General features: G+C 49.6%; 4 protein-coding genes, 1 non-coding gene and 3 pseudogenes across 10 annotated transcripts; 6 read left to right on the top strand and 2 right to left on the bottom strand.

Annotated features, from left to right (window-relative positions):
• Positions 1-2,716: 2,716 nt before the first annotated feature.
• LOC110568372 (centromere protein R-like) lies at positions 2,717-3,263 on the top strand (annotated as a pseudogene).
• Positions 3,264-13,274: 10,011 nt separating this feature from the next.
• LOC110568371 (cullin-4A-like) lies at positions 13,275-15,662 on the top strand. Its single transcript, XM_064378006.1, is given in 2 exon segments — positions 13,275-14,666; positions 14,668-15,662. Coding segments are annotated over 2 exon segments (1,980 nt in total). The 5' UTR covers positions 13,275-13,589; the 3' UTR covers positions 15,571-15,662.
• Positions 15,663-26,769: 11,107 nt separating this feature from the next.
• LOC105714451 (myosin regulatory light polypeptide 9-like) lies at positions 26,770-36,094 on the top strand. The gene is made up of 4 exons (XM_064377996.1): positions 26,770-26,930; positions 34,466-35,083; positions 35,658-35,725; positions 35,985-36,094. The coding sequence occupies exons 1-4, from the start codon at positions 26,770-26,772 to the stop codon at positions 36,092-36,094; spliced, it is 957 nt and encodes a 318-aa protein (XP_064234066.1).
• A 467-nt stretch (positions 36,095-36,561) lies between these two features.
• Positions 36,562-50,708, top strand: ALOX15 (arachidonate 15-lipoxygenase). 3 transcript variants are annotated; one of them, XM_012448381.3, is made up of 14 exons: positions 36,562-36,721; positions 38,676-38,880; positions 39,175-39,256; positions 39,331-39,453; positions 39,617-39,720; positions 39,917-40,077; positions 41,040-41,183; positions 42,330-42,539; positions 45,431-45,517; positions 45,615-45,784; positions 45,936-46,057; positions 47,252-47,352; positions 47,795-47,962; positions 48,070-49,372. In XM_012448381.3, the coding sequence occupies exons 1-14, from the start codon at positions 36,587-36,589 to the stop codon at positions 48,247-48,249; spliced, it is 1,992 nt and encodes a 663-aa protein (XP_012303804.2). In that variant the 5' UTR covers positions 36,562-36,586; the 3' UTR covers positions 48,250-49,372. The 3 variants fall into 3 exon arrangements, with proteins under 3 accessions (XP_012303804.2, XP_064234135.1, XP_064234134.1); XM_064378065.1 differs by lacking the exon at positions 48,070-49,372 and adding an exon at positions 50,404-50,708 and having other exon boundaries at positions 36,579-36,721; XM_064378064.1 differs by having other exon boundaries at positions 36,579-36,721; positions 40,037-40,077.
• Positions 50,709-67,576: 16,868 nt separating this feature from the next.
• Positions 67,577-67,678, top strand: LOC135275833 (U6 spliceosomal RNA). The gene has a single exon (XR_010343402.1). It is a non-coding gene; the product is annotated as a U6 spliceosomal RNA (small nuclear RNA).
• Positions 67,679-77,266: 9,588 nt separating this feature from the next.
• Positions 77,267-105,867, bottom strand: SMTNL2 (smoothelin like 2). Of its 4 annotated transcripts, none has more exons than XM_064378011.1 (8): positions 105,822-105,867; positions 97,541-97,628; positions 96,781-97,023; positions 96,061-96,136; positions 94,519-94,698; positions 91,577-91,694; positions 91,184-91,335; positions 77,267-79,145 (listed from the first exon to the last, which is right to left on the bottom strand). In XM_064378011.1, the coding sequence occupies exons 2-8, from the start codon at positions 97,593-97,595 to the stop codon at positions 79,019-79,021; spliced, it is 951 nt and encodes a 316-aa protein (XP_064234081.1). In that variant the 5' UTR covers positions 97,596-97,628; positions 105,822-105,867; the 3' UTR covers positions 77,267-79,018. The 4 variants fall into 4 exon arrangements, with proteins under 4 accessions (XP_064234081.1, XP_064234078.1, XP_064234080.1 ...); XM_064378008.1 differs by lacking the exon at positions 105,822-105,867 and adding an exon at positions 105,060-105,543; XM_064378010.1 differs by lacking the exon at positions 105,822-105,867 and adding an exon at positions 104,041-104,104.
• On the top strand, positions 80,349-80,993 carry LOC110568376 (proline-rich protein 13-like; annotated as a pseudogene).
• Positions 105,868-127,376: 21,509 nt separating the features above from the next.
• Positions 127,377-128,259, bottom strand: LOC105714450 (spermidine synthase-like; annotated as a pseudogene).
• Between the last annotated feature and the right edge of the window lie 1,982 nt (positions 128,260-130,241).

Raw genomic sequence — 130,241 nt, forward strand, 5'->3', positions numbered from 1 at the left:
GCCTGGGTGACAGAGTGGCACTTTGTCTCAAAAAAAAAAAAAGTATATATGTATGTATATAGAAGACACCATCTCAGTATAGATATTTAGAAATAACTATAGGTCCACAGGTGGTTGCAGAGATGGTACCGAGAGGGTAGTGGTGTTAAGGTATCCTGTAGCCAGTGTCCCCTGTGGTCACATCCTACACGATTATAGTAAAACCAGGAATTTCATGTTGGTAGTGACAGGCAGTGCTTTACAAGCTGAGGATGCAGCAGTGAACAAAATTCAGAACTCTCTGCCCTGCCCTCGTGGGATCTGTATTCCAGATATTTTGGGGGTGGGGAGTAGACAAGTAAACTTTATATTTGCTGGTGAGCACAGCGGTTAAATAAAGCAAGGAAAAGGATAGGTGTGTGCGGGTGTATTTTCAATATATTAAATTTTTTAATTTTAATTTTTTTTTTCAAGAGAGGAGATTTGCCCCAGGCTGGAGTGTAATGGTGCAATCTCTGCTCACTGCAACCTCTGACTCCCGGGTTCAAGCAATTCTCCTGCCTCAGCCTCTTCAGTAGCTGAGTAGCCAGGTGCGCACCACCACGCCGAGCTAATTTCTGTATTTTTAGTAGCAAGGAGGTTTCATCACGTTGGCCAGGCTGGTCTCGAACTCCAGACCTTGTGATCCTCTTTCCTCAGCCTCCCAAAGTGCTGGGATTATAGGCATGTACCACTGCACCCAGCCTGTTTTCAACATTTTACAAGGAAAATTTTCTAACATTCAGAGAACGTGAAAGAATGACACCTAGAACACCCATGTCTACCCTGTTACTACATTTGTGTGAAGGTGTCTGTGAAATTCTAAGTATGGTGGTCAAGGAAGCGCTTGCTCAGTAGGCAATGTTGAATAAAGACGTTCAAGATCCTCAAGAGTGGAGAGAGAGCTCTGTGGAGCCTGGGGACCAGGCACAGCAAGTGCAAAGATCCTGAAGCAGGAGCATTCTTGCTGTGTTCAAGGAAAGCAAGGACGCCAGTGAGGTTGAAAAGGGAATAAGATCAGAGTGACAACAGGGGAGAGAGAAGGGCTGGGAGGTGGGGGCATGGGGAGGTAGAGCCTGTGATTTCTGTTTGGCGAGGTGGGAAGCCGCTCGGGGGGTTTAAGCTGATAATTGATGTCACATATCTTATGTTTTCATAATACCCATGTGATTGCTCCCGATGAATAGACAGAAGGGAGTGAGGGTAGCTAGGAAGCAGATTCAGCTAGAAGAGATGATGCCTTTGACTAAGGTGTTGGAGAAGTGACTGGATTCTGAATAATTTTTCAAGGTGGAGCTGACAGAATTTGAAGATCATTCCATTTGTTTATACAGAGCTTCCACATTCTCATTGTATCATAAGGTTTTCAACTAGGCCCCGAGGATGAAGATTTAGGTTGATACTCTATCTTTTGCTGCCACAAAACAGACAAATACAAAGAGCATATGGGCATCCACTGATCCTCAATAGTCTTTCAAAGTGTGCCTGAGGACAGGGCTGGCTGAATGTTAGGATAGTTTACCACATGTGTATATAAACGACACGTGTGCATGTAATTTTCACACGAGTATTTGAAGAATAAATTCCAAGCAGCAGAAACGCTGGGTTCTTGCTTGGATGTTGTGCCCATTTTTGCTCCCGCCAGGAGTAGGGATGATTCCCCAAACCTTTGCCAAAGTGGGTTCACAGTTAACTTTGTGATCTTTGCCAATATGTTAAATGGAAATTGGCACATCAGTATGTTTTAATTTACATTAATCTTATGAGAGAGTTTGAGCCTCCTTTTATGTGTTTGAGATCTTTTTGCCAGCCCGGCCAACATGGTGACACCCCGTCTCTACAAAACTACAGAAATTAGCTGGGCATGATGGTGGGTGCCTGTAGTCCCAGTTACTCAGGAGGCTGAAGTGGGAGAATCACTTGAACCTGGGAGGCAGAGGTTACAGTGAGCCGAGATCGCATCATTGCACTCCAGCCTGGTGACAGAGCGAGACCCCATCTCAAAAACAAAACAAAAACTCCGAATTTCCTTTTTTGTGAAATGTCCATATCCTTTGCCTATTAAGTTGATGGTACTTTCTCGGTTCATAGCTCTGTATATTGGGAACATTGTCCCTTTGTAATAAAAGTAGCATTTTTAGCAGTCTGTTTTTGTCTTTTGACATTTACTGGGTTTGTATTTTTGCCATGCTGAAAATTTAATTTTCATTAGTTGAATGTATTCCTTAAAAGCTCCTGGATTTGGGATAGTATTTTTTAAAGAGCTTGGAAGATTATTGGAATATTCTCACATTTTCCTGACATTTCGATGATGCTAACAAGCATTGACCATGCGTGATTGCTTTCATCATACTAATACTTTTATGGGTTTAGTATTTGCATGCAAAGCTTTCATCCATTTGGAATTCATTTGTCTTAGTGTAAGGCATGAAGTACAAATCTAACTTTACAGTTTCGTCCAAGTATCTGTTAGTAAATAATCCACCCTTTCATGATTGGAAACACCACTTTTATTATATTCTGAGTTCCTGCGTCTGTTTGGATCTGTTTCTCGGCCTTGTGTCCTATTCCACTGATTTGCATGTGCACACATATTCATTGTGGTTTGATGATATGTTCCAATATCTGGGAGGAAAAGTAGGTTATTATGGTGTGTTTCGTTTTAGTCAGCAACAGTGGTGCTTCTCCGAATCTCAAAATGCCTGTTAAGAGATCACTGCAATTGGATGGTCTGTTAGAAGAAAATTCATTTGATCCTTCAAAAATCTGTTTGCTTCTCCCACAAGCTCTAAAGAACAAGAGTACAGAAATGGACTATCAAATGAAAAGAGAAAAAATTGGATCACCCCAGTTTAACTGAAAGCAAAGAATCTACAACAAAAGACAGTGATGAATTCATGATGTTGCTGTCTAAAGTTGAGAAATTGTCAGAAGAAATTGTGGAGATAATGCAAAATGTAAGTAGTACGCAGGCTTTGGAGGGCAGGAGAGAGCTTGAAAATCTCACTGGAATCTCCTGTGGATCATGTTTCTTAAAAAGAGAAATGCAGAAAACCAAAGAACTAATGACAAAAGTAACTACACAAAAAGTGTTTGAAAAGAGTTGAGGACTTCCTCGCAGAGAATCGTGTCATCGTGACAGTTGTGGATTCCTTAAAGCCGTTTTAAAACTGAGGCATTTGGAAGAAATACACTCACCAGAAGCATGCCTGATCATATTTAAAGGAACAGAGAAATATTTGTAATTAATCTGCCCAGTAAATACCAGCTTGTAGCAGTCGGCAGGTGCGCGTCTAGATAAAATTTCTTGCAGCTAATTTAAACTTTCTACACACAAGTAGATAATCTCAATGTAAATAAAACATTTCTTCTTGACTCTTTAAGCCAACAGGGAGAGGAGGATCTTGACTTATATTCTGTATCACAAACATTTCTGTGGACTTTTTGCACTTGCAGGTAGACTTAATAAAGCATGTATAAAAATGGCACCTTTGGTAGAGCTATATATTTTTCTGAAATTCAGATTAAATATAATGGTGAGTAGAATTAAGCACCAGTTTTCCCATTTAAAGCCTCAGCTGCTTGTTAATTTATAGATTCTTAAAAAAATTGTTTTTAATTTATCTAGTCTGATGCGTAGCCACTATCTCAGAAGTGAGTTTTTATTTTCCTATGCTTGGAGAGAAAAAAACATTTTCAAGGTTTTAAAATGTCAATAACTTTTATAAAATATTAGAATGCATTTTTCAGTACAAATGTTTTAAATATGATTTTTTTTATGATGTATTTTTTTTATTTCTCATTCTTTCATCAAGTTTTTTTTTTTTATTGCATTTTAGGTTTTGGGGTACATGTGAAAAACATGCAAGGTTGTTGCATAGGTGCATACGTGGCAGTGTGATTTGCTGCCTTCCTCCCCTTCACCCATATCTGGCATTTCTCCCCATGCTATCCCTCCCCAACTCCCCACCCCCCCGCTGTCCCCCCCACTCCCCCACAACAGACCCCCGTGTATAGTGCTCCCCTCCCTGTGTCCGTGTGTTCTCCTTGTTCAACATCCGCCTATGAGTGAGAACATGTGGTGTTTGATTTTGTGTTCTTGTGTCAGTTTGCTGAGAATGATGGTTTCCAGGTTCATCCATGTCCCTACAAAGGACGCGAACTCCTCGTTTTTAATGGCTGCATAATATTCCATGGTGTATATGTGCCACATTTTTCCTGTCCAGTCTATCATCGATGGGCATTTGGGTTGGTTCCAGGTCTTTGCTATTGTAAACTGTGCTGCTATGAACATTCGTGTGCATGTGTCCTTATAGTAGAACGATTTATAATCCTTTGGATATATGCCCAGTAATGGGATTGCTGGGTCAAATGGAATTTCTATTTCTAGGTCCTTGAGGAATCGCCGCACTGTTTTCCACAATGATTGAACTGATTTACACTCCCACCAACAGTGTAAAAGTGTTCCTATTTCTCCACATCCTCTTCAGCATCTGTTGTCTCCAGATTTTTTAATGATCGCCATTCTAACTGGTGTGAGATGGTATCTCAATGTAGTTTTGATTTGCATTTCTCTAATGGCCAGTGATGATGAGCATTTTTTCATATGCTTGTTGGCCTCATGTATGTCTTCTTTTGTAAAGTATCTGTTCATATCCTTCGCCCATTTTTGAATGGGCTTGTTTGTTTTTTTCTTGTAAATCTTTTTTAGCTCGTTGTAAATTCTGGATATCAGCCCTTTGTCAGATGGGTAGGCTGCAAAAATTTTTTCCCATTCTGTTGGTTGCCGATTCACTCTATTGACTGTTTCTTTTGCTGTGCAGAAGCTGTGGAGTTTGATTAGGTCCCATTTGTCTATTTTGGCTTTTGTTGCCAATGCTTTTGGTGTTTTGGTCATGAAGTCCTTGCCTACGCCTATGTCCTGAATGGTTTTGCCTAGGTTTCCTTCTAGGGTTTTTATGGTGTTAGGTCTTATGTTTAAGTCTTTAATCCATCTGGAGTTAATTTTAGTGTAAGGTGTCAGGAAGGGGTCGAGTTTCTGCTTTCTGCATATGGCTAGCCAGTTTTCCCAACACCACTTATTGAACAGGGAATCCTTTCCCCATTGCTTGTTTTTATCAGGTTTGTCAAAGATCGGGTGGTTGTAGATATGTTGTGTCGCCTCCGACGCCTCTGTTCTGTTCCATTGGTCTATATCTCTGTTTTGGTACCAGTACCATGCTGTTTTGATTACTGTAGCCTTGTAGTAGAGTTTGATGTCCAGTAGTGTGATGCCTCCCGCTTTGTTCTTTTTGCTTAGAATTAACTTGGCTATGCGGGCTCTCTTTTGGTTCCATATGAAGTTTAAGGTGGTTTTTTCCAGTTCTGTGAAGAAGGTCATTGGTAGCTTGATGGGGATAGCATTGAATCTGTATATTACTTTGGGCAGTATGGCCATTTTCATGATATTAATTCTTCCTAACCATGAACATGGAATGTTTCTCCATCTGTTTGTGTCCTCTCTTATTTCGTTGAGTAGTGGTTTGTAGTTCTCCTTGAAGAGGTCCTTTACATTCCTTGTTAGTTGTATTCCTAGGTATTTTATTCTCTTTGTAGCAATTGTGAATGGCAGTTCGTTCTTGATTTGGCTCTCTTTAAGTCTGTTATTGGTGTATAGGAATGCTTGTGATTTTTGCACGTTGATTTTATATCCTGAGACTTTGCTGAAGTTGCTTATCAGTTTCAGGAGATTTTGGGCTGAGATGATGGGGTCTTCTAGATATACAATCATGTCGTCTGCAAATAGAGACAATTTGACTTCCTCCTTTCCTAATTGAATACACTTTATTTCTTTTTCTTGCCTGATTGCTCTGGCTAGAACTTCCAGTACTATATTGAATAGGAGTGGTGAGAGAGGGCATCCTTGTCTAGTGCCAGATTTCAAAGGGAATGCTTCCAGTTTTTGCCCGTTCAGTATGATATTGGCTGTCGGTTTGTCGTAAATAGCTTTTATTATTTTGAGATACGTTCCATCGATACCTAGTTTATTGAGGGTTTTTAGCATAAAGGGCTGTTGAATTTTGTCGAAGGCCTTCTCTGCATCGATTGAGATAATCATGTGGTTTTTGTCTTTGGTTCTGTTTATGTGGTGAATTACATTTATAGACTTGCGTATATTGAACCAGCCTTGCATCCCCGGGATGAATCCTGCTTGATCATGGTGGATAAGCTTTTTGATGTGCTGTTGTAATCGGCTTGCCAGTATTTTATTGAAGATTTTTGCATCTATGTTCATCATGGATATTGACCTGTAGTTTTCTTTTCTTGTTGAGTCTCTGCCAGGTTTTGGTATTAGGATGATGTTAGTCTCATAAAATGATTTGGGAAGGATTCCCTCTTTTTGGATTATTTGGAATATTTTCAGTAGGAATGGTACCAGTTCCTCTTTGTATGTCTGGTAGAATTCGGCTGTGAAACCATCTGGGCCTGGGCTTTTTTTGGGTGGTAGGCTCTTAATTGCTGCCTCCACTTCAGACCTTGTTATTGGTCTATTCAGGGTTTCGACTTCTTCCTGGTTTAGGCTTGGGAGGAGGCAGCTGTCCAGGAATTTATCCATTTCCTCCAGGTTTTCTAGTTTATGTGCATAGAGTTGTTTGTAATAATCTCTGATGATGGTTTGAATTTCTGTGGAATCTGTGGTGATAATCCCCTTTATCATTTTTTATTGCACCTATTTGGTTAGTCTCTCTTTTCTTTTTTATTAGTCTGGCTAGTGGTCTGTCTATTTTGTTGATCTTTTCAAAAAACCAGCTCCTGGATTTATTGATTATTTGAAGGGTTTTTCGTGTCTCTATCTCCTTCAATTCTGCTTTGATCTTAGTTATTTCTTGTCTTCTGCTAGGTTTTGAGTTTTTTTGATCTTGCTCCTCTAGCTCTTTCAATTTTGATGATAGGGTGTCAATTTTAGATCTCTCCTTTCTTCTCATGTGGGCACTTATTGCTATATATTTTCCTCTAGAGACTGCTTTAAATGTGTCCCAGAGATTCTGGTATGTGGTGTCTTCATTCTTGTTGGTTTCGAAGAACGTCTTTATTTCTGCCTTCATTTCATTGTTTATCCAGTCAACATTCAGGAGAAAGTTGTTCATTTTCCATGAGGCTGTGCGGTTCTGGGTTGGTTTCTGAATTCTGAGTTCTAACTTGATTGCACTGTGGTCTGAGAGACTGTTTGTTATGGTTTCCGTTCTTTTGCATTTGCTGAGGAGTGATTTACTTTCAATTATGTGGTCAATTTTAGAGTAGGTGTGATGTGGTGCTGAGAAGAATGTATATTCTGTGGATTTGGGGTGGAGAGTTCTGTAAATGTCTATTAGGTTTGCTTGTTCCAGGTCTGAGTTCAAGTCCTGGATATCCTTGTTAATTTTCTGTCTCGTTGATCTGTCTAATATTGACAATGGTGTGTTGAAGTCTCCCACTATTATTGTGTGGGAGTCTAAGTCTCTTTGCAAGTCTTTAAGAACTTGCCTTATGTATCTGGGTGCTCCTGTATTAGGTGCATATATATTTAGGATCGTTAGCTCTTCTTGCTGCATTGATCCTTTTACCATTATGTAATGTCCTTCTTTGTCTCTTTTGATCTTTGTTGCTTTAAAGTCTATTTTATCAGAGATGAGAATTGCAACTCCTGCTTTTTTTTGCTCTCCATTTGCTTGGTAAATCTGCCTCCATCCCTTTATTTTGAGCCTTTGTGTATCCTTGCATGCGAGATGGGTTTCCTGGATACAGCACACTGATGGGTTTTGGCTTTTTATCCAATTTGCCAGTCTGTGTCTTTTGATTGGGGCATTTAGTCCGTTTACATTTAGGGTTGATATTGTTATGTGTGAATTCGATCCTGTCATTTTGGTGCTAGGTGGCTGTTTTGCCCTTTGGTTGATGCAGATTCTTCATTGTGTTGATGCTCTTTACCTTTTCGTGTGTTTTTGGAGTGGCTGGTACTGGTTGTTCTTTTCTATGTGTAGTGCCTCCTTCAGGAGCTCTTGTAGAGCTGGTCTGGTGGTGATGAACTCTCTGAGTACTTGCTTGTTCACAAAGGATTTTATTTTTCCTTCACTTATGAAGCTTAGTTTGGCTGGATATGAAATTCTGGGTTGAAAGTTCTTTTCCTTAAGGATGTTGAATATCGGCCCCCACTCTCTTCTGGCCTGTAGGGTTTCTGCTGAGAGATCTGCAGTGAGTCTGATGGGCTTCCCTTTGTGGGTAACCCGACCTTTCTCTCTGGCTGCCCTTAGTATTTTCTCCTTCATTTCAACCCTGGTGAATCTGATGATTATGTGTCTTGGGGTTGCTCTTCTAGAGGAATATCTTTGTGGTGTTCTCTGTATTTCCTGGACTTGAATATTGGCCTGCCTTGCTAGGTTGGGGAAGTTTTCCTGGATAATATCCTGAAGAGTATTTTCCAGCTTGGATTCATTCTCTTCGTCACATTCAGGTACACCTATTAAACGTAGATTAGGTCTTTTCACATAATCCCATATTTCTTGTTGACTTTGTTCATTCCTTTTTACCCTGTTTTCTCTAATATTGCCTTCTCGTTTTATTTCATTGAGTTGATCTTCAACCTCTGATATCCTTTCTTCTGCTTGGTCAATTCGGCTGTTGAAACTTGTGCATGCTTCACGAAGTTCTCGTGTTGTGTTTTTCAGCTCCATCAATTCGCTCATATTCCTCTCTAAGTTGTCCATTCTTGTTAGCATTTCGTCAAGTCTTTTTTCAAGGTTCTTAGTTTCTTTGCATTGGGTTAGAACATGTTCTTTTAGCTCACGGAAGTTTCTTATTATCCACTTTCTGAAAGCTGATTCTGTCATTTCATCACACTCATTCTCCCTCCAGTCTTGTTCCCTTGCTGGTGAGGAGTTGTGCTCCCTTGTAGGAGGAGAGGTGTTCTGGTTTTGGGTGTTTTCATCCTTTTTGCGCTGGTTTCTTCCCATCTTTGTGGATTTATCCACCTGTTGACTTTCTAGTTGTTGTCTTTCTGATTTTGGTAATTTTAAGTCTGCTGTGGCAGAACTCATAAACCCCCTGCTCTTCTCCCCAGGTGTTCTGTCCCAGGGAGTTACGGTTTTATGATGTTCCCCTGTGCGGTTGCTGTTTTCTCTGCCCACAAGGTGGCAGCCTAGTCACACTCAGGCTGCAGAGGCTTCGCTAAGCTGCTGTGGGCTCCACCCAGCCTCCGTGTGAACTTCTGGGTGTAGTTAGAACTGCTTCCGCTATGTTGGCCCGCCCCTGTAGTGATGGAGTCTCTGTAGTGGCGGGTTGCCTTGGTAGATTGCCCTGGGAACAGCAGGGTGCCTATGGAGAACGCCCCTCCTCCACAGAGCTGGACCGTCCCGGTTTCAGTTGTGTTTCAGGTCTTCTTGCTGGGTAAGAGGGGACACCGTCTCATCTGATCTGCCTCCGGAGCCGCTGCGTTGGCTAAAGCCGTGGCTCTGAGATTCGTGGCGCTGGCCTGGCTCCCCGTTTCAGCTCCCCTTGCTGGCTTATAGGGGACTCAGACTCTCTCACTCTGTACAGTGAGCCGTTGCCTCAGGGTGCCGGCCCAGCGGCTGCGCCGTTCAAACCAGCGGCGCTGGCGACCCGTGTGGCTCCTCTGCGTGTGAATCTCCTGGTCTGTGGGCAGTAAAAATCAGTCTGGAAATACGGCGTCCACTCACCCTCTGTGCTTTCTCTCGGAGCTGCATTCCCGAGTTCCTCCTAAGCGGCCATCTTGGATCGATCCCCAATATGATTTTTTTTTAACTAAACCACACAGACTACTCAATTTAAGGAAAAGACCTTTATTGAGGGCAATATGTGATCCCTTGTAAATTATTTTGAAATTTTAAATTTCATTTATTCTGTGGTGAACAATAAAAAAAGAAATGGATGAGGAAGCCAGGAATGGACTACATAGTGAGTATCAGGAAAAGACAGTTTGGGTCTGGTTTTAGCTGTGTCATTAGTATTTGGCATTGCAGGTGAGCATAGGAGAAAACAGTTAAACTACAGAGAGCATTTAAGGGGGAAATGCGTATCTCCTGTACCTCATCATTGCTGTGACACCTCTACAACAGCTTTAAAAATATATCTGCATTGGCTGGGTGCAGTGGCTGATGCCTGTCATCCCAGCACTTTGGGAGGTTGAGGTGGGTGGATGACCTGAGGTCAGGAGTTCGAGACCAGCCTGACCAACATGGTGAAACCTCGTCTCTACTAAAAATACAAAAATTAGCCAGGTGTGGTGTCGGGTGCCTGTAATCCCAGCTACTGGGGAGGCTGAGGCAGGAGAATCACTTGAACGTGGGAGGCGGAGGTTACAGTGAGCCAAGATTGTGCCACTGCACCCCAGCCTGGGAAACAGAGCAAGACTCCGTGTCAAAAAAAAGTTTGTATCTATATTCTTGGAGATGTACCTCCTGCTCCACTCTGGACAGATGGTGCCTGGTATTTTATTCTGAACGTCTCATCATTCTTGGGAATTCCCTTTGCCTTTCTGTTTCGTGGATCCCCTACCTTCCTCTTTCTTGGCTTGTTTCTTTATTTCAGTGGACTACATCCTCCAACAGCTTCCTAAGAACAAGTGTGTAGTAGGTAAAGTGGTTTACTTCCTGTATTTCTGAAAATAACTTTATCATCACATTGTTTGACAATTTGGTCAGGTACAGGGATCAGAAATATTTTCCCTCAAAATCCTGTAGACATTTTCTCATTTCTTCTGTTTTCCAATGTTGCCATTAAGAAGTATGATGGGCCCGGTGGCTCACGCCTATAATCCCAGCATCTTGGGAGGCCCAGGCCTGAGGATTGCTGGATGCTGAATTATGGACTTATTTCCTAATCTCACTTACTTTTTCTCTCTTGTTTTCTATTACTTCGTCTTTTTTCCTGAGATGTTTCATTAACTTTTCCTCCAATCCTTCTTTTGAAATTTGAATTTCTGCTATCGAATGTTGATTTCCAAGTGCTTAGAGTTTAGATTCCCTATTCTCTGAATGCTTTTTGTTGCTGTAATAAATAGGTTCCTGTTCTTGCTTCAAGGTTGCAGTATCTCCCCATATCTTTCTTTGTATGTTACAATAATTTTTTTTTTTTTTCAGACGGAGTTTTGCTCTTCTTGCCCAGGCTGGAGTGCAATGGCAAGATCTCAGCTTACAGCAACCTCTTCCTCCCAGGTTCAAGCGATTCTCCTGCCTCAGCCTCCCAAGTAGCTGGGATTACAGGTGCGCACCACTATGCTGGGCTAATTTTCTTTTTCTTTTTTTTTTTAGTAGAGATGGAATTTTTCCATGTTGGTCAGGCTGGTCTCAAACTCCCAACCTCAGGTGATCTGCCCACCTCAGCCTCTCAATGTGCTGGGATTACAGGCGAAAGCACCACACCCGGCCATGATAATATTTTTTAAAAGTTTTCCTCTGCACCCTCTTATCTCTCTTTTCTCCCAGTTCCCTTTTTGTCTGGTCTCTACTTCACAGTGGGAGCTTTCCTTGAGTATCTGGTGACACTTGCTGTCAGATTTAAAGTAAGGCGCTGTGAGCTCATTGGAAACTTTGTGTGCATTAATGGAACTTTTTGACTAGTGGACATTGCTGGGGGTGATGGGATGCCAGATGCCAGCATCTGTAGGCCATGTCTCTTGGTCATGCTGTTTCCCCAGGTCTCTCATCTCTGGTGTAAGCCAGGCTGCTGGTGTCCAGGAAGCTTGAGTGTGTGGGAGCGGGGACAATCCCCCAGCCACTATGTTGTTTTCAGCATAGAATTGCAACCTGGCTCTCAGCTGTGCCTGGTTTCCTCAGAAAATGATCTTATATTCCCCCAGGGTTAGGCAGACATAATTTCTTGACTGTGCAGATTGGGGAAAGAGATCTGGGGCTCCAACTGCTGCCTTTAGCGATTTTCAGCTGATTTGCTATGTCCAGTCCTACTCTGTGCCTTCAGAGATAAGTAATTGGTTCCTCAATTTCTGAGCTTTTTCAGGAATCTGTTGAAATCAAGCCCCAAAGAGAAAGAAGCCAATGACTAACAGAAATTCTTAAGTTTGCAGGATGGCAGATAAGAAAAGAAACATCATGCTGAAATGCTGAAACTTCCTCTGCTCATGAGATTAAAAAAAACTGGCTGAAATCAGTTGGATCCAACATGGCCAGCTAGAGTCTGCAGAATGAGCTCACTGACATCACTGCCTTTCCACCACACGTTTCACAGTAGCGCCCCCCAAATTTGCACCCATGACCCATGAGGAGGCATGAAGTCCTCTCCTTTCCTTCCACCAATCACCTCCTAATCTCAGAATCCACTCACTAAACATTCTCTAATAAAGACACTGCCTAAAAGCTGGCACAGGGGGATAGATTTGAGCTGGACTTCTGTCTCCTTGCGGGTCGATCTGTTTTCGTTTTCTCAAAACACTGGTGCTATAGTATTGGCTTCTGATACGTTGGGCAGTGGGCCCTTTCACTTGGTAACACCGCATCAGGAACTGGCTTACAGTTTGCTGGTCTTGAAACCCCAGCCCTGCCCCGCAAGGCAGTGGTGCGATCTCCACTCACTGCAACCTCTGCCTCTTGGGTTTGAGTGATTCTCCTGCCTCAGTCCCTGGAGTAGCTGGGACTACAAAAACCCGCCACCACAATCTGCTCATTTTTGTATTTTTAGTAGAGACAAGGTTTCATCACATTGGCCAGGCTGGTCTCCAACTCCTGACTTTGTGATCCCCCCGCCTCAGCCTCCCAAAGTGCTGGGATGACAGGTGTTAGCCACTGTGCCCTGCCCACCCCACCCCTTTTGTTCTTTAATCCAGAGCATCTGCAATATCTCTTCGGACTGAGAGCTAGGGCCCTCGCCCTGGTTACAGAGAACAGCTTTCTCAGGCATAGTGTGGAATGGATGGATGTATCATCTTGGGAATAAAAAATGGCAGGTGCCAATCTTCCATGTATTGATTTCATGTCTTGTGTATTCTGTGCTTGAGGCAGGCTGGAGGGACCTCCACAATACCCTATTCCTTGACCCATCTTTGAGCCACAGCCTACCCTTTGCCACCGGGAGAGAGTCGCAAAGGCTCTTCCCCATCACTCTCCGCACAGGCGTTTCAGGTGGCGACATTTGTCAGATATCCCGGTGAATGCTTGACCCGGCACACTCTTGCTCCGCAGCCTCCTCTGTCTGTTAGCATACTCTGCCTTCGGTTAGAACATTTACAAGTGTTGGCGGAGGCCACGCGGACCAGGGCGGGCAGCGGCGGTTCCGGCCCAGCCTTGGCGGACGAGGCCCCGCGGAAGGGCAGCTTCTCGGCGCTCGTGGGCCGCACCAGCGGCCTCACCAAGCCCGCAGCCCTGGCCGCAGCGCCTGCCAAGCCGCGGGGCGCGGGCGGCTCCAAGAAGCTGGTCATCAAGAACTTCCGAGACAGACCCCGGCTGCCCGACGGCTACACGCAGGACACGTGGCGGAAGCTGCACGAGGCGGTGCGGGCCGTGCAGAGCAGCACCTCCATCAGGTACAACCCCGAGGAGCTCCACCAGGCTGTGGAAAATCTTTGTTCGCACAAAGTCTCCCCCATGCTCTACAAGCAGCTGCGTCAGGCATGTGAAGACCACGTCCAGGCACAGATCCTTCCGTTTAGAGAAGACTCACTAGATATTGTTGCATCTTTAAAGAAGATTAACACATGCTGGCAGGACCACTGCAGACAGATGATCGTGATCAGAAGCATCTTCCTGTTCTTGGACCGCACCTACGTGCTTCAGAACTCCACACTGCCTTCCATCTGGGATATGGGATTAGAACGGTTCAGAACCCATATTATTAGTGATAAAATGGTTCAGAGTAAAACCATTGATGGAATCCTGCTGCTGACCGAGCGCCAGAGGAGCGGCGAGGCTGCGGACCGGAGCCTGCTGCGGAGCCTGCTGGGCATGCCGTCCGACCTGCAGGTGGATAAAGACTCATTTGAACTGAAATTTTTGGAAGAAACTAATTGCTTATAAGCTGCAGAAGGCCAAAAGTTGATGCAGGAAAGAGAGGTTCCAGAATATCTTAACCATGTAAGTAAACGCTTAGAGGAAGAAGGAGACCTAGTAATCACTTACTTGGACCACGGCACACAGAAACCACTGATAGCTTGTGTGGAGAAACAGCTATTAGGAGAACATTTAACAGCAATTCTGCAGAAAGGGCTTGATCACTTACTGGATGAGAACAGAGTGCCGGACCTCGCACAGATGTACCAGCTGTCCAGCCGGTTGAGGGGCGGACAGCAGCCTCTGCTGCAGCACTGGAGCGAGTACATCAAGACTTTTGGGACAGCGATCGTCATCAATCCTGAGAAAGATAAAGACATGGTCCAAGACCTGCTGGACTTCAAGGACAAGGTAGACCATGTGATAGAGGTCTGCTTCCAGAAGAACGAGCGGTTCGTCAACCTTATGAAGGAGTTGTTTGAGATGTTCGTCAACAAGAGACCCAACAAGCCTGCAGAACTGATTGCAAAGCATGGGGATTCAAAGTTAAGAGCAGGCAACAAAGAAGCCACAGACGAGGAGCTGGAGCGGACGTCGGACAAGGTCATGATCCTGTTCAGGTTCATCCACAGTAAAGATGTCTTTGAAGCATTTTATAAAAAAGATTTGGCAAACAAGACTTCTTGTTGGGAAAAGTGCCTCAGTCGATGCTGAAAAGCCTATGCTGTCAAAGCTCAAGCATGAGTGTGGTGCAGGCTTCACTAGCAAGCTAGAAGGCATGTTCAAGGACGTGGAGCTTTCAAAGGACATCATGGTTCATTTCAAGCAGCATATGCAGAATCAGAGTGACTCAGGCCCTATAGACCTCACAGTGAACATACTCACAATGGGCTATTGGCCGACATATACGCCCATGGAAGTGCACTTAACCCCGGAAATGATTAAACTTCAGGAAGTATGTAAGGCATTTTATCTTGGAAAGCACAGAGGTCGAAAACTTCAGTGGCAAACTACTTTGGGGCATGCCGTTTTAAAAGCAGAGTTTAAAGAAGGGAAGAAGGAATTCCAGGTGTCCCTCTTCCAGACACTGGTGCTCCTCATGTTCAACGAGGGAGATGGCTTCAGCTTTGAGGAGATAAAAATGGCCACGGGGATAGAGGCTAGTGAATTGCGAAGAACGCTGCAGTCCCTGGCCTGTGGCAAAGCGCGTGTGCTGATTAAAAGTCCCAAAGGAAAGGAGGTAGAAGACGGAGACAAGTTCATTTTTAATGGAGAATTCAAGCACAAGTTGTTTAGAATAAAGATCAGTCAAATTCAGATGAAGGGAACTGTTGAGGAACCAGTTAGCACCACTGAGAGAGAGTTTCAGGATAGACAATATCAGATCGATGCTGCTATCGTCAGAATAATGAAGATGAGAAAGACCCTTGGTCATAATCTTTTAGTTTCTGAATTATATAATCAGCTGGAATTTCCAGTCAAGCCTGGAGATTTGAAAAAGAGAATTGAATCTCTGATAGACAGAGACTATATGGAGAGAGACAGAGACAATTCGAATCAGTACCACTACGTGGCCTGATGCATCTGCAGACAGTTCCCCTTCATGAAACACTAGAATGTACCCTCCGAGCAGGGAAGCAAACCTGTGCCATTTCCAGGACTCTGAGATTGACCCAGCTGTGGACATTGGAAGAAAGAAGAGAGGTGACGCCTCCTGGGTCATCCTTCACAAGGCTCGAGACTTCAACTGGCAGATGTGTCCTTTTCCCCTCTGGTTTTTCCTATAGTTCTTTTAAGCATTTAAATTGTTTCTGTTACTCTGCAAAATAACTTTGAGATTGGACAGGAAGATATTGCTAAAAAGAAGTTCCTTTAAAAGGTCTTGTTCTTGTGTCAAAAAGCTGAAAGTTTGGTTTGTTCTTGTGTGTGATCATGAATGCACAATGAAGAAGACCCTAGATGCTGCATTTTTTAGCTCTAAAGATTCCTTAGGTACCCTTGAAGACAAGCTCACTCAGATGATCGGCATTTAGAGTGAAAACAAGGACACTTCGTGGGTGAACATTAGAAAGAGCCAGGGCTCGAAGCTGGCACAATGGATGGTGCACCCTAGCCACTGGCTTCTGTGTGTCATGTATTTCCGAAAGTTTTAAACTTCGATGGCTGGTGTTTTGTAAGTCAGGTTTCTAAGTGAGCTCCCTGATGTGCCAAGGCCATGGTGTCTGCCCTGCCACGTCTGTTCGTTTCAGCTGACTTGCTTGTGAATCTGTTTAAGGGTTTGGGGCTCGTGTGTTTGTGTTCCCACGCTAAGATTTGAGTCTGGCAGTCCCTGTTTTTTTTGCATTGGGGTAACTGCTCTTTGATTTTTTTAATTGCAGTATTTATATGATTGCGATCATTAAACGTTTGGTTTGGTTTTACAGTCATGTGCAGGGACGATCCTTGTTCTCTGCTGTAAACGGTAAAAAGTTTATGGAGACAAAGTCTTGATGTTGTGAAGCAGAGGGTATTTTGTTGAAAGATTAAAAGGATTTTGTTGGTAAAAAAAAAAAAAAAAGAAAAGAACATTTACAAATGTTTTGGTTTTCTTAATCTTCTCTTGGCATCTAAGGCCCAGTTTATCCTATACTGAATCCGAGATGTTTCCAAAATTCCACACACATTTGCAAGTCATGGGTGGGTTTGCATGGTGCAAGCTTCTTACATCATCCTTCACTTCGAAGTCCAAAGTCAACCAACTAAACTGAAAACAACTAATTCCATGGAAGTTGTTTGCAGGATTAAGAACCTTTTTCACATGACACTGTATCACTTGGAATTTCGCTAGAAAATCTTCCAGTTGCCAACTCTTCTCAGGCTCTGCAGATTCCAAATATGGTAATATTTCTTTCCGAGTCAGCCAACAACTTTGTTTTTAATACATTATAGCCAAGTATAAGCTTGTATTATTACTTCCAAATGACCAAAACCCCAATAACTTCACTCTGAAAACAGGCACAGTTGGAGCCAATATTATAAATATTTCTTGTTTTTTCTTTTTGTTTTTTTTGTTTGTTTGTTTTGTGGTGTTTTGTTTTGTTTTGAGATAGAGTCTCACTCTGTAGCCAGACTGAAGTGCAGTGGTGCGATCTGGGCTCAGTGCAACCTCCACCTCCCGGGTTCAAGTGATTCTCCTACCTCAACCTCCCAACTAGCTGGGATTACAGGCGCACATCACCATGCCCAGCTAATTTTTGAATTTTTAGTAGATACAGGGTTTCGCCATATTGGCTAGAGTGGTGTTGATCTTTTGACCTTGTTATCTGCCTGTCTCAGCCTCCCAAAGCTCCTGGATTACAGGCAGTGAGCCACCACGCCCTGCCATATTTCTTGTTTTTAATAGCTTGGATTATGTCCTGAATAGAAATGAAAACACAGACACACACACACATTATACACACATTACACATGAATACATAACACACACAGGTTTTATTCATTAGATAGAGTCAGACAGAAAAGAAGTCGAATTCGTTGAATTTTTCTCTGTTTAATCACTTATTTCAAGACAAAGGAACACAAAATCCGGATGAAATTCATCCTACCTGCTGCATTCTTTGGCTTTGTGGTATTTAATATTTTAGCCAATCTCTATCTCTGTAAACATAAATGTACTGATGCTGATTGATTTACCTAGTCCAACCACTGTTGCTCCTAATTTCAAATTATTCAGAAATTTTCCACAAATCATTTTTCTTGTATAACCATGTTTTAGACTTTACACCCGTATGAAAGACTTGGGATTTAATAAGAATTCTGGAGTTCTTGAATTCACGTCATCTTCCTCAGCTTCACCAAGATGATGGACAGTGTATTTAGACCAAGGCTGGAGCCATCTCTATCTTTGCAGCCAATGACATCTCAGTTTTTTGTTTTGTTTTGTTTTTTGTTTTTTTGAGACAGAGTCTCACTCCGTCACCAGGCACCAGGCTGGAGTGCAGTGGCGTGACCTCAGCTCACTGCAACCTCTGCCTCCTGGGTTCAAGCAATTCTCCTGCCTCAGCCTCCCAAGTAGCTGGGACTACAGGCACATGCCACCACGCCCAGCTAATTTTTTTGTATTTTTAGTAGAGACGGGGTTTCACCATGTTGGCCAGGATGCTCTCGATCTCTTGACCTCGTGATCCACCCGCCTTGGCCTCCCAAAGTGCTGAGATTACAGGCGTGAACCACTGCACCCGGCCGACATCTCAGTTTTTATGGTACGTTCCCTTGGAAAATTCCATGTGATCATTGACAGGAAAAGCATGTAGAGCCTTGGAAAGTTCGGGGTCCTAGTGAGCCTCAGTTTTTCAGAATTAGCCAACCACAGAAGCCCACTGGGGAGCTGCAGCAAGTCTGAAGCACAATCAAATGACAAATCATCACTTTTTTTTTTTTTTTTTTTGAGTTGGAGTCTTGCTCTGTCACCAGGCTGGAGTGCCATGACATGTCACCAGGCTGGAGTGCCGTGGCACAATCTTGGCTCACTGCAACCTCCACCTCCTGAGTTCAAGCGATTCTCCTGCCTCAGCCTCCCGAGTAGCTGGGACTACAGGTGCCCACCACCACAGCCGACTCTGCCACCAGGTCAGGCTAATTTTTTCGCATTTTTAGTAGAGATGGGTTTTCACCATGTTGGCCAGGATTACAGGCGTGAGCCACCCTGCCTGGTCTGATGAATGGTCACTTCTTTTATTCTAAGGCGTATCCTCTGAATCCACTGGACACATTTCTGCCCAAACCAGACTAAGGAAGCCAGCCTTCTGCTGCATTTCAAGTTTTCTACATTTTTGAACTCCAGATGAAGAATTTCATTTTGTCTTGAAAGTGGGCCAGGAATATTTGCATGATCCTAAAAGCTTTTATGTCATTAAGCCAAATTTTACCCATCGATTAAAAAGAAAATCTATGCATCTTTTTGGACTGGTGCCTGAATTTTTTTTAAAAGTGTGTCAACTTTTAAAAAACAGATTGTCTTCTGTAATGAACTACAGGGTCAGGTCATTTTCTTTTTACAATCTTTTCTCTCTGCTTGTCAAAAGACCCAACCATCAGGTATCAGCTTTGACTCAGCTTGTCTCATCCTGAACAGTCAACTATCTTTTGATTTTGAAAGATTTTGAGCTAAAATTAGTATCTTGAATTCCAAACAATAAGTGCATGTTTCTAACTAAAAAAGGTAAGAGGGAAGATGTCAACAACTTTCCTATCATTAAATATTAATTTAACCATCTGTTCATTGATTTTGGGGGTCTCTATATAGCCTAGTGGTTCGATGAACCTCCTGGAAATACTACGTAGGTTTTATTTCCTTGAACTACCCCATGAAATTCTAAGGTTTGGGTACGTGCAAAGCTTTTCTTCTTTTTTTTTTTCTTTTCTGTTTTTTTGAGACAGGGTCTCACTCTGTTGCCCAGGCTGGAGTTCAGGGGTGCAATCCCAGTTCACCCCAGCCTTGACCTCCTGGGCTCAAGCGATCTTCCAATCTCAGCCTCCTGCGTAGCTGGGACTATAGGCTACACCATGTCTCGCCAATTTTTTTTTATCATTCAGTGTTTTGCTATGTTGCCCAGACTAGTCTTGAACTCCTCACCTCAAGCAATCCTCCCACCTTGGCCCCTTACAGTGCTGGGATTACAGGTGGGAGGCACCACGCCAGGCTGAACGTTTTTCTTAAGAATTCTTTAAAAATCTTATAGTTTCAGTTTTCCTTCATAAGTAGTTCTCTAAGAAGAGTTATCTCAACTACCAAAAGAAGAGCTTCACTCCTTTATCCTGTTACATTCTCTCCTGAGAAAATATTTTCTATCATTGCAAAATTACAACATAAATTCTTGCTTTCTTTTTCTTCTTTTTTTTTTTTTTTTTATGATATGGAGTCTTGCTCTGTTGCCCAGGCTGGAGTTCAGTGGTGCAGTCTTGGCTCACTGCAACCTCCATCTCCCAGGTTCAAGAACTTCTCCTACCTCAGTCTCCCAAGTAGCTGGGATTACAGGCACCCACTACACCCAGCTATTTTTTTGTATTTTTATTAGAGACAGGGTTTCACCATCTTGGCCATGCTGGCCTTGAACTCCCGACCTCAGTTGATCCTCCCACCTCGGCCTCCCAAAGTGCTGGGATTATAGGCTTGAGCCACTGTGCCCGGCCTCCAACAAAAATTCTTTCCCCGAGTGGTAGGTAAGGAGAAGACCGGACACAGTGTTTATTTGTGAACCCTGGGCCTTATCTCATTGAGGGCCTGCTCCTCTATGAGAGGAATATCTGCCCGCCTCAGCCTCCCAAAGTGCTGGGATTACAGGCATGAGCCACAGCACCCGGCAACCCATTTTTTATGGTATTGCAAGGGACAAAATGTTCCACTGTTATGTAACAATGCTACATACATAACAAAATTTCCATTGCATACGGAGCTCCTTCCCTCCAACTTTGAATAGCATTTTTCCTACTTTCCTCTAAGCCCTTGCCACAGCCTCCTTAAAGTAGTTTAGGCTTTTACTAACCTTCTTTTGAGGTCCTTTAGATTCTCGCCCACTTCCTGGTCCTAAAGTCAACACCAAATGCTTTAGATTTTTTTTTTTTCTAGACACAGAGTCTTGCTCTGTTGCCCAGGCTGGAGTGCAACAGATCTTAGCTCACTGCAACCTCTGCCTCCTGAGTTCAAGTGATTCTCCTTCCTCAGCCTCCTGAGTAGCTGGGATTACAGGCGCCTGCCATCATGCCCAACTAATTTTTGTATTTTTAGTAGAGACAGCATTTCGACATGTTGGCCAGGCTGGTCTCAAACTCCTGACCTAAGGTGATCTGCCGGTCTCAGCCTCCCAGTGCTGGGATTACAGGCATGAGCCACCACACCCGGCCACTTAAAATATTAATGATTGTTTTTATTATTATCTTGAATGGTTCTGGGGGTGCCCTGGGCTAGGGGGTCCTGTGGAGAAAAAGTTAAATATTAAATTTGAACTCAGTTGAACGTGGACACAAACAATGTTCACCAAAGTCACAGGTTGCGTGAGTCTCTTGAGGCATTCATCCAGTGCTATTTCAGAAGAATCTCTATTTCAGTCTATTCCTATATGTTAGTTATTGAAAAACAACAGACAATTGCAAAAACAAGAACTTTTTGTGTTCCTTGGTCCCAGTCGTGAAGGGCCCTTGTGACTGGGTCTCATGCCAAACGACTCGTTACAGAAAGAGCTGGGTTCCTGGACCACCCAGAGGCTTCACAAGACCTCTCCTCATCTGTGCACAGATGAGTGGCTGACTCTGGAGCCCAGGCTGTTGCTTTTCAATCTGGTGATGAATTCCCCCTAGTCTGGTGAGTGTAAATATATATGTATATCTTTTCCCTTCTCCTCTTCTCATTGCAATTGGCTTGTTCTATTATTTGCTTATTATATCTGCATTGCTGAGCAATGGTGCAATTTCAGCTCACCGCAACCTCCGCCTCCCAGGTTCAGGCAATTCTCCTGCCTCAGCCTCCTGAGTAGCTGGGATGACAGGCACACACTACCACGCTCGGCTAATTTTTGTATTTTTAGTAGAGACGGGGTTTCACTATGTTGGCCAGGCTGGTCTCAAACTCCTGACCTCATGATCCACCCACATTGTCCTCCCAAAGTGCTGGGATGACAAGCGTGAGCCACTGTGCCCGGCCTCTCATGTGATTATAGTTAGGTTGTGACCACATCTGGAGTCCTCTGAAGGCTTTCTTACTCCCACATGTGTGGCTAATGTTGACTCTCAGCTGGAACACTTACATATGGCCCTGCCTTGTGGCTTCCAGTTTCTTGTGGCATGGTGGCTCGATTCTGAGAGAATGAGGTGGCGGGGAGAGCGTGGAATTCCTGTGACATAGCCTTGGAAGGTGCAGGCTATTACTTCTGTTGTGCTGTAAGGGTCGAGGCAGTCACAGGGTCACTCAGGAGCAAGGAGATTGAACAGAGTGTGCCACTCAATCAGAGGGAAGTCAAGGTTCCATTCTAAGAAGACTCTGTGGTAGGGGACATGTTAAGGCTGCCATGTTTTGAATAAACAATCTGTCACAATGTCTAAGGTCAAGTTTTAAGCACAGACGCTATCCTTGCTACAAATAAAATTAAGAGGTAGACGTGTACCTAGCTTATTCGACACCCAACGCATATCACTGTTAGTACCCTTAAATTTTATTTATTTTGTTTATCATGAAATGCAAATAATAATTTTAATAATTGAAGCTAAAAAATAATGGATGACAGTAAAATTTTCCTTTTTTCTTTTTGAGATGGAGTCTTGCTCTTGTGGCCCATGCTGGAGTGCAATGGTGCAATCTCTGCTCACTGCAACCTCTGCCTCCCAGGTTCAAGTGATTCTCCTGCCTCAGTCTCCTGAGTAGCTGGGATTACAGGCACCTGTCACCACACCTGGCTAATTTTTTGTATTTTTAGTAGATATGGGGTTTCACCATGTTAGTCAGGTTGGTCTTGAATTCCTGACCTTGTGATCCTCCCGCCTCAGCATCCTACAGGTGTGAGCCACCACATCTGGCTGAAATTTTTCTTTTATTGAACTTTGTGTATACAATCATGTTAGTAAATTTTTCAATGAAAAATAAAAAATGACAATAAAAATTTTATGGGATCAAGTCCAGTGGTTCACTCCTGTAATGCCAGCACTTTGGGAGGCCAAGGTGGGTGGATCACCTGAGATCAGGGGTTCAAGACCAGACCAGCCTGACCAATATAGTGAAACCCTATCTCTAATAAAAACACAAAAATACATCAGGTATGGTGGTGTGTACCTGTAGTCTCAGCTAGTTGGGTAGCTGAGACAGAAGAATTGCTTTTACCCAGGAGGTGGAGGTTGCAGTGAGCTAAGGTTATGCCACTGAACTCTAGACTGGGTGACAGAACCAGGCTACCTAAAAAAAAGAAAAAGAACTAGGATTGGGCACAGTGGTTCATGCCTGTAATTCTAGCACTTTTGGAGGCCAAAGTAAGAGAATTACTTGAAACTAGGAGAGTTTAGAAAACCTGGGCAACAAATCAAGATCCTGTCTCTGCAAAAAAAGTAAAAAAAAAAAAAAAAAAAAGCCAGGCATGGTGGTGTATGTTTGCAGGCCTCACTACCTGGGAAGCTGAGATGGGAGGATCTCTTGAGGCTAGGTGTTTGAGGCTGCAGTGAGCTGTAGCCTGCATTCTAGCCTGAGTGACAGAGCAAGACTATCTCAAAAAGAAAAAAATGATCTCAGCAAACTCTATACAGGACAAACTTAAGAAAATCATGCCCAGACAACAAGCAAATTATTAAAAGCCAAAAACTAGAAGAAAATAAAAAATCCTCTTTAAAGTCTCACTTTACATGCAGCAGAGAAAAATGATGAATTATATAATAGAGAAGCAACCATCTGAAAGACTGTGGATTTTTCATAGAAGCAAAGAAGCCAGGAGATGGTGGAATGACATCTAACAACATACCTACCTGATCTGTGTGCTGGAAACAAGAAAATACTAATAAAGGAAATCAAAGCAGACTAAAGAAATGGAGAGATAAACCTTATTCATGGATTGAAACACTCAATATTGTTAAATGTCAATTAGAAAAAACATTTATAGATTCAATGCAATCCTGATTTTTTTTTAAGTTGGAATTTTTTTTTTTTTTTGAGACAAAGTCTGGCTCTGTTGCCCAGGCTGGAGTGTAGTGGCATGGTCCTGGCTCACTGCAACCTCTGCCTCCCAGGTTCAAGTGATTCTCCTTGTAAGGCCGGCTGCCTCGCTGAAGAGCCAGACGGACACACTTATCTCTCTTCATGCTAACTCCCCACACACACTCCTATCTGGCTTCTCCATGCAGGCTCCACACGCCCACTCCTGCATTCCTCGCTTGTCCCTTTCAACAAGAAAAAAATTAAAAAGCCTGCCGGAAATTGTCCAGCGGCAGTTTAACATTGAACTTCCCTTAACCAATAAAACTGTCTGCTCTTTGTTTCCCTAACAATCAATCAAACTTCCCCGCCAATGAACCTGCCTGTTCTTTGTCTCCTTAGCCCCGTCTAACTGCCAGTGGCTACTCACCCCATCGGTATCTCAACTCCCCTTAACCAATAAAACTGTCTGCTCTTTGTTTCCCTAATAATCAATCAACTCTCCTTACCAATGAAATTGTCTGCTCTTTGTTTCCCCAATAACCAATCAACTACCTACACTTCTTATAAAAACCCCATGCCCGGAGAAGCCCATTGCGACTTCTCTGGCCCCTTTCTTGGACCACAGAACCTCGCCCGAGAGCTGAATAAATTGGATTCTCATTTTTCTTCACTGGCCTCAGTTTCCTCATTTCGACTCAGCAATATACCTTACACTCCTGCCTCAGCCTCCCAAGTAGCTGGGATTACAGGCACCTGCCACCACACCGAGTTAATTTTTATATTTTTAGTAGACACAGGGTTTCACCATGTTGGCCTGTCTGGTCTCAAACTCTTGAGCTCAAGTGACCTTCCTGCCTCAGCTTCCCAAAGTGCTGGGATTATAGGCATGAGCCACTGCACCCAGCCAAAAAGTAGTAGAAATTTTTGTTAATAATTTTTATCAACACCAATAAGCTGATGGCAAAATTTATAGCAAAAAATACATATAAAAGGTAATGAAATAGCTAAAATAGTTTTGGAAATGAAGAACAAAGTTTCAAGACTAGTACAACCTGATTTCAGTACTTATAAAACTACAGTAATCTTGGGAGGCTGAGGCGGGTGGATCACGAGGTCAAGAGATCAAGACCATCCTGGTCAACATGGTGAAACCCCGTCTCTACTAAAGATACAAAAAATTAGCTGGGCATGGTGGCGCGCCCCTGTAGTCCCAGCTACTCGGGAGGCTGAGGCAGGAGAATTGCCTGAACCCAGGAGGCGGAGGTTGCGGTGAGCCGAGATCGCGTCATTGCACTCCAGTCTGGGTAACAAGAGCGAAACTCCGTCTCAAAAAAAAAACTACAGTAATCAAGTCAGTGTAGTATTGGTAGGATTATAAACACATAGATGATGGAGCAAAATAGTCCAAACATAGGCATAGAAACGGTGAACTGATTTTTGGCAAGGATGCAAAGGCGATTCAATGGAGGAATCAAGAGATGGTGCTGGAACAATATTTGCATATGGATATTCACATGCAAAACATGAACGTGACCCGTTCTTCACACATCATACAAAATTTAACTCAGAATGGATCACAGACTTAAATATAAAATGTGAAATCATAAACCTTCTAAAGAAAACAGGAGAGACTCTCTGTGATCTTTTGTCAGTCATAGGCAAAACACAATCCATATCAGAAAAAAATTGACTATTGTACTTCATCATAATTAAAAACTTCTCCTCTGCTAAAGACACTACTGCTAAGACATAAAAAGATACCTTTACTCTCTGAGATTTTGCCTGTGGGGAGAAAATATTTACCAATCATATCTTTCAGAGTACTTAATATCTGGTGGGACACAGTGGCTCACGCCTGTAATCTCAGCACTTTGGCAGGCTGAGGAGGGCACATCCCCTGAGGTCAGGAGTTTGAGACCACCAGCCTGGCTAATAGGGCAAAACTTTGTCTCTACCAAAAATACAAAAATTAGCCAGGTGTGGTGGCACTTGCCTGTAATTCCAGCTACTCGGGAGGCTGAGGCAGAAGAACCGCTTGAACCTGGGAGGCAGAATTTACAGTAAGCTCAGATTGTGCCACTGCACTCCACCCTGGGTGACAGAGTGAGACTCTGTCTCAAAAAAAAAAAAAAAAGGACTTAATATCTAAAACATTGCTCCACACTGGGCAGGCTTATGCAAACCTATCTGCATAAGTCCAAGGAAGCTGAGGGGCCAAAGAAAGAGGCTGATATATTTAGTTTCTCAGAAAGAAACATTTGATAGAAACTTAGGAACAGAAGCTACATCTGTGTCTCAGGTGGTGGTGAGACAAGATGGTGGATCGCTGTGCTGCTCCTCCCTAGACCCAGGCCTTATATATCATGGGAAAGGGTGTGTGCTTCAGAAGGGATGTATAGGCCAATTGCTGAAGGGCAGGATTGATGGTAAGTATTTGCTCTTATACAAGGAGCAATATAACATCAACTGGAAACCTCAGAAGCTCTTTGAACTGTGGCTAATCAAAAGTCTACATAAGGCTGGGCACGGTGGCTCGCACCTATAATCCTAGCACTTTGGGAGGCCAAGGTGGGTGGACCACTTGACATCAGGAGACCAGCCTGGCCAACATAGTGAAACACCATTTCTACTAGAAATATAAAAATTACCCGGGTTTGGTGGCACAGGCCTGTAATTCCAGCTACTCGGGAGGCTGAGGCAGGAGAATTGCTTGAACCCAGGAGATGGAGGTTGCAGTGGGTCGAGATTGCACCGCTGCACTCCTGCTTGGGCAACAGAATGAGACTCTGTTTCCAAAAAAAAAAAAAAAAGGTCAACATGGCTCCTTAGCATCCAAGCTGGAGTTGTTCCACAAATACAGAAAGAACTCTCAAAACTCAGAGAAAACAAAGAATTGGCCGAAGTTTGAATAGATATTTCCCAGAGTGGATATACAAATGCCAGATAAACACTTGAAAAGATGCTCAGCATAATTAGTCATTAGCAAAATATAAATTAAAAACATAATGGCATACCACTGTACACCTATTAGAATAGCTAATCCCTCCTCACTCCCTCACAAACCATCCCTTACTTCCACAAATGAACAGTACCAAGTGCTGGTGAGGGTACAGAGAAGCTAGAACAGTCATGTCGCTAGTGAGACTGACTATGCAAAAGGACAGTGGCCAGGATCATATAAAAAACAGACCTTTGTCCTACAACCTCTGCAGCAAGCAGCCCGACAAGTCAAATCACACTCCTTCCCACACAGGAAGCCAAACATCCTCTACAGCGATTGGCCCACAACTGTCAGGACTTGGTCAGTAACTGTCAGATTTCTTCATTTTCGTCTCCACTTCCACTTAGGACCAACCAGAGAAGGCCAAATATGCACCCCTAACCAATCATAGAGGCTGCTCTGCTTCTCCCTGCCAACAGCCTCCAATCAGCTTGCTCTTAGGAAACCAGGAGAGAGAGACTTACACAACCCCACTCCCCGAGATCTTGCTTGTTGAGAATTTGCCCTTAGAGGCTGAGCCAGGTTCACATCCATTTCTGCTCCAAAATATGAGGTGGTTCCTCCAGCACCAACTCTGTTGTTTTATTTTATCTTCTAAGGTAACAGATGTCCTCTCCCTCTCTTGTGTGAATTCAGGAAGACCTTCAGGTTATTTTGAAGTCTGAATTTTCCCAGTGAAGCTCCTCTATAAATTACTCTCTTCTTCTAACTGATCCTAGTTTTCCAAACTGCATTCCATATTATCTAGTGGTTTTGTTCATCTAAGGCTCCTCCATCCTTAATCCACATGGGCAGAGTGTTTTTTTCTTCTGCCTGTGGGAGAATGTCATCTGAAATCTGGTGTTCAAACCCTGTGTCTTTCTGAGATTTGTTGGGCAATTGCAGAGTTGAAGGCATTGATAGCTTGGAGGTCAATTATAGTTTCTGACATTGCTCAGAAAAAAATTCCCTTAATCTTCTGCTTCTTTCCCTCAGGCCTACACTTCAGTGACATGTTCTTTTCTTTCTTCCTTCCTTCCTTCTTTCTTTCTTTCTTTTGTTTTGAGACAAAGTCTCGCTCCGTCACCCAGGCTGGAGTGCAGCGGCCCAATCTTGGCTCACTGCAAACTCTGCCTCCTGGGTTCAAGCCATTCTCCTGCCTCAGTCTCCCAAGTAGCTGGGGTTACAGGTGTGAGCCATCATGACTGGCTAATGTTTGAATTTTTAGTAGAAATGGGGTTTCACCATATTGGCCAGGCTGGTCTCGAACTCCTGACCTCTGGTGATTTGCCTGCCTTGGCCTCCCAATGTGCTGGGATTAAGGGCATAAGCCACCATGTCTGGCCTTCAGTGACATGTTCTGATCATAGCTCTAAATCCTTTTGTTCAGTCTCAGTCCTCTGTACCCTCTGAGAATGTCAATATCTCTAGTTTCTGATAGCAGATGATCTTAACGAGAGGTTTCAGAGTGTGACTTTTTGCACCTAAATCAGACTCCAGGGAATCTTATCTCAGCAGAAGGAATGGAGTGGAGGCAGATTAATTTTAAGCACATCACATACACTTCCTGAGATTCTACCCTCTTACTAAATGGGATGTTTCTAGAACCTGATACACACCAGATGTTGAGGTCTTCTGCCACCAATTATCTCACCAGGGAATTGCTCAGGCTCAGTGGCTCTGCTAGGTTCATGGAATGATCTATGCATGGCTTACTTATTGCTTATGGAATGTCTAAACATTCAATTCAATTTGAGATTGTGCATCCATTCATGCCTTGAAGGCTGTAAAGCTGATTTTGGTGTATTTTCACAACTTTTTGTTTTTGTCTTCATTTTTGAGACAAGGTCTCTCTGTGTCATCAGGCTGGAGTGCAGTGGCACAATCTCAGCTCACTGAAACCTCCACCTCCTGGGTTCGAGTGATTCTTGTGCCTCAGCCTCCCAAGTGGCTGGGATTATAGGCCTGCGCCACCACACCCGGAAAATTTTTGTATTTTTAGTGGAGACGTAGTTTCACCATATTGGTCAGGCTGGTCTCAAATTCCTGGCCTCGGCTGATCCACCTGCCTCAGCCTCCCAAAGTGCTGAGATTACAGGTGTGAGCCACTGCCCCCGACCTATTTTTATTTTTGTGGAGACAGAATCTCACTGTGTTGGCCAGACTGGTCTCCTGAGCTTAAGTGATCCTCTCACCTCAGCCTCCCAAAGTGCTGGGATTACAGGTATGAGCCACTGCACCCAGTTGAAACATATATTTTTTATGATCCTGGTACTTCCATAATTTCAGCTGGGGTGGGAAGAGAACTTGAATCTGGGAGATGGGGGCTGCAGTGAGTGGTGACTGTGCCACTACACCCCAGCATGGGTGACAGAGCAAGACCCTGTCTCAAAAACAAAACAAAACAAAAAACACCCATTACCTTACACAGTTTTGGGAGGCAGTTGGTTCTAGTTCAAGTGCCTTATGAGATTTCAGTCAAGATGTTGGCTGCAGTCATTCGAAGTCTTAACTTAACCGGGAGGACCTGTTTCCAAGATGGCTGTCCCACATGGCTGTTCGATGGAAGTCTCAGCTCCTCGCTGGCTCATAGCAGGAGCGCTCAGTTCCTTGCCATGTGGACCTCTCCGTAGAGTTTCTTGAGTGACCCTGTAACATAGTAGCTGATTTCTCCCAGAGAAAGCAGCACAAGAAGCGGGGAGAGCGGGGAGGGAGGAAAAGGAAACCCAGTGTGTTTTAGGACCTAGCTTTGGAAGTCACACACACCATTTCATACTGCACTGGCTTTGCAGACCAACCCAGATACAATTTAGGAGACTATGCAAAGGCATGCATATCAGGAGGTAGGAATCACTGGGGCACGTTTTAAAGAATGGCCACCACCAGTGTGCCCTTTGACCCCCAGTGATTTACATTCCTTCCACATGCAAAATACACTCACCCACTCTCAAGCCACCCCAAAGTCTAATCCCATTGTAGCATCCCCAGAGTCTAGAATTTCATCATCTAAGTCAAGTCCATGTATACATGAGATTTCTCAAGCGTATTACCTTAAGTATACTTCCTGAATACAATTCCTCTTCTCCTTTTCTCTCTTTTTTTTTTTTTTTAAGATGGACTTTCACTCTGTCACCCAGGCTGGAGTGCAGTGGCGCAATCTTGGGTCACCGCAACCTCCACCTCCCAGATTCAAGTGATTCTCCTACCTCAGCCTCCTGAGTAGCTAGGATTACAGGTGCGCACCACCACGCCTGGCTACTTTTTTGGTTTTTTTTTTAGATGGAGTCTCACTCTTGTTGCCAAGGCTGGAGTGCAATGGTGCAATCTCGGCTCATCCAAATCTCTGGCTCCCGGGTTCAAGTGATTCTCCTGCCTCAGCCTCCCAAGTAGCTGGGATTACATGCATGCGCTACCACAACTGGCAAATTTTGTATTTTTAGTAAAGGCAAAGTCAGTAGTTAGAGACCAGCCTGGCGAACAAGATGAAATACCCAAAATTAGCCCAGCATACTGGCAGGCATCTATAATCCCAGGTACTCAGGAGACTGAGACAGGAGAATCACTTGAACCCAGGAAGCGGAGGTTGCAGTGAGCTAAGATCCTGCCATTGCACTCCAGCCTGGGCAACAAGAGGGCAACTCCATCCGAAAGAAAGAGAAAGAGAGAAAGAGAAAAAGAGAGAAGGAAGGAAGGAAAGAAGGAAGGAAGGAAAGAAGGAAGGAAGGAAGGAAAGAAGGAAGGAAGGAAGGAAAGAAGGAAGGAAGGAAAGAAGGAAGGAAGGAAGGAAAGAAGGAAGGAAGGAAGGAAGGAGGAAGGAAGGAAGAATGGATGGTAGGAAGGAAGGAAACTTACCCTTGAGTTTTGGGGCTTCTTTTTTTTTAGATGGAACCTCGAACCGTTGCCCAGGTTCCTGGAGTGGAGTGGCGCGATCTCGGCTTACTGCATCCTCCACCTCCCAGTGCAAGCAATTCTCATGCCTCAGCCTCCCAAGTAACTAGGATTACAGGTGCACACCACCACGCCCAGCTAATTTTTTGTATTTTTAGTAGAAATGGGGTTTCACTATGTTGGTCAGGCTGGTCTTGAACTCCTGATCTCCTGATCCATCCACCTCAGCTTCTCAAAGTGCTGGGATTACAGGCGTGAGCCACCTCGCCCAGCCTGGGGCTTCCTATATAACCACATTTGATTATAGTTATTGTTTTTATAATAGCATTTATAGCCTTGTATTTTATTCAAGATAAAATGTTTAAAATTAACTCATGCTTCTTTAAAAATTTCAGACACATTCCAAAGTGTTTAAAACACAAAAATTCCTTCCATGGTTTCTCTCCACTCCCTAGAGATAATCATTGCTGATACTTTTTTTCAAGTATTTACCCATACTTATCATTGACAGAGTTTATGCTCATTGCTGAAAGAGTCTTTAATGTTTAAGGATAGTTTTGTCCATGTAGCAAACACCCCAAAAATATTCATGTTTTGTTTAATGCTCGATTTATTGAAAATATACATACAAACAACATTTTGAAACATGTTTTCTTTAATAATCCAAGATTAATTGCAAATGTCATTAAATTTCCTTCAACAATTTAAACTGTAATTACAAATTTAATATGAAGTTTCTTTTAAATACACTTATTTATTTGTTTATTTTGAGACCAAGTCTCACTCTGTTGCCCAGGCTGGAGCACGGTGGCATGACCTTGGCTCACTGCAACCTCCGCCTCCCAGGTTCAGCAATTCTCCTGCCTCAGCCTCCCAAGTAGCTGAGATTACAGTTGCCCGCCAGCATGCCAGGCTGATTTTTTGTATTTTTAGTAGAGACAGGGTTTCACCATGTTGGCCAGGATGATCTAGAACTCCTGACCTCAGGTGACCCCCCCACCTGGGCTTCCCAAAGTGCTGGGATTACAGGTGTGAGCCACTGTACCTGGACTCTTTTGAATACACTTTATACATTACACAAAGTAAACACAAATGCAGTGATTACAAGACTTACTGTAATTATCCTTAAATCTATTTTAAAACACCAGCATCCTGGATTTAATTTATTGCTTCACTGGTTTTTATTTGTGATTTTTCCTAGGTATGCAATACTTTCTAATTTGCTAAAAAATTTCTTTTGTTTCCTCGTGTTACTGAAATCTTATCAGACCTTACCTGTGCCCAAATTGTCTAATATCCTCAATCTTCAGATCAGCCAAGTCTACTGACTTGGACATCTCAGCAGATTGCTACATGGTTGGGACTCTGAAGTTTGTTGTTTCTCTCAAAGAGCCATCTTTTCTTTCTTTCTTTCTTTCTTTCTTTTTTTTTCTTTTTTTTGAGATGGTGTCTCCCTCTGTCACCCAGGCTGGAGTGCAGCGGTGTGATCTCAGCTCACTGCAAACTTCACCTACCGGGTTCAAGCGATTCTCCTGTCTCAGCCTCCTGAGTAGCTGGAATTACAGGTGCACACCACCAAACTCGGCTAATTTTTGTAATTTTAGTAGAGGGGAGTTTCACCATGTTGATCAGGCTGGTCTTGAACTCCTGACCTTGGGGTCTTCCCGCCTCAGCCTCCCAAAGTGCTGGGATTATAGGCGTGAGCCACTGTGCCTGGCCTCAAAGAGCTATCTTTTTCTAGTAAGATTCTGCTACGTCAGCACCCTTACTTTTTAGCAACATCAGCATTCCCAGGCTTATCATGTGTTTTACCCTAACCCCAAACACAAAATCAGCTACCCTCCAAGGCTCCAGGTTTCTTTCAGTAGAGAAATATATTATAGGGCAAAATCTAGGCTCTAAGGAGCTGATGTGAAAAGGACATTGTTGTTACTGGACCCCTCTTAGTAGTAATTGAGCTGAAAGAAAGCTAATATTTCTAATATATAAATAGTTCCTAGAAATCAATACGAAAAAGACCAAGACTGGGTGTGGTGGCTCATGCCTGTAATCCCAGTGCTTTGGGAGGCTGACGCAGGAGGGTTGCTTGAGTTGAGGAGTTTGAGACCAGCTTGTGCAACATAGCCAGTCCCCATCTCTACTAAACATTAAGAAAATGAGCTGGGCATGGTGGCATACATCTGTAGTCTCAGCTATGTGGAAGGCTGAGGTAGGAGGATCACTTGAACCCAGGAGTTAGAGGTTTTAGTAACTATGATTATACCACTGCACTCCAGTGACATTGTGAGACCCTGTATGGAAGAAAGAAAGAGAAATAAAAGAAAGAGAGAGAGAGAGAAAGAAAGGGAAAAAGCCCAAAATCCAATAGAAAAATGGAATAGCCAGTTCACACGAAAGGAAGTACAAATATCTCCTCCAATATAAAAAGATGCTATTGGAAACACCACCACAGCATGTGTGTACCTATGCAACAATCCTGCAAGATCTGTGCATGTACCCCAGAACTTAAAGTGCAATAAAAAATAATTCTTAGCTTTACTCATAATAAGGGAAATGCAAATTAAAATTGAAACTAGGGTGTCTTTTTTTACCTATCTGATTGGCTAAGGTAATAATGGTTATAAACACGCCACTGGCAAGAGTGAGGAAGAACAGGTGTTCTCACACATAGCCCACTGGTGGGAGTGTAAATCGGTACAACTTTCTATGGAGGGCGAATTAGCAATTTCTGCCTAAATTAGCTATGTTTTTGGTCCAGAAATTCCATCTCTAGGATTTTGTTCTACAGATATTCTTTTATATGAGAAATGCTGTATGTACAAGGTTTCTTTCTTTCAGCACTTTTTTTTTTTTTTGAAGTGGAGTTTCACTCTTGTTGCCCAGGTTGGAGTGCAATGGTGCCATCTTGGCTCCTGGGTTCAACTGATTCTTCTGCCTCAGCCTCCCGAGTAGCTGGGCTTACAGGCATGGGCCACCATGGATGGCTAATTTGTGTATGTGTGTATTTTTAGTAGAGACAAGGTTTCTCCATGTTGTTCGGGCTGGTCTCAAACTCCTGACCTCGGGTGATCCACTGGCCTTGGCTTCCCAGAGTGCTGGGATTACAGGTGTGAGCCACCGCCCCCGGCCTAGCACTTTTTCATAGTTATAAAAGATTGCTAACAACCTGTGTCCACTACAAGAGGCTAGTAGAACTTGTCCAGGTGTGGTGGCTCACACCTGTAATCCAGCACTTAGGGAGGCTGAGGCGGGTGGATCACCTGAGGTCAAGAGTTCAAGACCAGCCTGGCCAACACGGCAAAACCCCGTCTCTATTAAAAATACAAAAATTACCTGGGTATGGTGGCGTATGCCTGTAATCCCAGCTACTCGGAGGCTGAGGCAGGAGAATCGCTTGAACCTAGGAGGTGGAGGTTGCAGTGAGCTGAGATCACACCACTGCACTCTAGCCTGGGTGACAGAGCTAGAATCTATCTCAAAAAATAAAAAAAGGGGAGAGAGAGAGACTGACTAGTAGAATTTATCATGTTACAGCAAAACAATGGCACCCTTACCGAAGAACAAGGAAGCACTTTGTGTCTGGACATGGAATGAGCTCCTGTTATGCTGTGGAAAAACCACGTGTAGAATAAGGTGTGCTACAATGTGTGCAGGAAAAAGACGAAAAGGACAGGCGTGTATTTGCTCAGTAATATTACTGCACAGAGGAGACTGCTGACAGTGATTGCTGGAAATGTAGAAACTGGGTGGCTTGGGGTCAGGAGGAGGGAGAAACTAGTGAATATCACTTAGTACCTTTTGAATTTTGATGTGAATGTACTTTCCACTAAACAATTAAGCAGGGCCAGGTGCGGTGGCTCATGTAATCCCAGCTACTCAGGAGGCGGAGGCAGGAGAATCGCTTGAACCTGAGAGGCAGAGGTTGCAGTGAGCCGAGATTACACCACTGCACTCCAGCCTGGGTGAAAGAGCAAAGACCAAGACCCCCAAGAAGCACCCTCAGCGCACAGCATCCAGTGTGTTTGCTACATTTGACCAGTCACAGATTCAGGAGTTCAAAGAGGCCTTCAACATGACTGATCAGAACAGAGATGGTTTCACCGACAAGGAAGGTTTGCACGCTATGCTTGCTTCACTGGGGAGGAATCCAACTGATGAGTATGTGGATGCCATGAGGAATGAGGCTCCAGGGCCCATCAGTTTCACCATGTTCCTCACCATGTTTGGTGGGAAGTTGAATGGCACAAATCCTGAAGATGTCATCGGAAATGCTTTCACTTGCCTTGATGAAGAAGCCACTGGCACCGTTTGTGAAGGTTCCCTGAGAGAGCTGCTGACAATCATGGGCGATCGGTTTATGGATGAGGACATGGATGAGCTGTACAGAAAAGCACCTATGGACAAAAAGCGGAATTTCAATTCCATCGAGTTCACACACATCCTGAAACATGGAGCAAAAGACAAAGATGACGAAAAGAACTCAAATTCCAGCCAAACCTTCCTTGTCACCATTTTGGGCATTTCTGAGATTTTCTCTTGCATGCCCTTAGATTTACAGCTTTTGCATTTCCTGTTGTATTTATTCTCAGCCATTTTGGGCACATGTATCTTTATACTCAGACTGGAAACGGGACTTTCTATGAATATCATTTTCAGAATAGAAAGTAGGGTAATTTAACCTAGCAGCCCCTCCCCCCAATAACTGCAGTCTATGCAGAGTCAATATATTTTTTCAGAGAAAGTTATTCACTCAATTTTTCTGAACCGTAATTAAACTTTACGATAAAATAAAACAAACAAAACCAACAATTAAGCAAACCGGAAACTATGCATGACAAACGTGTTTTCATGGACTTCACTGGTGTTTCCAGGCTGATGGTAATCCATGCCTGGAGTTTATGTCACTATTCTCCTATTATTTACATTGCCCGATAGTTATTTGATTCCCTTTGTCTCCCCCAAGGGAAAAATTCATTTATAATGAATTTCTCAGCTTAGTGTGTTTCAGCAAACTTACTGACGCCCACAAGCCCTGACACTGCGCTAACTCCAGGGGAACAAAAGTGAGTCATGCTGTGTGTATAGCCCCTGCCTAGGATGGGCTCACATTAGTGGGGGAAACACATACAAACACATGCCCGCACTGCAGGATTGAGTGTGCAACAATAGAAGTGCGCACAAGGCGAGAGGGGGAGAAAGGAAAGCTGATTCGCTCCGGTAGGTGGGAGGGGTGAAAGTACCAAGCAAGACCTCCCTGAGAAACTAGAGTGGAATTAGGCTTTAGAAGCATGAATAGACTAATCCAAGAGCACGTTCTTTGAGAGAATAGCAGGATGGGTTCCAGGGAGCATGTGGCTCCAGCCCACCAGAGTGGAGCACGGGAGATGCCAGGGTGCAGTGGGGTGAGAGGTGAGGAGGGCTGGTCAGGGTAGCAAGGGCACTGAATGCCAGAAACATCTGGACTCTTATTCTGCAGGTAACAGGGAGGCAGAGGCTTTTACGCTCAAAAGGAATGAGTCCCAGTGGCTGGCACAGAGAAGGCAAGTGTGCAACGCGAGTCGAATGAATTCGGTGGCCTCAGTGTAGCGTCCTCAAATGCCACTGCAGACTGGGTCTCCTCGTCCACTTCACCCTCTCCGGCAATCCGACTTGTGAGGCCTGCGTGGGTGCGCGTGCGTGTGCACGTGTGTGTTCAGATGGAGGCGGCTTCCCAGCCATCCAGGCCTGCCCCAGCCTCCCTGGTACACGCGCGCATGGCTCCTACCCCACCTCGCCTGCCTGCTGTACCCGGCGTTGATTCCTTCCTCCTGTGAGTTTTCTGTCCAAATCCTTTTCTACTTCTCCCTCCCGTCAAGATAGTGGATTCCAGTCCCTGTTCCCGCCAGGACATCGCCTTTGAGACTGGGGCTGAATTCTGCGCCTTGGAGGTGGGGGCCTCAGCGTAGGCGGGGTTGGTTGGAGGCCTGCCACCCACATTCCAACCGCAAGCGACCTCCGAGAGGGCGGGGTCTCAGGCTCGGTTATTTAGCTCGTCCACCCTTCTTCCCCACCACAAAGGGCGAAACGTCTTTGAGCAAGATGGGTCTCTACCGCGTCCGCGTGTCCACTGGGGCCTCGCTCTGTGCCGGCTCCAACAACCAGGTGCAGCTGTGGCTGGTCGGCCAACACGGGGAGGCGGCGCTTGGGACGAGACTGCGGCCGGCACGGGGCAGGGTGAGCTCCCCAGAGGAATCTGGCGCGGAGGGCTGCGCCACTGGCTCCGAGTCAGTCAAATCCCGGGGAGCGGTGGTGGAGACGCGCCCCAGCCGGCATCGGTCGGATCCTCTCTGCCGAGGACGCACGCGCTGCACTCACAGCGCACGGAGACCGCGGGGATGGGGGCTTTAGGGCAGACAGTCAGCGCTCAGTAACTGTTCCGGCTGCCCGATCTCCTTGGAATTGAGGGGATGCTCCTGTGCGCCCATCATTGCGCAGAGCTCCCTTGTCTGGAAACTCAGGGGTCCTCTGAGCGGCCGTCTGTCCTCCCGCTTTCTCTATTTTTAAAAAACCGTTTCAACCGCTAGCGCTGTGGGATATCTGACCTTCCCGGCTTTCTCGCCTGGAGTGGGGTGGGTGCTGAGAAAGAAGGGATGGGAAGCCGAGACAGGAGGACGCTCTCGATTCCCGACCCACATCCCATCATATCTCATCTCATATCTATCCGGGGTCCTACCGGGTCCTGTTACTGTTTTTGGTCCGCCAACCCTAAATTCCCGTCACTGGTCCAGCTCTCTCCCAGTTCCCAAATCCGGATGCCTGTCCCAGGGAACTTCAGAGGAAATGAGTCCGCCCCTCCTCCCACCTCCCAGACCTCTCCTGCTGCCTCCCCGGGGCCACCTGCGCCTCCTCCCTCTCGTTACCTCCCTGTAAACAAGAATCTGGCGCTGTCAGTTCTAGACCCTGAGCATCTCCCGCGCCCCGGCCCCATATCCGCCCGCCCTGGACCGCCCGCTCCCCTTGAACCTGCTGAGCGCTGCTCCCCGCACCCCCACGCCCTTGCTCCGAGCTTCCGAGAAAGCGGCTCGAAGGGAGCCAGAAAGAGAAAGAAAAAATGCTCACAGAGCAGGTGGCCCCGCAACTCCACGGTGAGGGGATGGGGCACGGAAGGCGGAAAGGCGGGCTCCTTCCTCCCTTTTTCCCTTCCGAGGGTGGGGTGCTGGTGATGCAGAATAAACAGTAAATATTCCCGCTGCTCCATCTCCTTGGAATTGAGGGGGTGCTGCTGAGCGCCCCTCATTCCACGCAGCTCTCACGCCTGCAAACTCAATTGTCTCAGGAGCCGTGATGGGTCCTCTCGCTTTCTCGATTTTAAAAGCCTTTTGAACCCTCCATTGGCCTGGCCACCTCCGCTGCAGGCCTTCCAAGCCCTTCTGAAGCCAGAATGATTCCCCTGATTCACTCCTGCTGCTTAACGCCTATGATTGGCCCCCCTTTGTCCTCGGGACCAGATCCAAAGCCCTCGGCGCCACCTTCCAGAGCCTCCCGACCTGCTGACCTCCCCACGCCTGGGCTCTGAGCTCCAGCTCCAGATGCTGTTAGTCCGCCCTTCCCCTCTGCGCTGTCCCTGCCCGGCACGCCTTCCCCCTGCCGCCCTGGCTCTCATTCTCGCTGGCTGAGCCCTCTCCTCCAGGTCTCCGGGAAGGCTGTCTCCAGGACGGTGGGGCTCCCGCAGGGCCTCAGTGGGGCGGGGGGGGGGGTGTCGGACAGAGGGAATTGCCACCAGTGCGTCCCAGCTCCACAGCACTCACTCGCCCAGGGCGCGGCTTCGGGTTCCCAGCGCCCAGCGTAGCGCTTGGCACAGCCAGTGACCACAGGGAGGAGGAAGTGAAGGAAGGAGTGCACCTTTCCACCTGCCGCCCACCCATCCCCTCAGAACCCAGTCCTAGGGACACCTGGTCTGCGCACGAACAGCCCCTCTCTCTCTCTCCTGCCTCTCTCTCTCTCTCTCTCTCTCTCTCTCTCTCTCTCTCTCTCTCTCTCTCTCTCTCTCTCTCTCTCTCTCTGTCGTTCCATTCGCGCCGCCTTCTCAGGGGCTCCCAGGAAGCGCGTGGGAGTGGAGGCCGCAGGGTTCAGCCTAGTGCCCCTTCCCCAGGCCCCAGCGGGGCTGAGTCTCTGCTGCCGCCCGCAGGTGACGGAAGTCAAGGTGGAAGTGCCCGAATACCTGGGGCCGCTGCTGTTCGTGAAACTGCGCAAAAGACACCTCCTCCAGGACGACGCCTGGTTCTGCAGCTGGATCTCCGTGCAGGGCCCCGGGGCCGCGGGGGAAGAAGTCAGGTTCCCTTGTTACCGCTGGGTGGAGGGCGACGGCGTCCTGAGCCTGCCGGAAGGCACCGGTGAGCGCGGGGCTGGGCTGTCAGAAGGCCTCTGAGGTGCCAGAGAAGCTGGACGGATGCAGGGTGGAGAAGAGGGCGCAGGATGGGGGTGCGGGAACCTGGAGTGCGGGGGGTCTCGGGGTGTGGAAGGGGCGGTGGCTGCCGCTGGCACAGAGTGGCTGGAGGCTGGGGGAGGAGGGTGGTGCTGAAGGGGCAGGGGCCACATGGAGGGACGGGGTGAACAGGATCTCCTGGCAGGGACCAGAAGAGGCTCTCAGAAGCAGTGACTGGCCAAGCCATCCTCTGTCCTTCTAGGCCGCACTGTGTTCGATGACCCTCAAGGCCTGTTCAGGAAGCTCCGGGAAGAGGAGCTGGAAGAGAGAAGGAAGCGATACCGGTGAGCCCTCCCCCCACCCACGGGAGCTGCTGAGGCCTCCAGGACCCAGGCCTGACTTCAGCCCTGCCCCACAGGTGGGGAAGCTGGAAGGATGGGCTGATTCTGAATGTGGCTGGGGCCAAACTGTGTGACCTCCCTGTGGATGAGAGATTTCTGGAAGACAAGAGAGTCGACTTTGAGGCTTCGCTGGCCAAGGGGTGAGAGCGAGGGGAGGCTGGGTGACAGGGAGGTGACCTGGTCTAGTGGAAGCCAAGGGGCTTACGGGCTGCACTGCACTGGACCGGCCCAAGATGGGTGCCAGTGGCTGCAATGCTGGAGTCTCAGAATCATGCTCAAACCCTTTGCCCGTTTGCCCTGAAGGCTGGCCGACCTCGCTATCAAAGACTCTTTCAACATTCTGACTTGCTGGAAGGATCTGGATGACTTCAACCGGATTTTCTGGTGTGGCCAGAGCAAGCTGGCGGGTCAGTCCCCCACCCCGATACGTCTCCCAGGACCCTTACCCCCAGATCCCACCCAATCCAGGGGAAGTGGGAGAACCAGGGTGGGGAGATGAGCGACTTGGGTCCCTCTGGGGGGGCTGAGTCAAGGGGGCGTGTCTGATGAAGTTGGAAGGACCAAGAGCTCAGATCCCACAACTTGCTCAACTGCCATCCCCAGAGCGTGTGCGGGACTCCTGGAAGGAAGATGCCTTGTTTGGGTACCAATTTCTTAACGGCGCCAACCCCATGGTGCTGAGGCGCTCCACACGCCTTCCTGCACGCCTTGTGTTCCCTCCAGGGATGGAGGAACTGCAGGCCCAGCTGCAGAAGGAGCTGGAGGTATGGACATCAGAGCCCAGAGGACGCTCAGCAGTGCAGTGGGGCGAGCTGGCGTCAATGATGCCGCTGCGGGACCCACTGTGGGCCTGGCTTGCTGCCAGCCGGCAAGGAGAGCTTCTGCAGGAGAGGTCGTGAGGGGTCCTGGAGACGCTCCACGGCATGGCCTCCTTCCCACACAGGAGGAGCGTGCTGCGGAGGGAGGGTGTGCAAGGGGCAATGCTTGATAGAAACAGGGTCAAACGAAGAAACGTGACTGGGCCTTGGTGCTAGGGATTCAAGGAGTGTGCAGAGTAAGAGAACCAGGGTCAGAGTGCTGTGGCTGCTAATCAGGAGGCAACATGGAGCAACAGAGAGGAAGGCCATGTGATTACAGGGCAGAACGGCTTGGATGGGAACCCTGGTTCTGCTGGTTGTAAGCTGTGTCACCTCAGGCAAAGTATCCAGCCTCTCTGATTATCTGTTTCGGTAAAATTAAGGCTCATTCAACTATGTGTAAAAATGATAAGACTGAAAGCAGTGGCTCACACATATAATCCCATCACTTTGGGAGGCCGAGGCAGAAGGATTGCCTGAGCCCAGGAGTTGGAGACCAGCCTAGCCAATGTGGTGAAACCCTGTCTCTACAAAAATACTAAAATTAGTGCCTATAATTTTTGGTGTGGTGGCATGCACCTGTACTCCCAGCTACTTGGGAGGCTGAGGTGGGAGGATCACCTGGGCCCACGGAAGTGGAGGCTGCCGTGAGCCATGTTGATCCCGCCACTGCACTCCAGCCTGGGCAGCAGAGTAAGACCCTGGCTCAAAAAAACTGATACGCAGCAACAAGCCCATGATCCACCGCCTGGTACAAAGTAGGTGATGCAGGCGAGTCCGCTCCCCTCTCTCTTTTCCCCCTTGGAGGAATCAGAGTAGGAAGAAGACTCCTTATGCTGATAGCAGCCCTTGGCCTCTTCCCCACCCAGGGAGGCACACTGTTTGAAGCTGACTTCTCCCTGCTGGATGGGATCAAGGCCAATGTCATTCTGTGTAGCCAGCAGCACCTGGCTGCCCCTCTGGTCATGCTGAAACTGCAGCCTGATGGGAAACTCTTGCCCATGGTCATCCAGGTGAGAGGACTCAGGATTTCTGCTCCCAGTCTCTGGCCTTCTCAGCTCAGCCCCGTATTGAGATGCACTGAGCACCATCTGCAAAGGCGCTGGGCTAAGGCGCCGGGGAGGCCTGAGGGAGGAATGAGCCAAGTCTCCGACCTGAAGCCTTGCAGTGTAGCTGGAGACAGTCTGGGCCAGTCTGCAGAAGCTCCAGGACTGAGGAAGTCCCTGAGGACAGAGACAGCCCAGGAGGGATCAGGGGAGGTGGGGGTCACGAGCCTTGGAGGAGGGCCAGATCTCAGACCAGCAGGAGGGAGAGGAAGGACCTGTCCTCAGGGGCAAATCAGACAGGGCAGAGGCTGAGGGAGGGGTGTCAGGAGATTCCTAGGGGCCAGTTGGACTGGGGGCCAGACCAAGCTGGGATAAGGAGTCTGAGGTGAGAAGCTAGAGAAGGCTGCGCTGAGACGTGCTGTGGGCCCGCGGTGTGGGCTGTCCTGTTTAGGATGGGCTGGAGAGGGGAGAGGCTAGAAACAGGAACGAAGGCGACGACGTGCTCCAGGGCCGGCCCCAGGGGGAGGGGAGCTCAGGTGTGGGTAGTGACTGTCAGGATGGAGAAAACAGATGGATGCTAGTGCAGAGGGAGGTCAAGGAGAGAGGAAAGGGAAGCTGGGCCAGCTGCCTGCGGAAATAGCACAAGTGAAGAAGACAGGGTGCTCAGGTGAGCTTTTGTCCAGACAACGTTGAGGTAAAGGGACACATTGAAATTGTCCAGCAGGCAGCTGAGAACTAGAGATTTAGTCATTTGTGCAGAGGTGGGGCCAAAAGATGAGATTTGGAAAAAAAAGCGTGGGATGAAGGAAGCAGGCGGTTTGAATTTTGACTACTGTGGGGACTGAAGGAGGAAGTGGAGGCTGGAGGAGGCACCAGAAGGGCAGTTTCTGCAGAACGCTGGGGACAGAGCAGCTTGCGGGGTGCCAATGCAGCCAGTGAGCCGGGAGGAAAGGGAGGGGGAAATGGTGGCTGTGGGGAGCCGCAGTGGGCAGATGGGGAAAGGGAAACACGTTTGCAAGAGGAAGGGTGAGCTTCAACATGCCAGGGAGGGGATGGGATCCCTGAGTGCCTGGCACTCAAGCCTTCTCTCCCCACGCCTCGTCCCTGCTCCAGCTCCAAATGCCCAGCACAGGAACTCTGCCACCTCCGCTCTTCTTGCCCACGGATCCTCCGATGGTCTGGCTTCTGGCCAAATGCTGGGTCCGCAGCTCTGACTTCCAGCTCCATGAGCTGCAGTCTCATCTTCTGAGGGGACACTTGATGGCTGAGGTCCTTGCTGTGGCCACCATGAGGTGCCTTCCATCAATACATCCTGTCTTCAAGGTAACACCTTATTCCCTTCTCTCCTGGCTGCTGCTATCTCTGCCCGGGGGCATGTTCCCGCCTCTGGAGGCTCCATCTCTGTGAGGTCTCAGAGTAGGGAGAGAAACAGTGAATGGATGAGGTTGAGATCAGCAGAGAGAAAGCATGGCTGACCATGTGTTTTCAAAGGGGATATCACCTCCCACCGGGTGGGAAATGATTCTTGGGGAAAATGGCAAAAAAATCTCACTCTTTTTATGTGTAAAGCACAGTACATGCAAATGACCAAGGATTCCATCCAATAGGAGGAAACCATGCAAATAACATTAAAAAGACCTTTTCCAGCCAGGCATTGATCTGTTTTGGTTTGGTTTTTTTGAGAGTCTCACTCTGTCACCAAGCTGGAGTGCATTGGTGCCATCTTAGCTCACTGCAACCTCCACCTCCTGGGTTAAAGCAGTTCTATCTCAGCATCCCGAGCAGCTGGGATTACAGGTGCGTGCCACCATGCCCAGCTAATTTTTGTATTTTTAATAGAGACAGGGTTTCACCATATTGATCAGGCTGGTCTGGAACTCCTGACCTCAAGGTGATCCACGTGCCTTGGCCTCCCAAAGTGCTGGGATTACAGGCATAAGCCACCACGCCTGGCCCAAGCTTGGCTTCTTTAAAGAACTGAAAGAAGGTGAGTGTCATGGATGAAGAGGTGAAGGAGGAGACCAGGCTCTGGAGGGAGGCAGTGGTTAGACCATCCATTCTTAGCAGGGGGGACAATATCTCCTAAGGGATGAAGATGATTGGAAAATGTGTGTGAAAAATCTTTTTTTTTTTTTGAGACAGAGTCTCCCTCTGTCACCCAGGCTGAAGTGCAGTGGCACACTCTTGGCTCACTGCAACCTCCGTCTCCCAGGTTCAAGCAATTCTCCTGCCTCAGCCTCCAGAATACCACACCTGGATAATTTTTGTATTTTTATTAGAGACAGGGTTTTGCCATGATGACCAGGCTGGTCTCAAACTCCTACCTCAGGTGATCTGCCCACATTGGCCTCCCAAAGTGTTGTGATTACAGACGTGAGCCACTGCACCCAGCCAAATCTTATTATTATTATTATTATTATTATTATTATTATTATTGAGATGATTTCTCACTCTGTTGCCCAAGCTGGAGTGCAATGGCACGATCTCAGCTCACTGCAACCTCTGCCTCCCAGGTTCAAGCAATTCACTTGCCTCAGCCTCCTGAGTAGTTTGGATTATAGGTGCACACCACCACACCCAGCTAATTTTTGTATTTTTAATAGAGACAGGGTTTCACCATGTTGGCCAGGCTGGTCTCAAACTCCTGACCTCGTGATCCACCCACCTTAGCATCCCAAAGTGCTGGGATTGCAGGCATGAGCCACCACACCCAGTCCAAATTTTATTATTTTTATACAGCACAGATATAATGTGATATATATCTGTATAAAGCACAGATATAATGCTTTATACAGATATATAGACAAATATACAGTATATATGTAGCATTAATATTTAATGAGGTGGGGTGAGATTAGGAAAAAATATTTCAAAAGGCTACTTAGAGGCTGATTATTTTTAAAAAGTTAAAAAACTTTGGTCTAGACCTATGAAAACCTATGAAACAACAAGGAGGCCAGGCACGGTGGTTCCCGCCTGTAATCCCCACTACTCGGGAGCTGAGGCACAAGAATTACAGGAACCCAGAAGGCAGAGGCTGCAGTGAGCTGAGATCACACCACCGCATTTCAGCCTGGGAAACAGAGTGAGACTCTGTCTCAAAAAGAAAAGAAAAGGCGGAGAGAGAGAGAGAATGATTTCTGTCAATTATCATAAAGCACTAAGGCTGGTTTGTGGAACACAAATAGTCAACGCCAATCAGCTGAAAACTCAGTGGTTTATTTTTGTTTATTTATTTTTAACTTTAATTTTAGGTCCAAGGGTACATGTGCAGGTTTGTTCTACACCTAAATTGTGTGTCAGTCGAGCACGGTGGCTCACGCCTGTAATCCCAGCACTTTGGGAGGCTGAGGTGGGCAGATCACAAGGTCAGGAGATCGAGGCCACCCTGGCCAACATGATGGAACCCCGTCTCTACTAAAAATACAAAAATTAGCTGAGCGTGGTGGTGCGTGGCTGTAGTCCCAGCTACTTGGGAGGCTGAGACAGGAGAACGGCTTGAATCTGGGAGTCGTAGGTTGCAATGAGCCAAGATCACGCCACTGCACTCCAGCCTGGCAACAAAGTGAGATTCTGTCTCAAAAAAAAAAAAAAAACTTGTGTGTCACAGGGGCTTGGTGTACAGATTATTTTGTCACCAGGTAATAAGCATGGTACTGATAGGTTCCTCCCACCCTCCACCCACAAGTAGACTCAGGTGTCTCCTGATCCCTTCGTGTCCATATGTACTCAATGTTCAGTTCTCACTTATAAGTGAGAACATGCCATGTTCGGCTTTCTGTTCCTGTGTTAGTCCGCTTAGGATGATGGCATCCAGCTGAATCCATGCTGCTGCAGAGAACGTGCTTTTGTTCTTTTTATGGCTGCGTAGTATTCCATAGTGTATATGTACCACATTTTCTTTACCCGGTCATTGTTGATGGGCATTTAGGTTGATTCAGTGTCTTTGCTGTTGTGAGTAGTGCTGTGATGAACAAACGTGAGCATGTGTCTTTGTGGTAGGGCCATTGATATTGGAGGTGGGGTATATATTCAGTAATGGCATTGCTGGGCTGAATGGTACTTCTGAAAACTCACTGTTGAGAGGCCACTGAACTTTGAGTCTGTGCCTTTTCTGAAGACCTGGTGCCTTCCTGCTTATCAGCCCCTGTCTCCTGCAGGGATCTGCCACGGCTCTCCTCTGACTTTGCCCTTCCCTGCTTTTCTCCCTCTAGCTTCTAATTCCCCACCTGCGATACACCCTGGAAATTAACATCCGGGCCAGGACTGGACTGGTCTCTGACATGGGAATTTTCGATCAGGTATGGGGAGAGAAAGGGAGACTCTGGGTCACTCTTTTCCCAGCTCTGGACTCAAGGCAGGTCCATTCGCCTGACCCTGCTCATCCTCTCTCCTCAGGTGGTGAGCACTGGTGGGGGAGGCCACGTGGAGCTGCTCAAGCGAGCTGGAGCCTTTCTAACCTATAGCTCCTTCTGTCCCCCGGATGACTTGGCTGACCGGGGACTCCTGGGAGTGAAGTCTTCCTTCTATGCCCAAGATGCCCTGCGGCTCTGGGAAACCATTTCTCGGTGAGGCCAGTGGGAAGGCCAGTGAGGGTGGAAAGGAAGTCTAGGAGAGCAGGAGGTCTGCGTCTGGTTGGAGGCCTGGGGCCCTGACCTGGCCATGTGGGCAGGGGCAGAGCTGGCTTCAGCTTCCTGGCCCTGCTCCGTTGGCTGGTAGGTACGTGGAAGGAATCGTGAGTCTCCACTATAAGACAGACGTGGCTGTGAAAGATGACACAGAGCTGCAGACCTGGTGTCGGGAGATCACTGAAATTGGGCTGCTAGGGGCCCAGGACCGAGGTAAGAGGCCCCTGCCCTGAGACCTCAGACACAAAACACAAGAGGCCTCCTCAGAATCCCCTGTGCTTCTTTTTTTTTTTTTTCTGAGATGGAGTTTCACTCCGTCTCCCAGGCTGGAGTGCAGTGGCATAATCTCGGCTCACTGCAACCTCTGCTTTTCAGGTTCAAGCAATTCTCGTGCCTCAGCCTCCTGAGTAGCTGGGATTACAGGCACCCGACACCACGCCCGGCTAATTTTTTATTTTTAGCAGAGACAGGGTTTCACCATGTTGGCCAGGCTGCTCTTGAACTCCTGACCTCATGATCCGCTCGCCTCGACCTCCCAAAGTGCTGGGATTATGGGCGTGAGCCACTGCACCCGGCCTCCTCTGTGCTGCTCTGAAATCTCTCAGAAGCATTTTCGACACCGGTGAAAACTCCAAAGACCTTCTCAGATTCCACTCCCTCTCACCTAGAGACAGGTCTCCATCCTATGCACTGAGAACCCCTAGGTCCCTGATGCAGGGGACCAGAGGCTGCTCATAAACGTTTAACGACTGACTCTCGAGAACAACAGTTTGATTTGTAGTATTTGCATATTTCCATGTTATAAATATTTCTTTTTTTTTTTTTTGAGATGGAGTTTCACTCTTGTTGCCCAGGCTGGAGTACAGTGGTACAATCTTGGCTGACTGCAACCTCCGCCTCCTGGGTTCAAGCGATTCTCCTACCTCAGCCTCCCAAGTAGCTGCGATTACAGGCACCTGCCACTACACCCGGCTAATATTTTGTATTTTTAATAGAGACGAGGTTTCACCATGTTAGCCAGGCTGGTCTTGAACTCCTGACCTCAGGTGATCTGCCTGCCTCGGCCTCCCAAAGTGCTGGGATTACAGGCCTGAGCCACTGCGTCCGGCCGGTATAAATATTTCTACTGTGACTACCAAGGTGAAGCTGACCAGCTTGCCAAACACCTTCACATCCTGGACTGACTCTTGTGAGCCCATATGAGTCAGCAGAAACACCCCACTGAGTGGGACCCTCAAAGCAGAGCTCCCCATTCCCCACCCCCACCTGCTGTCATGGCAGTTCCCATAAGTTACTGAGCACTCCTGCCGCTCTTTCTCACGCCTCTTGTTCTCCTCTCTGGGCCGCGTCCTCTGAGCTCTGCCCTCCTCCTGGCTTCACAGCTTCTGACTCTCCTCCCCGTTGCAGGGTTTCCTGTCTCTTTACAGTCTCAGGAGCAGCTCTGCCACTTTCTCACCATGTGCATCTTCACCTGCACTGGTCAACACTCCTCTGTCCACCTGGGCCAGGTACTTAGCAGAGCTGGGCAGCTGGGAATTTGGGGTCTGGAGTGAGGGAGGGGTCTGTGTGCAAGTGGGCCATAGGGTTTTCTTTTCTTTCTTTCTTTCTTTTTTTTTTTTTGAAACGGAATCTTGACTGTCACCTGGGCTGGAGTGCAGTGGTGCGATCTTGGCTCACTGCAACCTCCGCCTCCTGGGTTCATGCAATTCTCCTGCCTCAGTCTCCCGAGTAGCTGGAATTACAGGTGCGCACCACCATGTCCAACTCATTTTTTGTATTTTTAGTAGAGATGGGGTTTCACTATGTTGGCCAGACTGGTCTCGAACTCCTGACTTCCACCCGCCTCGGCCTCTCAAAGTGCTGGGATTACAGGCGGGAGCCACCGCGCCCGGCAGCCCCAGGGTTTTCATGCTTCGCAGACACTGACTCTAGATCCCTGCCCTTCCTTAGCTGGACTGGTACGCTTGGGTCCCTAATGCACCCTGCACAATGCGGCTGCCCCCACCAACCACCAAGGATGCGACCGTGGAGACAGTGATGGCGACACTGCCCAACTTCCACCAAGCTTCTCTCCAGATGTCCATCACTTGGCAGCTGGGCAGACGCCAGCCCGTTATGGTGAGAGCCAAGTGCCCAGGCCTGAGGGAGGAGGCAGCTGTGGGGGCCTGTGGCTCCCCAGACTGGGGGTCATGAGGCTCTCAGCCGCCTTTCCCTCTGCCTCCCAGGTGGCTGTGGGCCAGCATGAGGAGGAGTATTTTTCGGGCCCTGAGCCTAAGGCCGTGCTGAGGAAGTTCAGGGAGGAGCTGGCTGCCCTTGATAAGGAAATCGAGACCCGGAATGCAAAGCTGGACATGCCCTACGAATACCTGCGGCCCAGCCTGGTGGAAAACAGTGTGGCCATCTAAGTCACCAGGCTTTAGTTATTTCAGCCCCCATCACCCAAGCCACAACCCCACCCTTGGTGGTGACAGTCCTGCCCTCCCAAGCCCCACACTCTTCCCATGTCCCACCCTTCCTAAGGGGGCACCTTGCCGTGGTCTCTGCACCCAGTGAGCACACGTTACTCTAAAGGCGTCACTTGGGGACTTATTCCTCCTTCCTTCCTCCCTCTCTTTCTCTTTCTTCTTTTAGATCTATAGGGCAAATAGCCACAATTATATAAACCATATCAAGGATAGAATAGGGTGATAATATATATTACTCCACACCTTTTAATGAATCACATATGATTTTCTTTTGAGACACAGTCTCACTCTGACACCCAGACTGGAGTGCGGTGACACCATCACCATGGCTCACTGCAGCCTCAACCTCCTGGGCTCAAGGGATCCTCCCTCCTCAGCCTCCCAAGTAGCTGGGACTACAGGCTCATGCCACCATCCCCAGCTAATATTTTTTGTTTTTTGTAGAGAAGGGGCCTCACTGTGTTGCCTAGGCTGGAAATATGATTTTGAACCCAAATTGAGTTTAACAATAACAAAAAGTTATTTTACACTAATGATGGAAAAGGACTAGGACTGAACTATTTCAAATAAAACATTGGCAAAGGAATATAGAGCATCAAAAAAATTTCCCTAGGTTCGTATGCTTAATGTGGTAAAGAATTTAAAATTTTTAATTTTTTTTTTTTTTGAGATTAAGTATTGGCCTTGTTGCCCAGGCTGGAGTGCAGTGGCACCATCTTGGCTCACTGCAACCTCCACCTCCTGGGTTCAAGCTATTCTCCTGCCTCAGCCTCCTGAGTAGCTTGATTGCAGGCCCCCACCATCATACCAGGCTAATTTTTGTATTTTTAGCAGAGATGGGGTTTCACCATGTTGGCCAGGCTGGTCTTGAACTCCTGACCTCAGGTGATCCACCCACCTCGGCCTCCCAAAGTGCTGAGATCACTGTCATGAGCCACCAACCCCAGTCAGAGGTTTTATTTCTTAATGTGGTAATCTGAGTATTTTAAAACAGAAACTAACAGTATACACAAAACAAAAATGTTTCCTTTATAATATGAATAAAGTTGCTTCTTGCCTCTGATTCTGTTTAATTCTACAGAAGACATACTGGCGATACTTGGTCTGATTTTTTTTTTTTGTTTTTTGAGACAGTCTCTCTCTGTTGCCCAGGCTGTAATGCAGTGCTGAGATCTCGGCTCACTGAAACCACTGCCTCCAGGATTCTCCTTCCTCAGCCTCCCAAGTAGCTTGGATTACAGGCACCTGCCACCACACCTGGCTAATTCTTTTGTATTTTTAGTAGAGATGGGGATTTCACCATGTTGGCCAGGCTGGTCTTGAACTCTCAACCTCAAGTATTTCCCCACCCCCCACCTCAGCCTCTCAAAGTGCTGGGATAGCAGGCATGAGCCACTGTGCCCGGCCTGAACTTTTTTTTTTTTTCCTGAAAAGAAACAGAGTCTCACTCAGTTGCCCAGGCTGGAGTGCAGTGGCCCAGTGATAGTTTTATGGCAGCCTGGAACCCCTGTGCTCAAGTGACCCTCCTGCCTTGACCTCCCAAAGTGCTGAGATTACACACATGTTGGTCTGATTCTTTTTTTTATTATTTTTATTTTTATTTTTTTTTGAGACAGGGTCTCACTCTGTGGTCTAGGCTGGAGTGCAGTGGCATGAACGTGGCTCATGGCAGCCTTGACCTCCTAATATTTTTTATTTTATTAGGTCTGCTTAGCCTCCCTAGTAGCTAGAACCACAGGCAGGTGTCACCATGCCAGGCTAATTTTTTTTATTAAATTTTTTGTAGAGGTGGGGTCTCTCCAGGTTGGTCTCAAACTCCTGGGCTCAAGAGATCTTCCCATGCCTCGGCCTCCCAAAGTGCTGATATTACAGGTGTGAGCTCTGTGCCGTCCCGTGTGACTCTTTTTTTTTCCTTTGAGACAGAGTCTTGCACTGTCTCCCGGGCTGGAGTACAATGTCATGATCTCAGCTCACTGCAACCTCTGCCTCCCGGGTTCACGCAATTCTCCTGCCTCAGCCTCCCAAGTAGCTGGGATTATAGGTGCCCACCACCACACCCGGCTAATTTTTTTTGTTGTTGTATTTTTATTACAGATGAGGTTTCACTATGTTGGCCAGATTGGTCTCGAACTCCTGGCCTCATGATCCACCCGCCTTGGCCTCCCAAGTGCTAGGATTACAGGTGTGAGCCGCCTCGCCCAGCCTGGTGTGACTCTTGAAGGAAGAATTGTAAATAAATAGTTGAGAGGCTGGGTAGAGTTTAACGCTGGAATCTAGGAGGGTCTATAAAGAGGCAAGAGAGCAGGGTAGGATCTCCACACCAGCAACGAAGCAGTGCTGCAACCTGGTGAGTGCTGTGGTGGGAGCAGGGCGAATAAGGGGTGTGTGTGTGTGTGTGTGTGTGTGTGTGTGTGTGTTTGTTTGTTTTGAGTCAGGGTTGTGCTCTGGGTACCCAGGCTGGAGTACAATGGCACAATCTTGGCTCACTGCAACCTCCACCTCCCGGGTTCAAGTAATTCTCCTGCCTCAGCCTCCCAAGTAGTTGGGATTTCAGGCGCCCGCCACCATGCCCGGCTAATTTTTGTATTTTTAGTAGAGATGGGGTTTCACCGTGTTGGCCAGGTTAATCTCAACTTTTGACCTCGTGATCTGCCTGCCTTGGCCTCCCACAGTGCTGGGATTACAGGCGTGAGCCACCGCACCCAGCTGGAAAGGTTTTAAGTAAGCGCGGAGGCACCTCCTTCCTCCTGGAGGCAACACCCTTATTACAAGCCACGCATCTCTCTGGGGTCACACCCTCTTTTCCTTGGGGACCACAAACTCATCCTTGGTTCCCCGTCCAGTGCATTCACTCAAACGGCTTTTCTCCTCAGTCCCTGACAGAAAAAATCTCAAATCTCATTGTTTTCTGGAAATGAATCTTTTAGAGCCACAGATTTATTACAGACAGACGTGCATGGGAAAAACCAAGACACACGATCTTCATGTTCTCTCACACATGAAGTCATGCCCCGTCCCTTCCAGTGAAGTTCCAGAATAAAAAGTAAGGGGACAGATAGATAGAGAGTGACAGGTGCGGTGCGTGTGCCGGTAGTGCCAGGCACTTGGGATGCTTGAGCTCAGGAGTTCGAGACTGCAGTGGGCGGATCACGAGGTCAGGAGATCAAGTCCATCCTGGCCAACGTGGTGAAACCCCATCTCTACTAAAAATACAAAAATTAGCTGGGTGTGGTGGCACAGGCCTGTAATCCCAGCTCCTTGGGAGGCTGAGGCAGGAGAATTGCTTGAACCCAAGAGGTGGAGGTTGAAGTGAGCCAAGATCGTGCCACTGCACTGCAGCCCGGCGAAAGAGTGAGACTCTGTCAAAGATAGAGAGAGAGAGAGAGAGAGAGAGAGAGAGAGGGAAGGGAGGGAGGAACGGAGGGAGGGAGGGAGGGAAAGAAACATTTACAAGTATGAAGAAAATTAAATTTCTATGTCATCTTCAGAATAGTATATGGACTATAAGACGTGGTGCCAAAAGTCACCACCCCCGTCATGAAAGCATCACTGAGCATCCCAGCTGGAATCATTCATTCTCTGAACTCATTCATTGATTTGTTCAACAAAGATTTCTTGGCCACTCTCTGAATTCATTCTCTGAATTCACTCATTCATTAATTTGTCCAAATATCTATTGAACACCTATTAAGTACCAAGACCTGTGTTAGACACTAAGGTTAGATGAAAGTAAAACACAGTCTCTGCCTTCTGTGGACTTTATAGATGCACGGCTATTTAGCATAGCAATCCAATTCCACATCTAGGGATCTCTTCTACAGGTACAACTGCACATGTGCAAAAGGATGTAACTGTATGTAAAAAGTCATTCACTGTGGCCGGGCACAATGGCTCACGCCTGTAATCTCAGGACTTGGGGAGGCCAAGGTGGGTAGATCACAAGGTCAGGAGTTCAAGACCAGTTAGACCAACATGGTGAAACCCCCTCTCTACTAAAAATACAAAAATTAGCTGGGCATGGTGGCTTATGACTGTAATCCCAGCTACTTGGGAGGCTGAGACAGGAGAATTGCTTGAACCCGATAGGTCAAGGTTGCAGTGAGTCAAGACGGTGCCACTGCTCTCCAGCCTGGGTGATAGAGCAAGACTCCATCTCAAAAAAAAAAAAAAAAAAAAAGTTATTCATTGCAGGCCACGTCTGTAATCCCAGCACTTTGGGAGGCAAAGGCAGGTGGATCAAGAGGTCAGGAGTTCAAGACCAGCCTGGTCAACATGGTGAAACCCCATTTCTACTAAAATACAAAAAATTAGCCAGGCATGCTGGTGGGCATCTGTAATCCCAGTTACTCAAGAGGCTGAGGCAGGAGAATTGTTTGAATCTGGGAGGCGGAGGTTTCAAGATCACACCATTACACTCCAGCCTGGGTGACAGAGCAAGACTCTGGCTCAAAAACAAAAAAAGAAGGAAGACTTTACTTCCAGGGTTCTCCATAGATGTTTCAGTGGCTTCACAAATGTTTAATTTTTATTTTTAAACTCCATTTATTATTTTTACATTTTTTATTGATTTACAATAGTACATATTTTGAGGGTACATGTGATATTTACACACGTGAATGAAATGTGTCATGATCAATAACTTTTTTATTTATTCATTTATTGAGACAGAGTCTCTTCTCACTGTCACCTAGGCTGGAGTGCAATGGAAGTTTAGTTTTATATAGCATGCTTTTTTTTTTTTTTTTTTGAGTTGGAGATATGCTCTTGTTGCCCAGGCTGGAGTACAATGGTGTGATCTTGGCTCACCACAACCTCTGCCTCCTGAGTTCAAGGGATTCTCTTGCCTCAGCCTCCCGAGTAGCTAGGATTGCAGGCATGTGCCACCATGCCCAGCTAATTTTGTATTTTTAGTGGAGATGGGCTTTCTCCATATTGGCCAGGCTGGTCTCAATCTCCCAACGTCAGGCGATCTGCCCACCTTGGCCTCCCTAAGTGCTGAGATTACAGGCGTGAGCCACCACGCCTGGCCTTATATAGCATGCTTTTAAGATTGCAGCTATTGCTTTTAAATTTGGACTTAGCTTTTTATTTGTGACTAATTCCTATTCCTGACTGAAAAGTGCATGAAAATGAGTACTCTCTCCCTAAAGAAAAGATTGGATTTTCTGCCTCTGACCCAGTCGGGTGCTCCACCTGGGTCACTGCCCACCACAGGAAGTGGCCTTACAGGGTCCTCCCCACCAGAAGAACATCGTCCTGTGTCTGGAAGTCTGGGCTCTTGAATCACAACAGAATCATGACTGTGCTTTGGCGATTCGAATTTGAGGATGGTGAGCGGTCCCTCCTCTCCAAGATGGCTGGAGTAACTTTTATGAAACTTCTTTTGTTTAAGAGTCTAAGGTTTTTGCTCTGGAGACACTTGGGGGGTATGTTATCTGCTCGATGAGGCTTAGAAGGCTTGCTCTTGGCTGTTTTCTAGGTAACCAAACCAAATGTTGAGCATATTCAGGGTTTCACCAAGTACTCTGAAAACAAGACCAAATGTAATCAAAAGTTAGCAAGAAATAAATTAGGAGAGGGCGTAAAATGACACCAGCATGCACAATGTTCATTTCAGCGTCGCTGATGACAGCAAAAGGCTAGAAGCAACTCACATACCCACAATAAGTGTCTTGTAAACAAATTATGATACATTCTCACCATTGGAAACTGTGAAGCTACAAGAGAATGAGGAAGGATCTTTTGTAGCCAAATGAAATGACTTCCAAAGAATAATGTTAAGTGAAAAACAATAAAAAATCAATTCTCCTGCCTCAACCTCCTGAATAGCTGAGGCAGAAAGGTTGGTATTGTCTATTATGTCCTCAAAAATATTTCTATGGCCGGGCATGGTGGCTTATGCCTGTAATCCCAGCACTTTGGGAGGCCGAGGCAGGCCGATCACTAAGTCAGGAGATCGAGACCATCCTGGATAACAAGGTGAAACCCTATCTCTACTAAAAATACAAAAAATTAGCCGAGCGTGCTGGCACACACCTGTAATTCCAGTAACTTGGGAGCTGAAGCAGGAGAATCACTTGGGAGGTGGAGGTTGCAGTGAGCCGAGATCTTGCTACTACACTCCAGCCTGGGTAACAGAGCGAGACTCAGTCTCAAAAAAAAAAGTTGGGGAAAACATATACATATTTCCTTGCAAATGCATGAGTATCTCTGGAAGGATACACAAGAAACTGGTGACATTGGCTGACTCTGATGTAAACTAGATGACTGGGGACAGTGGAGGAGGGAGGCTTTTCACTGAATTCCCTTTTGTATCTTGGAACAAGTTAGGACATCTTGTAATAAATAAGACAAAGAGCTAGAAGATTTATTTATTTTTTTTTAAGACTGAGGTATGCTGTGTCACCGAGGCTGAGGTACAATGGCACAATCCTGGCCCACTGCAACTTCTGCCTCCTGGGTTCCAGCGATTCTCCTGTCTCAGCCTCCAGAGTCTCTGAGATCACAGGCACCCACTACCTCACCCGGCTAATTTTTTTGTATCTGTAGTAGAGATGGGTTTCGCCATGTTGGCCAGGCTGGTCTCAAACTCCTGACCTCAGGTAATCTACCCACCTTGGTCTCCCAAATTAGAATTACAGGTGTGAGTCACTGCACCCAGCCTAGAAGATTTCAGTTACAATGATTGGCTATTAAACCGTCAGGATTAACCAGTTAAGTGTCACTACGTTTGGTCTTTTACTGCAAAGAAAGCTGAAATCAAATTTCTGCTTTGGTGAAGCCATTACACAACCTACATTTCTTTGATTAATTTCAGTTCCCAACCATTGTTTCTTCTTGTAGCGAGGCTCCAGAAGTAGTTCAGACACACTAATGAAAAGAAACTTTGTAGTTTCCCTGACTTTCTGAGGGTGGTTGGGTACCTATTTTCAGAAAGTTTTTGCATTATTTACCCATTTAACAAATCTCTTTTTTGAGGGTCGGGGGAATGGAGTCTCGCTCTGTCACCCAGGCTGTAGTGCAGTGGCACAATCTCAGCTCACTCTAACCTCTATCTCCTGGGTTCAAGTGATTTTCCTGCCTCAGCCTCCCAAGTAGCTGCGATTACAGGCACGCACCACCACGCCAGGTTAATTTTTGTATTTTTAGTAGAGATGAGGTTTCACTATGTCTGTCAGGCTGGTCTTGAACTCCTGACTTCAGGTGATCTGCCTGCCTAGACCTCCCAAAGTGCTGGGATGACAGGCGTGAGCCACCACGCCCGGCAGCAAATCCCTTTTTAAGCTCTACTTGCTGCATCCCACAGTGCTGGGTGCTTCAGGGTGGGGAGCATGGGGTCAACCTCTGGTATCAGACCCGAATTCAAGTCCAGATCAGGCTTATAACTAGTTGCAGAATCTTGTTTTTTTTTGTTGTTGTTTTTTGTTTTGTTTTTGTTTTGTTTGTGGGTTTTTTTGTTGTTTTGAGGTGTTTTTGTTTTTGCCAGGGTTGCCCAGGCTGAATGCAGTGGCAGCAATCATGACTCACTGCAGCCTTCAACTCCTGGGCTCAAGTGATCATCCCACTTCTGCCTCTCGAGTACCTGGGACTACAGGCACATACCATCTGCCATCATGCCTGGCTATTTTTTTTTTTTGTAGAGTCAGGGTCTCCTATGCTGCCCAGGCTGGTGTCGAATTCCTGGCCTCAAGCAATCCTCTGGCCTCAGTCTCCCAAAGTGCTGGGATTGCAGGCATGAACCACTGCACTTGGCCCCAGCTATGTGATCTTGGGCAAATTACTTGTTTTTTTATTGAGATGGGCAAATTACCATCTCCGTTTCCTCATCTGTGACAAATGCACACAACAATATCTACCACATAGGGCTGGATAAGGATTAAATGAAATAATATATGCAAATTCTTGCAGATGCTCAATAAATATATTATGTTCTTTCTTTCCCTTCAAGGTGCTTTGTGTCTTGCTATACTCAGGAATTTTTATTTACAAGGCAGCTTTTTGTAATTACTTGGTGATATAAATAGCATATATCACAGGACAGTAGTTCCTAACTAGCAGTTTATATCAACAGCAAATGAAAACCTTCTCATAAAGTTCTTCTTAGGTCTACTCACTCAGCGTCATCAAGGGCAGGGCTAGGGCATAGGAATGCAGGATGTACCTATCACCTGTATAAATAGGTATTGCATGCGATGATTACAATTTTAAATAACATAAAGGGGAACACAGTGAGAAGTAAGTCTCCCTCCCATTCCTATCCCTCTGGCTCCTTTTTCCCTCTGAAAGGCATTCATTTGGTCCAAATATGTCTCATTATTGTTTTCTAATCCTTTCTCTATGTGTTCCTCAAATTGGGTAAGTTCTATGTTTTTATCTTCAAGTTCACTGACTTTTTTTTTTTTTTTTTTTGCTGTTTTCATTCTGCTGTAAGCCCAGCCAGTGAATTTTATATTTCTGATATAGTGTATTTTTAGTTCTAGAATGCAACCATTTGGTTATGTTTTAGAAGATTCTATTTGTCTGATGAAATTTCCTATTTGGTTATTTGTCATTAACATATTAACATATTTCCATTTCTATCCAGTTCTTCTTTTTTTTTTTTTTTTGAGACAGAGTCTCACTCTGTCGCCCAAGCTGGAGTGCAGTGATATGATCTTGGTCCACTGTAATCTCTGCCTCCTGTGTTCAAGCAATTCTCCTGCTTCAGCCTCTGTGATTACAGGTGCCCACCATCACACCCAGCTAATTTTGGTATTTTTAATAGAGACAGGGTTTCACCATGTTGGCCCGGCTGGTCTCGAACTCGTGACCTCAGGTGAAACACCCACCTTGGCCTCCCAAAGAGCTGGGATTACAGGCATGAGCCAGTGTGCCCAGCCTATATTCAATTCTCATCTCATGAAATATTTCCCCTTAATCACAGATTTAAAATATGTATATTTTTCACTTCTATTTAAGTCTTAGATGATTTTCTGATAGAGAATGAAGAATTTGGACTCAGTGATCATCACAGAAATAAAATCATTTCCATCTTTTAAAAAATCCTTTTATTCACCTTGAAAACAATTTTGGATTTCAGACTTTAAAAACAATATTTCCCTTGAAAACTGTCTCAAGTATCTAATGAAAATGAAAACAGCATGAATTCTGATAAGGGATTTGAAGAAAGACATCAAAACACACTGACTTTTACATGTTTTGTTTTAACTGAGACAGAGTCTTCCTCTGTTGCCCAGGCTGAGTGCAATGGTGCCATCACAGCTCACTGCAGCCTCGACCTCCTGGGCTCAAGCCATCCTCCCGTCTCGTTCTCCCAAAGTGCTGGGATTACAAGCATGAGCCATTTACATGTTTTTTAATTGGGAATTTTTGGATCTCTCTCCAGTTCCTCCTTATGTAAGGTATACAACTTACGGGGCAACTTTCTAGTTGCCTGAACGTTCTAGTGGCAGAAAACAGGGCACAAGAACACATTTGCGGCCTGTCCTACTGTTGCTAAAATAATGTTGGCCCTTGAGTTCATGTACAAAGAGAAAGCAGTTTTGTCCTGGCCACTCACTGGTGCAGAAAAAGCATCCCCGTCCCTCTGCATTAGCAGAAAACACGTTTTCTATGCATGAAAGAAAAGGGAGCAGAACTTCTGCTAAAACGATGCCTGGGAAAAATCATGTCTTTTGAAATTAACATTGGTTCTGTTAATCAGTAGGGAAGTATATAATATATAATCAGTATATAATATATAATCAGTATATAATGATATATGTAATATATATGATATATGATAATATATAATATATAATCAGTATATAATAATATAATCAGTATATAATATATAATATATAATCTTTCCATTGGTTCTATTAATTAGTAGGGAAGTATATAATATATAATCAGTATAGATTATATTCACTGACAATTGCCGTAAGAATGGTGTTAGGCCAATTCTGAGAAGAGTACCTGAAACAAAATAGGTGCTCAGTAATCTTTTTTTAATTAATGAGCAAGAAAATTTAAAATATATGTTTCACCTGGATGGTATTTCCCAATACAAATACCAGGGGCTTCCACGAAAAGCTTTTGAGGGATTTTTTTTTTCTTGAGGGGCAATTTTTTTCATACAAAGTTTCCATTGAATAGTTTCACAGAGAACAATTTCGCTGTATGGCAGAGTCTGTCTGCACGTCGCAGTTGTCTTTGCTCTTTATTTATTTTGTTTTTGAGACCAAGTCTCACTCTGTCACCAGGCTGGAGTGCAGTGGCGTGATCTTGGCTCACTGCAACCTCCGCCTCCCAGGTTCAAGCGATTCTCCTGCCTCAGCCTCCCGAGTACCTGAGACTACAGGTGTGTGCCACCACGCCTGGCTAATTTTGTGTGTGTGTGTGTGTGTGTGTGTGTGTGTGTGTGTGTGTGTTTAGTAGAGATGTGGTTTCACCATGGTAGCCAGGATGATCTCAATCTCCTGACCTCGTGATCTGCCCGTCTCTACCTCCAAAGTGCTGGGATTACAGGCGTGAACCACCACACCCGGCTGTTTTTGCTCTTTGTGATTATCAAACACTTATAAGATCTGAAGGTCCAGTTTCCAAGAAAGGAAGATGGTCATGGATGCTAGTGTAAGTCAGGACTTCTAGAAAAGTTTGAGCAAATGTCTGATCCCTTGAGTTCAGAAACGTATTTTAAAATGAGTATTGCATAGCAAAAATGATGTGTTAATTATTGTTAATTGTCTTCAGTGTTAATTGTGGGCTTGCTAATTGCATAAATCATGACTTCCTTCATGTTTAATTTGAAAGTGTAGTTTAGGATGCTAAACATATGTTTATTGTTTGCAAATACCTATGTGCTGGCATTTATGTGAGCCAAGCAAAGTCTGATTGGGCCAAACCCCGAAAAATGTGATTATATTTATTCTTATTTTACTATCTGGCACAGCCCGTGTCTCCTGATAATTGTAAGAGTCTCTGCTCTTGAATCTTGGCAGACACCGTCCAGTGTTTCCCAGAATACGGGCAGCCCTCCAACACTGTGCCTCAGAACCCCTCCCTCAGGGGAGCTTGTTAAAGGATGGATTCCAGGACCCGCTGCAAACCTGTGAATCAGAACTGAAGTTGGAAACACGATGCAACTCTGCAACTTCAGGGGCGCTCACTCTGTCCTGCCCGTGGGCTTCCCTTTGTTTTCGCTTTTCCGCAGGAAACAGGACTTAGAGCTGAAATTGTCTTTGCACTTTGGTTTCCTTTGCTCATCTAACACAGAATAGCTTTTTGTACTGTGACTGTGAGTGTGCTGAACAGACCCTTTGTGTTTTAGGAAAAGAAACTCGGTGCCTCGTTGCTCACCATCACCACTGGCCCTGGTAGCTCGGCGGATAAACCAGCTTGGATTTCACCCTTGAGGATTAACATTGCATAGCCACATAAGGCCACTTGAAAGTCAAGATGAGGCAGAGCAAAGTGCACACTGGGATCTTTGCGTGGTTGGTTTTTTTGTTTTTTGTTTTTGTCTTTTGCGCTTTGTCAGGCACAGCAGCTGAGGTTGCTAAAGCAGGTAAGTCACTTTCAAGAGCCGAACAAACTGCAAGGACTTCTCCTGGAGACGGGCACTAAGGCTGCTGACCCACGTCCGGCCCCTCCACTGACCAACTCCACACCTGCGATTAGAGGGGCAGAGACATTTATCCCATACACTCTTAAGTTCGATTCCCGGGGGCCTGCAAATTAAACTGATAAAACACAAATTAACAAGAGAAAAAGTACACAAATTTTAGTGATGTTAATATTTTTATGTGCACAGGAGCTTCACAAAGGTGAGTAGAAAACTCAAATAAATGTTTAGACTTGAGAAATTATAAACTATTTTAGCAAAGGCTAATAGGTTATAGAGAAGTGACTGGATAAAGAAAAGAATGTTTGCGCTTCCAGGAGTCATACGCTGTGAGAAAGTGCCTAGGAATATATGGGAGAAATCAATGGCAGAGAAGAGTCACCTGTCTTCCATTTGTTTGTTTATGCAGACTCTTCTGGACGCAGCTCCCATCACTAGTGGTAAGAGTCACTCTCTTTCTTCTGGGTACAGAGGGGCATCTTCCTCAAAGCAAAATTTAGGTCCTGCATTTAGGCAGATAAGGGAGGGGGGAGAACTTTTACTGCATCTGCTGTTTCTTCACTGCCTACAGCTCAAAGTATTCTTCTGCCAAGGCAGCGTATTTTGGTGTGGCATGTTCCGATCTTCTTTAGAATCATCAGTACATCCAGCTGGGGTGAGGCTGGGCTGGGGCTAGCATAAAGGAGGCGTTCAGGCAGTTTCCTTGAGTTCCAACCACAACGCTGCAGAACAACTGGCCTGTGGCCTGTGGCCTGTGGCCTGTGGCCTGCCCGCCCCATGATGCCTGAGTTGCTGCCGAGTAATTTATGAGTAGCCCTCTGAACCCAGACGAAGCTAGAGGAGCAGGATTGACATACCCACCAGGCACAATCGCTGTAGGAAGATAGAATCAGTGAACATCACACCTCCAACTTCAAACTACTGAAAATGAAATCATAATTTTTAAGAGCTTTGTGAACTATGTGGATAAAGCATACTTTCTGGTAAGCCTAATACTGTGAATGATAAATTAAAAATGGGAGTTCCTATCTCAAATCTAAGCAAGGATGGCCTGGGTGCGGTGACTGTTGCCTGTAATGCCAGCACTTTGGGAGGCCAAGGAGAGCAGATCACCTGAGGCCAGGAGTTCAAGACCAGCCTGGCCAACATGGTGAAACCCCGTCTCTACTAAAAATACAAAAATTAGCTGGGAGTGGTAGCAGGTGCCTGTAATCCCAGCTACGTGGGAGGCTGAGGCAAGGGAATCTCTTGAACACGGGAGGCAGAGGTTGCAGTGAACTGAGATCAAGCCACTGCACTCCAACCTGGGTAACAGAGTGAGACTCCATCTCAAAAAGAAAAAAACAAAAATCTAAGCAAGAACTTGAACTCCAGGAAATCAGTATGTTCCGCAAGAGGGCAGTATAGTAACTTGTTTAGAAAACGGTAGGCTTGGAAGAGCAAATAATTTGTGACCAGTTTTTAAATTTGTGATGAGAACTGCTTTAAGATGAAACAAAATGAAATCGCATCTTTACCATCAAGTGTTCGTCTCTATGACGTGAAAACTACTCAGGAAGATTGTTGTTTAAAGTCTGGATGGCATGCTTTTGAGAAAGTAAGTTGCTTGACTTGGAACGAAATGGCCTTGTTTTCATTGGTTGCTATGTTGCTCGGTTGCTATGTGGTCTAGTAGCCGCTACAAGCAAAATCAAGGCGATCACATTTCCTCTGCCTCAGCCCTTGGAAAAGCTTCATATGCCTGAGTCCTCACCTCCAGTTGTGCCCGGAGCTACAAAGCTTGCGGAGAATTTAAATCGGGAAACTTAGTAATCATTATAGCTAGCTTTTTCTGACCTCTGAGTACCAGGCTGGGCACTTTACATGGATTATTTCTTTCAGCCCCATGGTAGCTCCATGTGTTAGGAACTATTATTATCTTCATTTGACAGATGAGGAAACCTAGACTCACAGAGGACTGAGTGGTTGCCAGTGGGACATGGCTCATCAACAGCAGAGTCGGGATTCAAACCAGGCAGATCAAATCTAGATCCCAAGTTTGAGCTATTTCTAGGCAGTTGGTGGCAAAGATAGAACTAGAACCCATATCTCTTTGTTACAAATTAAAGAGTGATGTCAATGTTGAAAGTGATGTGTATGGACAGGACTGGGTACAAGAACCTTTTGGGAGAGGGCTGACGGGACAGACACAGAGTGACTGTGTTTGCAAAAAGACAGGTTCATGCCAAGAAACAAGGACATTCCAGGCTGAACTGGGATGCCCCACCGATGCCAATTACGCACAGTGACAGAGTGGCCAAGACCGAGGGATTTCCCCATTGCCTTCTCAACTCCACAGCGCTCTGGGATCCACAGGCTGGTGGGCTCCCCAGGAGGAGCCTGCAGAAGGTGCTTCCTCCTTCAGGGGCAGAAGTTCCCCTAAATCCCCAGAGCCCTTAGTCAAGTTCATCCGGAAACTATCAGAATAATCATCACTGCTATCCCTTGAGAACTCCAATGCCAGGCCCTGTGCTAAGCCTTTTACTTGTATTAGCTCATTTAATCCTCATGGCAACTCGATGAGGTGGGTCCTGTGTCCACCACCTGGGAATGTCACGGGCTGGCCCCGCTCACGGGAGCTGCATATGTAAGGCATGTGGACGTGTATGCATAAAAAAGTAGGTCTCGTACACAGATTGCTTTTCCTAAACCCTCCCTCATCTTTCAGCAATGCTGCCAATTTCATTTTTAAAATGTAGCCCACTTCTGAGTAAGCATGGCAGATTGCTCACTTCTCCCTTCCAAACTCCACTGAAATGGCAATAAAGGAATCCAGAATATATAAACTCATAAAGGGATAAAATGAGAGAAGATACACATGTAGATGAGAGTCCTGCAGATGTTTGGAAGAGGGAGAGGAGCAGGCACGGACTTGGCAGAACTAGGGAGCACTACTGGCTCCCTGCAGATGAGGACACTAACAAGCAGAAGGGGCTTGGTCTTGCAGAACTCTAGATGCTGACGACGGGGAGATCCAAATCTACAGGTGTGCATGAGGCTTGGGACTAAAAACAGGGGGGCTAAGTGGCCTGTATAGGGGAAGGATGTACCCCCTTCCTCCTCCTACAGCAGGCACACCCCCACTCTCTCCACCCACTCATCACATCCCTCCCCACCCCGACTGCCAGCAGGAGATTTGACATTTTCTCCATGGATAACTGAATGGTTCCAGAGAAAAGACCTCCACATTCTGACATCTTGGAGTCCTGTCCCAATTTGAAAGCCAATTTGGGCTCGGTGTGGTGGCTCATGCCTGTAATCCCAGCACTTTGGGAGGTTGAGGCAGGTGGATCACCTGAGGTCACGAGTTCAAAACCAGCCTGACCAACAGGGTGAAACCCCATCTCTACTAAAAAAAGAAAAAAACAAAGTTAGCTGGGCATGGTGGCTCATGCCTGTAATCCCAGCTACTTGGGAGGCTGAAGCAAGAGAATCGCTTGAACTGGGGAGGCAGAGGTTGCAGTGAGCCAAGATTGCACCATTGCAATCCAGCCTGGGCAACAAGAGGGAAACTCCATCTCAAAGAAAGAAAGAAGGAAAGAAAGAAAGGAAAGAGGAAGAGAGAAACATAAGAAGGGAGGAAGGGAGGGAGGGAGGGAGGGAGGGAGGGAGGGAGGAAGGAAGGAAGGAAGGAAGGAAGGAAGGAAGGAAGGAAAAGCCAGTTTGCTGTCTGGCAACCTTGTTGTAAATCCTTCTATGGACAAGCCTCATCCAGTCCCTCAGAGTCCCCCTGTATGTTTTCAGCAAGTCACACTTAGACAAGAACAGGCAGCCCAAGATCACCCGATATTTAAAGACAGCCTCCAACTTGGAAGAGAGGCATCCAGACAAATAGGAAAAAGGAATTTGGAGAAAGCAGAGATGATGGAAGGAGTGGAAACAAAAAGTGAAAAACATTTGATGAGTAATTTCTTCAGAAAAGTAAAATAAGATGTTCTATCCATTTAACAAGAGTGAAATGCTTTATTCTCTTTTTTGGATGTTACTTTTAAAGGAATTAATGAGAAAACAAAAATGAAATTTTGGAAAGTGTTCAAAAGAAGAGTCAGAATGAAATACGTAAAAGCAAGTTTGGTGGAAGATAAACTAGAACAAAAATACACAGAGATTTAAAAATAATAATAATCAAAGAAATATAAGAATGAGGACCACTCTAGGAAGTCCAGTTTCCAGCTAATAGGAATGCCGTAAGGGGAAAATAGAGGAGAGAGAGTGAGAGGAAAAACAATACCACTCCCCAAAATTGAAAGATGTGAGTCTCCAGATTGAGAGGCCCGACTAAATGCCCACACTAAGGTGCATCATCACAAATTTCAGAAAACCCAGAATAAGGAAAAGATTTCTAAAGCTCCCTGAGAGAGAAAAAAACACACAGAAGTTCAGGTATCGGCCTTGGACTTCTAAATAGCTGCACTAAACGTTAGAGAGCAATGACTTCAAGCTTCTGTGTGAAAACGATTTTCAGTCAAGAATGCTTGTAACCAGATGATCAATGTAATAGGTAGGTGGAATGAAAGCATCTCAGATATGCAAGGACTCACATTCTACCTCACATGTGTATCCTCTCTTAAGTAGCTGCTGCAGGATGTGCACCAGCAAAATGAGGAAGTAAACTAAGAAAAATAATGTGGAACTAGAAGTCATGGGATACAATGCTGGATGGCAGTGAAGAGAAATGCCAGGATAATAGTGGATAAGCAGCAACCAGTCCAGAGGGGAGCAGGATGGCAGGCACTAGGAGTGATGCACCCCAGGAATCAAAGAAATTGGCACGTTTGAGGATAGGCTCCAGAAACATGAAAGCACTTGGGGAAAAAATTAGCAATTGCCACATAGAATAGTAGAAAATGACAAACAAAAAGTAACGATTAAGTCCAGGAAATAAATGAAGAGAATGGCTCCTGCAAAGGGCCTGAGGTAGAAGTGAGCCTCACGCATTCAGGGACTAGCAAGGAGAGTGGGGCTGCAGCAGAACTGGAAAGGGGAGGAGTCTAGGCAATGAGCTCAGAGAGACAAGAAGGACCAGGACGTTGGGAGGACTCAACCATTTACTCTGAGCAAGATGGGAGCTGCTGCAGTGTTTTGTGCAGAAGAGCGACATGATCTGACTTACATGTTGGCAAGATAATTCTGCCTATGTACTGAGAATAAATGGTAGGAGGGAATTGGTGGAAGTAGGATGCTTTTGCAGTCAGAAGGCCACTGTGGTGATCCAGGTGAAAGACGATACTCATGGCCCCATTGGTTGATGGTGGCTTAGACCAGGGTGGAAGCACTGGAGGTTATGGGGATTCACTCATGGTGGTGGAAAATTATTAAGGGAAAGTATTAGAGAAAGTTATAGAATACAGTCTCAAACCCTAATGGAAGGCCTAAGGGTTTCTTCTATAGTTCTTAGCTGAAGGGAGCCAGAGTCTCTTTGCAGGAGCTAAAGAGATTAGGGTGCAAAACAAAGGACTCTGAGTAGTTTACCTAGCTAGCTTGTTTGCTCATGTGGTCCTATAAAAGTGATCTTTGTGGGGTTTTTTGTTTTGTTTTTTGTTTGTTTTTGTTTTTGTTTTTGAAACGGAGTCTTGCTCTGTCACCAGCCTGGAGTGCAGTGGTGCAATCTCAGCCCACTGCAAACTCCACCTCCTGGGTTCAAGCAATTCTCCTGCCTCAGCCTCCTGAGTAGCTGGGACCACAGGTGTGTGCCACCATGCCTGGCTAATTTTTGTATTTTTAGTAGAGACGGGGTTTCACCATGCTGGCCAGGATGGTCTCGATCTCTTGACCTCATGATCTGCCCACCTCAGCCTCCCAAAGTGCTGAAATTACAGGTGTAAGCCAGCGTGCCCAGCCTAAAACTAACCTTTGACCATTGCAGTTGGCTCTCTCCAGGGGAGGCTGACCAAGGATATTACCCACTAATGGTGTCTGCTTTAGGCATCAGAACCTGTCCTATAATCTTTAACCTCTAGTGGTGTTGACTCCAGCCTTTGTCAATTAAACTGTATTGAATAAATGTGAGTCTCACTGGCTGGTGAGGACCAGCAGTCACAACTGTTTACAGCACTCTCCAAGGTGTCTGTAAGCAGCCACAGACACTCAGCCAAACCGGCAAAGCATAATATCTGTGTGTCAGTACACTTTATTCATCCATCGCTGAGTCAAGGTCTTCAGGACAGCCCCCACAAGTAGTAACCCCGACAGGAGGTGGTGAGAAGCAACTGGATTTTGGATATTTTGAAGGCAGAGCCAAATATTCCTTATAGAATGAGGGATATGAAAGAAAGAGAAATCAAAGATGGCCTGAGCAACCGGAGAGATGAAGTTGTGGTCAAATGAGGTGAGACCACAATTGGAACAATGTTCCCATCACCTGCTGCTGAACCAACCTAAACTTACAGACATAAAGCAACAATCATTGATTATTATTAGCTCTGATGACCCTGGCAGTTAACTGGCTCAGCTAGGCAGGTCTCGCTCTGTGGTTGGGGCTAGAGTCATCTCAAAGGCCTCCTCGCTCATATGTCCGATTCCTCTACTAGAAGATTCTTAGAGCTCAGGGATGGACTGGCAGAGGCTCCTTGGGGCTCTCTCTCTATGCTCTCTGGACAGGACCTCTCCAGCATGGTGGCTTCAGGATAGCCAGGCTTCCTGCATGGTGGTCCAGGGCTCCAAAGGCACAGGTCCTAAGAATGAGAGGGAAGTCGTATCTCGCTGTACAACCTGTGTCAGAAGCAACACAGCATCATTTCAGCGGCATTCTGTTCCTTAGAGTTTGGTCACCATGTGCAAGTGGGGAGGGAATCAGATTCCTCGTCTTGATGAGACGAGAGTCCAAGAATCTGAGATATGTTTTCAAACCACCACAGCAGGTTTTGAGGAGACCATAAGAGTTGAGGAACATTTTGAGTTAAACATCATTTGCATAGTCATTAGAAACACTATCAATTTAACCAAAGTTGTGATATGACCACATTGTGGGAAGACTGAGCAGCTGAAGTGAAGGGGTCATTGGGACAGGGCCCAGCTCCCACCCGCCACCAAAATAGGCACATATAAAGAAAGAATTAAGAAAGAAAAGAACAGCGACATCAGTCAGAAATGCAGGGATAGATACAAAGTGAAATACACAGAAGAAGTAAGGATTGTTCCTTCTCAGGAGCAAGATGGGGTGAGGAGGATGGTGGGGGAGGGGATTAGTGTTTTTCAATATGGATTTTAGTACCATTTGACTTTTTTTTTTTTTAAGACAGAGTCTCACTCTGTTGCCCAGGCTAGAGTGCAGTGGCATGATCTCAGCTCACTGCAACCTCCACCACCAGGGTTCAAGTGATTCTTGTGCTTCAGCCTCCTGAGTAGCTGGGATTACAGGTGCCTGCCACCATGCCTGGGTAATTTTTATATTTTTAGTAAAAACAGCGTTTCACCATGCTGGCCAGGCCAGTCTCGAAGTCCTGACCTCAGGTGATCCACCCCCTCAGCCTACCAAAGTAGCGGGATTACAGGCATTAGGCACTGTGCCTGGCCTCCATTTGACTTTTTAGCTTATGTACATGTATTACTCTGGTAACATAACTGTTTTAAAAGGATGTAAATTTCATTTCTATAAAATTGATGTTAAAATGATAGAAAAACGCTTCCTTCAGCAGCACATATACTAAAATTGCAATGACACAGAAATTAGCATGGCCCCTGAGCAAGGAGAATATGTGAATTCGTGAAGTGTTCCATATATCTTTTACGTAAAAATAAATTTTTTTGACTCAAAAGTTTTAAAACTGAGAGAAAAAAATGCCCCAATCTGAACAACATAGTGAGATCCCAGCTCTAAAAAATAAAAATTAAAGAATTTGCTGGGCATGGTGGTAAGCATCTGTAATCCCAGCTACTCAGGAGGCTACAGTGAGAAGATTGCTTGAGTCCAGGAGTTCGAGGTTGCAGTAAGCCATGATTGAACCATTGCACTCCAATCTGGGCTACAGAACTAGACCTTGTCTCTTAAAAAATAAAGGCTGGGTGCAGTGCTTAAAAAAAAAAAATTAAGACTGGGGGCAGTGGCTCATGCCTGTAATCCCAGCACTTTGGGAGGCTGAGGTAGGTGGATCATCTGAGGCAAGGAGTTCAAGACCAGCCTGACCAACATGGTTAAACCCTGTCTCTACTAAAAATACAAAAAAAATTAGCCAGGTGTGGTGGTCGGTGCCTGTAATCCCAGCTACTTGGGAGGCTGAGGCAGAAGAATCGCTTGAACCAGGGAGGTGGAGGTTGCAGTGAGCCGAGATTGTGCCATTGCACTCCAGCCTGGGCCACAAGAGCAAAACTCCACCTCAATAAATAAATAAATAATTTAAAAAGAGCAGGGTATGGTGGCTCAGGCCTGTAATCCCAGCACTGCCAAGGCAGGTGGATCACGAGATCAGGAGTGTGAGACCAGCCTGGCCAACATGGTGAAACCCAGTCTCTACTAAAAATACAAAAATTAGGCAGATGTGGTGGTGGATGCCTGTCATCCCAGCTACTCAGGAGACTGAGGCAGGAGAACCACTTGAACCCGGGAGGCAGAGGTTGTAGTGAGCCAAGATCGTGCCATTGCACTCCAGCCTGGGCGACAGAGCAAGACTCCATCTCAAAAAATAAATAAATAAATAAATATAAATTAAAAAGTTAAAAAAATTTTAAAAGCCGCATCCCTATGGCAATTGCAATTTTAGGAAAGACTCCAGCCCAGTCCCTTTCCCCTCTGTGCCTTCCCCTGGTGTCTCTGGCCCCAAAGAGCACTCAGACTCACATGATTGATTGGCCTGGTGCTCTCCCACCAAGGACCATTGCGGCTCCCCAGGTCTCAGATGCCCACCACCCCCCTCCTAATCCTTTGGGGCTCATGCCCATTGCAAAGGAGAAAACTGGCTAAGTGAGTTCCCATGTTCATTAAAAGGTGGACGAGAAGCCAGACCTCCCGGCTTATGGTTTAATGGTGTCTCCAGGATAAAAATGATAGTTGCCGTCACTGAAGATGATCTGGCAGGTGGCACGGGGGACATAGGCGGGGGGAACATTCCTGGAAGGGAAGTCTCCATCCCTCTAAATTAAGTGCATTAATTTTCCCGAATAAAGACGTGCCTCTCATGAAATCCACTGCCTGGAAGAGATATTTGATACAGCAACTGTGATGGCCCCTGGCTGGAAATACTCCATTTCCCCTTAGTCACCCTCCTGAGGGCAGGGTAAGCCTGAGGGCTAAAGGAACAGAGAGAACCAAACAGATCTGTAGAATGAAATTCCTTGGCTCACAGGAAAACGGCAGTGAGGGGAGTAGGGAGCACGGGACAAGGTTCTCAGCAGAACTTCGGGTTTTTCTCTTGCCCTCAGTGCGGTGGGGGTTGTGGGCATGAATCTGGGATGTAGAAAATCAGTCCCAAGTAGGGGGTGGGCCTGATAGAGAAACCCAACCCGGGAGGCAAGGTCATTGTCATCACCGTTAACCCTCTGCAGACCAGAAACCACCAGTACAGCCAACTAACCCTGATTATTATTGTATTTACAAGAACCCTTGTGTTTGTCAAAGCTCTTATTAGAATGCCTTAAGTGGCCTGGAAGGTGATGTTCCCCAAATTTGCCAACGTGCAACACCATGGTAATCGTGACGGTGGAGTGGTTTTCACGGGCGGGCACAACAGCCTGCCATGGTCAAGTGCACAGAAGCCTCTGAGGCCCGCAATGGCAGAGGGGACAAACACGAACAGAATCCAACTGTGCCCCAAGGCTGCTCACGTCGGACCCACAGCCCCCAGCAGCCGAGGTGCCTGCATTTTCCTCCACAGCAGGAGCCGTGGTTTGCGCCCTCATTCTGCCACGTGCCTCGTGATTAATACAGTTCCCTTAACGGCACCAGGGTGGAAGCGGAGCGTCTTATGAATTGGAAGGTGCAGCCCCATCGAACACTGTGGGTTCCAAAGTGAGTGGAGGAGGAGGGGGGTTGGCTTCTCCCTTGGTGGCCTTGTGTTTTGACAAACAATAGCAGGTCCCCTCGGGGTCTCTGGCCCAGCATCTCAGCACATCTCTGTTCTAACCTGAATTTGATTTTCTTTTTTTTTTTCAGTCTCATGCTGGTGATTGAAGGGAATGAGACTGTGATCTCCCTCATGACCCTAATAAATATCCTTCATCCAAGGCGGTGACACTGTACTTTGGGGCTGAAATCTGAAACTTAAACAATGGCAGTTCTGACCCAGCCTGGAGAGGCTAAGTGACAGCTTGTTACCTTCAGCTTCATTTATTAACATCAGCTGAATAAACAAATCCCTACGGGATCATAGCCCTGCTCCCCAGGAACCCCTCCCACTGGTTCTCAAAACTCTCTGCTGATTGAAGAGTTTTGAATTGAAGCCATCTTGAATAAGAAGGTCCCACTGGAAGGAAATTCAATGGCAGCTGAGTAATTCTGGAAATAAGCACTTCACCTTCAGGAACGTGGGCGGGACCACTCATTCTTTCATTCCATCCTTCCAGTATTTATCTGGTACCAAACAACCTGTTGACTTGGCAGTCCAGGCCATCCATTTAAAAATACTGATGAAAGCAGGCCACGGTGGCTCACGCCTGTAATCCCAGAACTTTGGTAGGCCAAGACAGGCGGATCACGAGGTCAGGAGCTCGAGACCATCTTGGCCAACATGGTGAAACCTCATCTCTACTTAAAATACAAAAATGAGCTGAGCATGGTAGCACACACCTGTAGTCCAGCTACTCAGGAGGCTGAGGTGGGAGAATTGCTTGAACTCAGAAGGTGGAGGTTGCAGTGAGCCGAGATTGCACCATTGCACTCCGGCCTGGGCAACAAGAGTGAGACTCCGTCTCAAAAAAAAAAAAAATACTGTGGAGCCCCTGCTAGGTCCAGTAGGGACGCAGGCGCACACTCTGACCTCAGGGGGTTTATAGTCTAGTGATAAAACAGGAGCCATGTGTGACAGGATGAAATTCCTGTGGTCCCGGGAACAGAGATGATAGAGGGGTGTTGATGATGGCCTCCCCAGGGAAGTGATGTTTAGACTGAGAGACAATGTAGCCAGCGTCAGAAGCCAGCTCTGCTGATTTCTGCTTGCCAGCGTAATTTCACAAAGCCCCTTGTTCTGTGACCACATACAGCTCTTTGAAAAGATGCTTTGAAGACGAAAGAGGACAGAGCACATGGCCAGGGGAGGTGGTCCCCAAAGCCCCGTTAAGGAGTTGCTCATCCCAAGGACAACAGGAATCCAGTCAGTGGAGCGGGTGACATGATCAGATTTGCATGTTAACGTCATCCTAATTCCAATGTGGACGATGGGTTAGAGAACCACAGCAGTGAAGGCCTGGAAGCCATTTTAGGAGGTGCTTGCTCTCATCCAAGTGAGACGCGACATGAGCTAAGCCAGGCTACAGGCAGAGTGGGTGGAGAGCTGGGATGGGGACAGACAGAAATCTCTTATTTATTTATTTATTGCTTTTTATTTTATTTATTTATTTATTTTTGAGACGGAGTCTCACTCTGTCGTCCAGGCTGGAGGGCAGTGGTGCAGTCCAGCCTCACTGCAACCTCCACCTCCCGGGTTCAAGCGATTCTCCTGCCTCCGCCTCCCAAATAGCTGGGATTACAGGCACCGGCCACCACGCTTAGCTAATTTTTGTATTTTTAGTAGACGCGGGGTTTCACCATGTTGGCCAGGCTGCTCTCAAAGTCCTGACCTCGTGATCCACCTGCCTCAGCCTCCCAAAGTGCTGGGATTACAGGCATGAGCCACTGCACATGGCCTATTTATTTATTTTTTGAGAGACAGGGTCTCACTTTGTTGCCCAGGCTGAAGTGCAATAGCTCAATTACAACTCACTGCAGCCTTGACTTCCCGGGCTCAAGCAATCCTTCTGCCTCAGCCTCCCAAGTAGCTGGGAGGTGCATGCCTTCCATGGCTGGCTAATTTTTAAACTTTTTGTAGAGACGGGGTCTCACTATGTTGCCCAGGCTGGTCTTGAACTCCTGGCCTCAAGCAATCCTCCCAGCTTGGCCTCCCAATTTGCTGAGATTACAGATGTGAGCCACTGTGTCCAGCCTGGAAATCTTTTTAATATATAAAAAGTTATTGGCCGGGAGTGGTGGCTCACGCCTGTAATCTCAACACTTTGGGAGGCTGAGGCAGGCAGATCACTTTAGGTCAGGAGTCTGAGACCAGCCTGGCCAACATGGTGAAACCCTGTCTCTACAGAAAATACAAAAATTAGCTGAGCATGGTGGTGCACACCTGTAGTCCCAGCTACTCAGGAGGCTGAGGCAGGAGAATCGCTTGAACCCAGAAGGCAGAGGCTGTCATGAGCTAAGATCATGCCATTGCACTCCAGCCTGGGCAATGGGAGTGAGACTGTCACAGACACACACACACACACACACACACACACACACACACACACACATTCTTAAAAATCAAGTGGGCTGGGCACAGTGGCTCACGCCTGTAATCCTAGCAAGGTGAGTGGATCATGAGGTCAGGAGTTCGAGACCAGCCTGACCAACATGGTGAAGCCCTGTCTTTACTAAAAATATACAAAAATTAGCTGGGTGGGGTGGTGTGCACCTATAATCCCAGTTACTTGGGAGACTGAGGCAGGAGAATCACTTGAACCAGAGAGGTGGAGACTGCAGTGAGCCGAGATCATGGCACTGCACTCCATCCTGGGTGACAGAGTGAGATTCAGTCTCAAAAAAAAAAAAAAATCAAGTGAAAAAAGAGAAAAATGAATTAAGACAGAAGAGTTCATAGAACAAGATATACAAGTTTCCCATAAACGTGAAAATACGCTCGTCTTCACTCATAAGAAAAATACAAATTGAAATTACACTGAAACCATCTGTCACCTAAAAATTAAAAAACCTGCCAGCACTCGCTGTTGGAGAAAAGCAAGCATTCTCACGTTTCTGGTGACAGTGCAAAACAGAAGATTTTGCAACGTCTAACAGAATACGTATTTACCCTTGAACCCAGCAATCTCAATCCTGGGAACTAACCCTGAAGATCCACCCCCTCAAATGCAAAACAGTATACACCCAAGGCCGCTCCCTGCAGTCCTGTTTCTAATAGCAAAATAGTGGAAAAACAAATCAAGATATCCCTGCATAGGAGATGGGCTGAACACAGGATCGGCTAGCCACAGTGGAGCACTACGCAGGCATTTTTTAAAAATAAGGAGGATCAGCTGGGCACAGTGGCTCCCACCTGTAATTCCAGCCCTTTAGGAGGCCAAGGCAGGCAGATCATCTGAGGTCAGGAGTTCAAGACCAGCCTGGCCAACATGGTGAAACCCCATCTCTATTAAAAATACAAAAATTAGCTGGGTGTTGGGGTGGGCATCTGCAGTCCCAGCTACTCGAGAAGCTGAGGCAGGAGAATCACTTGAACCCAGGAGTCGGAGGTTGCAGTGAACTGAGGTTGCACCACTGCACTCCAGGGTGGGCAACAGAACAAGACTGCATCTCAAAAATAAAAATAAAAAAAGATGAGGGTATCTCTAGGAGATGAATTCACTTGTTAATGAAAATAAAAATTAAAAGCAAGGTATAGCAGAGAGTATGTACTATGCTATCTTTTGTGTAAGAAAAAAAATAATGCCGGCTGCGGAGGCTCACGCCTGTAATCCCAGCACTTTGGGAGATCAAGGTGAGTGGATCACTAGGTCAGGAGTTCGACACCAGCCTTGCCAAGATGGTGAAACCCCATCTCTACTGAAAATACAAAAATTAGCCAGGCTCGGTGGTGGGCACCTGTAATCCCAGCTACTCGGGAGGCTGAGGCAGAAGAATGGCTTGAACCCGGGAGGCAGAGGTTGCTTGCAGTCAGCTGAGATTGTGCCATTGCACTCCAGCCTGGGAGACACAGCAAGACTCCGTCTGAAAAATAAAAATGAAATAATAACATAGCTATGTACCTGCTTATTGTTGTGGAAGGAAGGTAAAAAGGAAGGGAGGAAAAGGAGAAGACAAATAAGGAGGAGAAAACAGAGACTGGGGGGAACAGACGGAGGAATGGGAATGGGAATACACCCATTTGTGTAGTGTTGACTTTTGACCTGGGTAAAGAATACACATAGGCAAGAAAGAAATAAAAACGACAGAACAAACCTTCAAGTGAATACAAACAGAATCAAATGAACCTCATACACATCAAACTCATAACATGGTTTCCAAGAGAAAATTAATAATTCAATTACCTTTTTTTTCTTTCTTTTTTCTTTTGAGACAGGGTCTCACTCTGTCACCCAGGCTGGAGTGCAATGGCACAGTCTTGGCTCACTGTAACCTCCACCTCCCGGGTTCAAGCAATTTCTCTGCCTCAGCCTCCTGAGTAGCTGGGATTACAGGTGCATGCCACCACACCTGTTTTTTTGTTGTTGTTGGGGGGGCAGATTGCAGGTGACTCACGCCTGTAATCTCAGCATTTTGGGAGGCCAAGGTGGGCAGATCACCTGAGGTCAGGGGTTCGAGATCAGCCTAGCCAACATGATGAAACCCCATCTCTACAAAAAATATAAAAATTAGCCAGACATGGTAGCTTATGCCTGTAGTCCCAGCTACTCAGGAGTCTGAGGCATGAGAATCTCTTGAACCCTGGAGGTGGAGGTTGCAGTGAGCTGAGATCATGCCACTGCACTCCAGCCTGGGCAACAGAGTGAGACTCAGTCTCAAAAAACATAAATAAAAATAAAATGAAGGAAATGCTGGAAGAACCATGAGGATATGTGAAAAAGATATGAGAGCTGTCTCCTCGCTCTGAACATTTTCAGCATCAGAAAAATATTACAACAGTAAGGCATTACAAACACCTTGAATTAAAGGGAAGAAAAAGAATCATATGCCTATAGGAATACTCAAAAACTGAGTTAGAGGGAGGGAAGGACCTTCTTTACAGAAGAATGCCAGCCAGTAAACATCAAAGAAATGGTGCAATTTTTTGAGAAGGAGTTTCATTCTTGTTGCCCAGGCTGGAGTGCAATGGCACAATCTCGGCTCACTGCAACCTCAACCAAATTGAGGTAAAACACTCAATTTGAACATCCACAGACTCCCCAAAGCCCTGGGCTATGAACCCTGATGTAGAAGGAGACTGGAGCTTAGGACGCAGCACAGAGGAGCAGCAAGCTGAGGAGAGGAGGCTCAAATGAGCGGAGCAGGGAAAGCCACAGCCGGAGAGGAGGGCAAGCCAGGAGGAGCGCAAATGCCACTCAGTCAGCACACCAGATGGGACGCTTGCCACTGGGAGTGATTAAAAATCAGATCCCTAAAGATGGTTTCTTTGTTTTTTTTTTGTTTTTTTTTTGAGATGGAGTCTCGCTCTGTCACCGAGGCTGGAAGGCAGTGACACCATCTTGGCTCACTGCAACCTCCGCCTCCTGGGTTCAAGCGATTCTCCTGCCTCAGCCTCCCGAGTAGCTGGGATTACAGGCATGCGCCACCACACCCAGCTTATTTTTGCATTTTTTAGTAGAGACGGGGTTTCACCATGTTGGTCAGATGGTCTCGAACTCCTGACCTCGTGATCTGCCCACCTCGGCCTCCCAAAGTGCTGGGATTACAGGCGTGAGCCACTGCACCCAGGAAGATCAATTTTACATCCACCTATGTGACAGTAGGAAAGCCTGATCAACTTCAGGGATGAAGGCGGACAGTCAAGACCTGCGGTAACACTGGCGTCTCTCTGGTGCCGCCACCACTTATCACCTACCTCTGATTCAGGGCCCCTTCCCAGCTCGTCATCCCACCTGCCTGACCTTCTCCGTCCAGTGAGGCTGCCCAGATGCCTCGGAGAGCACAGCCTTCTGAGCTCCATTCTTCCCAGTGTTTTTCCTTGTTTGGTGCTTTCTAGGGAGTAGGCAGGTCTTAGGGATTTTTTTTTTTTTTTTTTTTTGAGACAGGGTTTCGCTGTGTCACCCAGGCTGGAGTGCAATGGTGTACCCATGGCTCACCGATGCCTTGACCTTTCTGGCTCAGTCCATCCTCCCACCCTTGGCCTCCCAGATGGCTGGGACTGAAAGCACGTGCCACCACACCTGGCTAAGTTTAAAACTTTCTGTGGAGACGGAGTCTCCCTATATTGCCAAGGCTGGTCTCAAACTCTGGAGCTCAAAGATTCGTCCTGTCTCGGCCTCCTAAAGTATTGAGACTACAGGCATGAGCCACCATGCCCAGCCTAGGGATTTTTAATGTGCTCTTTCAAAAGACTATGAGGGCTGTTTGGTGTCAAAGCAAGTCCAAGTACCAAGAGATAAGAGATCAAAAGCTCTGAAAGCATGCCCAATCCAAACTTCAAAAGTGAGAGAGATAAAATGGCTCAGAAATAACCATACTGGGTCCACTTAGCATTCAGCAGATCACGTGGTCGCGAGAGCACAGCTAAAAGAGGGAGATAAATAAGTCAAGTGGGCCACGTCCACGGGCACGATCATCTCATCAGAATGAGTCAGTCACCTGTCACCAGCTGAGAAACCCAAGCCAGAGCTGGCTCTGCTGGGTTGGTAAGATGTCCCACCCCAAACTGACCAACTGAACCAGCATTTCTAGTCTTCTGAATTGCCTGCAGTCCTATAGGCCTGGTGGTGATGGCAGAGAATAAAATCTTCTCTCACACTGGTCTCCAGTTACAGAGTCCTGATCACTGCAGCTGGGAAAGCTGAGAACTTTTCCTCATCTAGCACATTTGCGAAACTCATTGGCTTTAACAAACTGTTCCCCACACACCTGGCCTGTGCGGTCTCCTCTAACCAGCATGTGCTATATCATATTCAGAAAGTGCTTATAGGCACTCCCTGGCCTTGAAAAATATTCATCAGCTGTCGGATAAGCTGAAACCCATCGAGGCTCTGGTGAAACATTCACTTCAGAGAAACACACACACACACACAAAGCAATTTGATCAGACTTCACACGTTTTAACAAAATCCAGGTGAAGGAATCTCCTCTGGAAAAACAGAAGACTCTTACGGGCAGCTCCAAGAAATAATTCTCTCAAGAAAGGGAAAAAAGATGTGAAATTCTCCGTTCCAGGGTAGAAAACAAGATGAAATGGAATTTCACCCAACGTGGAACTTTCACGTAACCCCGATCTAAAATGGTGGTTTCCAAATGTCTCAGGATTGTGAAACCCTCTTGGATTTTCCTCCCACACTTTGTCTTAGAGGTAATCAAGTTCAAAACTCATAAACTCTAAAAAATCATAAGATCCCTCACCCCCCACTCCCAACAAAGACCTCAGGCAAGAGCATCATGGAACGACTTTAAGATCTCGAGTCTGTAGAGGACACCATTCCTAAAGTTTAAAAGAAATGGATCTTTATTCTGGCAGGATCTGCTGTGTTTCATGCAGAGTGTATGGCCATGTCTGCGACTCGGGAGAGCTCTATTTAATGTGTGCGAGTACTCAGTAACATATACCCACGATTTTTACAGAGCTCTTGTGTTACCAGATTGGCTTTAGGTTTGAAACCCTAAGCTTCAGTTATGTGTCTCTGCTAATAATAGGGCTCACCTCCCAACGCCTGCAAGAGACAAGAGGGCTAGCAAGGGAATGGCTTCCAGTGTGGCGGAATCCGGGAGAAAGGCAGGATGGCAGCCTGAGTCAACCAATCCACAGAGAACACCGCTCAGCCACCCGCAGGCTCTGCCATGTTCCTCCTGACACCCCCAGGGATCTCCTGCCTGCCCCCAATATGCCACACAAGGGACACATGGAACCCCGGAAAGGCACTGGTGTTGAGAGCCCGCTGCATGAGATGAAGACACACACTCGCACCTTAAAGAGACGTTTTAGACGTGCATGGCTAAAATCCAACCCAATTATACAAGGATTCTTGGCTGAAAATAAGCTAATGGCTGGAGCTTTATAGAATCTCAAGATGTTTCTATGTAAATCCTACCACCAAACAGCTGTGAAAATAAACCAACGTTCCTTGATGGGCTTCCTCCAAGTGCGGGCCCATCCCAAACCCTGCTGTCTTAGGCCACTGTTTCTCACAAACACTGCAGCCTACGGCCAGAGGACAGACCTCAACGGGAGTCTGCTGACGCTCCTTCTGCACCACGGAGCTAGGAGAGAGGCGGGCTCAGAGCTGACAGTGAATGTCGTCTTCAACTTTCCAGGCAAGCGATTTAAGTGCAGAAACGGGGTGGGGTTTCTGTGGATATTCACTTGGAAGGTGTACAGAGCCTCTTATTCGCAGAACTCCCTTCTCCCAAACAGAAATAACAAACCCCAAGCAAATTTCAGCACATCTTTTTTATGTACAAATGGGTCACTGGCACAGAGGGAGTTACTTTTTATAAATATCTGCAGCAAATCCCCTAAAAGAGATGTGAATAAAAACCCTCTTTCTCAGCACAAAGGGCTTATCCTTCCTCCAAATCACAAACTTCCCAAGAGCCTGTGCTTAGCCAAACACTTGCGGGCCCCCTGGGAAAAACAGGATCACTTTGGGACCAAGGGGAGAGCCTTCCCATCTCCCGGGAGAGTGGAGGTGACTTGAAGGTCATCTGTCGCCCAGGACTTGGGAGTGATTAAACTGCTCCTTCCCAAGACTTGCGGCCGGTCGTCTTTGTCAAGCTGCTGATTAAGTGGTCTGTTGCTTGGCAGTGGCCCAGAGGGAGAAGAGTAACCTACAATCGCGTGAGGAAGTAAAAAACTCTCGGTATTTTGATTTAAAAAGAACACTTGGTAATCAATGTAACCCTGTAAAGCCGATGTATCGAATTCACCAGAGGGAACATGGTAGGTTACATTCCGGAATCTATAAAGACAAGCATTGCTTTAGGAAGATCATTACTTAGCACCAATTCCTCTCTCTCTCATAATTTTTCCCTTTCCTCTGAGCCCTTGGCTGTGATCAGCACTGTCAGAGCAGAGCTCAGCGGTACTTTTAATCAGTAACACAGCTGGTCTTGAAGAGGAGTGCGGTCACACGCCACAGAACAAACAGCTCGCTCATGCCAAACGGCAAGGCCGCTGGGGCACGCGGACCCATGGCCTCTTCCTGGGGCTGCTCTTTGACTCTCCAGGCCCAGGGGCTTTACTCGAAGCGACGCAGGTGGTTGTACAGAGACTGGACGTAGGTGAAGACACACATGGGGTCTGGCTTGCGGCCCATCACCATCATGTCCTCCACTTCGATGAGGCGCTCACAGTTGGCCAGATTCCTGAAATACACAAGCCCTGTCAGAATGGCGGTCTGGCCCCACAGCCGCGACAGGGGACAGAACTCAGCCTGCAGCCAGAGGTCCCCCCTCTTTATTTTCTTTTTTTTTTCCCTTGGTGTCCCACCCCAATTTGAAAACCAGTTTGGGCCGGGAGCAGTGGCTCACGCCTGTAATCCCAGCTACTCAGGAGGCTTTGTGATGGCTTGAGGCAGACATTCAAGACCAGTCTGGGTAACATAATGAGACCCCCATCTCTACGAAACTATTTTATAAAATCTAGCTGGGCCAGGCATGGTGGCTCATGCCTGTAATCCCAGCACTTTGGGAGGCCAAGGCAGATGGATCACCTGAGGTCATGAGTTCGAGACCAGCAGGGAATTCCGATAACCTGGCAGAACCTTTGGACCCACTGGCTCCAATGCAGTATTTCCAAACTCCCAGATTGATAAGCAGCCCATCACCATCATGTCCTCCCTATATAATTAATATTTTCATTTTAAGTAGACTTACATTATTTAATTTGGCTTTTATTTTTTAGAGACAGGGTCTTGCTCTGTTGCCCAGGTGTGAGTACAATGGTATGATCCTAGCTCACTGCAGCCTTGACCTCCTGGGCTCAAGTGAGTCTCACGCCTTGTCTTCCCAAGTAGCTGGGATAGACACACACCACCATGCCCAGCTAGTTTTTTGTTATTGTTGTTTTGTTTTTGAGACAGAGTTTCGCTCTTGTTGCCCAGGCTGGAGTACAGTGGCACAGTCTTGGCTCACTGAAACCTCCACCTCCCAGGTTCAAGCAATTCTCCTGCCTCAGCCTCCTGAGTAGCTGGGATTACACGTGTCCACCACCATGCCCGGCTAATTTTTTGTGTGTGCATTTTTAGTAGAGGCGAAGTTTCACCATGTTTGCCAGGCTAGTCTTGAACTCCTGACTGCAGGTGATCCACCTGCTTCGGCCTCCCAAAGTGCTGGGATTACAGTCATCAGCCACCATGCCCAGCCCAGCTAGTTTTTAAAAAATAGTTTTGTAGAGATGAGGGTCTCACTATGTTACCCAGACTGGTCTTGAACGTCTGCCTCAAGCCATCACAAAGCCTTCTGAGCAGCTGGGATTACAGGCACAGGTGAGCCACAGTACCTGGCATATTGTATTTAAATTTTAAGTAAGACTACATTTAAGTTAAAACAAAAAAAGTAGGTTGGGAAGGAGAATGCGTCAAGCCCAGACGGTGGTGGAAAGGGTGGAGGACACACTTAAACATGTGGAACCCCAATGCTGGGCAGCCAGGGCCAAATCCATATCCCCCCAACATCGGGTGCCCTGGAAGTTCCAGTCCTGCCCACACACCACCTGTCAATCCATCCTTTCCCCCAGGCCCTTATCCTCCTCCTCCAGGAGCTCCCCACTACAATCCAGTTTCCCCCCGCCATGTGGGCCCCCTCTTCCTGTGCCACAGCCAGGGTATCCAGGATGCCAACCCTCTGGTCCCTACCCTCCTCCATACCCACCCCCTGCCCCTGGAATGCCTCCTGTGAATCCCTTGGCTCCTGGCATGGTTGGACCAACAGTGATAGTGGACAAGAAGATGCACAAGAAAATGAAGAAAGCTCATAAAAAGATGCACAAGCACCACAAGCACCACAAGCATGGCAAGCATTCCTCCTCCTCTTCCAGCAGTGACTCTGACTGAATACAGGCCCTGGACCCTGCCCTCAAGTCTCACCAGTTCTGCTCTCCCATCAAGCTTCAGATGCCATGTTATACTGGGGGAAAGTAGCCCTTGTGCTCCCTTCCCCCACCCCCACCTGAGCCTCACCCTGCTGTTCAGCCCTGAGTGGCTAGGGAAAATGGGAAGAGGATTGCCATGGCATGGCCGTCCTCTTGCTCCTGGGATAGATCATATAGCTAATGAGTTTAGCAGGGGAGCTATTTTTTTGAAGATGATGAACTAAATGTTGAAGACAAGTTTGAGATCTGTAAAATGTGATTTTTACTTCCTCTTATAATACTTGTGATTGAGGGGTTTGTGGAAATTTCATTATGATGAAGAATCTCTATCTTTTTTGTAATGTTGGCATGCTTGGAGAACTTAGTGGCAAATACATTCCCCAGCAGGCCTTTTGTTGGTTGCACTAACTGCAAGGTTGCTGGGAAGTAGAGTCCGTTTGATAGATGAGCTTTGACTGCCATTTTGGAACCTCACCTCTCCTCCTTAGCCCAATATACTGTGTCAGGTCCTATTCTCATTCTCCAGCTCTCAGTCCAAATAAAGTTATTTCTCCTGGTCAAAAAAAAAAAAAGTAGGCTGGGTGTCCTCGCTCACGCCTGTAATCCCAGCACTTTGGGAGGCTGGGGCAGAAGGGTCACGCAACCAGCCTGACCAATATGGTGAAGCCCCGTCTCTACTAAAAACACAAAAATAATTAGCCGGACGTGGTAGCGCACGCCTGTAATCCCAGCTACTAGGAAGGCTGAGACAGGAGAACTGCATGGACCCAAGAGGGGAAACTACTGTGCCACTGCACTCCAGCCTGGGCAGTGGAGCGAAACTCCGTCTCAAAAAAAAAAAAGTAAATATCAATAGTATACAGAAAGTCAGCGTGCGTTATTAAAATAAATGTAAAACTAGGTCAGGTGCGGTGGCTTACACCTGTAATCTTAGCACTTTAGGAGGCCGAAGCAGGCAGAGCACGAGGTTGGGAGTTCGAGACCAGCCTGGCCAACACAGTGAAACCCCATCTCTACTAAAAATACAAAAGGCGGGCGGATCACGAGGTCAAGAGATCGAGACCATCCTGGCCAACATGGTGAAACCCCATCTCTACTAAAAATACAAAAATTAGCTGGGCGTGGTGGCGTGCACCTATAGTCCCATCTACTCGGGAGGCTGAGGCAGGAGAATTGCCTGAACCTGGGAGGCGGAGGTTGCAGTGAGCAGAGATGGCACCATTGCACTCCAGCCTGGGCGACAGTGCAAGAATCTGTCTCAAATAAATAAATAAGTATAAAACTAATAAAGCAAAAAATAAATTTACCCATTTGCCTCCTAAAAGTGCTTTTAGACCTTTTTTTTTTTTTTTTTTTGAGTCGGAGTCTTGCTCTGTTACCCAGGCTGGAGTGCAGTGGTGTGATCTCGGCTCACTGCAATCTCCATCTCCTAGGTTCAAGCGATTCTCCTGTCTCAGCCTCCTGAGTAGCTGGGATTACAGGCACGCGCCACCATGCTCGGCTAATTTTTTGTATTTTAGTAGAGACAGGGTTTCACCATGTTGGCCAGGATCTCCTGACCTCGTGATCCACCCACCTCAGCCTCCCAAAGTGCTGGGATTACAGGCATGAGCCTGTGCACCCAGCTGACTTTTTTTTTTTTTACCATGACCTACAGTAAGGAAGATATTTTTATTATGATTCAGCACAGGTACACACGTATGCGAAAATAAACTTTCACATCCTTACCTTTACTACTGCCTGCATTTTCTCCGTGATAGTTCACGTTATTTCTCTCCCGTGCCCCTCCCCAACTCCGCCTCTTTAAAATGCTGGTCAGGAAGCACTGAAGTGATTTTACAATCACTACCGAGTCATAACTGGCACTTTAAAAGATTGCTTAAAATCTCTGCCACCCCCCTTACCCCCCAGGGCCCCCTGCCTCCTAGCGTGGGAAGTACGGGTTTAACTTTGGCTCACTGGTCTAGACTCATGTATACATTGTGGCCTTTCACTGGGGCTCAGAGGGAGGGTGAAGGCCTCATGGCCGTGGGAAGAGGAACATCAACAGTCAAGACACATCGCCCTGAGCATCTCAGCACCGGGTCCTGAAGCAACAGGAGACGGCCTGTGGAACGCCCAGCCCCGCGGCCCCGCCCCCTCCGACTCTGCTCACAGTACGCCTGTTTCCCCTGGGCTCTAGATGGAGCCGGCCTGACATTATCAGGCAGAACAAAAAAGTCAAAAACGATCGCACTTGGTCCAGTTGTCAGCGCCCTTCCTTCAGCAGCTCTGTGCACTTTTGTAGCTCCAGGGGGCCCCAGTCTTTTGTTTTTCTTTCCATCAATAAGTGCCTGTCAGGGTTCAAACCCCAGCTCCACCGCTTACAGGCCATATATCTTTGGGCAACATACTTCATTTCTCCAGGCCTCAATTTCTCCATCTGTGAATTATATCCACCTCAAAAGTGTGGCATGAAGATCGTAAACCCATGCAAGACAGGTGGCATCGCAAAGGGCACATCGAAAGAGCTAATAAATGTTCAAGATTAGGCTGGGCGAGGTGGCTCATGTCTGTCAGCCCAGCACTTTGGGAGGCCGAGGCGGGAGGATCACTTGAGCCCAGGAGTTTGAGGCCAGCCTGGACAACGCAGTAAAATCCCGTCTCTACAAAAATTTCAAAAATTAGCCAGGCATGGTGGTACGCACCTGTAGTCCCAGCTACTCGAGGCTGAGGTGAGAGGATGGCTTGAGCCCAGCAGGTGGAGGCTGCAGTGAGCCCGGATCGCACCATTGCACTCCAGCCTGGGCAACAGAGCCAGACCCTGTCTCAGAAAAAAACACCAAAACAAAAAAAAAGTCACAGTTCATTCTTGTTGCCGTTTTGATGATCATGCCTCGCTTTAAGAAGCAGGGTGGATCACAGAGAAAAGGCCTGAATGTGAAGTCTAAATAGTCGAGTTCAAACTCTGACTCTTCCAACTGCTTCACCTTCTGTGCCCATTTCCTTACAGTGGCTCATGCCTGTAATCTCGGCGGGCAGATCACCTGAGGTCAGGAGTTCGAGACCAGCCTGGCCAACATGGTCAATGGTTTTTATGTCTCTACTAAAAACATAAAATTAGCCGGGCGTGGTGGTGGGCGCCTGTAATCCCAGCTACTTGGGAGGCTAAGGCAGGAGAATTGCTTAAACCTGGGAGGTGGAGGTTGCAGTGAGCCAAGATTGCACCACTGCACTCCTGCCTGCGTGTGAAAAAAAGAAAAAAAAGAAAATTGGAATACCAGCTCTATACCAGCTCTGCTGTCCCTCCCAGTGGGCCTGTTGGGAGGTTGTGATTCCACAATGTGTCTTTATGCATCTTGTTCCCCAGAGATCCCAGCCAGAGGGGAGTCCCCTGTGAGCGAGCAAGACTCCTCTAACCCACCCCAGTTTGGCACAACGCACTCAGCACTTTCTACCAGGACTCACGCAGCTGTGTGCTCCAGAGACAAAGGCTGTAACATTACCCACAGCCCTGCTCTGCTGTGCTGGCTGGCTGCCAGGCCTCCTGTCAGAAACCAACTGTCACAGCGAAATGGAGACATCTGTCGTGGATCCCCTCCCCACCTCCCCCTTGGGGTTGCAGTGGGTGGCCTATAAGGGAATCCAACAGGCTTTGTGGGGTGGTGAGTGAGTTTGGCCCGATGAGAGGGCACCCTTTCTCCCTGGGACAGGCCAGGCCAGGGCTCCATGTCAGGGAAGTCGGCCCTCTGATGCCAGCAGGCATGCAAAGGTGCTTTGTCAACGATAAAGCATTGAAAATCTGAGTTCAGGCCGGGCGTAGTGGCTCATGCCTGTAATCCCAACACTTTGGGAGGCTGCGGTGGGTGGATCATTTGAAGTTAGGAATTCAAGATCAGCCTGGCCAACATGGTGAAACCCCATCTCTACTAAAAAATACAAAAATTGGGCTGGGCGCAGTGGCTCACACCTGTAAATCCCAGCACTTTGGGAGGCCGAGGTGGGCAGATCACCTGAGGTCAGGAGTTCGAGACCAGCCTGATCAACATGGTGAAACCATGTCTCTACAAAAATACAAAAATTAGCTGGGCGTGGTGGCGCGTGCCTATAATCCCAGCTACTCAGGAGGCTGAGGCAGGAGAATCACTTGAACCCGAGAGGCAGAGGCTGCAGTGAGCTGATATCAAACCACTGCACTCCAGCCTGGGTGACAGAGCAAGAAAGAAAGAAAGAGAGAAAGAAAGAGAGAGAAGAAGGAAGGAAGGAAGGAAGGAAGGAAGGAAGGAAGGAAGGAGAAAGAAAGAAAAAGAAAGAAAGAAAGAAAGAAAGAAAGAAGAAAGAAAGAAAGAAAGAAAGAAGGGCAGATAAAGAAAGAGAGAGAGAGAAAGCCTGAGTTCAGAGAAGCTGGGGACCTGGGTTCACCTTCCTGAGTGATCCTGTTGCCCCTGACGCCCTCCTCTTCACCTGCCACACAGGTGGAGCACCTCCTCTCCCAGGCCTATTTGGAGGATCCCAGGTGTGTGGGAACAGGCTGAGCACATGGCCAGGTTATCAGCCCTGACAGCAGTGGCATCAGTGGTCCCACATGTTAACTGGGGACAGCATGAGGACTCCAGGACCTCCATCCATCCAAACATCCCCATCAGAAGCACCAATCACCTCTATAAAGGCCCTACCTCAGCTTGTTCATCTCAGGGGCCAGGGAAACGGGACCCAATTTCCTCCAAGGACAGCTCAGAGCCCTCTGCAGATGCTGTGAGCACGAGAAAGTTCCTCTGACATTTCTTACGCTATTTTTGCCTGTGTGTACCTTCTACCTGCTGGTCCCACAAGGCTATTTATTCTCAGTCTAACTTTCCCCCCATGAAAGAACCCTTCACATCCAGAAGAAAACCTTGCTTTCATGTCTTTCTCTGAACCAAACAGCTCTGGTTCCTTAACTGTCCCCACAGAGGACACCTAGGACGCACTCCTCTGAGCCAGGTCTTGTTGCCGTGACACCCACTTCATAGGAAGCCCTCAGAATTGCTGGCATGTTCAAGGTGCTCCTCACCCTCCGCAGAGGAGAGCCAGCTGACCCCCGCTTCATTCTAGAGACTGTCTTTACCCTCTGATAATGACCCGTGGCCCCTGCCCTGGCACCAAGTCTTCAAGACCAGGGTGGCAGCTAGGATGGGAGTGGAGGCCATGTCCTGTGTCACCCTCCACTGCCCAGATCACTGGCTTCCACCACAGGCAACCAGGGCACTGGGCCAGGGTCCATTTGTACCCACTGTTGGTATTGCTAAGTTGAGCGCAGGAGAATATGCAGTTCCTAGGGGAGTGGGGGTGTCACAATATGCAACACGCAACCACCATCTCCTGGCTCCCTCTTTTCTTCCCCCTGCCACCTTCGCGCCTCACCGACTTCTTTCCCTGAGAGCTCCAAATTCTCCATCCCATAGGCAGGGATCATCCTCCGTCTTGGAGACACGGCTCACAACACACCCTCAAAAGCACCTGCCTTCCACAAATCCCCTGAGGTCAGGAGGTCGTGACCAGCCTGGCAATGAGGCAAAACCCTATCTCTACTAAAAATACAAAAATTAGCCGGGTGCAGTGGCTCGTGCCTGTAATCTCAGCGCTTTGGGAGGCCGAGGCGGGTGGATCACCTAAGATCAGGAGTTTGAGACCAGCCTGGCCAACATGGTAAAACTCCATCTCTATTAAAAGTACAAAACAGCCGGGCGTGGTGGCAGGCGTCTATAATCCCAGCCACTTGGGAGGCTGAGGCAGGAGAATCGATTGAATCTGGGAGGCGGAGGTTACAGGGAGCTGAGATTGCTCCATTGCACTCCAGCCTGGGCAACAAGAGCAAAACTTCATCTTAAAAAAAAAAAGAAACAGAAAAAAAAAGCACCTGCCTCCCACCTCAGCCTCCCAAGCAGCTGGGACCACAGGTGCACACCACCACACCCAGCTAATTTTTTGTATTTTCTGTAAAGACAGAGTCTGGCCACGTTGCCCAAGCTGGTCTCAAACTCCTAAACTCAAGCAATCCACCCGCCTTGGCCTCCCGAAGTGCCGGGATCGGACTGCACGCATGAGCCCAGGGCCCGGCCAATCCTGACTACCATTTTTAAAGTGGCTTTACCTGCACCCCGCATCGGTCAGGTGGGGAAAAAATGGAAAGCGTTTCTCCTACTCTCTGTCGCGAGCTTCAGCTATCACAGGGCTGGCCTGGAAAGGAGGTGGAGGAGGGGTCTGGGGGTTATTTTTATTTTTTTATGCCTGCTCTAAAGGCAGGCAAGGATGCCAGGAATCGGACTAGTACCTCCTATCTGGTTTTAGACAGAGACACATGGGCACTACAAATAGCCTGGAAGCCCCTTCTGCTCCAGCGAAACCCGAGAGCAGGACACATTCCCCACAGGGCAAGTGGGAAGGCTGGGGCTGCACGTCCTGCACTCTGCCTCCGAGGAGGTGGAGGGGACGGGTGCAGAAGGGTCAGGTGTCTTCCATAAAAGGGGCTGGTCCTCACTCATTCCAGATCCCGGACACCTGTGAGGCAAAGGAAGCTCGCTGCGCTGTCAGCACCGCATCACTCACACAGATTAGGCCGCAGGGAATCTCTGAGACCATTAAATCATCAGGTGCGGGTCGGGGAGGGGAAGCACACACCACTTTTATTCCAAAGGTCACTGATGCATCTTCATGCCTTTAAGGCGCTTGCTGGCGGAAATGTTTCCTTTCTCCTGCAAGGGGAACCCGTGGTTTGGGGACCTGTGTCCTCCTTTCCCTTCCAGAGGTTGCCTTTATCAGACCCCATGCTCCTCCCGTCCCACCCTGCCTGCCCCCAGGCTGCCCTTCTCGGCCCCGTGCTCCCTTCTCAACCCCGTGCTCCCTTCTCGGCCCCGTGGTCCCCTCTCGGCCCCGTGCTCCCCTCTCGGCCCCGTGGTCCCCTCTCGGCCCCGTGATCACTTCCCGGCCCTGTGCTCCCTTCTCGGCCCTGTGCTCCCTTCTCTGCCCTGTGATCACTTCTCGGCCCTGTGCTCCCTTCTCGGCCCTGTGCTCCCTTCTCGGCCCTGTGCTCCCTTCTCGGCCCTGTGCTCCCTTCTCGGCCCTGTGCTCCCTTCTCGGCCCTGTGCTCCCTTCTCAGCCCTGTGCTCCCTTCTCGGCCCTGTGGTCCCTTCTCAGCTCTGTGGTCCTGCTGCCTGCACACCCTGGGTGGCTTTCAGCAGCACATGTCTGCTCAGCCTTTGCTGCAGGAATGTGGGTGAGGACATGACAGCCAGCATCCTTAGGCAGGTGTCCCTGCTGTTTCTCGCCAGCTCTTCTAAGCAGCCTATTGTCTAGGAAAGGAGGTGATCCAAGCTGCCGTCCCCCCAAGAGGCCCCAGGCAAGCGAGACAGTCTTCCCAGTCCTCTCCCCCAGTACTCGGGAGATAATCTTGTGATGAGTCATGAGGGGAGGCGCCTTCCCAGGCTTTGAGCAAACCCCCACCCCCCACCCTGGCACAGGCCTGCGCTGGACACCTCTTCCCGCCCCCTCGAGTCAGCAGAAAAGCAAGAACTCATCTCAGCAGCTTCAGCAGACCCATCCTCCCTGCCCGGCTCCACAGCCAGAGCAGGCTCCGGCCACAGGGAGGCTAGGACGGAGATTTTACCCTGCTGTGTGCTCCGGGAAGGCAGCAGGCAAAACCTGGACCAGCCTTGGCCGCCACCTCCCCCTCATACCACCAAGCTGGGAATAGCAGAAACATCTGTTTGGAGTGTAGAGGCTCCCTGGACCCAGACCTCGTGCTGGGGAAGCACCGCCTGGAGTCGCTCTGGCTCTGGCTGCCAAGGGGAGCTGTGTTCCCTGCAGGCTGGGGCACGGGGCCACCATCCCATGGCCCGCGGCATCCTCTCTCTCCCTGCCACAGCCTAGCCTGGTCCAGGGCGGAGGGTGACCGAGGTGGCCAGGACGTAAGCGGGCACCACACTGGACTCAGACAATGAACAAAGAACCCTGAAAGACAGTGTGGCCTCTCCGCTGGGGTGGGTGCTGGGGTGTGTGCCCCAAAGCCCTGGCCCTGCATACTCTGACAGTCTGGTTGTTGTTCCAGGTGCCCCATCTGGGCTTTGGCAGCTGGGCCCCGTCCTCGGGAGCTGCCTGCTCCCCGCACCACGCACTCGCCTTGGCTCCACCTCCCCATCGTCTGGACCCAGTTGCACAACACGCTGGGCCAGAGCTGTTTCTGCAATTAGGATGACAGCTGATCCCAAGCAGCCAAGACAGAAAGGCTTTTCAAGTATACAAGGAGTTCTTGTGACCCCAGGGGTCTGAGTCCAAGCGTGTCATCCAAGGCAACCCAACAGGGCTGATACCAAGATTCCAAAAACTCAGACCGAGAGCTCAGAGCCAGTGTCTCAATTCTGCCCCCAGAGTGAGAGTGGCTGCTCCAAAGAGGGGCGGCTGTCTCAGGTCAAAGCGAGACTTACAATACCACGTGTGGATCACAAGACACCCTGGCTTTGGTTCCTTCCCTGGCCAGGCTCAGGGTCCGGGGAGGTGGGCCGGGGCCGAGGCCCGAAGATTGGGCCGGGAAAGGAGTAGGGAAGGCAGGTGAGGCCTGGGGTGAGGCTCCTTCAACCCAACAAGCCCATGAGGACCACTCTTTTTTTTTCTTTTTTTTTTTTCCAGACAGAGTTTCACTCTTGTTGCCCAGGCTAGAGTGCAATGGCATGATCTCGGCTCAATGCAAGCTCTGCCTCCTGGGCTCAAGCAGTTCTCCTGTCTCAGCCTCTTTAGTAGCTGGGATCACAGCCATCTGCCACCACACCCGGCTAATTTTGTATTTTTAGTAAAGACAAGGTTTCTCCATGTTGGACAGGCTGGTCTTGAACTCCCGACCTCAGGTGATCCACCCACCTCGGCCTTCCAAAGTGCTGGGATTACAGGCATGAGCCACTGCACCCTGCTCGGTGAGGACGGCTCTTAAATGTGGGCACTGAGGACCCAGAGCAGAAACAGACATGGTCAGTTGCAGACCAACGTTCAGAGGCTGATGCCAGCGGGCACAAAGTCAGGGACAGAACAGCAAACGCGCCTTCCAGAAGGCTCGGCTTCGGGGATGGCCTTACTTCTCTCTGAGCTTCAGAGAGCTTAGCATTGGGCAGCCCCAAACACCACTCATCTGCACCCTAATCCCTGCACTGGGGGCCGGGATGAACCACAGCCACGGCTCCTGGCCCTCTGTCTTCCTGCTGGGTTAATTCCCCAAGAGGCCCTGGTGTGAGGCAGGAGGGGAGTGAGGTTGGGCACACATCCCATAGCTGCCTCCCTGCCAGGTCACAGCGAGCTGACTGCAACCATTTGCCCGAGCACGGCCCTCATCAGACCATCCTCTCCACCCAGGCCATGGGCTGCTGACCACACACTGCTGTTCTCCCGAGGCTGCTGCTCAGGGCCTGGCCCTGTACCTCATTCCTGCCCACGCCTTCGTCAAGAGTCCCTGTATGAAACTCTCCTCGCCCAGTTTTTGACTGTGCCCCTGTGCCCCGCTGGAGCCCCGGCAGACAGACCTGACTTTGCCACCTCTTCTGAGGCCTTCAGCCAATAACCAAATCCCAAACTCGATTTCCATGTGCCTCCTGAGCCCAGAGCCATCCCCATCCTCACCCCAGGAGTGGGACCTAAGCAGGAAGCAATTTCACAATCAATGCCAGAACATGATTTAGGGAAGGAAAATCTGATTGGAAGCAAAATCTCCTTTTTGTTTTTTAGACAGAGTCTCAGTCTGTCACCCAGGCTGGAGTACAGTGGCTTGATCTCAGCTCACTTTAACCTCCGCCTCCCGGGTTCAAGCAATTCTCCTGCTCAGCCTCCCAAGTAGCTGGGACTATAGGCACACACCCCCATGCCTGGCTAATTAAAAATCTCCTTTTAAGTGGCCCGGAGAGTAATCAATTTCTTGCTAACTGGCCGCTGTGGGTCAGGCAAGCAATAGCATCTCTGCATCAGTCCAGAGAGGACAGATTCTGAGCTCTGGGGGACCCCATCCGGCTGCCCTTCATGCCTGGTCTGTGGCAGGTCTCCCAGAGTACACCCCAGAAGCTGGGCACCCAGCAAAGAGGGCAGGTATCCCAGGAACAGAGTCCCCTCCCCCACTGAGTGCTGTGTGACTCGGAACATCCCTCTCCAGGCTCAGTCTTCCCATCTGCTCAAGAGGTAGACAGACCACATGGCCTTGGGGTCCTTCAGCTTTGCAGACAGCTGCCCCACAATCCACTCGCCCCATGCCCCCCCGGGAAAACAGCTGGGCTCAGGGACTGGGCTGGGGCTGGCAGCCAGCAGGAGCCACCACACTCACTCGGCCATGGTGAAGGCCAGCTCGAAGTTCTTCTGCCGCTGCGTGGGGCTCAGGGAGTTGTAGTCGAAGGCGTCGGGGAAGAAGGAGTGCACCAGGGCGCAGAAAGCCATGCCATCACTCCAGCTGGAGGAGAAGTTCTGCAGGTCCACGTGCTATGGGAGGGGAGTGTGGTCAGCGCGGGGCCCAGACACAGATGCCTGGAGTTTCTCAGCACACGCCGCGGGCAGTCAGGCGCCCACTGGGAAGGCATGATGACTGTGGCTCCCATCCCTTAACTCCAGCCTCAGCAGGCTCCTGACCAGGCCGGAGAATGAGGACAGGGGCAATGCCTGGTCAGGCCTCTGGCGGGCAGCGGGGGGGGGTTCCCAGCAGCCGGAAGGGAGCCTGGCTCACCTGGTAGCCCAGCGTCTTGCTGCGGCACCACTCGAGCAGGATCTGCTTGATGCTGCTGGCGCTGGCCACGCCGAAGCTCTGCGATCGCTTCAGCCGGGCCCGGGCCTCGCCTTTCCCCCTGTAGAGAAAGCGCAGGCCTGCTGAGGGGGCCTCCAGCCACCATCTCCCACTGCGGGTCCAGGACAGGGGAGACCGTCCCTGCACCCCCAGGGAGGAGGCCCCTGCTCGCTCTGCTCACCCAGGAGAGATGCTGGCAGCACGCAGGCTCAGCTGTGCCCATGTCCACAGCACGGCCCCATACACCAGCCACACAGCCTCCTTTGATGGTATGCGGTGGGACCACCCTCACCCGGACCACCCTCTAGGTCCCCTGTCTACTTCCCACCCCAGGAAGCAGGGGTCCCTTGGGAATCCTGAGACAGAAGACCCTGGCCCACCCACAGAGCCCCAAGTCCTGCCTTCTGCCTGGAACTCCTTTCCATGTTCCTTCCTCCCCCGCCTCTTCTGAGCACCCTCCTAATGGAGGGGCTCCTTCCCTGATGGCTCCTTCCTAGCCAGGAGGGATGATTTCCTCTTCTGGGCCCCAAGGACAGTCCCTAACGGTCGGGACCAGGTTGTTTGGGGTAAGTGGGGACACGTCCTGAGTTGGCCTCCATCACTAGAGTTGAGCAGGGACTGGCTGTCATCTTCATTATCCCACAAGGTCTGAGCCACACCCTGCACACAGCTGGCATCAAGACCAGGAACTGACGCGAAGACAGGCTGAATATGCAGAGGCGGCTGGAGCCCAGGGACCCGTCTCTCAAGGCCTGGTAGTGGGCTGCAAAGCATTCGGTCCAAGGGCATCACCTCTGCAGTCCTCAGGCGAGGCCAACCCCACGCTGGCCCTCCCAGCTCCCACCAGGAATCTCAGTCCCCGTCCAGTCCCCAGTCATGCCCAGAAACTAAAGGAGCCACAACCCATGGGGAACATGGGTGTGAGGGAAGCCTGGGGGCACTGGGGACACACTAGGGTGCCTCGAGAATGGAGGAGGAGAGAGGGTCCCTCGTCAGGCCCGGCCCCATGCCTCACAGCCCTCTTCCCCCAATAAGTGGAGCCCTGGTTCCCCCAATCTGCCCTGTGGCCAGCCCTAACTTTGTGTCTTGCCCAAGAGATCTTGTCCTGGGGAAGCGGACAGGGCTGAACCTGGCTCCTCAGCACTCACCCAGCCGCTGCCTGGGTGTGGGTACACTGGGGGAGCACCCCCATCTGGGAGTGGGCGTCCGTACTTCCCCTCCCCCCGTCTGTAAGTGGGCGTCCGTACTTCCCCTCCCCCCGTCTGTGAGTGGGCGTCCGTACTTCCCCTCCCCCCGTCTGTGAGTGGGCGTCCGTACTTCCCCTCCCCCCGTTTGTGAGTGGGCGTCCGTCCTTCCCCTCCCCCGTCTGTGAGTGGGCGTCCGTCCTTCCCCTCCCCCGTCTGCGAGTGGGCGTCCGTCCTTCCCCTCCCCGTCTGTGAGTGGGCGTCCGTACTTCCCCTCCCCCGTCTGTGAGTGGGCGTCCGTCCTTCCCCTCCCCCCGTCTGTGAGTGGGCGTCCGTCCTTCCCCTCCCCGTCTGTGAGTGGGCGTCCGTCCTTCCCCTCCCCCGTCTGTGAGGGGGCGTCCGTCCTTCCCCTCCCCCCGTCTGTGAGTGGGCGTCCGTCCTTCCCCTCCCCCGTCTGCGAGTGGGCGTCCGTCCTTCCCCTCCCCCGTCTGCGAGTGGGCCTCCGTCCTTCCCCTCCCCCGTCTGCGAGTGGGCGTCCGTCCTTCCCCCCCCCGTCTGTGAGTGGGCGTCCGTCCTTCCCCTCCCCCCGTCTGTGAGTGGGCGTCCGTCCTTCCCCTCCCCGTCTGCAAGTGGGCGTCCGTCCTTCCCCTCCCCCCGTCTGTGAGTGGGCGTCCGTCCTTCCCCTCCCCGTCTGTGAGTGGGCGTCCGTCCTTCCCCTCCCCCCGTCTGCGAGTGGGCGTCCGTCCTTCCCCTCCCCGTCTGCGAGTGGGCGTCCGTCCTTCCCCTCCCCCGTCTGCGAGTGGGCGTCCGTCCTTCCCCTCCCCCGTCTGTGAGGGGGCGTCCGTCCTTCCCCTCCCCCCGTCTGCGAGTGGGCGTCCGTCCTTCCCCTCCCCCGTCTGTGAGTGGGCGTCCGTCCTTCCCCTCCCCGTCTGCGAGTGGGCGTCCGTCCTTCCCCTCCCCCGTCTGCGAGTGGGCGTCCGTCCTTCCCCTCCCCCGTCTGCGAGTGGGCGTCCGTCCTTCCCCTCACCCCGTCTGTGAGTGGGCGTCCGTCCTTCCCCTCCCCCGTCTGTGAGTGGGCGCCCGTCCTTCCCCTCCCCCGTCTGCGAGTGGGCGTCCGTCCTTCCCCTCCCCCGTCTGCGAGTGGGCGTCCGTCCTTCCCCTCCCCCCGTCTGTGAGTGGGCGTCCGTCCTTCCCCTCCCCGTCTGCGAGTGGGCGTCCGTCCTTCCCCTCCCCCGTCTGCGAGTGGGCGTCCGTCCTTCCCCTCCCCCCCGTCTGTGAGTGGGCGTCCGTCCTTCCCCTCCCCCCGTCTGTGAGTGGGCGTCCGTCCTTCCCCTCCCCCGTCTGCGAGTGGGCGTCCTTCCTTCCCCTCCCCCCGTCTGTGAGTGGGCGTCCGTCCTTCCCCTCCCCGTCTGCAAGTGGGCGTCCGTCCTTCCCCTCCCCCGTCTGTGAGTGGGCGCCCGTCCTTCCCCTCACCCCGTCTGTGAGTGGGCGTCCGTCCTTCCCCTCCCCCGTCTGCGAGTGGGCGTCCGTCCTTCCCCTCCCCCGTCTGCGAGTGGGCGTCCGTCCTTCCCCTCCCCCGTCTGCGAGTGGGCGTCCGTCCTTCCCCTCCCCGTCTGCGAGTGGGCGTCCGTCCTTCCCCTCCCCCGTCTGCGAGTGGGCGTCCGTCCTTCCCCTCCCCCGTCTGCGAGTGGGCGTCCGTACTTGCCCGCAGTCTCCTGCTCCCACTTCTCAAACAATGCCTTCCGGGCCTGCGCCCCTGAGGTGCGGGGCAGCGTCTGAGACCTCACCAGCTCCCTGCGACGCTCCCCCGGCCGATGGACCTGAGTTGTGGCTGGCGGCTGCGGGGACACGGGCGACTGGGGTGGTGTCACCAGCGGCGGGCTGAGGAGAGAATCGCCGAGTTGGGACATGGGCCAGCAGCCGTCACTAGCTCAGCAGGCCCCAGGGTCTCCATCCCACTGAGTGTGACCAGGCAGCTGCACCATGGTGGGCGCTCAGAGAGGAGCCCCTTTGCTCAGGACCCCCGCCACTTTGGCAGGTTTTCCAAACTGTGCTGCCCAGCGGGCCTGGCCCATAGGCCCAACTCAAGAGGGACGCTGGGCCCCTCTCTGAACATCACCACCCCGTGGCAGGTGTCAGTGCCTGGGAAGGACAGGAGAGCCCCTCCTCGGGCAGGAGGTGCGCCCAGAACCAGCGCGGTGGGGCCAGGCCCCCTGCCTCCACCGCCATGAGATAAGATCTCTCTGTTTCCTCTGAAACAGTTTGCCAGGAAGTCACAATTATCCTTTTATTATTAAAAAAAAAAAAAAAGCCAAGCCTGCTACCCCACCCCCACTCCCAATTACAGTCCCACTGGCCAGAAGGCAGAGGCCTGTGCTACAGGGAAGGCCCGGCTCACCTGCCCCTGCCCACAGCCCGTGGGAGGAAGTTCCCGGCTCCGAGGGACCCCAGCGGGCTGGGATGGAAGAAGACTACGCTCCTGTCCTCCCACTCCTGCCAGCCGAGACACCTCCTCCAATTTTTTTTTTTTTTTTGAGACAGAGTCTCACTCTGTCACCCAGGCTGGAGTGCAGTGGCACCATCTCGGCTCACTGCAACCTCCACCTCCCAGGTTCAAGTGATTCTCCTGCCTTAGCCTCCCAAGTGGCTGGGATTACAGGCATCCACCACCACGCCCAGCTAATTTTTGTATTTATTTATTTATTTGAGACGGAATTTCACTCTTACTGCCTAGGCTGGAGTGCAATGGTGCAATCTTGGCTCGCTGCAACCTCCGCCTCCTGGATTGAAGTGATTCTCCCGCCTCAGCACCCCGAGTAGCCAGGATTATAGCCATCCACCACCATGCCCCGCTAATTTTTGTAATTTTACAGAGACTGGGTTTCACCACGTTGGCCAGGCTGGTCTTGAACTCCTGACCTCAGGTGATCCACAGCCTTGGCCTCCCACAGTGCTGGGATTCCAGGCCTGCGCTACAGCGCCCAGCTCCTCCTCCAATCTTTTGACTGACTTGAAGGGTCCACAAAGAAACCAGCCTGTAGCCATGTTTCTCCGAATGAAGCTCTCCACCCAGCCCCACTGCCCCACTCCCTGTTCACACCTTCCCCCAACCCTGCCGCCCAGTGCTCCAGAGATCCAGCCCCAAGCCTTCCGTGGAGACGCCAACCCCTGGGCGACCTGCATCCAAAGCAGAGAAGACATCTGGGCTGTGGCGACTGCGCGGGAACATGGGCCCTGACCCACCTGTCGCTGTGTTTGCTGGCTGTCACTGCCCCGTAGCCAGAGCTTGACACAGACCTCGTGAAAGAGGAACTCTTCTCTGTGGAACAGAGAGAGGGAGAGAAGTGACACACACCCCGCCCCCCACCCAGGGAGGGCCGCCGCAGCCTCCCTTCCTCTGACCCGGCATCACTGCGTGGATGAACGAACCCTCTGGGCTAAGCCAGCCCTGCCTCAGTGACAGTGGAAGAGAAAGGAAGATGGGCACTCGCAGCAACGTCAAAGAGGTCTTTTCAGCTGTCCCCGCCCTGCTCCTGAGACCGCAGAACTCAGGGCCTGTGCCATGTATCTGGCGAACACAGCTCCCAAACCCGTCCCACAGAGGCCCGTGCCACCTCCGCCAGGTCACAGCACAGAGGCCTGACCACAGGCTGCATCAAGCCTGGGGTCTTGAGGGAGGGGACAGTGCCAATGTGCAGGGCAAGAGCCACCTTCCAACTGTGGCCTCCACCTGTAATAAAAGCCACGGTCGCCCCCACCAGGGGATGACGCTATTTCTCAGCATCTCTGGGCAGGAGCCCGGGAGGATGGGCTAAGGGAAGGGGCAGACATGGCAGGCAGAGGCAGAGCTGGGCTTGGTCCCTCGTTTTCCAAGTCACCCACCGACTTCCCCTTCCCAGCCCCAGCCCTCCCGCTCCCATCCCAAGGGGAGGTCCGCCCAAGGCCACACTGTCCTGCTCCTACCACTAGGACTGGGAGTCCAGGTCGTGGCGACCTCACTGGGGCTCGGGTTGAGGCCCCCCAGGGTGGCAGCAGACGTGGGTGATAGAGCCGCAGCTGAGGTCTCCCCAGAGAACCTGTCAGACACTCGGGTGACAGCCGTGACTGGCTGGTGGGGCAGCCGCAAGGAGAGACTCACGGGGCGAGGCCTGGGGGCATCTGGTGCCTGGAAGGTTTGGGCAACCTCGGGGGGGCCATCGCCTGGACCTGGAACATGTGACCAGCATGGGTGGGTGGTCAGCTGTGGCAGCCACAGGGGCCTGAGACCTCCCAGAAGGGCTTAGCCTCCCTGAACCTTCCTCCCACCTCCTCCAGGAAGGCCTCCCTAACTGCTCCAGCCTCCCTGACCTCCTACTGGGGATATCCTACTGCTCCAACCAGAGCTGATTTTCCCAGCTTCCCTTCATGGCCAGCTTCATAAATACTAGTTGGCTTATCAGCCCACTCTCCACCCTATTCAGTGCTTAGAAAAATTCCTCAGCCTCTCCTTGCTTTCCTCTAGAAATGGGAGAGCTCACTACCACCTGAGATCTCCCGACTTTCCTCTGTGTTTCAAAAGTTCTACTGAATGACGCTGCTCTCCTGGCAGCCTCTCAGCCCGCTGGAGTTCAGGCTAGAGTCCCCCCACCCCAAGCCAAGGGCTGGCCTGGCGCAGATACTTGACCAAGGCCTTACTAAACCCCCAAAACCTACCCAGCCACCCCTCCGCTGCCCTCAGCCCTACCTGCCCCCAGCTGGTGCCCATTTTCCACAATGCAGGAGTTTAAGGCCTTTTTCATCTCTGACTCACTGGTCTCGTCATGATCCAGACTCTGCAGAGACACAAACCGCACCGAGAGCCCGTCAGCCAGGGGAAGCTGCCCGCCCCAAACCCCCTCCTGGGCTCCTCCCAGAGTCCCAAAAAGCTGAGGACAGACATCAAAATCGAGGGTTCCAAAGTAGGTGAGGCCACCTCACCCTTTCCCCCAGGCTGGACCAGATGACTGTCAGGAGTGCCTGGCCCCCTGCCCCTCTCACCTGGGCCAGGCTGGCATGGCTGCCCTTGCAGGGGCAGCAGGAACTAGTGACACCAGGTCCTTCTGTGCCAACGATGAGCAACAGTGCCCCGATCATGCTGAGGCATGGGTGGCCGGGACACGATTTACCCGGCCATTCAGAGCCTGGTCAGCTGCAGGCGACTCATCCATCCCGGCTGGGTGGTAGGAGTGGGTGGGGCAGGTGGGGGCAGACAGACAGCCAAGACCAGGAGCCAGTGGGGAACCTGGGATCCAGGCCGTGCTGCCACACACCCCTGTGACCTGGGCCACATCACTTCCCCTCAGGGTCTCAGTTTGCCCATTTGAGAAATGGAAGCAGGCTAGGCAAGCGACGCTCAGCATCCACCCAGCATCCAGCCCTTCTTCCGGGCACACCCCTTATGCCAACCAGCTTCTGTCCTCACAGTAGATGCTGCCAGAGCCATTTGACAGATGGGACCCAAGGGCTCCAAGAGGGCACGTGCCCTGCGCAAGGCTATACAGCAGAAATCAGCTGGGACTTGTGGCCAGGGGAGAAGTTCTCAACCATGGTCCTGCTCCCCTGCTCCCAGCAAAGGCGTGTGAAGGGCTGAGAGTGTCTGTGGGGCTGGTAGGGGCTCCACCGAGAGCCCAGGATGAGCGGCTTGAGAGGTCGGCTGTGCGTCTTGTAGATGCCCTGGTCTATAAAGTTCCCAGGCAAATGGTGACGTAGCCCTGGCCCAGAGGGCTTAGCTCCTCTCGCAGCCAGGGCAGGAGGCGCGTGCTCTGCCGTGGGGAATCGGTCTGGCAGGGGAGCCAGGCTTGTAAACAGAGGGGCCCATGCCAGCATAAGGATGCCTTGCACAGGCTCCATCCAACCCATCGGGGCAAGGACAGCCTCTCAGAGCCAGGGGTGCCGGAGCCACATTCAGAGTGAGCCCAGAGGATGAGCAAGGGAGGGCACGCCTAGCAGAGTGGTCAGTAACTGCTTCTGCAGAGACATCGAGGCACAGGTATCCTGACCACGCCCGCCCGGGACTCAGGCAGATGGAGCAGTGCACCCAGGCTGCCCACCCAGGGTCCTCAACACCTTAGACAGGAAGGAACCCAAGGTCCTCAGCTCTGTGTTTCAGGAGCACCCTCCAGAAGATGTCAGAGAGGGGCACAGTGGAGGAGACCAGATGGCAAGACACTTCTCTAGTCCTGGGCAGGAACCGGGGAGGGGAGATGGGGCACCGGGAGGGCCACAGACAAGAAGGATTGGAAGCTTTGGGGAAAAGGGGTGGGCCGGGAGACTGCGTGGATATGGAAGAGGAAGGGTGCCAAGCCTCTTCCAAGCCCAGGCTTGGTGGGGCAGGGCAGGTTTAGGGGTAAATAGGGGTTTCAGCTGGGGCATGATGAGGGCATGGGGCACCTGGAACATCAGGGAGCTGAGGGGGGAGCTGAATTTTTGAGTCTGGAGTTTAAGAGAAAAGAAAGATGAGGCCGGGCACAGTGGCTCACACCGGTAATCCCAGCACTTTGGGAGGCCGAGGCAGGAGGATCACGAGGTCAGGAGTTCGAGACTGGCCTGGCCAACACAGTGAAACCCCGTCCCTATTAAAAATACAAAAATTAGCTGGGCGTAGTGGTGGGCACCTGTAATCCCAGCTACTTGGGAGGTTGAGTCAGGAGAATCACTTGAACCTGGGAGGCGGACGGTGCAGTGAGCTGAGATGGCACCACTGTACTCCAGCCTGGGGTGACAGAGCAAGACTCTCCCAGAAAAAGAGAGAGAGAGAGAGGAAAGAAGGATGAGCACATTGAAAAACAGGAGTCAGGGCATGCATTGGGACCCTGGAAGTCCAGCAGAGGAAGAGCAGCTTGGGGCCCCTGGGATAAGGTCCCCACATTTCAGGAAGCAAAAGAGCTGTCAGCAGAGAATGAGGAGCAGCCAGAGAGATAGGAGGAACCCTTGAAGAATGGTGAGAAAGCCAAGGCCAGGAAGGAAGTGAATCCAGAAGCCAGGCACGGGGCTGGGCACGGTGGCTCACGCCTATAATCCTAGCACTTTGGGAGGCTGAGGTGGGTGGATCACTTGAGGTCAGGAGTTCAAGACCAGCCTGGTCAACATGGTGAAACCCCATCTCTACTAAAAATACAACAATTAGTCAGGCGTGGTGGCACATGCCTGTAATCCCAGCTACTTGGGAGGCTGAGGCAGGAGAACCACTTAAACCCAGAGATGGCGGTTGCGGTGAGCGGAGATTGCACCACTGCACTCCAGCCTGGGCAACAGAGTGAGACTCTGTCTCAAAACAAAAGGAAAAAAAAAAGCCAGTTGCATCCAAAGGCAGCCTGGGGTTGAGGAAAAGGTGAAGAGGAAATGCAGTCAGGCGTCCACTGGGTTCAGCAAAAGAGGCCACGGGTGCTTAGAAGCATGGGATGAGGGACAGCGGGGACAGGAGAGGCCTAGGGGAGAAGTTCCAGGGAAATGAAGGCAGTACAGTAACTTCAGCCCTGAGTGGAGCCGGGGAAGGGGTTTGAGGGGTTTTTCCAGAGGGAAGAGGCAAGACCACATTTATAGGCTGAGAAAGGTGAGGGGACCTCTGCAGGGTGGGGACCCTGGGGAGCTCAGAGCGGACAGGACCCAGAGCCTGGGGAGAGCCAGCCTTGGAGAGGAGGTGACCCCTCAGCTCTTGATTCAGGAGTGGGAGGAGGAGAGGCCAGGCCCGTTCTCAGGAACACAGGAGAAGCACCTGGCGTCTCAAGGCACACATAGCAGAATGGGCACCCCTCCAGCCGTGTCGGCCATGTCGGCAGGGGGAGGAGAACCAGCCAATCCAGCTGGAACCCCGGGTCCCACTGTCACCAGGGCTCTGGCTCTGGGGTCTCCATGCCCCCCACCACGCCCCTGCTCTCATCTGATGGGTTCCACAGGCCCAGGCAGGGCCCTGGGGGGAAAGGCTGAGGGCGAAACCATTTTCCCAGGAAATGTGTGTCTCTATGGGTGGGTGAGGAGGGGGGTCCCCCACAGATGTCAGTCCCGTCAACAACCCCCATGGTGCCCCAGGGGACCAGGTGCTATACCAGACCTGGAAGTCAGTGCTCGAGGCTAGATCCCTGCTAAGGGAGGAGGGGAAGGGGCTGGGCCAATGCAGGCTGGGGTGCGGGGCTGAGCCCAGACTCCCAAGCTCCCCTGCCCCAAGACTAGAAGCATTCCTCACCTGGGGAAAGGGCTCTGCCCAGGCCTTGGGTCAAGGAGCAAGGGGCTATTCTGAGACCACCCTCCAACCCACCATCACACAGATGGGGAGAGGCAGTGGCAGAGTCAAAGGATGGGACTCGGGTCTCCTATCCCAAGCCAAGGCTCTGTCCACGAAGTGCTCTGGCCTTCTAGGGGGCAGAGACGACAACTCAGACAACTTGTCTCCCAGGGCCTGGGTCAGTGGGTGCCCTGGCCCACGGGCTCTGTCTTAGACAACGAGGGTGAGGAAAGGGGTGGGACTGGGGCCACCACCCAGCGGGACCTTCACAGAACTCAGAGCTCTTCAACCAGAGGGCTGGGCTGGAACGAGCTGTCGCCGCAGACCCCGCAGTAGGCTACTGCGGTCCTCTGTTCAGGGCAGCTGCTTTGGTCATTGGGAAGGAAACCAGGGAGGCACCTCCGATCTGGGACCAGGCAGAAACCACTGGAGAGCCCTGGCGCTGGGGACAGGTCCTGTCGAGCTGGCCTGGTACCCCCCAAGAGTCCCCATGTCAGCTTTGTTTTGAGAAGGGGGAGGTGCCCCATGAGGGAGCCCAGGCCTGGGGTGATAAGTGTGATTTCAGGGGCCTTCGTATAGGAAAAGCTTTTAGATGTTTTTGTGGGGGAGGACGAATATTTCAGGCCTTCTGGGTGCTGCCTGAACTGCATGGACCCATCCGTGGGGACAAGGCCCATGCAGGGCCAGAGCCCCATCCTAAGACAATTCACACGGCTGACCCAGCCTCCTCCACTGACACCACTGTTTGAAAGGACTCGATTCAAACTTCTCCCTAAAGCATTTAACTCTCTTATCACAGTGTGTCTGGGAAAGGAAGGCAGATAAGGCGAGTCTGGTTTCTTTCACGGTCGGGCCTCTGACATGGGGCTCCTGGCGGCTGCTCCTGCGGCCTCCGTGGCCTCAGCCATGGGAACTCAGTGGCTCCAGCTCAGTTGAGGATGACATTTCCAGGTCGCAGCTCTGGCCCAACCTGCTGGGGCCTGGGCCTGGCCTCAGGCTGCCACCATCCACCCCAGGCCCCCAGCTGGCTCCCAGCTCCCTGCTCCCAGCCAGACAGAATTGCTTGATCAGCCCTTCCTGTGCTGAGTTCAGGGCACATTTATATACTGGAGACAACGTACCTCCAATCCCTCAGTCCCCAGTTTGAAAGCAAATGGGTCTCTAAATGTCGTGGCTTGTTACAGAGGGTCAACGTGACACCAGCCTCTACAATGCCAGATAGCACAGTCATCCCTGGCTCGTGTGAGTGGGTCGAGACTGTCCCACCAAGACCCCCACTACCCAGACACAGTCTGAGAGGTCAGACGCCCAGCAGCCCAGTGTTCAGCTGTGACTCTCTATCCACGGCCGACATTCAAGTCTTACCCGGCGTTCAGCTGTGGTTCTCTGTCCACAGCCCACACTACAGTCTCATCCTGCGCCCTGGCTCCTTGTTTGTGACCAAGCTCTTGATCACACGGTGCTGGTCACGGCACGTCAGCCCGAGCATGTGGATGGCTTCACACGGTCCCTCCTCTCAGGCCGGACACCAGCCTGGAGGCCATGTCAATGATCCCGAGGTGGAGGACAGCAAGAGAGGTGGGGATTGGTGCTTGTGAGGTCAGCCCCATGCCAGCTGCCTCAGGCCCAGAGAGCCAGGGTTCAAGGGGTGCGGGGCTTCTAACCCAACTGGGGACCATAGCCATGCTCCCCCCACAGAGCTCACCTACGCTTGCTGCTCACTCCCCTGGCTGCCTGGGTCTCCATTCTCAGGCCTCAAAAGGTGGATGCATCCCCTGGGTGCCTGGGTCTCCAGCCTCGCTCCCCAGCAGGCTGATGCGTCCCTGCTGACCCCAGCCTCTTCTTTCAGGAGGGCTCCCTCTCTGGTTTGCTAAGAACGGGCTCTCAGGCCCTCCTCACTCCCTGGCAGTTCCCCAGTCTATTTTTTATTTCCTTTGAACTCTCCTGCCTCGGCCCAAAGAGCTCCCGCATCTCCAGCCTTGTCCGCTCTCTGGAGCACCAGATCCAGCATCCACCTGCTCTGAGACAGCTTCACCTGGTTTCCCATAGACCCCCACGTTCAGCACGGCCTGGGTGGAACCCAGCATCTCCACCCAGATCTGTGGCCCAGCAGTCCCCCAAGCCAGGGCTCCCCTCTGTCTGCTCAGTCCCCTTTGAAATCCCTGCCCAAGGCAGCTCCTCTACACACCATGGCCCATGCCCCAGCTCAGACCCTTCCTTTTTCCTTGGACCGTCACAATTAAGTTACCCATCTCCAGCCGCCCTCCACCTTCCATCCACCCCCGAGACGGCTTGCGAGACACAAAGACCCTCATCCTGAGCCTCACCCACCCACTCCTAAGCCAGAGGACCAGCCTGGTGCCAGTGAATAACGGCTAATTTCCATTGACAAAAGTCACAACTGGAGAGAATCCTCCTCCCTGTGTGTGTGTGTGTGTGTGTGCATGGGTGCGCACGCGCACCCATATACACACACAAATTTACATGTATATGTGACTCTGACATTATTTTTCTTAAAATTTGGACCGCTGCTCCCATGAGCAGGCAAATAGCAAATGCATGTTAAAATCAAACCTCAGAAACAACGATGACACAGCCGACAAGGCGCGTGTGAGCTCACAGCGGTGATTTTATGCCACAGTCATGTAGAGTGTCATGTTCAGAAGCCAGACCTAAGTGTATCCACATTTCCAGACACTCCACATGGAGCACTGGAACACCCACAGGCTCTGCCACCAGGACGCACATCAGAACCTCTCACAGGCTGGGCAAAGCCCAGCGCCTCTGCCCGGTACACCACAGCATTCGCCACTCCCCACCCCACTCACATGCCTCGAGACGGCACTGTCGCCAGTGAGTCCTTTCAGCGTTTCTGAGGCTGAATGCACCGCCCCACCCCCATCTGCACCTGCGGCAGCAACCCCCCGGCCCCCAGCAGCCCCTGTTTCCCTTGCTGGGAAACCCGATGAGAAGGGACTAACTACCGTGTCTGGAGCAGAACACCTCCGGCTGCCCAAACTTGGTCTGGGGCCATCTCCCACCCTGGCTAGGACCTCCAGGCAGAAGGCCCAATCTGACACCCTCCTCCAGGCCCCCTGAGGTCCAGCCCAGCCCACAGCAGGAAATCTGAGTGCCCCATGGATCAGACCAAGGAGGGAGCAGGTGCAGGTTACACAGCCGCAGACCCTGGGAACCCAACCCAGAGCACATGCCTAACCAGGATGGAAAATCCCACCCAAGGGTCACTGCACACGCCATGGAAACACTGGAAACATTCTAACCGCCCTGGGTGGCCCACGTGGAAAGTAGTGACAGGTCCCCATCGGCCTCTGCCCCATCCCCACATGGTGTGGGGTTCTGGCCAGTCACTGACCCCAGGAATCTAGACGCCGCTGGAGGCTGGTTCCCACCTCTCTCCCTTCACGGTAAGGGATTTTCACCCCCCAACCCCCACCCTGCGATGCAGGGTTCTCAAACACCGCTGCTGATAGTTTCGGAACGCCGCTGCCTCTCGGCCCCCCTCCCCACCCATCCAGGGGCCTGAGTTCTCAATCTTGGTTAATCAATAACCAGAGCCGTCAGGCCTCAGTGAAACGGCAATGCAGGGGCGCGTGAATGGAGGGTGGGGGCAGGCAGGGGTGGTGACCATTCCAACACGCCCCGCGCGGCCCCAGGCAGTGCTGAACAGTCGGGAGCTGGACCTCGGCGCCCAGGCCCTTGGTGTCATGGGACAGAGGAGCGAGGGAGACGGGACTCTGAGCAAACAGAGCCTCGCTCCAAAAAAGGGCGAGGGCCCAAGACAGGTGCAGCGGGCAGGCTAAGCGGTCCTCTCCCTGACCTCTCCAACTCCGGAGGGGCGGCAGGACCCCATCGCCTAGTCCGAGCGACTGGTGATAGGCCCCAGCCCCTAAGACGCGCGGACGCAGGAGTTCGGGGCGAAGGGGCGGCAGCCGGTTCGGAGCCCCACTCCCCGGCACCAGCGCGCGAGCTCCCCGGGGCTCACCTGGCCGCGGCCCGACAGCGAGAAGGTGGCGTGGCTGGCGAAGCGCGCGCTGCCCAGGCGAGGCGCGCGGTCCGGGACCCCGGGCGCGGGCGGGGGGCTGGGCGTGCCGGGGGTGCCCGGGGTGCCAGGCGCCGGGGACATCCCGCTGGCCAAGCCCAGCGCCTCCACCTGGCGCGTTAGGCGCTCGAGCTGCGCCTGCAGCCGCTGGTTGTCCCGCTGCAGCTCCGCCACCGTGCGCGCCAGGGGGCCGGCCAGGCGCAGCGCCTCCGCCACCCGCCGCTCCACGCCGCGCTGCAGCCCCTGCATGTCCTCGTGCAGCGCGCGCACCGCGCCCTCCAGCGCCGCCTCGTAGTGGCCCAGCGCCTCGCGCACGGTGCGCGCCTCCTGCGCGTCGGGGGCCGGCTCCATGACCCAGCGGGGTGCGCGGGGCGAGAGAGGGCAGGGAGGGGAGAGGATCCGAGCTCCGCAGCTCCGGGCTGCGACTGGCCGTGCGCGGCTGGCTTCGCCCGAGGGGCGGCCGGGGAGGCGGGCGCGGGGCGGGACCTCGGGGGCGGGGCCGGGGCCGGGGCCGACTCGGGGACACCTCCCCCAGCCCTGGAGCCCAGCGAGACGGTGCGGACGGAGAGCTCGCCCAGCCTCCCTTCTCCCCGGCTCCGCACTGAGCCCTGCGGGAGGGGCGGCGGGCACACCCGAAGAAGGCCCTGGCCCCCAGTGGACCGAGGAGAGCACACCCGGGCTGACGCGTTCTCTCGGGGCTCTTACCCGCAAGGCCCAGGTTCTGCCGGGAGCCTAGACTCCGGCCCTACTTGGGGGCACCTAGAGCAGCAGCTCCCAGCGCTGCCGCCCTCCCCGCGGGGCCCTCCCTGCGCAGCGGGCACGCGCTCACCTGTAGGACCTCCGACTGCAAAATTGCACCTGTTCTAAGACCTCAGGGAGGAGACAGGTGGTGAGGTCCCCTCCCTGACTCTGCAACTATGCGCTCTCCCCTCCCAGTCCTGCTCTGTGTAGCAAGATCTTCGTGCCCTTCGCACTAGTGTTCGGTGGAGGCTCCGGGCTCACCAAGGGCCCTCTGTTAGGGGGGCCTGGAGAGGCTAAGGGCAGACGGGGAAAGAAGGGGGCGCCAGGGCTGAATCTCCAAACCCTGGAATGGGCGGCTTTGGGACTAATCGCCCCCTCCTCCAAGGAGAGTCTCAGTCACTGGCCTCTACCCACAGGCCAGGGGACCTACTGTGATTCCTTCTCAATGCTTTTCATGCCTGAACCCAGAAAGTTCCCCCTTCCAAACACACACCCCCAACCGCCACCGGAAAAGGGAAGGAAAACAGGGTTGCTTTAAAAGGATGCAGTGATGGGCAACGCTCGCTCTCCGTTTTCACTGTATCATAAAGCTGATTTCAAATCAAAATGGGAACGTATACCCCTTTGTACAAAAAGCCTTTTTTTTTTTTTTTTTTTTTTTTTTAAGACAGAGTTTCGCTCTTGTTACCCAGGCTGGAGTGCAATGGCGCTATCTCGGCTCACCGCAACCTCCGCCTCCTGGGTTGAAGCAATTCTCCTGCCTCAGCCTCCCGAGTAGCTGGGACTACAGGCACGCGCCACCATGTCCAGCTAATTTTTGTATTTTTAGTAGAGACGGGGTTTCACCATGTTGAACCAGGAAGGTCTCGATCTCTTGACCTCGTGATCCACCCGCCTCGGCCTCCCAAAGTGCTGGCATTATAGGCGTGAGCCACCGCTCCCGGCCTACAAAAAAAAAAAAAAAAAAAAAAAAAAAGCCTTTTCTAACTGGCCTTCTTTTTCCCAAGCCTGGCCTGCCTGAAAGAGGCCCAGAGACTGGGCAGGCACAGCCAGCTGACCTGCAGGAAGGAGAAGTCTGAAAGGCTTGTTCGTATCGTGTTCAGCTCCCAAGGGTGTTTGGAGCTTCCAAACCCTCCAGGGTTGGCCATCATTGCCCCAAAGGAGCTGGAGCAGCCTCACAGATGCTAAATGCTGGTTCTCTCTCCCACCCCCCGCCCCAAGGGCACAGGAAAGCGCGCCGAGTTACCTAATCCAAGGAGCCTTCCGGCAATTATTTCATGAAAAAGTCAAATGCCAAAAGGTGTGCATGTTGCATGGATGCGTGAGCGTGTGTGTGCGTTCCAAGTAGCCATCTGGACAAGGTAAGCCGAACCGCTCCCCGAATTCTTCCTCCAGGTGGAATCTCTCGTAGCAGCCTCCAGAGACGCTGCTGCTGCTGCTCTTTACAGACAGCACTCAGAGCCCCTGCAGGCCTCAGCACAAGAACCTGGAGTTCAGAAACCCTGGTCTCAGCCACAGAAGCCAGTCCCTTCCCATGTAAGATCCAAGAAAGGACCGTATGGAGAAGTCTTGAGAGGGACTGGCTGCACTGGTCCCCAGCCTTCTCTCCATCCTCCAGGAGAAGGCAGGCTGGCTGGGCCATGGGTGGGAAGCCTGGCAGGGAGGAGGAGGTGACCGATGGCAGAGCCCGGCTGCCTGGGATGCATCCACACTCCCCAACCTCAGGTCGTTATCTGGTGCCTCCTGAGCCACATAAGAATGTCTAAGAGGAGCTTCCTGGGAACAGGGTCTGGCTGCTTCTGGAGCCAGAGGAGGGACTCAGTCAAGGGCAGATCTGGGGGCTCAGTGCGGGTTCTGGGAAGGCAGATGGCACAAGACCATCCCTCTGGCTCCTTTTTCTCAGCAGTCAGACCCTCGAGTCAGTAGCTGGAGGTGCACCTAGGAGAGGAGAGAGGAGCCAGGGGCGTGAGGAAGAGGGTGATTCTGGGGTGGGAAGGGGGAGGGAGATGGAGGGTCAGCACCACCCTCTGACCTGGCTCCATAACAGATGGAGCCACGCCGCAGCTCTGCTTCCAGGCCAGGGGCTCCTGTGAGCCCTCCCTGCAGTCCCCTCCCCCACTCTCCACAGCTCCACCCCTGCCCAGTACCAGGCTGCGAGGGAGGTGAGGGCCCCTGAACCTGGCTGAACTCCCTGCACATTCACCAGCCCTGATGTCAGCGAGCAAGTGGAGGCCAACCTCCCACCAAGGCCTGGGGGCCTGCCCTTCCCGCCCCCGCCCCGGCTCTGTCCCCCCACCTACTGGCTCTGCCCCAGCTGCTGCCCACCAGGGTCTGCTCTGCTCTGATCTAGGCTAGATGCAGAAGACAGGACACACTTTCCCCAGCCCCCCGTCAACGTCTCTCAAAATCAAATCCTTGCCAGGCCAAAATCAAAGTTAGGGAAGTTAGCATCTTCGGGCCTGAGGTGGGGAAACTGAGGCCCTAAGAGGGTCAGGGACTGGCCCAAGGCCACACAGCAAAGCATGCGAAGACAGGACTGGAACTCAGGGCTCTGCCGCAGACCTGGGGTGCGGCACCCCATTTCCTGTCACCTCCTGGGACAGCAGTCAGGTTCCACCAGGTCAGGGCAGCGCCTGACTGGCTGGAGACCTCACTCCCCTGAAATAGCTCCTCAGAGGCCTCCAGTACCCCCATGACCCTCGGGACCCCCAGGACCACTCCCTCTTCCTCCTCACTCACGTGATTCTCCTCTTTCCCTCCCCAGCGACCTTCCTGAGTGACCACGCTTTTGCTCATCCCTTCACCGAGGTGGTCCCAGAACGCTGAGCTGGGCCTCCCCTGTCTCACCTGCACACCCTCCCTGGGTGGCCTCACCCCCATACTGCAGGGTGCTTGCCCCCTCAGTGCTGCGGACTTCCACTTCTCTGCCTGCCGCCAGCCTCTCCCCGCCAGCCTCTCCCCTGAAGGCCCTACACGCTTTCTAGACTCCTCAGGTCCTGACAGAACACAAGTAGGGTTTCCAGTGTGGGGAAAGGACAGGAGTGGGGCCATGGAATCCTGCACACGAGGTGGGAGTGGGCTCTGTTCCCTTGCCTGGTTCCACTCCTTCCGCCTCTGCACCCCGGGTCCACAGGCATGGTGCACAGGCACACAAGCATGCTCACACATTGGACCCCGTTCCTGGAGAGCAGGCGCTGTCTCAGCATTTGGCTGTCCCCACACCTGAGTCGCAACTGGCTTTAGTCAAGGCTCAATAGACATGGTGGCTGGATCCTCTGGGAAAAGGGGACTTACTGGAGAGTCCATGGAACCGATAGGAGCTGGATGTGTGGACAACAGGGAATGAGGGAAGGGAAGAGGGCAAGGATGGCTCCCAAATTCTGACTCGGGGATATGGGGGTACCATTCATTAGAATGAGTCACAGAGACTGGGTGAGGTGGCTCACACCTGTAATCCCAGGTGTGAAACCTTCCTTTGGGAGGCCAAGGTGGGCAGATCGCCTCAGGTCAGGAGTTCAAGACCAACCTGGCCAACATGGCAGAACCCCATCTCTACTAAAAATACAAAAATTAGCTGGGTGCGGTGGCACACGCCTGTAGTCCAAGCTACTCGGGAGGCTGAGGCAGGAGAATCTCTTGAACCTGGGAGGTAGAGGTTGCAGTGAGCCAAGATCATGCCACTGCACTCCAGCCTGGGTGACAGAGTGAGACTCCGTCTCAAAATAAAATAAAAGAAAGAAAGAAGATCAAATGGGTCACAGAGAAGGTGCTTTGAAGGGACAGCGAGCTGTGGGGCTCCCCGGCCTGACGACAAGCTCACATTAGCCTTCTCGCTGGGTCAAAGGCAGCTGCACATCTCACTGTGATCCCTCCAAGCCCCTCCACCAGCAAGGACTCAGGCTGGAGGGTCAGGCCCTTCTTGGCCCTGCCACACCCCCATGGTGGTCTCGCTGGCTGGGACAGTTAGGCAGCCTGGCCACCAGGGTCACCATCAGGAAGGTGGCATCCAGCCACACCCTGACTCCTCATGGTCTGCAGCTGCAGGGGCCCACAGGGAGAGGGCCTCAGAGGAGAAGCGCGCCCCCGGGACCAAACCCCACCACCCCTGGCAAACGCGCCATTCCCCCTCCTCCTCCCAAATCCTGAAATCCAGCTTCTGCCCTGGAAACTGTTGCCTTGTTATGAGATCCAGAGGGTGGGAACGCAGGGCTTAGGTTTATCTTTTCCTGCCAGGTTGCTGGATTCAGGAGCCAAGAAGAGTGATAAAGAGGGAGGTAGAAAACTTGGCAAAGGTTGTACAGGATGGGGCCCCATGGTGGGCACGTCTTGGAGGCTCCAAGTCTTATCTCCAGCTGGGTCGCAGGGCAGTGCCCAGGAGAGGGACGCATGGGTCTCTGCCCTAGTCCCACAGCTCTGCCTGCCTGAAGCAGAGCCCCAGGGGCTGATCCTGGGACCCTCCTGACACCTGGATAACTTCACCTCTGCTCCACCAAACCCTCTTTTAAACTCTATTCCTCCTTCCCAACAGGCTTTCCACCAGATACACGTGTACGTTTCAATGATCATCTCTTTCCCGTGTATCTGAGGATGTGTCTGGGCATCCATGCTGTTTGCATCTGCATGCGTGGGTGGGCGTGTGTAGAGGAAAGATTTGAGGGTTCAGGCACCTGTGCTCTTTACCGATGCAGATAGGTGGTGTGTGGGCTATGCACACATTTGTAAGTGCCCGTGTTTACAGGAGGGTTTGTAATGTGCTTGCTCGCAGGTGGGGAGCGTGTCTGTGTGCACACATACACATGCACGCTTGCAGTACGTGTGTCACTGTAGACATCAGGTTGTGTCTGTGCAGCGGACACCACCCACATGCTTGTACATGTATCACATGTGTGCACACACGCTTCCATATATTAAATGTGTGCGTGGATGATGCTGAGCGAGCATGAGTTTGAACATGTATATCACATGCCCCAGTGCTGGCTCACTCTAATCAGAAGTAGGTCTCTAGAAGATGCAGATCCTGGCACTGCGGGGGCTGCTACAATTCTAAGCATATGGCCGGGTGCGGTGGCTCATGCCTGCAATCCCAGCACTTTGGGAGACCAAGGCGGGTGGGTCACCTGAGGTCAGAAGCTCAAGACCAGCTTGTCCAACATGGTGAAACCCTGTCTCTACTAAAATATATACCATCGGGAGAGTTTGAGACCAGGTATGGTGGCATGTGCCGGTAATCCCAGCTACTCAGGAGGCTGAGACAGGAATAGCGCTTGAACCCAGGAGGCGGAGGCTGCAGTGAGCAGAGATGGCGCTGCTGCACTCCAGCCTAGTCGACAGAGCCAGACTCCATCAAGAAAGAGAGAAAGAGAGAAAGAAAGAAAGAGAGAGAGAGAGAGAGAGAGAGGGAGGGAGGGAGGGAGGGAGGGAGGGAGGGAGGGAGGGGAAAGAAAGGAAGAAAGAAAGAAAGGAAGGAAGGAAGGAAGGAGAAAGAGAAAGAAGGAAAGAAAGAGAAAGAAAAGGAGGGATGGAAGGAGAGAGGCAGGGAAAGAGAGAAAGAGAGAAAGAAAGAAAGAAAGAAAGAAAGAAAGAAAGAGAGAGAGAGAGAGAGGGAGGGAGGGAGGGAGGGAGGGAGGGAGGGAGGGAGGGAGGGAGGAAGGAAGGAAGGAAGGAAGGGAGGGAGGGAGGGATGGAAGGAGAGAGGCAGGGAAAGAGAGAGAGAGAGAAAGGAAAGAAAGAAAAAGAAAGAAAGAAAGAGAAAAAGAAAGAAAGAAGAGAGAAAGAGAAAGAAAAAGAAAAAGAAAAGAGAGGAAGGGATGGAGGGAGGGAAAGAGGGAAAGGAAAGGAAGAAAGAGAAAGAAAGAGAGAAAGAGAAAGAGAAAGAAAAGGAGAGAGGGAGGGAAAGAGAGAGAAGAAAGAAAGACAGGAAGAAAGAAAGAGAGAGAAAGAAAAGAAAGAAAGAGAGGAAGGGAGGGAGGGAAAGAAGGAAAGGAAAGGAAAGGAAGGAAAGAAACCTCATTTCTACTAAAAATACAAAAAATTAGCTGGGCATGGTAGTGAGCACCTGTAATCCCAGCTACTCAGGAGGCTGGGGCATGAGAGTCGTTTGAACCGGGGAGGCGGAGGTTGCACTGAGCCGAGACAGCATCCCTGCACTCCAGCCTGGCTGACAGATCCAGGCTCCATCTCAAACGAAAAGAAAAGAAATCAGGGTGGCTGGGAGGTGAGGAAAGGGAACGAGCTGAGCTTCTCACCCTCCTCCTGCACCAGCGTTGGGCCTCTTGACCCCAGTGAGGAAGAATTTCCCACAGGCCTCTGTGGAGGCCCAGGCTACCCCAAGAACAAACACCACCTATTCCTGCTTGGAGGGGCTGTCCTCCCTGCAGAGGCCGGGGCTGTGCAGGGTGTGGGGTGGAGACAGCTGCTTCCAGCCCAGATAAGGCTGTTTGGCTCAGATTTTCCATTTCCAGGGCCCTCCCCCTTGGGTCTCAGCCCCTAAGCCCTGGCTGAATGGCCTGGAGAGGGCTCTCCACTGACTCACCAGCTCCCCTCCCCAACCTTGAAAACCGAAGAGCCAGGAGGGGAGACTGAGTCCAGGAAGAACAGGCACATGTTTAAGGCCTCAGGCCAGCAGAGACAGTTTGTCCTGGGCCATTGGGAAGCGAGGAAGGGGTCTCGGGGGCAGGCCAGGCCCAGCCTGGGGGGCCTCAGAGCTCATATCCGGACTCTTGTACCTCCAGAAATCCACCTAGAGCTGGGACGAAGGAGGACCGGCCTCTCCTCTACAACAACAGTGCCTCTTTCCCTGTGGAGCTCGGCTGATCCAGCACAGAGGACCCTGAGACTCCAGGAACAAGCAGCCATTGCTGGGGACAGAACTGGGCCTCCAACCATGGCCCTGTCCCCTTCCTCCCTCACCCTTCCACAGCTGCCCACCAATAGACCTGGCACCTCCAGCCTGCTGGGCCTGCTTTCCCTCCGCCTTCCCAGAGAAGGGGCTGGGGAAGGGGTTATTTATAGGCCCTGGCTCAGCAGCCTTCAGGACAAGAGGAGCCCGAGCTCCAGGGCTCTGCTCCCCGGGCCTTCCCCAGGGGCCTCACCAGCCAGGCAGTGTCCACTTTCAGTCCAGCAAAAGGCTGCGTCAGTCAGAGTGAGCAGTGGGGGTGGGGAGGCTAGGCCAAGGCAGGGGGCTGGGCTGAGCCCTGGGCGGGAGCCCACTGGAGCCACCACAGCCCATAGACCAGCTGGGCTTCCTCAAAAGCATTTTGGAGACTAAGTGGGGCTGGGCTGGGGCTGGCAGGGGAGGTCTCGGAGGCTCCAGCCCCTCCTTGGCAAGGCCTGGAGTGCCATCAAGCTGCCACTTCCCCCCAGCCCCAGCTGCATCTTGCTTTGACAACCTGTCCCAGCTAGGACCCCTATCCCTGACTCATGGGTCCCCTCACCAAGAGGGGAGTGCCTGAGGGGGCTATTCAAGGCCCCTTCTAACCAGTCCCCCAGCCGATCTCACCTCCATTTCTCAGCTGCTGCCACCACAAACCACAAACACAAAACTCTTTCGCACTTCTGTGATTGCGCCTGGGTTTCTACTTCTCGAATGGATGCATTCCTGCTCATTCTCCAGATCAGGGTTCAGCTTAACCACCCCCTCCTCCGGGAAGCCTCCCCTGATAAAGCCTGCCCTTACCTCCTTACCTCCACTAACCCCACGTGGTGTCCACTAGAACACAAACCTTGTCACACTCTGTCTCCCTCCTCCAAAGCAGGGCTCTGTTTGGGGTGTGTCTGTGTGACCTCCTGCTCCCCCACCAGGCAAGGGGTTCCCTAAAGGGCAGGACCCTGTCTCGTTGTCCCTCTGTCCCCATCACTCATCCCCACTCCATCAGCCAATGCTGTGGAATGAGTGAATGAGTGAACTACTGAATAAACAATGGGTGATGGGCCGGGCACAGCAGCTCACACCTATAATCCCAGTACTTTGGGAGGCTGATGCAGGCAGATCCCCTGAGGTCAGGAGTTCAAGACCAGCCTAAACCCTGTCTCTACTAAAAATATAAAATTAGCCGACTGTGGTGGCACATGCCTGTAATCCCAGCTACTCGGGAGGCTGAGGCAGGAGAATTGCTTGAACCTGGGTGGTGAAGGTTGTGGTTAGCTGAGATCTCGCTATTGCACTCCAGCCTGGGTGACAAGAGCGAAACTCCATCTCAAAAAAAAATAATAATAATGATGATGGATGATGAAGAGGAGAAGGAAGGGAAGGAAAGCAGGAAAGACCACCCCCCCACATCTCCTGAGCCCAGGTAACCACTTGGTGTCCCCGTGAGCAGGAAGGCGGCAGGGGCAGCCCAGGCCAGGTCTCAGTGACACGGCTCAGCCCTGGGCAACAGCCAGATCGGTCACTCTCATTCTTTCCAGATCAAAGTTCCCCCGGGGAACAGCCTGGAACCTGACACTGGCACCAGGAGGGTGGAGCCAACTGGCCCATGCAGGAGGAGGGCACCGTGATGCTGGCTGCCTGTCCTCAGACCCAGGGACAGCAGACCAGCAGCCAGGAGGACCTGGATACAATACACACACTTACTCCAGCCCCACCCCGCCCAATACAGGTCTACATGGATGGTGGGAGGAAGCCCTGGCTCCAGGCCTTTTTCACTCGGACTCCCCAGAGCTCTAATCCCCCATGGCCAAGGACTCATTCCTTGCACTGCCACCTCCTCTATATCTCTTTTCTTTTTCTTTTTTTTTTTTTTTGGAGACAGAGTCTCACTCTGTTGCCTGAGCTGAAGTGTGGTGGTGCAATCTCGACTCACTGCAACCTCCACCTCCCGGGTTCAAGCAATTCTCCTGAATCAGCCTCCCAAGTAGCTGGAACTACAGGCACCCATCATCATGCCTGGCTAATTTTTTTTTTTTTTTTTTTTTGTAGAGACAGGGTTTCCCTACGTTGGCCAGGCTGGTCTCGAACTTCTGATGTCAAGTGATCCACCCATCTCAGCCTCCCATAGTGCTGGGATTACAGTTGCGAGCCACTGCACCTGGCCTGTATTTCTGTATTCCTCTGTATTCTTTGTTCTCTCCTGGGTCCTGAATCCCTCATTCTCTCTCCATCTCACTGTGTCTCTAGACATGAAGAACAGCAGTGAGGTGGCATGGTGGCCTTCTCCTCTAAGGAGGCAGCTGTCTTCACGTCTGCTTCCTCTCCAGGCCCCCGTCCCTACAGCCTGCAGGGAACAGATTCATCCTGCTGGTGGGCTGGGATGGGAGAGTGGGAGAGAGAGTCCATCGCCCCTGCTGCAGCCAGGCCTCCTTGGCAGTCTCGGACTCCTGCATCCAAGCCTGTGAGTAGGCAGGGGGGACGTGGGCAGAGCATGTCTAGGTCAGAGGGTTGGTGTCCTCAAGCCAGTCCCTGAGCCTGCCACTCTCCTGTCCTTCCCCATTCCACTGTTGGCTGAGGAAAAGCATGCCCCTGTCAGAGGTAGCATGGACTTCATGCCCCCACCCTTGCGTGCAGGCTAAGGCACGAGGGCGCACGTGCGCACACGCAGCAGAGAGAGCCGCAGGACTCTGCATCCCAGTCATGGCTCAGCACTCTTTTGGCCTCAGTTTCCTTATCTGTAAAATGGGGATCATAATAATAGTATCTGCGTCCTGGGATTGTTATGAGGATTCAATCAGTTCACGTTTGTAAGTCCCTTACAAAGGCCCTTATGTCTGGTACGTAATGATCACACACGTACACACACACACACACACACACACACACACACTCTGAAGAAAATTAATGAATATGCATATATGTTTAAAATGGACTCAATAAAAGCTAGAGGTGGCTTTCACCTTTATCCCGTTGCTCCAGGCTGAGCTGGACCTTGGTTACAACAGGTCCAAACAGGTTTGATGTGAGTGGTTGTTGTGAACACAGAGCTCTGGGGTGCGTGCATTTCTGTCGATCTACTTGCCAAACAAAACCGAGTTCACAGCAGCTGTAAAGACACGTAGAGAAGTCACAATGCTTCGGATTGAGATAGTTGAAACCCTTTTCTTCTGCTTCAAACATACAGACATGAGCTCTTTTTAAAAGTAATAATAACACAAACATGAGCCATAACAAAAGGTAGACAGTTTTGTAGACCTAAACTGGAGACTTCTCCTTAGGAGGAAGGAGACTGGAGCCAGGAGGGGACACAGGAGCTGATGCTGGCAGTCTCTGCAGAGGGAAGACAGCAGGGCAGAGGCTGGGCCACGGTGCCGATGCTGAGCAGGACTGGGAGCAGAGCCTGGCTGCCACTGGGACCCGCCCTGCCAGTGAGTGAGCATAAGCCAGAGCGGCTACACCGCCTCTCCAAGGTCATGGCAAAGGTCAAGCCACATGCCTGTGGCTCAGCAGAGCCACCAGGCTCACAGAGACTTTCCCAGAAATGCATCACTCACATGAGGTGGAGAGCCACAGTAGATACTTCTGAGAAAACTGTTGTCTGGAGCCCAGCCCAATATGAACCAAACTGAGGCCACTAACAGATGGACTTGGTTTCTACACACTCTCCAGATAACCCATAACCAGGAAGCACAGAGCACTGAGGAAGACCAACATCATGTAAGCAAACAAACTCTGCAAACAGGGGAACTGATCACTGAGAAAATCATTTTAGAGCTAACCAAAAAGCACTTTAAAGAAAGTATCACCGGGCGTGGTGGCTCATGCCTGTAATCCCAGCACTTTGGGAGGCCGAGGCGGGTGGATCACGAGGTCAAGAGATCGAGGCCATCCTGGTCAACATGGTGAAACCCCATCTCTACTAAAAATACAAAAAATTAGCTGGGCATGGTGGCACACGCCTGTAATCCCAGCTACTTAGGAGGTTGAGGCAGGAGAATTGCCTGAACCCAGGAGGCGGAGGTTGCGGTGAGCCGAGATCACGCCATTGCACTCCATCCTGGGTAACAAGAGCGAAACTCCGTCTCAAAAAAAAAAAAAGAAAGAAAGAAAGTATCTTTGTAATCCCAGCACTTTGGGAGGCCAAGGAAGGTGGATCACTGAAGGTCAGGAGTTCAAGACCAGCCTGGCCAAAAACCCCATCTCTACTAAAAATACAAAATTTAGCTGGGGTGTAGTGGCACATACTTGCAATCCCAACTACTTGAGAGGCTGAGGCAGGAGAATCAGTTGAACCTGGGAAGTGGAGGTTGCAGTGAGCAGGGATCACACCACTGCTTTCCAGCCTGTGTGACAGAGCAAGAATCCATCTCAAAAAAAAAAAAATTATATAAGTGGTCCTGTTGTGAGAAAAAGAGAGAGGGTGCAGGAAGTCTACAAAATACTGCTGAGATAAATTAAAGAAGACCTAAAGAAATGGGGAGATATACCATATTCACGGATCTTGAGATTCAACATTACCAATTCTCAAATTTATCTAGAGAGTATCACTATCCCAATCAAAATTTCTACAGGCATTGATTCTTAAAAACAGACTAGTTAATTCTAAAATTTACCTGAAAAAAAATTAATAAGAAATATGGGCCAGGCGTGGTGGATTACACCTGTAATCTCAGCAATTTGGGAGGCCAAGACAGGTGGCTCACTTGAGATCTGGAGGTCAGGAGTTCAAGACCAGTCTGACCAACATGGAGAAACCCCATCTCTACTGAAAATACAAAAGAAAATTAGCCAGGGATGGTGGGACACACCTGTAATCCCAGCTACTAAGGAGGCTGAGATAGGAGAATCACTCGAACCCAGGAGGCGGAGGTTGCGGTGAGCCGAGATTGCACCATTGCACTCCAGCCTGGGCAATAAGAGCAAAACTCTGTCTCCAAGAAATAATAATAATAATAATACAAAAAGTTAGCCAGGTGTGGTGGCATGTACCTGTAATCCCTGCTATTTGGGAGGCTGAGGCAGGAGAATCACTTGAACCCAGGAGGCAGACATTACAGTGAGCTGAGATCACACCACTACACTCCAGCCTGGGTGACGGAATGAGACTCTCTCTAAAAACATAAATAAATAAAAATTAAGAAAGAAATATGTTGGAGGACAAAACTATTCAATTTTGAGATGTATTATAAAGCAATTATAATTAAGATAGTGTTCTCTCACTCTAAGGATAAACCGGGATATCGATGGAACAGAATAGAGTCCAGAATTAGGTTCACAAACAGTCAACTGATTTTATCCGATGATAACTCAGTGGTGAAAAGGATAGTCTTTCATATAAATAGTGCCAGAATAATTAGATTACCTATATGCCAAAATAAAATTTAAAAAACCTTGACCTTTACCTCACATCATACCTTAAAATGAATTTGAAATAAATCATAGACCTAAATATAAGAGCTAAAACTATAATACTTCTAGAAGAAAACAGAACAGAATCTTCATGACCTTGAGTTAGGCAAAGATTTCTTAAATGGGAAACAAAAGCAAAATGATAAATAGAACTTTACCAGCATTTTAAAGTTTTGATCTTTAAAGCCACTATTAAGAAAATGAAAAGCCGACCAGACACGGTGGCTCATGCCTGTAATCCCAGCACTTTGGGAGGCCAAAGCAGACAGATCACAAGGGCAGGAGTTCAAGACCAACCTGACCAACACGGTGAAACCCTGTAGCTACTAAAAATACAAAAATTAGCTGGGCGTGGTGGTACATGGCTATAATTTCAGCTACTCAGGAGGCTGAGACAAGAGAATTGCTTGAACTGGGAAGGAGGCAGAGGCTGCAGTGAGTTAAGATCATACCGCTGCACTCTAGCTTGGATGATAGAGTGAGACTCTACCTCAATAAAAAAGAAAATGAAAAGCCAAACAGACTGAGAGAAAACATATGGAAAATTTGTTTATTCATTTAATGGGGTTGCTAAAAATAAATAAATTTTAAAAATAGTAATAATTTAATAAAGAACTTGTATCCAGCATGCACAAGAAACTCTTAAAATTCAGTAATAGGCCAGGCACAGTGGCTCATGCCTGTAATCCCAGCACTTTGGGAGGCCGAGGCTGGTGGATCACCTGAGGTCAGGAGTTCGAGACCTGCCTGACCAACATGGTGAAACCCCGTCTCTACTAAAAATACAAAAATTAGCCAGGCGTGGTGGTGCACACCTGTAATCCCAGCTACTCAGGAGGCCGAGGCAGGAGAATTGCTCGAACCTGGAGGTGGGGGTTGCTGTGAGCTGAGATCGCACTACTGCACTCCGGCCTGGGTGACAAGAGTGAGACTCTGTCTAAAAACAACGAAAATAACAACAACCAAAAAAAAAACACCTCGGTAATAAAATAAAATTACCTGATTTTTTAATGGGCAAAAGACTTCAACAGACCATTCAGCAAAGAAAATATATGAATAGCAGTAAGTGAGTAAAACGATGTCCAGTATCATTAGACATTAGGGAAATGGAAATTAAAAGTATAATGAGATACCGCCACACACACACACACACACACACACACACACACACACACACACACCCCTAAAACCTTAAAAACTGACAATACTTAAGTGTTGCCAAGAATATAAAGCAACTGGAATATTCATCCAATGCTGCTGGGAAAGCAGAAGTTACAGTTATTTTGGAAAATAACTTGGTGGTTTCTTGTTGAGTTAACCATATACTTACCATATGACCCGGCAATCTCACCCGGATATTTATCCAAGAAGAATGAAAACATTCATCCACACAAAGACTTGTGCACAAATTATAATGCCTACATTCGTCACAGTAAACAGTTGGAAGCAATCTAATCTACATCGATGGATGAATCAATAAAGTGTGGTACATAGATACAATGAACACTCCTCAGCAATGAAATGAAAAAGCTGATACATGCAGTGACACAGATACTTCTCAAAGGCTTTATGCTAAGTGAAAGAAGCCAGATACGAACAAGTACATCTTGTATGATTCCTTTTACAATACATAAGTCCTCAAAACATGATTTCTTTTTTTCTTTTCTTTTTTGTTTTTTTTTTTGAGACGGAGTTTTGCTCTGGAGTGCGATGGCGCCATCTTGGCTCCCTGCAACCTCTACCTCCTGGGTTCAAGCAATTCTCCTGCCTCAGCCTCTCGAGTAGCTGGAACTACAGGTATGCGCCACCATGTCCGGCTAATTTTGTATTTTTAGTAGCCACAAGTTTTCACTATGTTGGTCAAGCTGGTCTCGAACTCTTGACCTGGTGATCTGCCTGCCTTGGCCTGCCAAAGTGCTGGGATTACAGGCATGAGTCACCGCACCTGGCCAAAACATGGTTTCTTAGGTAAAGACCAACATATAGGGGTCAAAATCAAATGAGTGCTTGTCAAGGACCAGAGGTAAGGGGTGGAGCAAAGGGGTGCTAGAAAACTGCTTGGTTGTTGGAAATGTTCTTTGTGCTTTTTTAACAGGGAACTGATTGTATTCATTTGTAGCCTGTCACCCCATAATTCTTTAGGATGTTCAAAGTTGGATTGACCATATGCCTGTCCCTGTTCCTCTTGACACTCAGTGAGATGCAGCCATCTGAATAAGTGGATGTGTGATATTCGCTCTGGGTATTATGTCAGGAGCCTTAAATCCAAAATACATTGGATTGAGTCTTTTAATCCAATAGTTTGCCACTGTTGGCAGATTTAGGAACATCTGAGGCAAGAGCTCACATTATAACGGGGTGGCGCAGGGCTCTCCCATACCCAAAAACCTTTCTGAGTGTTTTCCAGGCAAATGCCTCTTTCTCTTCGAATCCAACGACCTTGGTTACAACTGACGGTAGTGCAATAGATGGGTCTGTGTGTTGATCTAGGAACATCTTGATGGTATGATATGTTGTCATTTGCACTCTACCAGCCACTAGTCTAACCTGCTCTGGTAGCTCTTCTTCCGGGGACTCAAATTCTCCTATTTTCAAAGCAAAGACAAGTGATCCATCCCACAGTCTCAAATGAAACCAGTCAGCCACCAACCCCTCGTTGTCACTGAGTAACAGGTTGGCACCACCCGTGTGTGGGTCGTTGGATAGATACCATCAGGATCTTGAAGCATTTTTGAGCCTGGAGACTATTCACATGAATTTTGTCCCTGGACCCTGCTACTGTGTCAGCCATCAGGTCACAACTGTGCCAGAGAACAGACGATTTCTCGAAGGATGTGGATTCCAGGTCTTCCCTTTGAGGATTTTGCCGTACGGTGTTTTGGTTTTGTTCTTTGCACTACTGGAATCGCAAGATACAACTCCCCAGAGATTCCTGCAGATAAGAGATACTCAGCCTGGCAGGGTGGCTCTCGCCTGAAATCCCACAGTTCGGGAGACTGAGATGGGCGGATCACCTGAGGTCGGTAGTTCAAGACCAGCCTGACCAACATGGAGAAACCCCGTCTCTACAAAAAATGCAGAATTAGCCAGGCATGATGACGCAAGTCTGTAATCCCAGCTACTCGGGAGACTGAGGCAGGAGAATCACTTGAACCTAGGAGGCGGAGGTTGTGGTGAGCCGAAATCATGCCATTGCACTCCAGCCTGAGCAACAAGAATGAAACTCCGTCTCAAAAAAACAAAAAGAGATTCTCATGTAACACATCAAACAAAAGCAGAGAAACACCTAACTTGCTGTGATGGGATGGAAGTGTGATCAGTGGGTTGGGTCAAGCATCGATTTCGCTGCTGTAAACCTTCTGCTTCCCCAGTTCGAGGACATGGTTCATCTAGGTAGGTTGGGTACTGCCCAAATTTCCAGTTAGCTCAAAGGACTTCCGCCCAGGAAATGGCAGTGTGGAGGGAGGCTCAGAGATGTCCACGGGGTCCTCCATGGTGAACTATAGTGTTGGTTTTGGGAGCAATTGGTTCCTTCTTGGTCTTAATTGTGGTGTCAGTTGCTGGCAATATACACAAAAACTGGTGACTTTTACTTTATGCAAATTATACCTCGGCTGGGTGTGATGGCTCACACCTGTAATCCCAGCACTTTGGGAGGCTGACGCCGGTGGATCACGTGTCAGAGTTCAAGACCAGCCTGGCCAACATGGTGAAACCCCATCTCTACTAAAAATACAAAAATTAGCCAGGCGTGGCAGGTTAGGCGCCCCTGGTCCCAGCTACTCCAGAGGCTGAGGCAGAAGAATCACTTGAAACCCGGAGGTGGAGGTTGCGTGAGCTGAGATTGCACCACTGCACTCCAGCCTGGCAACAGAGCCAGACTCTGTGAAAAAAAAAATTGTACCTCAATAAATCTGATTTTTAAAATCCAAGTCCTGTAGCAGTGGCTATGCCTGTGATCCCAGCATTTTGGGAGCACAAAGCGGGAAGATTGCTGAAGCCCTGGAGTGCCAAACCAGCCTGGGAATATAACAAGACCCTGTCTCTACAAAAATAATTTTTAAAAAAATTAGTTCATGAGAGATGTGCTGACTGATAGTGGTTTTATCACAAATTGAAGAGAGTTGGCTGCATTGGAAACTGGTACCCCTAAAATCTGTTGTAGGAAAAGGATGTGTGATTGTTTCCGATGGACTAGATGTGATTTAAAGGGGAGGCAGACCAGCACCGGGCTGCATTAAAACCTGCCCCACCTTGAGCAAGAGCTATAAAAAAAAAATGGTCAGACGCGGTGGTTCACACCTGTAATCCCAGCACTTCGGGAGGCCGAGGCAGGCAGATCCTGAGGTCAAGAGATTAAGGCCAACATGGAGAAATCCCATCTCTATTAAAAATACAAAAATTAGCCGGGCGTGGTGGCACACACCTGTAATCCCAGCTACTTGGGAGGCTGAGGCAGGAGAATCGCTTGAACCCAGGATGAAGAGGTTGCAGTGAGCTGAGATCATGCCACTGAACTCCAGCCTGGTGACAGGGCGAGACTTTGTCTGAAAACAAACAACAAAAAATCCCAAAGAATAAAACCTGCCTAGGAGTGCCACCTGGAGAGAAGGTGCAGCCCAGCAGCAAAAGCTGAAGCCTGAGCTGCCTGTGAGCCAAGAGCTCAGCTGCGCCAAGGGAACTGCAGGTGAGACCCCAGTAATGGGGTCAGCTGGAGGTCTGGGAAGGACCTAAAAAAGTGTCCCAATAGATAAAGCGTCAGCCATATATGAAGCCCAAGAAGCTTCGGTAGCAGCTCGCGCAATACAAAATCAGATCTTCCCCGCCCCTTTCTTCCTTTCCCTGCCATGTCAACGCTGGGAGTCCAAAAGCAGCCATGTGAGTGAGGAGGAGGAGAATCCCAGGGCACAGGAGCAGGGGGTGGTCAGGGGTACATTGAGAAGTTAATTACAGTCTCTCCCTCCTCACCACACCCTTCCTTACACTTACACACACACACACACACACACACACACAGCCTTTTGCATGCTGCTTGCCCAAAACAGACCGAGAAGGTGCAAGGGAGAAGTTTTCAACTTTATTTTATTTATTTACTTATTTGAGATGGAGTTTCACTCTGTTGTCCAGGCTGGAGTGCAGTGTCGCGATCTTGGCTCACCGCAACCTCTGCCTCCCAGGTTCAAGCGATTCTCCTTCCTCAGCCTCCCGAGTAGCTGGGATTACAGGCATGCACCACCACGCCTGGGTAATTTTTTGTATTTTTAGTAGAGACAGGATTTCACCATGTTGGCCAGGCTGGTCTCGCACTCCCAACCTCAGGTGATCCACCAGCCTCGGCCTCCCAAAGTGCTGGGATTACAGGTGTGAGCCACCACCCCCCACCCAAAATTTCAACTTTAAATGGACTTTTAAATTCTGGAGAAGGACTGTGGGGTGTTTTTGGGTTTTCTGCTTTATACCTTTTTTTTTTTTTGCATTTTTGCATTGGGATACAATATACATAACAGAAAATTTACCATTTTAACCAATTTACATGTATATGAATCATGTCAGTGGCCCCGGATATGCTCACACTGTCACGCAGCATCTGCTGAAGCTGTTCATCCTCCCAGAGAGACCTACACACACTAAATAAACAGTAACTCCCAGCCTGCTTCCCCCACCCCTGGCAATCACTGCTCTACCCTCCGGCTCCATGAATGGAACCACACCTGTTTTTTAATTGCAATTATTGAAATGAAACCTTTTCTTTTTTTGAGACAGGGTCTCACTCTGTCTTCCAGGCCAGAGTGCAGTGGTGCAAATACGGCTCACCACAACCTCTGCCTCCCGGGTTAAAGAGATTATCCTGCCTCAGCCTCCCTAGTAGCTGGGACTACAAGCACCCATCACCATGCCTGGCTAAATTTGTATTTTCAGTTGAGATAGGGTTTCATCATGTTGGCCAGGCTGGTCTCAAACTCCTGACCTCAGGCAGTCCACCCACCATGGCCTCCCAAAGTGCTGGGATCACAGGTGTGAGCCACCGCAACTGGCTAAAATGAAACTGCTTCAGCCTCCTGAGTAGCTGGGATTACAGGCACCCACCACCACACCCAGCTAATTTTGTATTTTTAGTAGAGATGGGATTTCTTCATGTTAGTCAGGCTGGTCTCAAACTCCCGACCTCAGGTGATCCGCCCATCTCAGTCTCCCAAAGTGCTGGGATTACAGGCATGAGCCGCTGTGCCCTGCCATGACATAAAACTTTATAACCTGAAGTGACCCAAAAACTTTTTACCACAGCACAGTGTCCCAAAAAGACATGGGCCTGCTCTATATTCAATTCAAAAGAATGGTGATGGGCCGTCCCCGCAGAACAAATGTGAATGGAGATTAGGAGATTAAAATAAAGATAGACTATGAGTCCTATTTGTTCACCACACAGCTACACAAAGAAGAGATTTATTTTCCCCAGGTGACAGAAATGTGAAGGTATAGAGTCCAGGGCTGATACCGCTGGCTGAGCAGTCGGCGAGGCTCAGCCTCCTTCTAGCTGCCTGCCACACTGTCCGTCACCGCAGTCCTTCCATCCCCAGGGCCCAAGCCTAGAGGCTGAATTCCAGCAGGAAGAAAGGGAAAAGGCAAAGGCTTTTGGGAGAATTAGGAAAATCACTCCTGTGGTTCGGAAGAGTGACCTGGTTGACAAAGCCTGCTCTAAAGAATCAAGAAGTAAGAAGTGCCGGATGCGGTGGCTCACCCCTGTAATCCCAGCACTTTGGAGGCCAAGGTGGGCAGATCACCCAAGGTCAGGAGTTCAAGACCAGCCTGGTCAACATGGTGAAACCCCGTCTCTACTAAAAATACAAAAATTAGCCAGGCGTGCTGACACATGCCTGTAATCCCAACTATTTGGGAGGCTGAGACAGGAGAATCGCTTGAATCCGGGAGACAGAGATTGCTGTGAGCTGAGATCACACCACTGCACACAGAGCAAGACTGTGTCAAAAAAAAAAAGAAAGAAAAAAGTAGAAAAAAAGAAAATTGGATTCTATTAGGGAGAATAGAGGGTAGGCAGCCAGAAACCTGACAAACATCACTGCAGCAGGTAATATCTAAGATAAATAAGACTCTCGGCAGAAGATAAAGGCTGGGGCCCAAAGCCAACTAGAATACTATTGCCAGGAGGTAAAAGGAGTGAATAAAGCCCTAGATGCTACCAGGAAAGGCCTCGTAATTCATCCCCTCCGCTTCAGAAATATTAAGGAAAAAATGTGACAAAGCGACGGCCTCCTACTGGAATTGAGCTTCCTCCCTTTGTCTGAGTCTTCCTCCTTAGTCCAGGGCTCAGACACACTCTTCCTGGGAGCCAGCAGGTCAGGAAAGCACAGATGCCCTCTGTGCCTCTGCAGAGACTTTGACAAACATCACTGAGCCAGCGTTCAACTTGATACAGCGCTGCTCCTGCCTCCCTGCTCCCGCTCCGAGCTGTGGGTGCTGTTTGCTGCCCTCTAGGGGCTTCTAGATGTATATGCATAGTCAGTGTTACTAATTGTCAACAAAAGGCACACTTCTGAGTTAAATAAAAAATAAATTTATGAAAAATTTATGGGCACAGAAAGCGGATGGGGGGTAGAGCTGTTGGAGAGCTAGCTCAGAGGTTATGCAGCCAAGATCAATGTTCCAAATCATGTTGCAGAAATGTCTGGTGAAGGCACCACTGTCTCCACCTCATCTGAGCGCCAGCTGCCACGGTTAATGTGCCTGGCGTTGACCATCACATACTGTGTCGCCACAACTCTGAGGCAAGGTTGTAAAAGTACACTGCTGTCCCTGCCAGGCAAAAACAAATGACTTCTGGATTCTCTGGTGACTGGGATAAAGAACAAAGCATTTGACCAGGTGTGGTGGCTCGTGCCTATAATCCCAGCACTTTGGAAGTTTGAGGCAGGCAGATCGCATGAGGTCAGGAGTTTGAGACCAGCCCGGCCAACATGGTAAAACCCCATCTCTACTTAAAATATAATAATTAGCGAAGTGAGGTGGCACATGCCTGTGATCCCAGCTACTCAAGAGGCTGCGACAGGGGAATCACTTGAACCTGGGAGATGGAAGTTGCAGTGAGCCGAGACTGAGCCACTGCACGCCAGCCTGGGTGACAGAGATGAGACTCTGTCTAAAAAAAAAGCATTTTCCAGGAGCTATGTTGATTTTCCCCATAAAGAAACACCTAGAGGCGGGGCGTGGTGGCTCATGCCTGTAATCCCAGTGGGCAGATCACCTGAGGTCAGGAGTTCGGGATCAGCGTGAGCAATGTGGTGAAACCCCGTCTCTACTAAAAATATAAAAATTAGCTGGGGGTTGGTGGTGGGTGCCTATAACCCCAGCTACTCGGGGGGCTGAGGTAGGAGAATTGCTTGAACCCAGGAGACAGAGGTGCAGTGAGCTGAGATCACACCACTGTACTCCAGCCTGGGCCACAAGTGGGAAATTCCATCTCAAAAAAAAAAAAAAAAAATCATTGTGACTGAAGCTCAGTGTCAGAGAAGCTGATTCAATTGGCTCGGGACTGGGTGAAAGGGAAGGACCAGGATATTGGTGTTTGGGGTTTTTTTTCCAATTGCTACAGGTGATTACAATTGCAGAAATCACTAGCTAAAGCAGTGGTTCTCCGCCTTGCCTGCACATTGAAGACACCTGGGAAGCTTCAACAATTGATGAAGCTACAATCTAGAGATTCTGATTTTGTAATTTAACTGATCTGCATAGGTATTTGAATTTTTTTTTCTTTTTTTTGAGACAGAGTTTCGCTCTTGTCACCCAGGCTGGAGTGCAATGGCGCGATCTTGGCTCACCGCAACCTCCGCCTCCTGGGTTCAGGCAATTCTCCTGCCTCAGCCTCCTGAGTAGCTGGGATTACAGGCACGTGCCACCATGCCCAGCTAATTTTTTGTATTTTTAGTAGAGACGGGGTTTCACCATGTTGACCAGGATGGTCTCGATTTCTTGACCTCATGATCCACCTGCCTCGGCCTCCCAAAGTGCTGGGATTACAGGCGTGAGCCACCGCGCCCGGCCCTGAATTTTTTTTCCTACAAATACACGTGTTTGGTGAGTGAGGGACAACAGAAGGCAGAGAGATGGTGGGCAAGAGCTGGCAGGAGGTCTGGCCCAGGGCTGGAGGGGCCCAGGCACGCTGCAGGCTCCCTGATCTGAGGTTCTGGGTGGCATCGGTGGTGGTGCCTGGGCTCAGCTCACATCACTCAGAGCCTTGCAAGGCTCCGGCACTCAGAGCCTGCAAACTCGGGCAGCACGAGGGTGGTGCGGTGCCCATTGGAGTTGCAGCGCTTCAGCTGGATCTGCGCCACCTGCTGCTGTGCCAGCGGCTGCACCTGCTCCTGGAAGTTGGTGCTCGGGTTCTGGCTGCACCGCATGAAGCCCATCTGGCCGCTGGGGTAGGTGGGGATGGTGCAGCAGGCACCAGGGGGAATGGTGACTGGCAGAACTGCCACCTCTCCTGGATGAGGTCCAGGTGTAGCCACTGGCACTCACCCTGGCCCTCTTCCTTGAGGGCCATCTTCATGACCTGGGAATAGGACTCCCTGGGGAGACTTTCGCTGGGCCCATGGAGTCTGAGGAGTCGGTGATGGTCGCATGGAAGGCCTCCTGATTCTGTTTCATGAACTCAAAACCATCACCCACATGGAGGGTCAGCTTCAAGCTAGACTAGCCAACAGCCACGCCCAGCAGGAACGTTTTGGGGACTTGGATGACACCCTCGATGATCTCACACTGGACCACAGACTCCGTGGAGCGGTGTCTTTCACCACCTCGCGCAGGACCTGGATGGTCAGCACCTGTTGGGGGCGGGGGGGGGGGTGGCTGCAGAGAGGCAGGTGGGCAATCAGCTCCTGGAGAAGAACTCATCCCCCCCTGTGCATTGGATGACACATAAGACACCAGCACCTGGCCATAGGTCTGGCTACAGGTGAGGATGTCCTGGGAGCACAAGCGCTGGGTTTGGAGCAGCTGCTGCACCTGCAGCGACAAGGCCTGGCGTGGCCACAGGCTGCAGGTCCCACAGAACCAGTCCTCGTGGATGGCAGCGGGGCCAGAGGCAGCTGGGCCCTAGGGGCCGGACTCCATGACCGGCGAGGCGGGGCACGGGCCAGAACTGCAGGCTGCGCAGAGCCGAGTGCAGTGGCGCGATCTCGGCTCACTGCAACCTGCACCTCCCAACTTCAAGCGATTCTCCTGCCTCAGCCTCCTGAGTTCCTGGGACTATAGACGCCCGCCACCATGTCCAGATAATTTTTGTATTTTTAGTAGAGATGAGGTTTCACCATGCGGGCCAGGCTGGTTTCAAACTCCTGACCTCGTGATCTGCCTGCTTCAGCCTCTCAAAGTGCTGGGATTACAGGCGTGAGCCACCTTGCCTGGCCAGTTGTTGAATTTTGTAAAGCTTGCCAGGTAATTCTAATGTGCAGCTAAGGTTGAGAACCATTAGTGTAAGAGGACGAATGAGGGAATGAAGAAATTAATGAATCTACAGTCTTACACTTCAGACTTCGAGACACTGTGTGTGTGTGGGTGTGTGTGTGTGTGTGTGTGTGTGTGTGTGTATTATCCATAATAATCACTGGGGAGACTGAGGCTCACAGAGCAGAGAAAGGAACCCATGTTTTTGAGGGACTGCTCTGTCATAAGCACTGGTCTAAATGCTTTAAATGCATTTTCTTGTGAATCCTCTAAACAACCCCAGGAGGATGAATATTGTTATCCCATTTCACAGAAGTGGAGTGAAGATGCCTAGAGGTTAAATATCTTGCCTGCAGTTATATATTCAGTTATTAGCCGACAGAGGAGCAGACCCAGGCCTCCTAAAACCAATGCCAACCCCCACCCCTACCCTGAGCCCTGAAATGAGAAAGGCCACACTGGGAAATGTGCCCCAAACCCAACCAGCGGCGGTCTCATCCCAAAAAGCTCATCAGGCCCTAGCTCTAGGAGCAGAGGAATGTTGGCTGGGCAAGGTGGGGCTGAAAATAATGCTGCCTGCTGGACAAGAGGAGGCTGAGGCTGGGGTAGGAGATGGGGGCAGCACAGACCCCTAAGGTTCTCAGATGCCTTTTCTTAGGAAGGACTGACCTTCATTCTGAGATTCTAACCTTCTTACATTGTGTTAACAGAAAGTGAAACCAAATTATTTTATGACATCATAATATCATAAAATGTCATAAAATAATCCAATGGTCATTTTGATTCCCACCCTCCCACCACTGGCAAAATTAGAAAGTGGTAACCCTAGGCTGCTCTGATTGGTTAGTTTTTTTATTGGTCCAAGAATAAAAAAAAAAGGGAAGCCAAAGGTTTCTCTGGGGAATTAAAGACAGACACCAGCTAAGGGAAGAAACGGGAGAGAGAGAAGTGAAGACAGCAGGTGAACCTGAATTTGTTTTGAGACCGAAGGTGTGGTTCCAGGACTGTGGTGGAGAGGAAAGCACATCCAGCTGGAGCCAGACTTTCTGGGAGGGGAGCCCAGCGATCCCAGTACTTGCTTGTGAAGAGACCGAAAGAAAGGGAAGCAGCTGGAGGACCAGATGAGATGATGGATGATTTGAAGGAAGATTTGTATGGCTGTTGTTTTAATGTAGAAAATACTTCAGCTTTTTCATTTTTACTTTTTTATTGAAAGACAATATTCATATAGAAAAGTACACGTCATCAGTGCCCAGCTTGACACATTTTCACACTCAGGGCACTCCTGTAGCCAATGCTCAGATGAAGAAACAACATCTTGACCGGGCGAGGTGGCTCATGCCTGGAATCCCAGCACTTTGGGAGGCCGAGGTGGGCGGATCACCTGAGGTCAGGGGTTTGAGACCAGCCTGGCCTACATGGTGAAGCCCTGTCTCTACTAAAAATACAAAAAATTACCCAGGCGTGGTGGTGCACACCTGCAATCCCAGCTACTCGGGAGGCTGAGGCAAGAGAATTGCTTGAACATGGGAGGTAGAGGTTGCAGTGAGCCAAGATTGTACCATTGCACTCCAGCCTGGGGAACAAAAACGCAAACTCTGTCTCAAAAAAAAAGAAAGAAAGAACATCTCCAGCATCCCAGAAGCCCT

This window comes from Aotus nancymaae, unplaced genomic scaffold, assembly GCF_030222135.1.
Source record: "Aotus nancymaae isolate 86718 unplaced genomic scaffold, 86718_ANA_hifiasm-v0.15.2.pri h1tg000018l, whole genome shotgun sequence".
Classification (NCBI taxonomy): domain Eukaryota; kingdom Metazoa; phylum Chordata; class Mammalia; order Primates; family Aotidae; genus Aotus; species Aotus nancymaae.

Excerpts from the sequence above, each read along its gene's own strand:
- LOC105714451 (XM_064377996.1), top strand. The coding sequence starts at position 26,770 with ATGTCGCTAGTGAGACTGACTATGCAAAAGGACAGTGGCCAGGATCAT. Across the intron at positions 26,931-34,465 it reads ACAGCGATTGGCCCACAACT|CCTGGGTGAAAGAGCAAAGA; the intron begins GTCAGGACTTGG and ends ACTGCACTCCAG. Across the intron at positions 35,084-35,657 it reads CAGCTTTTGCATTTCCTGTT|GATTGAGTGTGCAACAATAG; the intron begins GTATTTATTCTC and ends CCCGCACTGCAG.
- ALOX15 (XM_012448381.3), top strand. The coding sequence starts at position 36,587 with ATGGGTCTCTACCGCGTCCGCGTGTCCACTGGGGCCTCGCTCTGTGCC. Across the intron at positions 40,078-41,039 it reads AGCTGCAGAAGGAGCTGGAG|GGAGGCACACTGTTTGAAGC; the intron begins GTATGGACATCA and ends TTCCCCACCCAG. Across the intron at positions 47,963-48,069 it reads GCAGACGCCAGCCCGTTATG|GTGGCTGTGGGCCAGCATGA; the intron begins GTGAGAGCCAAG and ends TCTGCCTCCCAG.
- SMTNL2 (XM_064378008.1), bottom strand. The coding sequence starts at position 105,467 with ATGGAGCCGGCCCCCGACGCGCAGGAGGCGCGCACCGTGCGCGAGGCG. Across the intron at positions 94,699-96,060 it reads GCCAGCAAACACAGCGACAG|CCCGCCGCTGGTGACACCAC; the intron begins GTGGGTCAGGGC and ends TTCTCTCCTCAG. Across the intron at positions 91,695-94,518 it reads GAGCAGGAGACTGCGGGCAA|GGGGAAAGGCGAGGCCCGGG; the intron begins GTACGGACGCCC and ends CTTTCTCTACAG.